The sequence below is a fragment of the Anabas testudineus genome, chromosome 2, assembly GCF_900324465.2.
Source record: "Anabas testudineus chromosome 2, fAnaTes1.2, whole genome shotgun sequence".
Lineage (NCBI taxonomy): Eukaryota > Metazoa > Chordata > Actinopteri > Anabantiformes > Anabantidae > Anabas > Anabas testudineus.
Genome location: NC_046611.1, coordinates 24,745,513 through 24,889,691, shown reverse-complemented (window position 1 = coordinate 24,889,691; position 144,179 = coordinate 24,745,513). Strand labels below are relative to the sequence as shown.

Genomic DNA, 144,179 nt, shown 5'->3' with positions numbered 1-144,179 from the left:
GTTAACATGCTGATTACATTTTCTGTGTTTACAGATGAAAGAAATAAACAAAGGTAATTACGTTTTTATGATATTGATTAATGTTTAATGATGCCACTAAATAACAAATACAAGATCACCATAGTTATTAAAAGTCATCCAGTTAAATAGTTGTTGAAAGATTTCACTAAAAACAAAGTTTGAAGAAAAATAAGTGGGCTGCCTGGATCATTAGGATACATCATGTGTGAAATATGAACATCATGTCTATGTACAGCATTGCATGTTAATCCATCCAGTGAGTGTTGTGATATGTCAAATGTTGACTTGTAGCACTACGGCAAAGGTCAGGAAAACATAAGAGGATTACGCTTTATTTTCTCAGAACCATGAATACTATGTGTCAAAAAATTTATTGAAAACCACTGAGTAGTTTAATTATTCCAGTTAAGACCTAGGGGTCTGAACAACCAACAGGTCAACATTGCAATTTCCTTTTTGACAAAAAATGACAATTAAAGAATGAATTGCTTTTATTCAAAATTATATTCTTAAGATATACTATTTCATGTAGTCAAGAAACAGTCGACAACCTCAGATGATATTTAGTCCAACCCAGTGCTTATTCCCTTCATGATAATGCTGGTAGAAATAATCCTTAGTTAATGATTTACCTTATCTGATAATCCTGTCTGATAAAGATTCCCTGAGGAATATTCCTTAATCCCCACGATCAACAAGGAGGTCTTAGGTCACTTTCATTTTATTTTGTCAAGAGTCACTTTCTGTACAAGAAAATACAGCACAGTAGGCTTTGTACCAAAAATAATGGTTAAATAAATGGTATACAATACTGTACTGTGTGCCATGTGCAGCTTAATGGTTAGGTTTCTTCTTTTATTTGCAGAATGTCAACGGAGACTTGAATGAATGAAAGATGCTAAATTTTATAAATGTACATGTTCAATAGTTGTTGATTGACAATTACTTTTCTAATTAATTAACTGTTAATAATTGATCAAGTAATCTTTTTCCATAATAAAACCATTTCTTTACTTTCTTTCTCCGTTTTTAAATAATATGGGATTATTTAAATGAAAGACATTAATACACCATCAGGATTATTTATATAGTATCAACTCACAGCAGACTTTACAAAATATGGTCCAGACCACCACAACCATCCTTTGAGTGAGGACTAGGCAACAGCTGAGAGGAAGAACTTTCTGCTCTAATGAAAGAGACCTCCAGCAAAACCAGGCTCAGGGTGGGCGGCCATCTGCCTCGACCAGAGGGGGTGAGTGGAAAGTGGAGGGAGAAAAGAAGACAGGCAATAGACAGATCATCATCACTGGGAATGTTCATTGGTTCCAGCCTATAGGACTTTTACAAGCCAAATTCATAAGACAACACACAACACGACAATTAAATTGAACTTTATGATTAACTGATGATGATGGATGAGATTTTTAATTGATTTCAATGCAGATACTGTCTGTCACAAAAAAAGTTAAGGAGTCACCAGGCGTTACTTTAACTGTTTTGAGCCAGTAAACTTCTATTTTAACTGGGTAGAAATCCAACAGGGAATCAACAAGCTCTCACAAATGCAGGCACTCCTCTCCTGAAAGACATGGGACTTCAGCTGCTGTGGTTATGGCTGGAGACTTCCAAAAGCTGGTAGATGCTCTAATGCTGGTGCCATGTGGGTACAATCATTAATAATTCAAGTCTTTCACAACTCCATTCAACAGACTTGGGGCTTTTCTAAACCCTAACCTGCAAACAACTCTACTTTGGATGTTTGTGCACTTTGTGAAACATTGTCTAAAACAAACTATTAACCATTGAAGCATGTTTGTGAATTTGGCACATTAATATAATACATTTAGTTATTTCTTTATATATATATATATATATATATATATATATATATATATATATATATATATATCAAAGCACTTTTTCAGTATTATTGTGTAAATGATAAATCGCATTTTTTCTAAAGAGAGTCTCAAGCATCCGGACACATTAACTAAAGCTTGTTGTGGGGGGGGGGGGGGGGGCAGTATCGTGTTTGCTGCTTAATACAGTATATTGTTTCCGGTCACATTTCCTATCACATTACAACATGGGCTTGTCTTCTCCTGTGTGAAAAAAATCATGAGAGCCATTTGGTCACAAGGGGCAGTGTCCTGTCTGCATTAGGAGACAGACAGTGGAATAGCAGGCTCCCCACACTATTTAAAGCCTTCTTGCAGACATGAGAAGAGCATTCAACTTGTGTCAGCTCAACAGCAGCATCACAGAAACACAGTAAGTACATCACGTCTTCAATTTAGTCTTTAATGTCCGATACTTTGTCAATCAATTTTAGGGATAAATCAAAAGGGATATTTGGGATGCTAACAACTGTTTCAATCTCTGAGATATGTTTAAAGTTTTAGCATGTGGTTCACATGTGCCGTTACACTGATTAGAATCAGTTCATTGTGAGTGTGAGTTACATCCAACAAGTGTGCACAGTGACCACAGCAACAGATGTCGTTATTAAATGTGTCATCATTCACTGAATTTATCCATTTATTTATCAATTGTAATCACTTTAGTTTTTACAATCATTATAATGTTTGTGATCTAACAGTCCTATAGTTAAAACTATAGTTTTAAGTGGTATTGTAGGCAATTAAGTTATATTTTATTTATTTTTTTATTTTTGTATGATAACATGTATTCCACATGTGTGAAAAAGACAACTTTATGCAATTGAATATGAACAATCAACATAAAACAAACAAACAAAAAAACGAATCCATGCAAGGCAGACTTTATTTAAATGGAATTACACTCGCTGGCCACTTTATTAGGGACACCTGCACACTCTAATGCAATCCAGATACATCCCTCTTCTTCTTCTTCTTCTTCTTCTTCTTCTTCTTCTTCTACAGGTGCCCCAAACAATGTGGCCAGTGAGTACTTGTTTACAACCTTTTTTTTCAGCATGTTTGGGAAATTTGTTTACCAGTGCCCATTAGTGCACTTCTGCACACATGGCTTCTGCAAACAGAGTGTCAGACTCAATTACAAAACCAATGGCACTTGTTTACCGCCGATGCCCGGAAATGATGAGTAGGATTACATACAGTGCAATGAGTCATTGTCAAATTCACCAAAGTAGACGAAAATGTTGTTCTGTGTGTTCTGTAATGTGAAATTCTATCCAAGCTACAAGAGGATGTGAAATGATGTAGAGATCACTGGCGCAGTAGAGGCACTCATTGTGACTCATCATTTTACACTGTGGTCAAACCTTAAGTGGGAGCCAAAGCCTACTGTAAGTATAAGAAGCACTAAAATATTTATGGATCCTAATAGAAGCATTTTCTCAGGTGGAAATATCTCGATAAATACCATGACTTGGTGAACTTCCTTGTATTGGATTTCAGGGTCTTTCTCAGCAGAAATACTACGTCTGTAACATTTAGAACTATAGTTTTTATGTGTACCTGCCACATAGATAGTGCCAATAAATTATTATGAAGTCGCCTGAAGCAAAGACCACATGTTTCATTGAGCGCTAAACTTTAGGACCATTTGTCTTCATTGATCGATCAGAACAACCCATTACTAATCTTCAGAGCTGCCCGAAGAGAAGTGAATGAAATTGATTGTCATGGTGACCACTGCTCATACTGTTAGAGTTAATTATTGATCTCTCATCTGGAGACAATCATGCTGTTCAGCTTAGAGGAGCCAGTGAAGGTGCAGAGCCTTTTAGACTTTATATTCAGGTTAACTGAGCCATTCAGTATAGCTTAAATGTCTGAAGAAAGTTGTGCAAAGACGTTTTTGTAAAACAAGTAGTAAACAGAAACAGAATATAATTTCCTCAAAATGATTCCCATACACATCGGATTGAACTGAACTGCAATTTTAATCCCGTAAAGCTACTTTTGGCAGCATAAGCCAGAGAAATGCTCTGAGGTGAAGAGAATTGCCAGTGATGATTTGCCGTGACAATTTGTTCACAGATAATATTTGTTGTTTGTAATTTTGGTTAATACAATTCTAAGTTTGTTCTCAATCTTTCTTACCAAGGATTACCCAGGACAACTGGGACAGACCCATAGAAGCTGCCCACAGCTGTGAAGAACATAACAGTCGGTGGATCTGAATGTCCTTCTGGGTAAAGATAATGTCATTTGTGCTCACATCCCATCATGGCAAGATGAGCCTATGGCTTAAGGTGTTATCCTCTCGGTCATATAACACTATATTCTTCCTGCAGGCCTGACGTACCCACTTACACAATGTGATCAAAACTTTGACTTTATTTCTATTTTAGTATTTTACTCTCACCTGCGAAAAGATGCAGATGTTCAGACTAGTGTGCGTAGACTGTGTGACTATATATAAATGTGTTTTATTGCCATATCCTTCTCAGATCATTTGCTTTTCTCGCATATAAATATGTGAGTTCTAATGAGTGTATGTGGTTTTGTTTAGAGACGTGTCACTGCTGTGTCCAGTGGCTGCTAAGTGATGAACTTCAGCAGGGAGGTGGCCCGACAGACCAGCTGTTATACATATGTGATAGAGGATGAGGACCCAGCCCTAGTCAGCCTAAATGTATTTGAGGTGAGGCTTACACCAAACTGTATACTGTATTTATATAGACCATGTTTTTAATGTAGTCAATAAACATACTCAACAACACACAAAGGGCCTAATTTAATACTACTACTACTAAGAAAAACTACATGAATGACAAGGGATGCAAACATGGTGCAGGTGGTAATTTCTCTGGTATCTGTCATGGAGTGTTTGGAGAATGACCATGCTACATGCTCCTTGATAATGCAAATAATTATTTTACAAATGTACACATTTTTCCCCCTTATTTCAAATATTTTAACACACGAAAACACGTGTTCTTCGCTTAGTCATTTAAAACATATTAAATACAGACACAGTCACAACCACTGCAATTGCTTTTAGGCTTGATAAATTAAATTAAAGGCGCACAGTTTATGTTTGTGCCTTTTCTCTTTTCTGTGTTTTGTGCACTCATTGCACCCTATTTGCTTATTTATGTAGACAAAGATCCACAGCACGTGTTATTTTGCTAATTGAACCTGTGCCATTTTTATGCCTCTGTGCTGGCAATAGCCATGGCTCGAAGCTTTATGCTTTTGACTTGTCTGTCTGTCTGTCTGTTGTCTCAATGCCAACTAGAATCTTATTAATTTAGTATTTAAACAATTCCTTCAAATTTTATCACAAATTTCAATGTGGACTAGGTGATGAATGATATAAACCTTGGTCATGGTAATATCTCAAGAAGGCAATGAGACAAATTTGGCACAAAATTGTCACTTGGGGTCAGGGATAAACTGATTAGATTTTGATGGACAAAAGTCAAAGGTCAGGCTCATTGTGACCTCATGTATGCCCTATCCCTGTCAACGCTATATCTCAGACATCTGAAAGCAATTTAATTACATCAGGGATAAACATCTGGCATAAACCTAGACTCTGAGTCTGGAAAGGCATGTGTGTGTGTGTAATCTACGTCACTGGTTAGAGGAGGCAAACAACAGCAATGTGGTAATTCTAATTTGCTTGTGTTATCAGGTTTGCATATGTTTTTGTACATGTAAATCTTTAGTGAAACAGCCCCAAAGTGAAAGTCAAAACGTGTTTTAAGATGTGATTTGAAGAGTATTACGTAACATGCCATCATTAATCCTAACTCTGCACAACCTTAAAGAAAGTCACTGTGAACTACAAACCTGATGACACATAATAGAATATTGGAATTATGTTATGTGACTTACAGTATTTAACTCAAGTTAAAATTTAGATAATGATGACACTTTTGCTGTTTTATTATATTTCAATCAGAAACCACATAAGAAAAAATGTTACTATAATTCTTGACATGCTGTAACCTCAGCTGAAATCAGATGTGAATACTAAAATACACATGGACACATATCCTCCTTTCTCTGCCCATTAATTTCTACATTATCACATAGTTGACTGAGAAGGGTGACCTGGCTCTCCTGGAGAACCTGGTGAGGAAGAGCCCAGAGGTCCTGAGTGAGAAAGACGAATGTGGAGCCGGTCCCCTTCATCACGCTGCCGCAGGGGGCCACGTCACCCTCATCCAATTCATCACCAATTCCGTAGACTCACAGGGTGAGCATATCTCATGCATCGGTCATAACATGCACTCTAGTACAGGTGAAATATATACGCTGTATTGTGAATTACCACGACATTTTAGGATACTGTATTGAGCAAAATGCTCAATATTTACATAATGTATATGATATATGATATGAGGTCATGGTATCTGCATGCATCTTTACATTTTTACATTTGTGTTTGTGTTTATTTGCATGTGTTCCTGTGTCCTCTGTCAGAATTGAACAGCTGTGATGAGCAGGGCAGTGTGCCCCTACACTGGGCAGTGGAGAGGAACAAGCCAGAGAGCTGCAGGGCTCTTTTGGACCTGGGGGCCGACCCCAATATCCTCAACATGGCCCTGCTGTCTCCTCTGCATTTGGCTATCAACCTTGGACACAACAACTTGGTGGAGGTGATGATGCTAAAAATGCCCAGCTAGAATAGGACTTCATATGAAGTGTGTTCCCAAATATAGAGTTGTGTTTTGTTTTGTTTTGTTTTATGGCACTGTAACACAGTCATTGGAGATTTATAGCACGGATGGAGAGGTCATTGCAATTTTTATTTTTGATGAAAGGAGACCAGGATCCTGCAGGCTCTTTTGTTTAGTTCTTACCCATATTTTGTTATTTTCTATTTCCTATTTAAATATATAAGATCTGTTATATGAAAACATTTCAAATAGTGTTTTTGTAATTTTATGTTTGATCTACAATACAGTACATTGTTTTGAGCTTCAGGGGAATATATTGCAGTTTCTAAGAAAGATTCAATCTCCAGTCTCGGGCTGCCCTGTAAGGTTTTAGATTTCTTTCCTCATCTCTACTTCCTGTTTACAAGAAAGATGATAGACACATTACACATTTCATAAACTTGTTACTTTGTCAACTGACAACTTCTTGCACATGTGGTAAAACCTAACTTGTTGGTCTACCTGGAAAGACTTTGTCATGTCATCCCCAAAGCATTTGGCTGGTGTCCACATACTGACGCTGCTGCAGTGTGGAGGAGAATTATGGATGCAGGCATTTATGTATTAGTAAGGACTGGATGGGACACCCTGTTTTGATCACTTTTTATCTCTTCCACCTGCAGCTGTTACTATCCTACAGTGCTACAGACTGTAATCTAGAGGGAGATCTCGGGAACAGCCCGGTGATACTAGCCTGCTCCATTAATAACTGTGAGGCTCTCAGCATGTTGGTATGTATGAGACTTCCGGTCTCATGTATTCATTCAGTCACACTGTGTACCTGCATCTGTCCATCTTTACAGAATGAATTATGTTGCTGTGCATTAAACTGCCAACCAGCCCTATGCAGCGTTGTCTCTGACAAAGAATGGTCTCTGTTTGTCTTTCTCTCCATCCATTCTTCTGTCTGTGAAAGATAAAACGCGGAGCGAGGCTGTGCCAACAGAATAAGCTTGGTCATTTTGCCATTCATGCAGCTGCCTTTGCAGGTGCTAAGAAAGCCATGGAGGTGATCCTGAAGGCCGGTATGACAAAAGGATTTTGATTATCTGTCATCAAAAAATGAAAGTGCTGACAATACTGAAAAGGGTTTTTACAAGGCCAAACAGCACATTAGGCTGATACCAGGAGAGCTCAACTCAGCTCCCAGAGACAGTGCAGAAAAATGGTCATGCTACTTTGTACATGGGCCAGATGCCACCGACTGTCAGTGTGTTTATCCACAGTGGGAGGTCTGCTTAGTAACTTGTGTGTTGTTGGTGGAAGGTTTAGTCACAGTACAAAATATTTATGATATTTCTGTGACTGCTCAGGAAGGGAACTGATGGGTATTCACACTCTTGTGCTGCTGCTAAATCTATTTATAGACTGCCCACCATGTATTTACACAATTACCCATTATTGTCTACCACTAAAAAATACAAATAACTTAAATATCAAAGACAAAGAAGGAATGTATTCTGGCAGTAAATACAAATAACTTATACCAACAAGCATTCACTAAAAAAACTTGATTAACAGCCTTGTATGAATTCTGTAAATGAGTCACCACAAAGAAACAATTTACCAATTTAATTAATTCAATTCTCTGTTTGCAGGAGAGGAGCTTGGTCGCTCAGCTTCATGCCACATAAACTATTTAGACAAGTCCAGGAGCAGTCCTCTCCATCTGGCTGTTCGTGGTGGGAATATGGATGCCATCCGTCTCTGCATCGCTAATGGCGCCAAAGTTGACCAGCAACAGGTACTGACATCACAAAACTGAATCTTAACTGTGGTTCGGCCATCTGCACTTCTCATAAACTTTCAAACTGGCCATAAAGAAGGGCAGACATTCATTTGGTTGTCAAACCACTGGCTGTTTTTCATATCACGCTGCATCACATAGTCACAAACACATTAACACCTGGGACCTATGTCTTGCAAAAGCTGCCATTCACACTCTGACTTTACATTTGCATTGTTTTTTTTTTTTTTAAATCTAGACCTCTTTTCCCTACACGTGTGAATGTGTTTCACTGACAAAACATCTTAGGCTGAGCACGTCAGCCTTATCGTGCCCATCTGCGAGTGATCGTTATGTTTAGCCCTGGGCTAGTGGCCAGAGCTACAGCAGGAATAGTGAGTACAGTAATAGCTTTGGTTGGCTAAATTGATACAAATTACCTCCACTTAAACCGTGGAGCTGAGTGGAGCAATCACTGGCCTCCTCCTGCAGTCCTGGTTATCTCATTAAAGGCTTGTGTTACAGGCCCCTGTGTTCAACCAGCAAATCTGCAAGAGATACTTTGCTAATGTTACACTGGGGAAGTGCACAATATGTAGGGTATGTGTGGAAGTGAGTACACGCTGAAGCCTGCGTCTACTCCTTTCTGTCTCTGTATGCCACAGTGTGCCCGTATAGAGCAGATATGATTATTTTTGAAGAGCATGTGATTGGTCATTGTGTTAATTCATATGTCATTGCCCAAAATGTAATCATGTTTGTTGCTGTCCAGAACGACAGGTGCACACCGCTACATTTGGCCTGCACGCAGGGTGCTACTGAGGTGGTTAAACTGATGCTCTCCTCCGTCGACCGCGTGGAAGACATAATCAACCTAACTGATGGGGCGTGTCAGACCCCTCTACACAGGTGGGCTCAGCTTACACTTCCACCCTGACCCCTGAGGTGGAAGGTAGTGTGTTAATTAGTGTGCTTTAGAGGTCCAGAGCCATCTCCGTTCTAATTAATTCTTATCAACAAACCAAACAAAGCTTATCTTCCAAAATGTAGCTAGGGTTATCTTCACAACTTCAACTACACATGCTAAAGCACTGAATGTAGTCGTTTAAACTACACAACACGGCATTTATTATACTTATATTTATAATATATTGTATGTATATTACTGCTCAGCTGCTTATTCTTGCTGTGTAAAGATCAGTCCATCTGTGCAAAATCAACACTGTGACAAACAAGTGGAACATACGTATAAAATCCCTTGGCTATGGTTATCTGAATAATGAGCCTTAATTGGGGATAATAATAACTCTGTGACTACATAATAAAGATATGACTTCCACAGTGATTTTATCTACAAGCTATTTGTGTTGGCACGGCAACAGAGTAAGAGATGATACAAGTACAAGAGGAATGGGATAGCTCTGGGTCATGATAAATTAGACTGTGTAGTCTCTTGTTTTACAGTAAGTCTGGAAACAAAGGTTCTCACCCTACATTTTTATTCCTTTTCCATGCTCTCTCTCCAGACATCATCTGTGCATATTTCCCTGTAGATTGTCACTCAGTCTCTCTTAATGCAGGATTTCACCAGAACACCACGAATTAGTTGTGGAAGTGCGTCATTGAAATGAACCATTGCAATCATAGAGATAAAACACGCTGACTGCGAAGGCAAATCTGGTTGTTATATCATGCTCTGAGCAAAGCTGAATTAAAATAGGATTGCCCTTACGTGACATCTGACAGTATCAGTAGGACCTTGACTCACCAAATCATGTGTGGTTGCTTTTCAACAATTGTGTTTACATTTCCAGGGCTACAATATTTGACCATGCAGAGCTGGCGGAGTACCTCATTTCTTTGGTAAATAAGGCACAGACAACACACAAATACACATCCCACACCTTATATACACAGGATATTTCCAACATCAGCATCGGGGACATCTTTCATGTCTTCCCTTAAGTGCATGAAATGTTTTAGAAGCCACCTTCGCCTTTTTTCTTTAATAAATATTCAAGCTATTTAATTAAAAGGAAGACTAACAGCTTTTGCACCTGTGATTACTTGCTCTAGGACTGTTTTTACTGCTCTTGTATTTCATTTTGTGACATAGTGATTCTATTTCTGGTGTCATTGCCACGGCTAAACAGTATTTGCAACTTCAAACACAGCCCCCAGCTTAGTAAACATTAATAGCGGTACCTACTGCTTCTAGACCATCTGCCACTCTCTGTTCCACTCTGTGGTCCAGTTTAACACAAACTGTGTTGCTAGGAAAAAGCTGGGGTCCAAGTTTATCTCCTGTCAACTCATTCTGTTGGCAAACACTGTGACAGGAAACAAACTTGTACACACTGGGCATGTGTAAATTGAAGACACTGAGATAACCTTTCATCAAAAACCAGTCAACTGCAGGAAATATATTGAGTAAGAGCTCTTTATAACCAGACTAACTGAGGTTTTGAGCTTGGTATAAAAAAAAAACCCTGTACCACCCATTTAATTCACATGCACTGAGTGTCATTATAATAAACTATCCTGATCTATCTAAAATGTATTTATTTATTTAAGGTCCATTTAATTTCACTATCAGTACCCTACATGCAATATTACGCAGTGTATGATTTAACACAAACTCAAAATGGTTTCATTATTTTGCATATGCAGCAAATATATATAAAATTAAATGTGTTAATTAATACTGTAGTGTTAAGGCTTTGGAGCATTCTCTCATCAGGGTGCAGACCTAAACAGCATCGATTGCAAAGGTCATACTCCTCTGCTGCTGGCTACAAGCTGTGGAGCATGGAAAACTGTGGCTCTGCTCTTGTCAAAAGGCAAGTTACAATACTGTACTCCATAACTCTACAGTCAATGCGCAAATAATTTGCAAGTATGCTTAATAATGCATCATCCAATGCAATCTTTTTAGGTACAAATGTAAATGTGAAAGACAGATGCGGTTGTAATTTCCTTCACCTGGCCATTCTGCAGCCCAAGGGCCTGAAGAATCTCCCGGAAGAAGTACTGCAGGTACCCTCAATCAGTGGAGTCAATCAATGTTTGTAGCTTATCAGATGCACAGCATGCTGCCTATATAAACAAGTCATTAAGAGATTGGAATCTAATGACCTCACTGTCCTTGATGAATTTGCCTTGAGCCAAGCTGCATGCATTCAAGGCCAGCTGATGAAGTTCACTTCACTTCACTAAGCCACATGACTGTTTAAAACTGTTTAAGCTAATGATTTCAAAGCTGTCAAAATGAGCCACCAAGATTTCCAGATACTGTGTGACTTGGGTCTATCTGTGTATAATCTTAGAAAGTGTATGTGTAACTTTGTATAATATGTGCAAATAATGCAGGACTGCGACAACTTACTGAAGCCTTTTACACGTGTGTATTATTTAAACTACTAACAATCCATTACTGCACGTTATAATGTATCAATACACTGTGTTTTTAATGTGTTTAACTTTAGCATACCAGTGTGAAGACATTGCTCAGCTGCGAGGATAACGAGGGCTGCACGCCACTCCACTACGCTTGCAGACTGGGTATCCATGACTCAGTGAAGAACATGCTGGGCCTCTCGGGGCAGGTTGGCCTTGCGTGCAAGTCCAAGGATAAGAAGTCTGCCTTGCACTTTGCTGCTCAGTGAGTTCAATTAATCCCTGTAGGCACAACTTTCCATACCATTGAACTAAAAATACTGATTTGACCTGATTGTCCACTGACTTTCTTAGACTTTGCAAATTTGATCAAAGAAACATCTGCAGTGTCACTGTTGACAGCGACTTATGTACGATGTACTTTATGTACTCTGTTAATATTGTTTCTGTTAGTTTAGAGCTGCAACCTTCAGCTTGTAATGTCCAACATGTATCCCATGAAAACCATTGATTCCTATGCAGCAGAACAACAGAATTTCATCATTTGTTTTTATTGGAATGGAAATGCTGCTGAACATCTTCCTTATCTTACTGTAAAAATCCCAGCTTCAGTGGAAAGTTAGCATCATATTCTGACAATGTTCTTCTAGTTACTGTCTAACAAGTGTATCGATCCATGATACCATAGGGAGTGTAAAGCATGAATGAAAAAGGAGGCTTTACTAAATGCCTTTAAATACAGCTTCACCGATGCTCAGTCTCCAATCCTGTGAGAAAGTTCTGACTTTGTCGTGGTTCTGCTTCTGATTTGCTGATTTATAGCGAATGATTATCTTATCTCCTATCTCCTATTTCCTGTCCTCCTGCCTCTGTCTTGGTTCAGTCTGTTGATTGCTTCCTGAATGTATCCTGTCCACCTTTGTATTTAACATGCTCTGTTTCACTTACTTAGTGGCACATTGTTTGTTGCCTTTAGCGCAGCTGCTCTTCAGCCCATTTTCCTGCCATATTTCCTGAGTTTCCAACCTGTGTTTGTTCCTTATTTTCTGCCACCGCTTGCCCCTCATTTCTGTAAGTCTTCTCTAATAATTTTTTATTTGGGACTTGGACATCATATCAAGGATTTGGGATTCTGAATTTAGATTCTGGGACATTAAAAGGATCAGGTCATTTGGATTTTGCAGTTTGGAGGACTTTCTGATTGCTCTGTGTGTGAAGTTGGAGCGGGACTTTCATTGACAGTTTTTGAGGATTTGTGCACAGGTTTTTCTGACCAGAAAATAGACGGGCTTCATTGTTTATACATGTGCCACATTCTTACCTTGTGTTTTGCTGTGGACACTCTGAGTATCATTACAGACTGTGCTGTGTCTTCTCAAACTCTGCTAGTCTGTACCATATCAGCTCACCCCCTGTCTTTGTCAAATTCTGCCAAGCCAGGACACCTTCTACCCCTGCACCTCCTGTTCTCGCTGGTCATTAGCCCCATATCTGTCTACCTGAGAGATATGCAGGGGATCCTGGTCATTGCAGGGCCTTCCTGATGGTGGTACAACCTCCCCCCTTTTCCATGCAGTGGACTTGATTAACATGTGTCATCTCCTTACTGATGGGTTTAGCCCACTAGTGGAGAATGGCAGAATAGGAGAGACAGTCTAAAGCCTGCTTTTTTTTCAAATGCTTATTTTTATAGACTCTGGCTCAAGCAATTTGATCTGTAATGAACTTTGCCGTAGACTTACGCTTATACTTCATAATTATGAGGCTGATAGCAAGTGAAAGGAACCTGCCAATCAGAAGCTGACTAGAAACAGCTGCTCATTGGCTGCAAATACCTGATCCAGGTAATCAGCAGTGGGTGGGACAGGGACAGTTGGAAAACAAGCAGAGCAGTGGGCCTTGAGGACCAGTGTTGGGAAGCACTGCTCCAGGACACCTTTTACCGCGGAGTTTCACAGTAGTTGAAAGATAAGTTGGCTGCATTGCAACCTTCATAAAAATCTCATTGGCACCATTAATTTGGTCACACAAGGGAACCACATGTTGCAGAAGTGATAACGTGGGAGGGCAACACTCTTGTGAATCCACCAAGCCAATCCAGATCAGGAGGTCTAAACTCCACTAAAGGCACTCAACAAGGCATGAAGGACCTCACTGCCTCCACACTGCCCTTATGACTGCACTTTTGATCTCCTCCCTCCTATGGTGCCTCCATGGGGAAGGGCGTTTTTCCTATCTGCATGCAGAGGCTGTTAGTCTCTCCTCTGATTTACATCCTCAAACTAATAGCCAGAAGGAGACCATGAACTAGGATCATTGCCACTGTCTTCACTCCTCTGCTGCCCAGCAAATACTCAACTACTCCCCGATGCTGCCATCCTCACTCCCACCGGTCAAGATTGCCTATATCGGTCTCTCATGCCAATATTCACCAGTCAAGGCCAGCTGACCCCTTCAGTGATTCTCCACATTCATTACTTCCTCTTTTTTTTTTTTTTTTTACAATAAATCATTTCCTCAACTTACCTCTGGTGCTGTCCATTCGTCTGATCCATTACAGAAACGTTACAGCACTTGAAACCCTTTTGAAAATTAATTGCTGTGACATCTTTATTACACAATGACCCAGCACAACTGGCACAAGAATAGAATTTAATTAACTGGTCACATATAAACAATTGTAATAGTGTGAAATGACAGGACACTAAACTTTATTGTTATTGATTTTTTTTACATGTAGACCCATTTCTTTAGAGCTACAGGGTGAATGAAAGTCACAGTATGATGTCATATTCTAGTTGACACCTCATTTGCTTTATCCCACCTGTCCCGCTGTACTGATACAAAATGCTGCCGTTGACCTTCTGAAAAGGTTCAGGAGTGAAAAAGAGCTTAGTACAGGCTTTTACTGTATATCACTTCTGTTTATGTCTTCTCTCAGTTTGCATCACCGTTAGTCATTAACACTCTTCAACCCCTTATCTATATTTTAACTACACGTTCAGGTGTTTAAACTGGATATTAAGTGTCTCTGAATGAGAGAAACTTTGCTGCACAGAAACTGTTTCCAAACTCTGTTGTGCTGTGGGTCTTTTTTGACGGGGCTAAAAATAGTTTTTTCCACAGTCTAATGCTTCCACTGTGTTCTTTAAGGTATGGGCGTATCAATACATGTCACCGATTACTGGAGAGCATCACAGACTCTCGTTTGCTAAATGAAGGTGATGAGAGGGGCCTGACCCCACTTCATTTGGCTTCAAGAGGGGGGCACACTAAGGTGGTACAGCTGCTGCTGCGCAAAGGAGCTCTTTTCCACAGGTAAACACGTGCAAATAGAGGAAACATTTGTATACAAACCTGTGTACAATTCTGATTTGTTACTGATTCCTCTTCGGGGTGTTTTGTTCACAGTGATTATAAAGGCCTGACTTGTCTGCACCATGCTGCAGCTGAAGGATACACACAAACAATCGAGATTCTCCTGTCAGCTAATCCCAAGTTACTGGATAAAACAGATGAGGATGGGGTGAGGTTTAATTACCACTTAATCAGGATTAATTATACACGTATTTACAATGAGCTTTTTGTTCATTAATATGTTCTGCACATTATTTTGTTTTCTAAATACCAGTGCACTAGTAACTACTAGTAGCATTAAATAAGACACATATCACTGTTCTATAATAAATGCAAAGTACTGTCTCCTGTTATGTATTCATGTGCCAGAACACAGCAATTCACTTCGCAGCAAGGGAGGGACATGTGGCTGCAGTCAAGCTCATGCTTAGCCGGGGAGCAGAGCTCGTCTTGAACAAAAATGACACATCGTTCCTCCATGAAGCTTTGCAAAATGGAAGAAAAGATGTGGTGAATGCAGTAATTGACAGTGACAGGTATGTTAGGTATATAAGAGTCTGTTCTGTAAAGAAATAATCAAATAAGAGACACTGTCTGATTTACTTTTGTAAACTATATATTTATTAAATATTTGAATGTTAATATTTCTCATTTGAAAACATGAATTTTCTATTACCTGACTATATTTTTCAAGCATAAAAATTTGGTTTTAAATGTTTCTCATGGTTATATGAATTTAAATCCACTCTGTGTAGACATTTCATGTGATCATACCATCAACTGTACAATCTGGGAGTATTACTGGGAATTACTGACACAGTGTAATAATACTATGATGTCAAAATCACAATTTTTTCATGTCTAGACATAAATTGAGTGTAATGACTTAAGCTGACTAAGCTTAACCTGTGTATTTCTTTCGTTAGATGTACTGAGGCTTTGAGACTTTTTGGAGTCAACTCAAGTCAGCGATGTCCCATATTTGACATGATTGAGTTTCAGCCAGAGACCTACAAGGTTTGGCACTGTCAAAGAAATGAACTAAATCAAATTTAAGACTTTCTGCAGTTTGTTACTGTATATACACTGTCTCACTGTGTCACACTGTTTACTACTTTCTCCAATACCTACTCGACCTAGCACCTACTGGACCGCTGTGTGAGGGAATCTGATGAGGATCACAACAGTCCTGACTACCATGTAATTAAGCCACAAATTGCATAATCAAAACATCACAACAGTCTATTAACTATGCTACCATTCAAACATTTGGGGTCACTTAGAAATGTCCTTGTTTCCCATGAAAACATGCATGAAATGAGTTTGAGTAAGCCTCTATTCATTGTATTTTTATACAGCAAAATTGTTTTCAGCTATGTTAATATAATTGCAAAAGCATTTTTTAGTGATCAATTACCCTTTTAACTTTGCCCTTTAACTATTCTAATAATTCATTAAGAAATACAAAGTGCCATTGGAACACAGGACTACTGTTTACACTCAACATTAACAATGTCTACACTGTATTTCAATTCAAATCCATTTAAAGGCAGAAAATAATCTTTCTTTTCTAAGACCTCAGTACCCACAGCACGATATCTATCTGCAGACTTCTACATAACTGTATCTACATGTCAGACATGTCTCTCTGAGCATACATATCTACACACAATGGGTAATGTATTGTGTCTGTCAGGCAAAAATGTAATTGTTCTTTATGTGTTGTAGATTGAATACGATTTTGCCTGGCTCCAAGCTCCTCTTGAAGTGACGAAGTCATTTGGCAAGACCACGGGATATCAGCCACTTGCCGCCCTCAATGTAAGCAACTTTTCTCTAGAATCTGATTTTGGTGCAGCAGAATGCAAATAATCTACTCCCTCGTGACTGATAAGGAGTAAAGGTGTATTGTAGTCACGCATTGTCCTCTAACAAGACTCCCTCTGTACACACTTATCCATGGGCTCCAATTCTGCATGTAGAAGCTCATCTGCTCAGGATTAGCCTATCCATCTGTAAGGGATTCTGCATAAGGTTTTTGGCTTTGTCAAACCACACTATGCTGGTTAGTAAGAGAGGAAAAGCCCTTTCACCTGTTATGCCTACTAACAGCTGACACATTAGGATGAAGGTGACACTTTGTCATACTTTTGATTATCTTCAAAAGTTAGAGAACATATTCCTGCCGTCGTACAAGCCCTCTGTTTTGGTTGGCAGAGAGAGAGTGAGGAGCAGCAGGTTAGCAGTGTCTAAAATGGAAAAATGATTCCCTGGTTTTAGCTAATGTGTCATTGTGAACTATTTCTCTGTTACTCTTCCTGCAGGCAATGGTGCAGTACAACCGCATTGAACTCCTCAACCACCCTGTCTGCAAAAAGTACCTGCGAATGAAGTGGTGTGTGATTTAGTCCCTGAGAGGGATATTTATTACTTTGACATGTTGTGATTCATTAGAATATAAAACATTGTTTAATTTGACATGGCCATTGTAAATATCTCTATCTTTGCATTATTCCACAGGATTGCATATGGGAGCACCGCTCATCTGCTCAACATGTTCATGTACCTGTTAGGCCTGCTGCCCCTGACTCACCTAATAGTGAATCTAAGGCCCACGATGAACGTTACTGACACAGGCGAGCACAGTATCATCATGGTGCCCACGGCTTTTATAGAGGTAAAGTACTAATGCTGATCAGTAGTTGGTTCTGTGTTTGTGCATTTGTAACTTATATTTATGATAAGTGAATCAGGTTCCTGTAAAGCACATCGACACGGTTCACCATAATAAACTGTCCCAATTTTATCATTTCACAGCAAAGTCTGTTCCTGACCTTCTGCATGGTGATGGTCTTGGTCATGAGCGTCTACTGCATAGCGAAGGAATTAGTGCAAATATCACAGCAGGTACTGTCAAACAAGTGTCATTACCACATACTGTATGACGCGTGTGCTCATAAATCTGGTCTGCGTGACACTAGCAGTCAGGTGTGCAGGAACATGTTCAGATTTAAATTTGCAGGATCACTGAAGGGGTATAGTCACAAAGTCACCTTCACTCTTGACCATTCAGTTATAGCTGTAAGAATCATTTCCACACTCCACAGTGCAGGTTCGGTAATTTACAAGTAAAATGTTGTCATGCGTGACTGTTGAACGAGTGCACTGACAACTTCCTGTCTGATTGTTTTTGTATTTTTACTGTTTTGTTTTTTTTTATTACTTAAAAGCGCTGGAATTACTTCAAGGATTATTCCAATCACTGCGACTGGTTCTCGGCCGTCTTCTCTCTTCTGTACATCATCCCAGTCATGTTCAATATGGAGGGTTCTTTACATTGGCAAGCAGGGGCAATCGCAGTGTTAAACTCCTGGGTTGGATTTCTCCTTTATCTCCAGAGGTATTACTTGTTCTGTCTTATGTGCACCCTTACAGTGTAATGTCATTTCCAAGTTACAAATCCCTTCATATGTTCCTTTCTTGCCCTTTTTACCTTAGGTTTGAGGGTGTTGGCATCTATGTTGTGATGTTTGGAGAGATCATGAAGACACTGGTTCGCATTGTCATGTTGTTTGTGTACCTGATGTTAGCGTTTGGATTGGCATTCCATGCTCTGATGCTGAACCAGGTAGGAGGACAAACTTTAAAAACTCTGATCTTGCTAAGCTACTAATGTTAGGTGGATAAAAGACCGTTTGGTTATTAATAGCAAAAGGCTGTGTCCAATCCTAGTTAACAAAATCCGACTGAAGCTCTAATTAGTAATTTGTATTTCTCTATAAAAACAGTGTAAAACTAACATGTTAGGGCAATAAATGATTGATTGTTGTGGGTTTATTATAAATGATTTGTTCCACTGCCTTTGAGAAAATGCTGTAAAATTGAACTATCACTGATAACTTTGGTCTTTTCTTTCTTCAGAAACAGTTTGACAGTGTGCCACTCTCAGTGATGCAGACATTTGTGATGATGGTCGGGGAACTGAACTACCAGAATAACTTCCTTGAAACATATCTGAACAATGAACTTCCTTTTGGTTTCCTGACTTACTTCATTTTCGTGTGCTTTGTTCTGCTCATGCCAATTCTGCTGGTGAACCTGATGGTAAGCATGTTAGGTAATTGCTGACTGTGTGATGACTACAGTAAATGTTCTTATTTGTTCTTTTGTAAATGTTCTTATTTGTGTTATTGTGCTATAGATCGGTTTAGCAGTTGGAGACATTGCTGAAGTGCAAAGAAATGCTGCACTAAAAAGAATTGCCATGCAGGTATGTATCAGAATAACCTGTTTGTGTCAAAAGCTTTTTAAGATCTATGCCAACTGTTTTTTATCTTGGTTGGTCGGACCAGAGCTTGTCAGTAGAGAATTTCTTCCCCAAGTCTCACCTCAAAATCTGATGTTTTGACCCCAGATTGACCTCCACACCGCTCTAGAAGATAAGCTCCCTTACTGGTTCATGAAACGAGTCGACAAACGCTCCATCACCATCTACCCCAATCGCAAGTGCTCCAGGGTACGCTCAATACTCACAGAAAACAAACACTCTACCAGAAATCTAATTTTCTTTGTAACTTTTCTCAGTTATATATCTGCCCTCTGTTTACAGCACTATTTAAGGCAATTATTCACGAGTGAGGATGAGACCGATGAAGTCTGGAGTCGTCTGCAGGCCAAATCACAGAACTGCCCAGTAATAGAGAACGAGCTCAAAAAGCAAAAGTCCAGGTAAAGTACACGATAGTACGTGGCGATCATGTGAGAGTTGTATCGTGAAAGTATGCACAATGTATTTTAATACATTTCTTTAATGAAGTAAATTCCCATAAGGTATAGGACTAAAATGAGTCAAGGCATAGGGCACATTTAACTGTGTGTAGAGAATAAAATAAGTTTTTGATGCTTGAGCGACCCCTAGTGGATAAAAATAAATAGAGTCTGTGACACGGTCAAAGACAGATGTGACTCACTGAACCCTTTTCTATAATAAGAACATGGAACCACTTAGATGAATCAAGGCTCTCTGAGAACTACATGAACTTATGTCGTCTTCTCCAGGATGAAAGAGATGTCAAGCATGCTGGAGAAGCAGCACAGCCTCCTTAAGCTCATCATCCAGAAGATGGAGATCACCTCAGAGGCAGACGAGTGCGATGGCCCCGTGAACGTCAAAGCCAGCATGTGGCCGGGCTTGAGCCAGGTTAAAGCCAGAGGGCACACTGTGTCTCGCTGGGTTCCTCTGATGAAAGCCATTGAGTCCAAAAGAAAGTGAAGAGGATGTGATGAAAAGCACATCCAAACATAGCAACAGTTATATAATTTTACCAAATGCATACATGTGAAAGTATATGTAATAATGGCCTTATTAGACAACTGCTGCTCACTGCGGTTTATTATATTAAACATTAGTCTTTATCTGTCTAATGAGTAAAGCTTAAATGCAAAATACTGTGTGTGCTCTTTCATCTATGTAATATGTCATCTCCTTTTCTTCCACCTTACCAATAAATATCTCTAAATAAAGTAAATAAACAAAGGGATGTGTGTGTTTTCATGATTAATGCATGTAATGCATGAGAGTCATCACATTTCAGGTTTGCTACAGTAGTTAAGCGATACTTGTGATACAGACCGGCAGTCAAAGAGCTGAGAGTTGTTTCCTCAAATGTAGGAATTTCATTTGGAGTTTTAAATAATTAAATTAAATTAAATTATGATTTGAGGTGTAGACATGGTCACTGATTCTATTTAAAGTCACATAAATACTTTCAAAAACTGTTGTTGTAGACATGAATGTCTAAAATTCAGATTATCTAAATAATTTGATCAGTTTGACTTAAACTTTGTGTGTTTTGTAATTCTGTTTACCACATGACAAAATCCTTTATAAAAAAAAAAAAAAAAAAGATTTCAAACACTTATCTTGCCACTCATCTGTGCACCGACTTCTTCACTGGTGTAACACGCCAGCTTAATGTGCTGTGAGTCGCTTCAGTAGTGATCATGGGAATTATGGGACACTGGGAGAGAACAGAGAAAGGCATCTGACATCATGAGCCTGCACCTGTCTCTGTGCTTCTCTAGCGTAGGGCCCCGTTAGAGGTTGTGACCCTTGAAAGTCTTTGCTGATAGACAAATGCTAGCTCTCCCTTCAAGTCAAGTTTCAAGTGATATTTATTACTGTTGGCCCTGAATTTAATTATTCCCAGTGCAAATACAATAACCATGCAACTATCAATTACACTGATGTTTTGAACAATATTTTCTGTTTTTACTTAAGGAGCTACATCCACAAAATGACTAATAAGCCAAGTGTTTTATGTCGACCTGACACGTTTGACAGAGATTGAAGCAACAGGTTGAAATATGTGTCACACATCTAGTACCTATTTATGTATGTAAAAAAAGACAATAGATCAAATCAGGAGCAAATCCAGCAACAGAGCCTTTTGGTTTGCACCACTGTCGAGCATTCACCCCGCTCAGATGGGCTGAGATGAAAGCTTGTCTGAAGCTCTAGCTTCCCAGGATAAGCTAAGAGCAGGGATACCCCTAAAGTTCAGCTGATGTCAGGTTCAGGAAATCAGAATAGGTAATTCTTGGTCTGAGATAAAGGGAAATATGTGCAGACAAAAACCACAGAGCAGCTTAAAATCACGATTAAATGCATTTTTTTGAATCGGAACATCATTATGAACACATTAGTATCCTAATCATGTTGTATTAGAGCCGTGTGCTGGTAGATATTACACGGTATCGGTGGGAACTGTTGAGTACAGTACTGTATTCAGCCCAGCGATTCCTCCCTCTAGTGACCCTGGCATGGCAGGCTACCAAAAATCAAGCATGCATCTCAGCTGCATTTAGGTAATTCTTGGCAGAGTCTTTATACTATCATATAAAACTTACATTTCATACATATTAAGTGGAGTAATAGCTAACAGAGAAAACAGAGGAGTTCCTGTAAGTACTTTATGGACATGGAACTTTACATTTACTCCATGAAATTGTACTCCCACACCTCCAAACTTATTCCAGTTTTCCCCGAGGTTTGACTTGCTTTTCTCAATCGAGTCTACATTGAGCTACATTTGACTTTACTTTGCTTTTTCTGTCTAAAGAGTAGAGTTTGGTTCAGCAAGTACAGCACTTCTTTCTCTGAAACTTTCCAGGCAGTGTGATATCTTGAGCACATTTTGATGTACTTTTTCTTGCAGTTTCCTCTAAGGTCTGGAGAAATCTTCTTAGCTTTGGATGTCGCTCCCCAGGAAAGTATAATGCTGTGTACTGTCTCATTTCTACATAGATAGAAGTTTTTAGAAATGTTTGGAGGACACAAAACACATCCAGAAATGCCTGGAATACACAGTAACAGCAACAACAACAAAACATTTGTGGTACTATGGGAATGAAGATGGTGCCTCCCTGCCTCTGTCCCACCCATGTCATGCCAACGCTCCAGATGTCATGGGAACCCGTAACAGCTGGGGTTGGTGCACGCAGGCTGCGTGTGAAAGCCTGCTTCATCTGCAGAAACCCAATCCCTCTGTGAAACCAGCAAAGGATTAGACACTTTTGATAAGGTCCTCAAGACATTTCTATTACCGAAACACATCTGTGGTGCTGTGGACAAACCTGGGAAATGTTCACTATATGTGTGCATTTGTTAATGTTGCAGTAAGATTTAGAGTTATGTCCTCCTGGAACATATTAGAAAGATGATGTACTTGGTCTAATCAGGAGTTATTGTGCAATTTCATTACATCTCCCAGTAGATATGCCAATGATAATCCAGTCCTTTCCAGGGATTAATGTAATTATCTAGTTGCACATGAGCAACTAAAGCGTTCAACAGTTTACACATGGAGGCAGAGTTGTGGCCTTCCTGAGGTCATAGTGACTTGGAGGAAAAAGGGGGAGGAGAAATGTAAAAAAAATGTACACATGTACAGAACACTTAAATGAGAGGGAAAGCTAAGCAAGGGGGCACGGTGCAGTGTTAGAGACAGCTGGCATTTTCGGAGCTGATCTCATTCAGATGGTGTTTTATTTTAAGGGCTTCAAGGTGAAATAAGCTGTCGGTTTACCAAGCATAGCAGTTTAAAACGTCTAATAGCGGCCTGTCCTGTGTGCCTCCAAGGCGCAGGTGGAGCAGCCATGTCCACTAGCTCTGCAGCAAGCGACAGTGAGGACTATGAGACATATCACAGACGGACTGCAGACCGCTTGGAAAGAACAGCGCGTAAAATGACCTGCTACAATCCCAACCGGTATTCAGATGAGGAGATGGAGGACGAAGGCGTGGATGGGAGGATCGTGCAGGGGCGCAGACTCTCCAAGGCGCAGCAGAAGGACGCGCGGCAGACGCAGAGAAACGCGGCCAACGCAAGGGAGAGGGCTCGGATGAGAGTGCTGAGCAAAGCTTTCTCAAGACTAAAAACCAGCCTGCCCTGGGTACCTGCGGACACCAAACTGTCCAAACTGGACACGCTGCGACTCGCCTCCAGCTACATATCTCACCTCAGACAGCTTCTGCAGGACGACCGATTTGAGAACAGCTTTGCTCATCCAGTCAGTCTGGTATGAAGACAGATGGTGTATTTAGTTTATTTTGTTAGTTTATTTTGTTTTACTTGTTTTACTTAAGTAAGTAAATGCACCATACAAAAATACATAAAACTATGTGAAGTCAAATGAGTTTAGTTTTTTCTCTTTAAGGTCATAGTGTAAGTGAGGCTGTATTCTGGAAACATGTGTTTATGATGTGTCTCTGTAGTGATAACAGCTCTGTCTTCTGCTTCAACAGACTTGGCCCTTTATGATGGCAGGACGCTCAGATGATCAAGACATCTCGTCCACTGTAAGACTTTGTGGAGCCACAGCATAGCGACACCTTTCTTCATGGCCCAGCTCCTCTGTTTCGACTGGAACCTGAAGACAATGAAAAGAGCTGAAACAGAAACTCACCTCCGAACATGTGTCTGCATGTGACATCATGTCTAGACAATGACTTTGATCTCAAAACTATATTTTGTTGTTTGCGTGTTTGCTGAAATCAGTATTATGGCATGTTTACACTGAGTAACCTCTTGTCTTCCTTTACATTTGAATTTAAACCTCTGGATTTTATCAATACTTTATTTTTTTATCACTGAAAAGTTTATAATTAAACATTATGGTTGATCACAACACCTTACTTCCTCACTCACCCTGTGTGTCAAGCATTTCAGCTGTCTGTTTTGATATTCTTATCTGTATATAATAAGGCAGCCTACTTCTGACAGGTATTAGAGTGCAGCTCTAACTTGATCAAGCTCCACATGTGCAGCGGGATTACTCCATTATACACCAGTATTTATTGGCACTTTAAAATGTTTGCATTTCAGACAGAAGTCTGTATTCCACTGATTTAGTAACATGCCGTTGTGTGTTTACGCCATCTATAAATCAGGCTTTTGAGACTCACAGAACACAGGTTGTCCTGTGACATTACTGCTCTATAAACTTTGATGGTTTTCTAAGCAATGCAGCTTTTATCCTGTACCTGCAGTATTCATACAGTATGCTGTGATTCGCTAATGAAAACATCTAATGTGTGTCATTCGTGCATGTAACCCAACTCCATGTGTGCATTTTAAAAAAGACCTGGAAACAGATCAGTATTTTATTTAAATGAATTTACTGTTATGGTGTGTCCTGTACATAAACAACTTCTATTCATTGTTCTTTGCTCATAAAATTAACTCAGTGGACAATAATTGTGGCCAACGTAAATACAAACTTATAAAAGAAAGTTATAAAATAAGCAAGCTGGTGACACAAACAAATGTTTGTATGCTGAAATATATCATAATCCTCTATTAAAACATTTACTGTAGAGTTGTACCACGACATCACAACCAGCATGTGACTGGAGATGAGGACAGAAATGCAGTTTCCCATAGTGAAAATACTGGTCAAAGGTTCAGGGAGAAGCTGAAGTTCTTCTGTAAGACAGATTATCCCACTTATCACACTCGCTTATCCTCACAGACGGCAAAAATGCACAGTAGTTGCCTCCCAGTGAAACGTAGACGATGATCTCTTCATCTAGGAGTTTTTTTTTTTTTTTATTCAGCTAAACCCTCAAATGAGGTGAGTACGGATGGATGGAAATCCAGACCCAGGCAGTCTGATGGGACAGACAAACACAGCACTTTAGATGAAGAAAGAGACAAAGGGAGGAGAGGAAAAGTTTTCATCAGGTTCCTGTAGAGTTGCAGCTGTTGGCATGTTGGTCAGTTTCCCAGAACTCTGAACTGCTCTCCTGGGATGAACCAGCCACTCTGCTGGACCTGAATAGGTAATGAGCTGCTTTCTCACACTCACACTGACTGTGTTCCTGCACCATCCACTTCAAATATGGCTTCACAAAAGGGGAAGCAACTTGTAAACGACTGAAAACGAGGTGCTGTTGATCAATGCATGTCAGCTAAATGGTGATGTTAGGGAGTAGCATGTCCACAGTGAGCTGATGCCAGTCCTCTTTGGTATTCAAAAAAAAAAAAAACAAACAAACAAAAAACAGTACTGGTTCATGGTAATGCTGGCCAAGGTGCTAAGATGGCACATCGCTGCTGTATCAAGTTTCATTTCAGCGTCTTCTTAGCTTTCTGTTGCATCCGTACAACATGAGTGGCATCTAGTGGTGATGAAGCTCAAGCTCATGATACCCCTCACATTTAACTGAGCAGAACTACAGCAGTTAAAAATCACTGTAGCACACTTAAAAACGTAATTGTCCTATAACATTATTGTACTGATCATTTTATTATAATTGTGCCTTTAAAATACTGGAAGAAGATTAACTTGCAGTTTTCATTAAGTTTGGTTTTATGATTCTAGTGGTTTTAAATTTTTATTACATTTCAAATATTACACGATGGGAATTGTTAAGTAAATGTGTGCTAAGTTCTTTAAGTTTGACATGATAAGTTTGAAATGATAAAATAAACGATCGCTGGTCATGCTGTCTCACTGTCATGTTTTACACGGACAGATCAGAGATTAGATCAGTTGTTGCTGCTGTAACACCTGTGTTTTTACTACTGTGACACAGTCGGTCACAGTCTGCTGTGAAACATGCCTACAGATGATGGAGATTGTGCTTTTGAGAAGGCTTAAAATGAATACGATTAAAGAAAGGACAAGCGGGAAACATTACAGACAGACTCAGAGCAGTGATTGCAGTCAGTTCTCACACAAAACGTATTTTTAAATAATGCACAGTTTTCAGTAGAAATATCAATATCAGTCAGCTGGAACATGCAGGATAACACTGTGTGACATCAACAATATCTTTGTTTTCAAGTGTCATTGGTCCTTTTGTCCAGCAGAGGCCAGCAGAGCTTTACAATGGTCACAACAACAACAACGACAACAGGCACACCCGCTTTAGGATATTGGGATTTTTGAAGCCTCAGTATTACAAAAAAATAGCTTGTTCAAAAATGTTCATAACAAATACATAAGTAAAAAAAGAAGAATACAACAACAGTGCATCAAACCTTTTCCCCATGTGTTTTGTTCATACCAGGATGTTTGAACTATCGTGTTTTTTTTACTGACTTCAGACAGTACGTTAAGACAGGTTAAACACTTTTCTTTTATATAAAATTGCATTGTCAGCCATCAATGTTCAGGACAATCCCTCTTTTCCTTTTTTAGCACTGAAATATTTTTCATTTCTAGACGTATTTCCATGAACAGGAAGGAACTGTAGGTCCAAAGCCAACATTAGAGGTTGACTGAGGCCGCCTTTGTAGCTGCCCCAAAATCACTAACTTCAGGCTTTAAAGCCTGCAGGAATCCGGTCTGGACACTTTGAGCTTTCCAAACCTACTTTCAGTATGTTTGTTATTCAATATCCAGTCACTCAATACCACTAATGAGAAAGGGGATATGTAAATCCCAAACTATTTCAATCATGTTTGCCTAATGTATACACTTCCCAATGGGGAGATTAGTTCCTGTACTGTGTCCAGGCTTTGTTTGGAAAATCCATTCTTTCCAGGTATAAAAATGCTGATCCTTGAGCCTATAACTGTCACCCTAAAATTTAAGTTAATGGTTGGTTTGTTTTTTTTAAATTGATGCAATTATGAGAATTGCTATGTGATAGTGGTGCAACATAGAGATGATGATTTTTGATAACCAGCTCTAATCACGCGCACTTTGTGAACTTGGTGTTGCTGAAACACAACACCTCTTCGTGTGCCCATGAACTTGTGAACTTTAAAGATACTTGCAACAGATCCAAAGCTGGACTTGGGCTGGGTATTGGTGTTGCTGAAGGTCACTAAATGATACTCGTGCATTTGTGTGTGTGTGTGTGTGTGTGTGTGTGTGTGTGTGTGTGTATCAGGGCATCTGTGCTTTTTAATGTTAAATTAGCTGTAAAAATAAAATTGGTTCTTTTCTGTTGGGAAGTAGCATGCATCCATTGGCACATATGTCTTATGCTATACTATACTGTACTGTACTTATGCCCTCTAGTGTGTAAATGTGAAAGAGAGAGAGAGACCGATGCAGAGAAATGGAGATCTATCTTGTGCGGGAGACTTCCTGTTATTCTGTGGAGATGACACACTCTTCTGTTAGATAGGTGATTGGGTTACAGTGGGGGACTGGCAGCCTCCTCTCAGGAGAGAATGGAGGCTCTTTGTGGCTGGACTCTCTGAAAGGGGAGGTCGAGCCAAACAGAGACAGAGTGTAGAAGAAGATGGAAAGGGAGATGCATAAATTGGTGAAGAGGGGTAAGGAGGGTGCAAGGTGTAGAAAGTTGACAAAACAACATCCACACATGCCCAGAGGCCCTCTCATGGCCTTGTCCTACATTGTCTCCCAAACTGGGAGACAGAAGAGGAGGTGTAAATCAACTCTGCATTGCTGTTTGTTGGCTGGGACAGTCGCTCAGCTGCTTGGGTGGTGTCCTGGTTCCAGTGTCGCTGCTACTGGGAGCCCAGAAGAAACAGATACTGGGGTTTGCTCTCAGGGCATGTGGAGCTATCCCAGCCCTGTTTACAGGGACTGGGTGTTGCCCCGTGGCCTATTATCTTGTCCTCGCCTTTCTGTCTCTCTCACAAAGACACTTACACCACCAGGTTTTTTCTCTGGGCTTGTTTTACGGACACACACTGACTGCATATTCTTCTCATTGTCTGAGTTTTTGGATGTATAAGGCCATGCATCATGGTGTGTTCTTGCAAGCACACAGAGACACATCTTATGCACACACACAATCTGTGCCCTGTTTTAAGAGACATTACTAGATATTGTTTTATTTTTTCCCAAAAAACTGTGATTGTTCTTTTACCATGCCCAAATCAATACATTCGGACACTGGCTTTATGTCTGACTCACATGAGGTCAAAGGATTTTATTTTGTGGAAAGGTTTCAGATGAAACCTCTTAACTTTGCTAAACACCATTTACGCATGCCGAGCTGGTTCCACTGTTCCAGTCCCCCTGCGGTGGCACATTCTTCAAGTTCATCTTCTGACATTACAAAGATGTCCAAAGCCTGACAATGGAGATGATATTTTCCCTTCACAAAGGTTCCCAGTCTCTGCTCTGGGCGAAGGCTCAGTCACTGTGAGTAGCCTGGGTTTTCCCATCCCTGTCAAACAGCAGCCCAGCCCAGTGGAGAAATGAGTCCCCCAGGTTGCTTAAAGGCCCAACCTGTCAGAGGTCCCAAGGGATTTACCATTCACAGCCTTCATATTGTTCTCCAGACCACAATAGGCTGCATGGGGCCCAGCCCTTTGTCATCAACTCTGTTGTGAACTTCTGCTGGGGCAACAAAAGTGTAACACACCTGCAACTACGGATTAAGATGTTTTTACCCTCTTTTTTTTTTTCCTTCTCTCTTGTCTTTTTCTCTTTCTTCTGTGACACATTGCCCGTGGCAGTGCTGGCCACATCAAAAGTCGTTCTTCAGACACAGACTTTCCTGGTCAACACCCTCCGGAAAGGTGGACAAAATTTGCAGTGAACAACATTTTTATCGTCCTTTCATCGCCATGATGAAAGGACATGTATGACTGTGAAAAAAATACTTTTCATTTCATTGAAACTTTGATAAAATGTCTTAGAAAAATATTTTCATTTCTGCTAAACTAATTACATGTATACAATTCTAAATAAATGTCAGGAAGGATATCTTTTTCAGGCATTGATCTTATTTTGACAGCCTCCTGCATCACCTTTAACCTTATGAAAAAAAGAATCTGTCAAAGGTCTGTGATGGCCACATCCAAGCAACTAAATCCCAAATCCAACCTTTTCTTTAAGAGGCTTGAACTTTGCATGACCACATCAGAAATCAAAGTGATTTCATGGTTATCATGTAGAACGTGATGTCCTAAAAACTCTCAGTGGATGAGAGAAAAATATTGAGATCTGTTCTTATTTATTGCCTTTGAAGTTTAGTGTGCACAGCTGCAACAAAACACAGCACATCACTGAATTATTTTACTGTACTGATGTTTTTTTGTGACCCGATGTTTCATAAATACACGTATTTCATCCTCTTTCCAGCACTTCCTGACAATCCATGCCAAACTTCAAACTCATGCAATGTAGGAGAAAAATATTGAGAAAAACCCAACATGCCCTGCTGCTAAAATGTTGCATTGTGGGGAACGCACACACATCTCATTCACAGCATGCACATGCGTCGCTAGGAAAAGTATAAAAAATCCCCCCTAACCAAACGATCCCTTTAGGGTAATTGTTAGAGACCTTCAGTCAGACATAATATCATATCACATAGGATTAGCTTTATGGTGCATCCAGTTCCAAATTGCTGAAGTGGGGATTGTCATTATAGCGCATGATGGTCTCTTTGGGTTAACCTCAAGGGTCACCATCATACACAGAGACACAGCTGACAGCGACACTCGGCCAGTTAACGCCGTTTGATGGATCACCTGTTCGTGTAAGTGTGCATGCAGGTGTGTGTGTGTGTGTGTGTGTGTGTGCATTTGTACGTGAGATGTATATGTGTGTCCCCCTGGAGAGCCTCTGTGGCCGGATGGTGTATCAGATGGCACGTTAATTACTCAGCCTTCAAAAGGGGGCTGTCCTGGGTAGAAGTGAGTGGAGGGCTGATGGCTGTGTGGTGGTCAGAGAGGCTGCCTGTGGGGAAAAGACGTGGAGATGAGGGGCACATGTGGAGATCTACATGCATACCCAGTGATCACACAGACGTGTGACCACTCACACAAGCGAGCAACCAGTTTATCATGAAAAGATAAAATGCAGATGCAAACATCACCAGCCTCTCTCTTGTGTCTCTTCATAACAACATAGAGCATCTACGACATACTATGAACAAATAATGAACATTTTAAATTCAGTTCATCTGATTTTTAACTGATTCAGAAATGACTGTTTTGAATAAAGTAATCTAGGTTCTAACACTGTCCTGCCAGGGCTGAACAATATCATACATATATTAAATGTTAATATCTTTAGGTTAAAATATATTTTTTTTAGCACACTACTTCCCATTTAAACATATTTCTAATACATGATTACCAACATCAGTGGCTGTTCAGATACATTTTTCGGGCTACCCAACAAACAGAAATCTGTTTTCCTGAATGTACAGTAATATTTCCTTCTCTACATGCCAAATGTTAAACTTTCGTTCACCAGCTAGTTGCTAACTTGGTCTGTTGTTGTACTATAAGGCATATAGAGGGGTTTTATTATTTTTCCACTCAAAAAGCATCAGTGCTGTCTGGAAATGATGTGAAAGTGACAAGAATGAATCAAAACAATTCAAAGTTAAAATCTACAAAACTGAAACAGCGAGCTTAAACGTGCTATCATAGCAAACAGTGTAGAAAAGCAGTGTAGAGAGTGCAGAGTGACTCAGAGACATTTAATGTTACGTTATTGAAAAAATCTCAATTATAGCAGTTTTAAACTTTAAGTCTTTATGGTAGCAGCTCGTCTACAGTCAACAAACAAGAGGACAGTCGCGATAGACAGATGGCCTTTGATCCCACCTGACCTGGACCATCCCCCTGCCTTTCTGTCGGCTACCATCACACACACACACACACACACACACACACCAATATTCACGCTCTCACACACACACACACAGCTTAGAGTTCCCCAAACCCCTCTCAGGAACCCTTCTTCTGTCCGTCAGATCAAAGCTTGCCTGGAGTTGAGAGGGACCTGACCCGTGGGAGAGGCAGAGTACCCTGCTGTTTGGCTAGTCGGTGGTGTGGAAAGAGACAAACAGGCAGCTCCAAGGATAGCCAGAGAGTTCCTCGAGGCTGATGGAGCCCTAAATCCATGGAGATTTCCCAAGGCCATGCATGACAGAGGAGGTTGTTTGTTCTGTCATCATAGAAAGACATAGTCACACACACACACACACTTGAAGAGACACACGCACTTCTTTCATTACGTCTTCCTTCTTCTCTGCATCACTACGTCACAGACACACTCAGCGCCGTTCAGTGGTTTTCTCGCCTGCTATTTCTGCATCACATGCTTGCCACGCAGACCTTTTTCATCAATCATCTTTCTCCCACTGTCTGGGCCTGTGACACTGATTAATTTGTGGAGATCCGACTAACACAAGGGAAACAGCTCAGCAGTTGTTCATATATTGTGATGCAGCACATAACATAAAGACGTAAAGGACTTTTCTCATATTTACATTTTCTGATACAAAATACAGTCAAAATAGAAAATTAAATATATATTTTAATATTTTTTTATTATTATTAATATTATGTCTGGTTATGTTATTGTTTTATAATCTTTCTTGCACAATATTCCAGCAGTCTGCCGCTTTTACCCTGAAGCATAGATTAATCTATGTGATAATAAAGACACGCCACAAAACCCTGGTGGGTGTGTAATCACCCTAATCATTTAATAATTATGTTGTATTCATAAGGAGCAGATGTTTAATGATCTGTTTACTCACTTTATCTCCTCTTGATTAGATCTTGATTAGTCTCCTTGGTTGTTTTTTTTATAATAATTACCTGTAGCTCTGGTGAATTTAGCTCTTTTCTCTATACTGAAGTGGAGCAATTGTAATGGCTCATTTGCATCTATATTGCAAATAAAGAGAATTGAATAATATCTAATGTCAACAATCACAGGCTTGTATTTCACGATCTCCCTTAGCTGAGGACCATAAAGTAAAGTTTTGCAGCATGAAATTTCCTTTGAAATCCCAGAGACACCTGATGCTTGTTTGAGCTACTTCATGCGTCTCATACTTGCCTCCTCAACGTTTTTATTAAGCACCGTGCAATTCCAGACCCCATGTTCCCCTCTCTGCTTGCTCTGCCTCTGGTGTGCAGCAAAAAGACATACCATAGCACCGCTCATTGACTTCTCCACACTTTTTTCGGCCTGTCCTCGTTCATTTACAAGGTGACAAAGCTCGCCGTAGTGTCTCAGTGCAGCTGGCATCCCCAGTAAACGGGTGGCTCCCATGTGATCTATCTGCATGGTGCTCATGTTATCTCCAGTGAGAGCATTTAAAGATCTATGTCTTTTCCACATGCTGCAGACTAGTTTAATTACCCTACCCTGCTTCAGCTGTGACTGTAAACACCCACCACTCCGGTTCACTATGTGGGAACCAGGACGGAGGAGGACAGGCTCTGGCGCAATGTTGCATAACCTTAGCATGCTATATGTTGGAAAATTAAGAGCAATGGCCTTTTCCGTTCCATCTTATTTTCTCATAATATATGCCCATGGACATAATGTCAAGGTCACCAAACCTTGTTATCTATTACTGTTTTACACATAAAACACTTCAACAGAACAATTTTTGTATAGCTTAAAAATAAACTAACATGAAATGAAGGGAAAGACATGCTCACATATGAATATGTTTAAATCTGTGCGCACATACACACCTGGACATACCTGGAAATATTAAGTCATGCTTTCTAAAGTTTATACATACTGTTTATATCATATCATATACATATAGTCTACCAAGTTATGTTTGTTATATATTGTTGGTTGCAATGATACATTAGTTCAAAGATGTGCCACAGTCATGCTGTAGGAGCATTTCTAGCTGAATAATTCATTCATGATGTCTTCGAGCCCCTTAACTAAGTGTTTTTAAAGACTATTGTATCATTTGGGGATTGTTTAAAACATTATCAAAGGGGAAGAGGGACATTTTTTAATTTTCAGGACACTGTTGGGCACTAGTTTATGAATATTTTAATAGCTTTGTCATAAACCGTTTCACGAAGCATTAAATATACAGTATTAATAATAAAGCAACAACACAGGCAAGTTGTTCCTAATGTTTTTGACTTGTGACCCCTCAAAGCCAGTAAATGTGTGTATTTGTTAGCACCTTTCAAGAGCGGCCGTTACAATGTACTTCACAACATGGGCAAAAATCAAACACTGTAAGAGCAACAGGGGAAGATTCAGCTCTCAACAGGAACCACCCAGTGTTGTGTTCATACGATACTGCAGGCTCAGATCTGCCTCCGTCAGTTTGTCTCTGGCTCTGAGCAGTATGAGAAGGAGACTCACTCTGATAGAATCAGCCAGAATGACCTTTTCACTCCTCATCTCTCTCTCCCCACAGCTGCCCTCCCCTCACCCCAGTGACTTCTGGCATCTCTGGTCCTGGGTGGCACCCAAGAGCCACTCAGCTGGGGGGTAAGGTTACAGCAGCCCGGGCCACTGCGCGCATGTTTCGCTAATGTCTTCTGTAAAATTACGCAAATATGTAAATATTTTTAGTTTGACCTTTTTTCTTGAGTCTGGATCTCCGATTATTAGTTCTGTCTGCTTTTTAGAACAGCTGCTGAGGAGGCGTACAGACAGGCAGGCCCCGCGCTGGAGGTGAAGGGCTCCCTCCAAACAGGCCTGCACCCAGATGTGAGATGTGCAGAAACGCAGGAGACTGCCGCGCACATGGGGAAGCGCTACTGATGAGGTGAGATTGGGCCATAAGAAGGGGGAAGTTATTGGGATAAAGAGGTTGAAAAAAGAGACCTGTGGAGGAGTGATGGTGACAAGGGAAGGAGAAAAGAAAACACACTGATGACAACAGAGAGATGAAGATGAAAAAGAGTCACATTGTAAAGGAATCAAGGGAAGAATTGGGGGTGGGGTTGGAGGGGGTGTAGCTATTTTCTTAAGCTAACATAGGTTATAGATGAATAACAGACCCTTACCTTTGTGCTTATTTCAAGGAAACCTGGTGTGGGTGGGTTTCAATGGCACAACAGTGTTGAGGCTTATCAGTCTGTTTTAATACTAAGATCATATTCTTCCAGTAGAGCAATATAAAAGCACTGACAATAGCAGGTGATGAAAAACTGAATCTGAACATCACTCTCAGTACGAGACTGCCCTGTATTTCTAATCAGTCCCACTCCAATGCTCTGTCTGACTTATTTTTATTCTCTTTGTGTCATTCACCGTCTCTGCAAAGACTCAGTACTTGTCATGTCCAGCACAGAAAAACATGATCTGAGGTCGAAAAGGCTATAAAACCCACAACTTCATTGGAAGTCATCTTTGCTTTAAAGACCCACTGGCTCCAGGAGATTTCCATCGTGCTGAAGAATTTGATCCAGGGGATTGTGCTGTCGGGATAAAGGTTCACTGCTTACAAGGGGGGATGTATTGAGGTCACAGCACTAAAGCATCGCGCTCAGTTGAAAGGTGGGCATGAGCGTGAGTCCTGAAGAGAGATTCATCTTGGTCGGGAGACGGCCTCTTGAAAGGAGGGCATGTAATCGTAATATGGAGCGTGACAGACCATATCATTATTAAATGATATTGTTAAAGGAAATGGGAGAGAGAGGTCAGATTTGATGTAAGCTGCCTTATTGTGACATCTGAGATGAATCCCTCACTGATGCTGGTGATAGATATAGGGCTAACTTTGATGAGATAATCTGTTACAATAGTGTCACAGAGGTACACAGGAGAGTACTTTTAGTTTCTAACAAACAAGACAAGTTTAAGTGTATTAATTAAATAAATAACCCATCTATATTATTACAATTCAAAATGTTCACGCGTAACATTTTTGCGTTTGTCAGTGTGATGTTTTAATCAAAAAGGAAAGAAACTGAATACGTTTCTGAAAGCTACTATTTAACATTTGAGTAAATACAGTTAAAGAGCACCCACTTTAAATGTTATCACACCATTCAATGGTCATTAGTGTTAGTGTTTCACTGAACCTTCCCAGTAGGCCAGAAGGTGTCCACCTCATAGTCTGTGTTGTTACTTTGCTAAGTGGCTGTTTTAGCCAGAAAACTTTTTAGTGCATAATCCTGGTGCACTCTGTATTCACTATTGTAACCACGATGGCTCTGAAGGTCTGATATATGAGAACAGCCTACTGAACAAACTGGGAGGAAGAGTAGAGCTCTGCTAACCCACAGCTACACTTCCAATGACAAACGGTAATGGCCGTCTAATGGACCAATAGCATTTGAAGCTGGTGCTCAGAGTTAAGGCCCGTTCATGGTTTCTGCTTTCCCTCAGACCGTGGACGTTGATGCACTTTTATTTTACGGACACAGTCCACATTAGTGCACCGCAAATAATGTTGGTGAACTCCTGACAGCAAGAAGAAAATCTCCTTTGTCTTTTTGGTATTTAGCGTAACAATATGAAAAGGTCAAAGAAAATGAAAACAGCATGTGCTTTATAAAACGGTGCATTATTTAAATACAGTGCACAAAATAAGCTTAAGTCTACTTGATTGGTGCAGGTGCAAGTGGCATCCTGGCAGTGAGGACATGGACTCAATTTAAAAGTCCACATGGATCCTCATGCATGACAACATTTATATGATGCAGACCCAAGCCAGGATGAAGAATTAACTGACCTTAATGAGATGATTGATATCACACCCTAATGTTTGTTGACTACAAGGCTACAGCCAGTAGCTGGTTAGCTGAGCATAATGACTGGAAATAGAGAGAAACAGCTAGCCAGGAAAAAAAAGGACGCACTTTTCCTTTAAAAGCTGAGGCGTAAGAACAATTGCGATTCTAAGAAGTCACTGCTATCAATCAACCATATCTTAGTACAGTATCTTCAATGCAAAGTTAAGATTAACTTGTTGTCGATTGTAGCTTCATAATTGCAATAATAAAAAGAGAGAGGCACTGATTCACTTATGTAACGCTCTTCAAACATGATCTGCAATTTTGTCTGTAAATTCTGTAACTTTTCCCCCATTCGGCTGCTTAATTCTTATCTTTTGCCTGTTTCCTCACCGCCCTCATTTCCAAACTCAGATCTCTTGGTGTCTCCCAGCGGTCTTACTGTGACTTGACGTTTTTTTGCTCCAGGTGGTCTGCCGCCAGCCACCTGTGTTGTCTTTGTGGCACTGTCATCTGTCTCCAGGCAGGCTTTGTGGGGTTGCCAGTGTGAGGACAGGCCCGGTGAGCACCGATGATGGAGATAGTGCTTTTTGCTGCTGCTTCTGCCAGACTCTCACAGGAATCCAGAGTTGCCAGACACAGGGAGCAATGTTTGCACCCCCGACCAGTCCCTCAGAGAAATCCTGGGAAAATGTTTTACTAGTCTTTATGGCTGATTGTTTGTATTGAAAAAGTTCCAAGTGTGATGTTTTGTTTGAGAATGGATTGATCAGGAAGTTTTTTTATTTTTTGTTAGTTTGTTTTTTTGTGTTTAACTTTATTCACTGTGTGGAACTATGAATATGTTGGTTATAGATAATCCAAAACTGGCATTTAAATAGTAAAGCTGTGATAGTGATGCATGTTGTTTTTGTTTTGTTTTCCTTTATTATTGGTTTAAATAAATTGTTTAAAATAAAAACTTTTTTTGTGCCTTACTCTATCTATCTATTGCTGATGAATGCACTGTCGCTGGAGACAGGGCTCAGCAACAAATGCACTTTTCTTCATCTCCACTTGAGGGAAACATTTTGCAGCTACAGCACCTAATTGTTTCTCTGACACACAGCTTGGATTAAATAACCTTTTGTGGAGTAAAAGAGGACTCTTTTCTATAGAGTATTGTAAAATAGTCAAATCTTTTCAAACACACAATGTCCCCCAGGCCTGGGTGACATCTTTAAACCATGTTAAAACACAAAATACTTTTTGTGTGAGAAAAAAAGCAGCAATATTTCTTAATTCAGACTTTAAACTAGTAATCTTTTAAAAATCTTGCTTTCAAAACTATTTGACTAAATGACTCAAGTTACCCAGTGCAATTTATTCCAGATGACTAACTGATTAACAATCTTTTATTTCAGATCATAAAGAGGCTATTTATTCAAAACTTTAATGGTGTTTCAGCAAAGCAGGTCAAAATACACACATAGTTTTGCGTAAGCCTAGAAAAAAAATTTAAAAAAAAAGGGAAAATGGCTCATCATCAGCTTTTGTTTGTAACAAGGAATAAATGAAAGTGTTAAAAGTTAAAAGTTCCAAGTAGATATTGAGTAAATAAACAAAATAAATTGATGACGGCTCGGAGGTCAGAGTTTAGGCACCTCTTTATTTACCATTACACCATTGGATATGCTTAACATCCCAGGACGCCCCCTTCATCTCCGTCCATTACATATTCAGAGTTTTATTTACTCCTTATCCGGAGTGGAGAGTGTTGATAAATGACGGCACTGCGCCCTGGGACTCTCCTGTTTAAGGAGCGGCGGGGCGATTTATGAGCAGGCTCTCGCAGGCTTCACTGTGATTAATCGGCGCAGTTCTCCGAGGCCACAGGCGGGGCAGGGGCAGCCGGCCCTCCACTGTTTGGATAGGGAGATAACATCAAAGCAGCCTGCTGCTTGTGTTAAGAAAATACTGCATTCTGGGTCAGCGCAAATGAATCCAGGAGGAGTATGAAACAGTTTTAATGGCATTCCCATCAATATATTATCACTCTGCAGAATTTGAGTGTAGGGGTCATGAATGACATTTGCAAATGTCTTTGTTCCTTCAACCCCAGAGCTTCCTTGAGGCTATGGTTGACTTTGATGATTTATTTGTTTATGTTAGGCTACATTTATGAATGGAAGGTATCACAGCGTGAGCGAAGAGTCAGTGAGAGTTAACATTAATAACTGTGACAGCACTAAAAGATGACTTACATCTTATATGTTTGTGTCTGGGTGTATTTTTGCATGTGATCTCCTGAACTAACTCTGTGTAGACTTTGACTGGTTTGATCTTCGGTTTATATTGATCTGTAAAGGTGTAAGCCTCTGAGATATTTACCTGCCCTGGTGTTCTCCTCCACACCTGCACCATTGATCACAGGTCACACTGATGAGCTGGATGCTCCAGGGCTGACACTGCAGCTCTTTTGATCTCAGAGTGACCTGCTCACCACAAGGCCCCAAAACCCTCTTTTTTCTCATGTCAGACTTTTGGTTGGAAAGAAAATGTCCTCAGGAGGTAAATCTTGCTTTACAAAGCTTTACAAAACTATATACTTACAGATTTTCTCCCCCATATAGTTTATAAAGTTCAAACGTTTATACAAATATAAAATATTTACTGTTTGAATTCATTAGTGAGTCTGTTCTGTTAATATAGGCAGTAGAAGTAAACTAGGCCAGGCCTGAGCTCCTTTTTCTTATCTCATTTACACATCAAAATAGTTTCTCTCCTTTCCCATTGTGAGAACACCATACTCCTCAAGCCAACTGGGAATCGTTGGGCGAATTTCCGCTCTTTATTTTCTACTTCCAAGTGCTTCCCGTGGTTCCTAAAAGGATGCCAATTTAGCTGAATTCAGGCTGAGTTGAAAGGCGCACTGTTACCTGTCCGCTGGGGTAGAACCTCTGCGGTGGCTGCCCTTTCCCATGCTTCCACTACGGGACGTCGACCACAGGCAGACAGAGGGAACACCTGTTCCCTCAGAGAGGTTGGCCAGCAACTGAAATCTTAGCATCGGCCCTGCCTATTGAAAAGCGGGCAGCACGATAAGGACCCTGCACTGTGATGGGGCGGACGAAACCCGAGGAGAGAGCAGGAAAGGGGATGCCTATAGCCAGATGAATCTGGCGCAATTTGCCAAAACACAGTGCCTCTCTCCACGAGACGATTACCCACACTTGCAATAGAAAAGTCATTGTGTGGTACAAGTCTCCACTTATCTGCGTATTCTTTATGATAATGCAGAAATATAATGGTCAGTCTGTGAAAGATTCCTATGGCAAAGCACAATATCATTAGTGTAAATTAGCACAATTTTATCGTGGTAGAAAAACCTTTGCCACCTCTGGCATAAAACACCTTTTACTCAAAATAATAAATTATTAGTGCAAAACTAGTACAACGTCCAACAACTCTTACACTCTTTAAACTATTTTTGTGTTGCTGGCTCCACTCTGCCAACTTTTTAAATATGTGGTTAAAACTGTGGAAGATTGAAAAATGAACATGTTCCATGACTAATGTTTTCTTTCCTGAGTCCATTGCCACAGCTTGACCCTGTTCACAGCCATAGCTTCTGAGCATCTTCTATACAATAAAAGTTGAGACTATTTCTGATGTCCAAATCCTGTCAGGATCATGGGTCACAAGGGCAAACACGATGCAGTTAGAGTTTGTCCAAGAGGTTTCGTCATGGGCCCCATGGTTAATCTCAGACTGTTTCCCTCTTCAAACCATATATCACCTTCCCTGTTGAGGGTGAGTCACCCTCTCCATACCTCTTTGATGTCCTGCAGGTACTGGATCACTATCTGTAATCACAGTTGGACCAAACTACAGCGCAGCCACATGCAGGCTGATTGTTTTAGTCCCTCCAACTTTTTATGGTCTGTTACAGTAACATCTTGCAAGTGCACCCTTGCTGATATGGCCGAGTTGCCTTAGTTCTAGCATAAAAATGTCATGCACCTCAGCACTCAACTATGCTGAAGATGGACGGAATGACCACCAAGGGGCCATTACTGAGGCCCAGGTTAATGTCTTTGTGCTGCCTTCAGAAGCCATGGAGAAAGAACCAGCAGCTTTGGTAAGTGAACAGTTTGTGAGGAACCCACACCACTGAAATCCTAAAGATTCCTTAATAATTATAAACAGTATGTGCAATTGGAGTGTTTTGTGTTATGGCCACGTTTGCAAAGGAGGAGGGCATCAGTGTGATTAATGGAACAGCGGAGTTAAGTTTGCACAGCGAGCCATTTCTTGAATAAACTTAAACTGGAGATTATTTTAAAACAGGATGGTTTTGGGGCTGTGGTTGATGTGAGCGCAGATATATATAATTGGATATTTATAATTGAGCAGAAACAAAAATCTTCACAGGCTTTTGATGCAATTCTGACTGGAAATGATTAAATCCACACACTTAGATTTATGAAACAAACCCTGAATTGGAAAAATCTATTTTTGTTCGCCCAATGCTTTACATAGGCTTTAAGCTAGACCAGTTGCTCAGGGTGGTTTCTGAAAAGCACTATCACATGTGAAGAGCCGCTTTGTGTTGTCCGAAGTCTTGGGTGACAGCTTAATGTGGCTTCTTTATTTATTCCCCCACCAATCTTTCGACCTGGGACTAAAGAAAAAACTGTCCTTTTGTAGAGGCAATAGAAGAGGGCATGTTATTTGGGACAGCCCGTTAAGCTGTCCTCACCTTTCCACATGACCTGCGCTTGCTTGAGATGTTTTCTAGCTGAGGCATCCTTCCTGCCAGAGTATCAGAAGGGTGATTTATGGCCCAACATGTTGAGAGGGAAATGCAAGAGCACCCACCGAGACTTATCGATCCTGGGAATCAGCAGTGTGGAAGAAGAAGTGGAGAGGCACTGGAAGAGGGGAGGCGAGAAGGCAACAGAGACAGTCAGACAGGAGACTGATACAGAAAGGGAGGAGAGGGCTGTGCTCTGTGCAGCAGAGGCCATTAGCCTCTTCCCCTCACAGCAGAGACCGGGCAATGATGCTCTCCTGTAGACAGAGGAGTGGAGCAGAGGAGGGGCTCTAATAGGATAACTCCCCCATTAACCCAGGGGAGCTGTCTTTCAGAGATACTATCAATCCCAGCACACGTCTCCATCATGCCTGCCACACTGTTGCCATGCAACTAGAATACACAAACTATAGGAAAGGCAGCATCTGTCTGTCATCCAGACATGCAATATGTCAAGTCTGCTTGAGGGGACACATTATCATGGAATAAAATTAGCTTTAATGTCAGTCTGGAGTGTTATAAATCAAGAGGCAAAGTAGCAAAGGTGGTAATAGATTGCAGACCTTCTGGGTTTACATCATTCTAATATTCACTACATGTTGACAGTACAAACATCTGCACCGAGCTGCTCGAGCACTTACAAAGTTGCCCGGCAGACGCACGATGTACACTTGCTTTCTTAAAGTAAACACGATCTCCATGGTGAGTGTGTTATTTAAAAGGTAACATGACAGTGCTCATAAAACTTCATGTGATGCCATTCAAGCCCCGGATTCAAAATATGATGTAATCAGTGTCTAATTTAGTGTGTTTATGCTTCGCTCGTGTACAGTACGGCTGCTTTGTGCCAGATGTTTTACTGCTAAAAAGGGGATACTCTCCTTACAGAGAGAGACGGAACATTTAGGAGAGACAGAGTTGGACTTAAAATAGCTAAGTCCAATTTACCGTGTCAGTATAACATGTCAGATTATTAACAGAATAACAGTTAAGGACACACTTTTACATTTTAGTAACCCGTATCTATTCTTTGCTCTTTTGGTGCAGCACTTCACTTTGATTGAATAAGCCCAATACAGTCTTGTTTATTGGGAACGTACAAAGAATGATTTTCTCCGGACACCTTGAGTGGATAACCATATGCTGTCACAGAAGACCAGACGCGTCTCATATTGAGAGCTTTGTTGACCTGGGAATTGTGTGGGAGGTGTAGAGCGAGGGTGGAGGGGAACGAGGGACTTGTGAGAGTTTCAAGAGGTACAAATCAAGGATTTAACTACTCCAGCCCTCTCTCCAGACTGCCGTTTGACGGTGTTTGTGACAGTGCGTGCTGTTGCCTGCTCACAAATTGCTGATCTTCACAGCCCAGTAAACTGAGCCTTGCTATGAAGATGGTGCTTTTTGAATCGTGCGCAAAGACAAAGAGTGGGAAATGGTGTGAGAGACAGACAGATTTATCAATAGACGGAGACAGAAAGAAAGACAGATATTGCATCAGTGCCATGTGTCTTTATTGGGCCACAAATTAAATCAAAGGCAGATGTTCATTCCCTTTGACTAGACCACATCAGCTGTCGCTCCCCTTCTGCCCGGCTTCCTCCAGAGTCTCCAATTATTTCTCAAAAGGGACAAACCAAACCAACTATCAGTAAACATGCAGGCTCCCCAAATTCCATAAACGCCAAGTTATACAGACAAGCCAGCCAGGCTCTGTTTGTATATCTGGGAAACTCCTCTCTCATTCTGACACACAGCTACAGCTAGCACACTGGTTTGGGGGAAGTGTTATTATGGTTTAACATGCCAGCAGTTCTCCCTCATCACGAAACAAACCCACCAGCCTGTCAAACAACTGCTGCCTTCTTAGGGAAGCACGGTGTCATTTGCTCTGTTGAAGTCTTACTTGTGGTTGAATGTTGGTACTGTGTGAAAGAGTCAGTTTGTGTATTAGCAGGGCAACTCGACAAAATGGAAATGTTCCTTTGTGAATCAATGTGAACTGAAATTATAGCAGCAGCAGCGGCGGCGGCGGCAAGGGTCTGGGAGGTTTTTACATGTGCCATTGCAGCGATCAAGCATTTGTAACTTGCAAAGTGTCATTTTAAACTAAGCCCAGCGTCCTCCGCCAGGCCTCACATATATTTGGCAGCACACGAGAGCTGTTATAGATAAGAAGGGAACATAAAATCCATGCAGCACAAAAACATTTGGAGCTAAATCTTCATGGGAGATAGAACTTGTTCCTTTCCATTACTCTGACTGCGTCCCAGGCTGTATGAAAATGCGACGTTTTGAGTGTGCTGCTTATTTAGCTCTCGCTTGCCCTAATGGTGCCCAATCAGTTCAGGTCCATTCCAATGGAGTAGGCAGCCTCTACCCTGATTACTCTGAATTGTGGGTATTTCCTGCCTCCAAGCCTCGCATATGGATCGAGTAAGGAAGTGGCTGAGAGACTACTGTTTCTCTCCACTACATCTTCATTTCTTTCTCTCTTGCTTTTTTTTTTTTTTTTAACAGAAAAGCAAAACACTTTTGTTTTTTCTGGCTCTGCTGTCAAAATACTGAGCTGGGCTTTGGCTCAGTGTCTACTTGCATGTAGCCAAGGAAAATCCCATGAGGCAAGTGTGGCTAAATACAGTTTAATCCACATGATCACTATCCGTCTGCGGACTCAGCCACACCTATTGCTGACCTACTCCTATGGGGCAAACACATTTTCATTCATTGCATGTTGCCTACTTTAGGACATACTGTAGATAACTTCAATACATTTGAGCAGTATAGGCAAACGTGTTATGATTAAGTCACTTACACCATATGGGCCGAGGCCTTGTTTTATGGCTTAAGTCATTTTATCTTCTCTATAAAACAGCAGGGTGGATGCTTTGCAAATCTAATAACTCCTTTGCCCCTAAAAACAAAATTATAACATCATTATGTAATAAAACCTTTTGGTAGAAATGATAGTACCTGTAAGCGACAATACATGTACCTAAATGCTTTTAAAGCAAATACTTAGCCCAACAGCACTAGTTTTTATGCGTATAATGTTTTTATGAGCAAGTACTCTTAGCCCGAACATCTGACAGATATTGTATTATCATACAAAGCCACAGATATATGAGGCAAACCTGGCAGCATAGAGGAGAGGAGTAAGATTAAAGAAGTTGGTTGTCTATGGCACATCAGCGGAATCACATTATGTCTAAGAAGAGCCACTAATGTAATCCCTCTCTGCTGTTTCTTAGGACATTTCTAACCTTAACACACATTATATCCTCCAAAAGCTATTTCCTATTAGGAAAAAAAGGAAAAGGGTTTTTTTATGATATATTTTTAAAAATAATAATAATAATAACACATACTGAGCAGTTTTTGAAGAGTACTTCTAACTTCTTGCTATCTCACTCTCTTTGTTGAAGATTGCAGCATTTGTTGCTGGCGCTTGGATGTTTTTATTAAACATTTTTTGGAAGAGGCAGCTCATTATTTTGTGCTCCACTTTCAAACATTGGTCACACTTCCTCTCCAATATAACCACTGATAGACGACAGATTGAACTGTATTTTTCATGGTTTTACATACCTGCAGGGGTATTTGATTTGGCAACAGGACAGCTCTCACCCCAAGGCCATATAGTGCCGGAGCAATGAATCAAAGAATTTTGGTTGTTATTGGATTTGTATATTTGGATGTCTTGCAAGTTAAACATATGAATGGCCACCAATAGTAATTAATTACCAAAGGACACACTAGATTGAATTGTATTGTATCAATAAAGGCTTCTTCGAGTAGTTTATTAACTGTGCCCGAGTGAGTCTTCACTGCAGACATACTTCTATAGATTTTATAATGAAATTATAATATTTACATTTTCTATATTATTTCTTTTCAGAATCAGAAACAGGTTATTGCCAGATACAGTAAAGAACACTTTACAGCACTAGGAAGGTGTTGTGATGTCAGGTGGAGGAAAACAGAGTGAAACAATATGGATACTCCATTCAGATTCATTAATCCTAAAACATGCAAAACAGGCAATATTTTAAAATTAAATGAGGAGCAGAAAAATGAGAAGAAGTCAAACTTTCAAAGCCTACGCCTAGAGACTTAATAGACAGACTGATCTTCATGTTGGTGTGCTGAATGGCAAATAGTACATCCAGATGAATATTTGAAATTTGATCATACAAATGCACTGAATTTTTGTATTTTTCAGTTTTAAATTATTTATGACGGGAAGATAGCTCTCCATGTAAACCACAAAAAATGATGCACAATCTAATTTTGGGATTGTATAGCTATTTGTGTGTTCCATTAAAAAAAAATATATATTTTCCTTTGTCATATAATTTCTATCTCTCAGTCTCATCTCTGTCCTTCTGTCTTAACAAAAGAGCTAGTATGACACCTACTACATTACTGGTGCACAGAATGAGACTGATTTATTTGTTGTTGGCCTGTTGTGACCGCTGGAATTCACCTCGTGTGAAAAGTGCCTGAAACAAGCACACTGGTGCACGCCTCCTCAGGTTACGTGCATGGGCAGTACACCAGGTATCATAAATCTCAATGTGCACAAAAAGAGGGCAAAGAAGAAAAAAGCACAATATTTGAATCAAAACATTGCCCCCCTCCCTTATTTTTATGTGTCAGAAAAAAGTACTTTTCTCCAGGTGTGGGTTATTTCACTTTGCTTATAATGTAAGAGGAGACTAATACAAAACTCCTGACCTCAAAATGAAACACAGCATATAATGTAATAAAGTACATTGTCTGATTGGTTATGGTAATTTTTTATTTAGCCACAATAACCTTAAGCTCAGCTGCTTCGAACTGGGTAAAATCACACAAAACAGATGTGGTTCCAGATAGATGTCTGAAAAAAAAAAAAAGAATAACAATAAAACCTTCAAAATGTGGTCCTCAAATGCAAAGGAGTGTCTTCATGCAGAGCTAGCACTGGCGCATTGTTGCATTTTACTGTACGGCATAAATCAAAAATTATAGAGGTGCTGAGAATAAAAAGCATCTGACATTTTTTGCATGACAGTTCTGCTGTTCCTGTGTTTTAGTGGGGAGTGGGGAGCTTTGTGGTGCTAGGCCGAGATCTCCTCCTGTTAAGCACATATCCTGTAGGCTTTGTCCCGTGGCAGTGACCTGATCCAGCAGGAGGAAGCAACCAATCAGGAAGATATTAGATCAGCTCTGGGAAAAATTAATAAAATTCTCTCAAGTCTGCCTCACCTACTATGCTGAACCATGAGATTCATGCACAAGAGTAAAGGCGTGCACTTTATACGCTTTCATCAGAGTGACTCCATTAACCCCCACCACCACCACCCTCCCCCCACTTCTCCAGGTTCAAATGATCTATGGGCATCATGATATGCTTGTGGAAGTTGTTGTGTTCCTTACAGCTGACATCCAGACAAGGGTGGTCTATGCAACCGGATCCTTTGACATCATAGAGAACATGAAAACATGAAACATAGTTATTGATCACAGAGTCCACGCTAATCAAATAGCGCCCTGGTTTGTTTGAAGTTAAAAATGGTTACAGTAGTGTTTACCATTGCACTTCAGGACCCTCCAGCCGCGCCCATCTTAAACATACACAGACAGAAGTGTTATTTGTATTGTTAAATTTACATTAAGTCCATTTTAATTGCATCAACTCACTAAATAGATCTTACAATAATGGGCCTGACAGAGAAAATTGCAATCATCTGTGAAGAGCCTGTGGCGGTATAATGGACAAACCTGATTAATTTAATCTTGTTGCACTCCATTACGGCTGCACTTTATCATTTCAACAGATGGAGCACCAAGAAATTAAAAAACGCTCTCAAGGATATGTGGCACTCTCTATCCACTCGCATCCCTTTATCTGAAGGTGTGTGGGCTGCTGCACTGAAATGAAGGCTTGGACTGGAACCTTTGGATGAGTGCATTTTCAAACCCAAATGAGATTATGTGAACAGTCAATTGATGCAACAAATCATCAGAATTGTCTTGTGATGTATTGCTGAAGGCCGTTAAGGACTGTCCATCCAATCATCTAGTGCAATGAGTTGATACCATCAAAGGAGTAGAATGACAATTGCTTTACTATATGACGGCTATTCACACAAGCACGAATGTTGCATTTATTCATCTGTCATGTTCATTTTCTGCTGTGCTTCAAATTGTACTGCATAGAGAATTTCAAGAACTCCAGAAACACACTAACATCCAATAAAGCTGCTTTTTATTATTATTTATTTTATTTTATTTTCTATTTATTTTTTTTAATACTACAGGTGTATGTAAAATACATTTTCCTTTCTCCACTCTGGAATGTCTTTCTTTAGCACAGCAACAAACACGTCTCACATATGGATATTAGACTGGTAGGTGTCATTTTACATGTTAAAACTAAATTACACTGTATGGGACATGCTATAATTTCCTATCATAATTTATAGTTTTGTGCCACTTTACAACATAAAGCTGGAAATAAAATCCAAATATGAGCAACGTATGTGCCAGTGGCATAAAAACACAACAGGTCTCCCTCTCGTCTGCGTTGGAGAGCAGGCGGCAGTGCGCGCACAGGCGCATGCGGATCTGTCAGGTCAGCTCACTGCAAGTTTCCGACTCCGCTGCCACGAAAATAATGTCGATGTCCGACAACAGTTAGATTTCTCTCACACACGCACGTTTCCGTGCGTCACGGCTGAAAGAAGCAGTCGCTGCCGGACTAGAAGACGTACAACGGGGGGTTTGGACACTTTGGAGACTTGTTGCGTGCGGTGACAGCGGAGATCCACACAGAAAGTTCAGGTACGAGACGACTTTGTGCGTGTGTGTGTTTGTGTGTGTGTGTGTGTGCGCGCGCGTTTTGTCTGCCCCCCTGTTCCCTCTCCACACTTTACAAATGTTGCCTGTTTGTGTGACTTGTGTGCTGAATTGACAGCGCGGTATTGAGCTATTTCCAAACTGGGCGGAGACAGCAGCAGTTACTTTGAGCCGACAGCTACAGCTCAATAAATTATAGTCTAGTATTAGCTCTGGCACATGGATCAGTGCGCACTTATAAATTAAAACCTTATTTTACTTATCTATACACACGCGCGTATTTATTCTAATCGGGTTTCCAAATCGTCCTTTTAAACGCGTCCTGCTTGTATAATTAATTTGCTGTGTACCATGAGTGCATTTGTTTTCCACAGTAGCAGTCTAATGGAGCATGTTGGGAAATAGTGGGGAAAACTTTCGCTTCCAGAAATAGGACGACGCAGGTAGTGCAAGTTACGCGCTGAACATTTATCAAAGTGTCATTTGCTTTGCGTTAACAGCAGTTGTAGCTAAGGGGGTTTGCTTTCATACTTCCAGCCCCAGGCTGCAGACATTTTTCTAATTATTTACTTTTTTACTGTACACCGCATTTGACAGTGATGGATAACAGGTTAAAAATGGACATTTGCTCCTTAGTTAGTGTATGTTGGACTGACTCAAGCGTGCATGGTGTTCTTCCTCCAGACCATAAGACCTTGGAAAGATTGTGTTCCCCTCTCCCTCTCCCATTCCACCATGATACACTTTGTCTTCATTTTCTTCTGACTTGGGCTCATTTTCGTGATATATAGTTGAAGCACTTCGTGGAGACAAAAGTGCAGGTTATGTCAAAGTTATGCCACTGTGATTACAGTCCAGGTTGCAGAAGCAGGCTTTGGACTGAATGAGCATTTCACCTGTGTGAAGATGGTGTTGCCCTCATATGAGCTGTGAGATATCAGTTGTCTTTCAGCGGATAAATATGACTTCAACAAGCTGCTATTTTTATGCACCTGGTTAAACGTTATGATGAAGTCACCGTATCGGCTGATGGAGGTGTGTGGGTTTATGGTCCCACAAATCATGTGGTACTGATTCTACAAGAGCAGGAAAGTGTAGCAGTGTAAACAGGTGAGACTTTCTTTGCCTGTCTGCATCATTTGGACTAGTCATTTCTAATCTTGTTTGAAATGTCAGTCAAGGCAAAGTTTTAGATTTTAAGTCTTGATATTTGAAATCAGCTGTTTTTCATTGTAGGTAATTGTATCTTGTATTGTTTATTATATTTCAGTGTACATGTGCTGTCATTTTCTCACCTGATATTATCAACACTGTAAAATAATTCTCATAATTAACATATTATTAATATTAACAGTACAATAACTGACTAAATCACCTGTAAATAGTGAGGCCTCAGCAGGAGCTCTATGCATCTCACATTTCTGCAAGGTTTACATTGGAGACAATTGACAAAGAAAGACAAGCATCAAATCCACACATTTGAAAGGGATAAACTACATCTACTAATGGTTGGCATTTTTGCTTGAAAAGTGACTTCAAATATTACTGCTACCACTAATATTGTAATACCTTTTTCTTATTGTGGTTGAATCATGCACAATCCGATTATTGTACAGGAGAATCGTTTGTTTGTGAAAGATAAGGAACATAGTGAAAAATCCACATTGAAAATCCAAAAAAACTGCGTAAACGTCACATTTATCGTGATTTATGATCATTCGATTTTTAAAGCTTTTTCATTTTTCTGTGGGTAATCTCCCATGCTCTGAATGATATATTTTTATGGATGTTTTTACGGACATTGTGGAATCTCTGGTTTTGTTTTGACCCGCTTTCTTTTTGGTGCTTTTTGTGTTTTCAGTCATTGAACTGAGATGGAACAGCTGTGACCTAAAGATTCGAGTTCAGAATTCATTCACTTATAAAACTATGGTAGATCAGCAGGGATACTTCAATGTATCATGTCTGCAGCAATCAACAGCAACATTTTCATTCACACATGTACCATATTCCCTACTGTACTGTACATGTGCTTCACGTTTTCTTTAAGACTTGACTTCAGAGGAAAGTTCTCCAGTCTGTTCTTCTTACTTTTGAAGTTACATGCTCCTCCAATTACTGGGGCCATGCAGTCTTCTCTATGGTGTCCTTGGACAGCTCTTTGAGTGCCTGAAAATGGTGCGGACCATTAATTCTGGATTGTCTTCATCTGTTTGCATAATTTTCCCTCCTTAGCCATTTTTCTACCCCATTTTCACAGGCTGTGCTCTCGGGTTTATTTTTCTCTTGTATAAATGTTTGAATCTTCAAGAGATTTCAATTTCATATAATTTCTCAATACCACGGACAGCTGTTAAAATTTTACATTGGCCTGTTTTATGGTATACAGACTTTCAGGTGTGTGTTGTGAACAGCCTCGGCCATGTTTTACAGCCCATGTGCTGATGTTGCTCATTGAAACTCTTCACCTGCCAGCAGATAGGTTACAGAATATTTTATATTCACCTACTAAACCTTATCAAAAATCAAAATGTGTCAATATACCTGAGCAGCCAATAAACATACATTTGTAGCGTAAAAAATATATTAATAAAAAAATGTTGTGTTTTCTTTACCCTTATACATTTTCTCTGTTTTTCAGTCAGACTAATTTGCTGTCAGGCAGGAGGTTGTTTTTGCAACTCAGGCAGACTCCAGAAATTAATTTATCCAAATAACCAAGTCCTCCTGGGCCATGGAGGTTGGGACACTGAAATGGCCCTGGTAGGCAAAGCCGTCTTTTGAAGTCTGGAATGTTTTGGCTGACTTAGAGCAGGCGACTGGAGTGGAGGGATCATTTTCACTGACCCATGGGATTTTTAACCATTTTCATATACTGAGAACAAAACAAAGTGAGGAAAAATGCCTGAGTTCATTTGCATCGACTTTGCCATCAAGAACCGAGGGGCAAAAATGAAATTAAACTGTTTGAGGGGTCCTAGTTTTCTTTTTTTGCTGACTTATGGAATATGCTTGTGATGATATATAATCCACACTTGCTACTAAAATCTTTACTCTATCGATTGTGAGAGATATAAAAACATAAAGTTTTAACCACAGTGTTGTTACGTCACCATTCATAAGACTTTCCAAATTACTGCTATTAGGACTGGTCTTTTGCTTATTAAAGAATCCAGCCAAAAAATCTCCTTTATTAATGTGCTTGCACTGCTAATGAGGTGGTCATTTGGACTGCATGCAAAGCAAATACATGGCCCATTCTGATAATACCAACTTTGATTGTACACTCTCACTGTAAAAATGTGCTCATTAGGTACTTGCACTGTTGGTATATAATTAGTTATGTCCATTATATAAAAAATCACCACAGTAGTTACATTAATTAGCTTAATTCCTATTTATATATTGCTTCCTCTCAGAGCCTTTAATTACAACAACTAAATGCTATGCTTTTATTAAACAAGCCCAAGGAAAGGGAAGTGCAAAAAACCAGGCAATCTTGAGTAACGGGACACTTGAGTTTCCAGCGTAATAAATAATTCACAGGTCCTGTGTGATGAGTTGCTGAGGACAGAAATCCCTAATGACAGCTTTTTATAACCTATGACTCAGCTGGCCATTATGTTTCTGACATCTCTACACAGACCACATCCCCTCTGCGTGATCAGTTCTCACTCTTTCTCTTACTCCACACTGCTTCACCTACCGCATTGAGAAAATGGAGTTGAGTTACAAAGTACTACAGTACGTGCAGTCGCTCAATGAAAGAAATCAAAATGGAAAACATGTTAAAATTAAAGAATTAATCTATCAATCTCTCTCTTTCTACCTTCTAAAGTAGCTTTTTAATTATGAACAAATACTGAAAATATAAATACAGCCATGAAACAGTGAATCATGTGAAAGGTGTTTCTGTTTTCTAAGTTTCTTTTTTGTCATTTCCTGTGTTAGATCCATGCGGGAGGGATTGAGCTTGCCCTAACGCCTGCTGCTTCTGCTGTGTATGTGTGAGGTAAGAGACTGAATAATTGAGTTTCTCCAATCTGCTTTAGGCCTGCGACTGATCAAGTGTTACAGTGTTTGATTGGCGTAATGGCACCATACCCCCCTCAGGTAAGGTCAGTCCGAGCAACATCTGTGTCTATTATGCCTCATGCGACTCCCAGTGTGAACGGCAAGGCCTCATATGGCATTGGTTGATGTGATTATTGTTATCATTTGCAAACCCCAGCTCACTAAGAATAGGTGGTTAATTTTAGATGCGAAAAAAGATCCAATTATTCAGGCCTCTGCTTGTGGTTGTCCCCAGAGTTAGTGCAGGGAAATAAATCCTGCGGCCTTGATTAAGTACCTGACAATAGAGTTAACACAGCACTAGCAGTTTATAGTAATACAGCGGACATGGGCAATTAGGCCCACCAAGTAATTTACAGTACCTCTTGCAGGTGGTGACCTGGTATGAGCTGGGGACCACCTCAGTAACAAATTAGATCGAATAGGCAAGCAGAGTAGCAGCTCTGTTGGACTTCCAACTAAAGCAAAGCAATCAAAGATTGTGAAAGGCTTGATGCATATTTCAAATTTGTTATGATTTTGTTTTTTTTTTGAAAGGAATAACATATGGCGCTGGGTTTTTCATCTGTAATTTTCGACAGAGTGAATGATCACTTTTATACGTTGTTGATCTTTTTACGTCAGTGTGGACCATTCGCCTCTTACTGCTCCCTATTAATTATGAAATACTGTAGGTCTTGGCCATTTCACTTTTACTACTTCTTCCTGCTGAACTAGGTGTGAAAGGCTGCTGTTCTTAAATAGGTGCATAAAAGTAGGAGTGGGGAAAGTTTCCCCAGCACCCACTCACTCCAACATTATGTCATCAGAGTCAAAAAGGCACAGATGAAGAAATACAACTTGTTGTTGTTTCACACATGATAGACACCTAAACATATGGAACAAATGGAGCGGGGTGTGTGGCTACTTCTCTTTGCTGTAGCAGAGCAGACAGTGGCTGCCTTGATAACTAATTCAATGGACCTAATGTGGCATTTAACACTGGGGAGAAAATGGATTAGTGTGTCATTGTACGGTGTCTGTTTAGTTAGTAATTGAATGAGCCCCATTGTAATAATATTCCACACGCTAGAATATGCTCTCTTTTTATATAGCATTGTATTAAACTTGTGGTACTTTCACTAAGATTTATTAGGTAAAGCTTTTATTATTGTACTCTACTGTATATAATAGTGGAGAAAAACAGTGCCCTCTTCTGCCTGCATGTCTTGACGCCCACAGATTGAAATATAACTTTAGGTTTTCCTGTAGTTTACAATGTGTAGACTGGCACTCTCCGGCTGTGGCTTATCAGTCTCTTGTACAGGTCAACCATTGGGTCTTAGAGTGGCTGGACTACTGCAACAACACTGACCGCCTTGATCCTCACTGTCAGCACATTGGCCTTAGTGTGAGCTGATTTCATCAAGGCCACCACAGAACGGTGGTTGCCGTGATCCTAACAGAGCAACTGCTGAGCCGGTTTCCTCAGCAAACCTGTTTTATTTGAAAGTCTTGAAATGTCACATTTGAAGCAGTTTCATATGGATAAAGTCTAAATCTCATTAATAAATGAGTTAGAGAGTGTGTCATGTAGTTGTATAAATCTGCTGTTATGAGCACGAAGAGCAAATATAATGCTGCATGGCTGTGGAGGCAGGTCCTTCTATTTCCATCTATGACAAACACCCTGCAAATAGGGAGAAAAGCTAATTGGCATAAACTCCAATGATGTAAGCAACATCACACCACTAACAGCTGTGTGTGGTCCACCAGTGCTTGCGCAGCTATTTTAGAGATCCAGTCCAAATGAAATACAGCATACTGTATATTTGTACCACACCTGCAATGCAACGTGGTCTTGAAGACAGATGGTGTAAGCAGCAGAACGTTTTTACGTAACGTACGTTTTTTTCTGTTGACAGCTAGTAAAAGGATTAGTTTTGTTGAGGTCAGCTATTATTTCTGTGACTCTTTGTCACAAACATTATGTGTGCAATTGTTAAATATAAATCTGTAAAGAGATTATTGAATTTTCTATTTCTGATGCATCATGACAGTGAGCAGTAGTTAGAAGAGTTATCACATGGGTCATTCCTGTATTTTTTTAATCTGTAGCTATAAGGCAGGAAAACAACTTTTTTTGAATAAGGCTAATTGTAAGTGCTATTTCTAGTCACTCAGTAAGGACATGTTTCCAAGGTTGTTTCCACAGATGCATGTGTGAACTTCTTGCTGGACTACGGGAACAATATTTAGCATTTCTGCTACTGCTGTTTAATCTCTCATTAGCCTTTAGGTGACATGAAACACCATCAGCCTCATTCTTGCATTTGCCAATCAGAGGCAGGTTGAGTGACAGGCACAGAACAGCATATCCCTTATGTAAACCCTTCCTCTACCACCACGAAATTAGAGTGGCTGTTGCTACATGCTGCCGCCTCCTGCTTCTACACAAATGAGAAAGTAAGCACTCTGGTTCAGAAGTTCACATTTTGGATGCGTGCCGGAACTACTTAAGGCCAGGGATGTTTTTCAGGGGAACAGGTGGTCACAGTGACATAATTCTGGCTCACTGTTAAGATCTTTAGAAATTAGGCCCAGTTGCTCTGCCAGGTCGGTTATTACTCTGTCAATATGTATAAGCACGGGTTTAACTGGCTTGTTACTAATGTAAACTGATAAAAATGGAAAGACAAAATTGAGATTCTGACCTGATCGTATTTTTTGGAGGTGCTTACATCCAGCACTTAGAAAATATGTCCACAAACGAACAAGTCCCATCCACGTACATCAATCTTTGACGTGTCTCGAGGCTCGGCTGAGAAAGCTATTTATTCTCTTACGCTGTTAACTACTGGCACGTATGTGTTGGAGAGGAATGCCATTCAGAATGCAGAAAATATATTTAGTTCTCACCAACAGACAGCAAAAGGCACCAGCGGGTCTAGCCCCTGTGTGAGAACAGTTATTTCTGTCGTAGTATGGACTTCCAATTTCTTTAATCTGCTGTTCGACTCCTCCAGGAACATCAGGGCCAATTAACTATTTAAATGCATCTGATTTGACACCTACGGTGCACATCATACAGGGTCATTATAAAGGATTATTGGGACTTAATTATTTTTTCATAATGCTTTTTAAGTCTATAATAATATAATAATAAATAGTATTAAAGAATAAGACATTACTCTTTCCATCTCATTTCCCTTCATCTGCAGCTCAGTTGTCAACTATATGTTATATTGTTTATAAAAAGGAAAGAAACAGAACCGTTGCATCCTAGTTAGTAAGAATTAGACACAAAGCAGAAACTGTTGGCAGGTTTGTGTTATTATGACTGTCTGTAAGCTCATTAGTTAGGTGCTTATGGGCAGTGGAAATACCCCACAGCTGCACTCTGGCTGTTGCTACATCCTCCTGTCAGACCCTCAGAAAACACTCACTTCACCACCATTCAGTCTTAGTCTCAGTTTCAAGCATGCTGACATGTGTCCAACGAACATACAGTGTGCATGAGAAATCTACACATGGCCTGCTTTTACTTTAAATGCTTTAATGTTAAGCATTCTTAATCCATCCATTCTTATCATGCAGTGATTAATGAGCAACACTATTTAAGCTGATTTTCTTTTAAACTGTTTAAATTATTTTTTTACATTTAGGATCTCGTGTAACTCCCTGGTAACAATGGACATTCTCTGTGGTTTTATTTTGGGAGAGCCTGTGAGGTCTTTTCTTATATTTGGTGGAGGTTTTATCTAAAGCTGGGCAAATCTAATGGCAAAGCCATGTGATTCAACAGGGATGAACGGAGAACAATGCCCAGATAAGTTTGCTCCTACCAGGTAGGCAGGAACACAAGGGCTTTGTCCTGAAGCTAAGCAACTGGAAGGTGTTCTGTTTGTAGTAGGAAACAGTTGAACAGCTTCTGCAAACATGACTTATCTTGTTTAATTGGTGGATAATTCCTGCAAAGTGTCATTTATGTCTGTTTTCCTGCCCTATATAAACAGTAGAGGGCAGTGTGAATGACCATTGAATGGTTAAGTGGAGGCTTCTCTAGAAGAGCAAATAAATCAAGGCAGGGATTATGTCAACACTTCTGAGTCCCTATTTGAGAATGTTTTATTCTAGGACAAATGTCAGTGACAGAGTTAGACTTATACGTATAGTTCAATGTGCTGTGATATGTACAATTCACATTGTGTGCAATGGTAACATTTATGTTATACAAGGCATACTTTATGTACAATAAAGCAAGCTATGATCTTAAAAATAAAAAAAAAATAAATAGGACTTAACAGTTACAGTGCTGGAAACTAGACTAGTGAATTTGACTAAAACCAGTAACATGTTTTCATTAACATGCAAAGATGAAAACTAAATATTAATAACAATAATAAGGTGTCAAAATGAACACTGCCTGTCAATCACATGCCTCTCAAATCCTATTGATTATTGAGAAGAATCTTAAGTGTCTCAAGTTTTTGCACAGTGCTGTATGTGTTAAAGGAGACTTACAGACCTACAGAAGAGGAGCTTGTTATTCTAGGACTGTGCCAGCTTCAGAAGATGAAAAATTGTGCAAAATCTTTTCTTGAAAGTAGTAGGTTTTCTACTAAAACACTTTTTATAGTGACATATAGTTTAAAGATTAAAATACTAACTGTATGAGTTTAATGCCCCAGTTCTTCTGTGTTGTACTGAATAACAATCATTTAAAACATTACATTGATATCTGTTGCTGTGCAATTATGAACTGATCCGTTGAAGGTATTGTGAATGGGCATGTTAAGTTGGTTTTTAAATCAAATACAAATTTCAAACAATGCCACTTTACACATGCAGTATTTGTGTCTGATAACATATATCAGTGGCGTCCATGGAACAAAATCTTTCCAGTTTAACTAAAACAATGAAGAATAAATTCCTCAGCCATTTCTTCAGCCTGCTGAGTGAACAATACCTTTACCTTCTGTCAGTACTCAAACTTTTTAAATGTCCTGGAGGAGTTCTTGTTCAAGTCCCAAACCTACTGAGATGTCTAATGAAGGCTTTACCTTCCAGGCAGGCATATTTCTCCAAATGACAGTAATTTACATATGATGTATTTAGAGAAGAAGAGGGCAGGCTAATTCTATTTAGAGATTTTCCTTTGTTTTAGGAGTCATTAGCAGCTAGCTCAAATCTAATTTTTACAATTTCATCAGGCCATCTTGGAAAGCCTCTGTGAGCTCATCAGAGAGGAGCATTTATTGCTAAGTGTTCTCTATTGCATTAGCACACAATAAAGTGGCCAGGGACTGCTACAGACGTTTATGTGGAATCCAGTTAACACTCCGCCAATTCGTTTTTTATTGGGACACAATCAATTTTTATTCATTTTAAAGCCAGAATGCTTTCTTTCATTGTGTGCCTACCCCAGCTTATTACACCCTAAACTAATTACTCAGTTGTTTTCACAAAATGCTAATGTTTATGTTAAAGATTTCCTCTTTGAAATGCAGGCCTGACATCCATATACATAATGTGAAATTTTGTAAATTCTAATGTAAGTCTGTCACATATGTTCCTCATTACCACACACTTCCCACTATGTTTAAACCACACTAATTGTATTCATTTAATTTGTAGAAGTCTGGCAATGGCAATAAGGTTTGAGAAATACCAGTGTGGCATGTTGATTTGGAACATTTACAATATGAGTCAGCAGATCTGGCTCTTTGGTCAAAACCTGGGCTCAAAGAAATTGATTGATCCCTCTTTTGAAATTAAGACATTACCTTCATAGGTAATATTTTGAGAACCTACTGTAGTAAGAGCTAGAAGTTAATTTAAGTCCAAAAGCAAGTGTGTGTAATTTAAGCACTATTTCTAAAGCTGTCGACTAGTAATAGTGAAGTTGAAATAATAGACACATGACTGACAGTCTTTGAACTGTGTGGTCTCATATGTTCCCATTACATCATTAGCATGTTATTGCAATCAAATAATTACTGTATACTTCTTAGCTTAAAGGATACCAAATGTACAGTCTTCTAAATATTGAAAAGGAAAGTGTGAGCTAAACATATACAGTAGCTTTTGAGAGTTTGATCCGAACTTACAGCCTCTATTTATTTTGGTGCTTATTTGAATAGTTGAGAATTGGGTGAATGTGTGGCGGGGAAACAGCTCGAGTCGTCTCAGTGTGAGCTAGAGGTGCGCAGCTTCACTGCGGTGAGATAATTAGAGTGCTTAAGTGCTCCTGGAGACAAGGCAAAGCCAGATACCCTCTTCCTCTTCTGCACCTACTCTTATTCGCCAAGAAGGTCTTTAATGGCTCCCATTTGACTCTGATATCAATTGTTGTTTGGTATCAGATGTACACCTTGTACCCTTCACCGTTTGCACTGAAGCGCATTTGACCTGAACTGTAATGTAGGCAACAGGCGTCAAGTCTTTTCCTCCAACCTCCAGCCCTCTGCTGCTTTCCCATCAGGCAAATGCACAGGCATCTTCTATCTGGTATTGCATTTCAATAAGCACAAAGACAGAATATTCATAGCTGCATCCTCAAGTGACAGTCAGTGACATTAGTCAGCGTACAGTAAATGTGTATGAGCTTGTGTGCTTGTGGGTGGGTGCAGATATTTTCTGTTCCAGTTTTGGGATTTGTCGTGCAGTGGGCTCTGGAATGCTTTCAACACATTGATGAGATGACAAGTTATCATTGATCTGTCCTTACTTAGTGGGATCCATTAAATAATGTATGGGCTCCTGTGCATTACCAGTGCACTCTCCTGTCCTCAACCCATTAGAGGAGTAGGGCACGGGGCCCTAGTGGCTCCCGGCCCTCAAAGGTCCTTGAGCTTTCATTTAATTAAATTATACTATAATGAAACTTCCCATAATGAGATTAATTTTAATTATTTATCAGTGACCGATTTAGGGGAGAGGCAGCATTAATAATGCATGAAATGGCTAAACATTTTTCAGTTCATCTTTTCCTTTTGTTAAAGGTGCAATTTATTAAGTGCTCTGCAGCTGTTAGAAGTGATGGATGGTGGAGATGTGGACAGCCAGGCCCCAGAGGTCAGCGAGAAGGGCAGCTGAAGTGCTTGGCTGTCATTCGATAATGTGCATTTTATTTATAAATTATCATCACAACTGTATATACACGATACATTACTTTTCCCTAGTGTGTTTACATAAATCCATTTGTCTGATAAGACTTTAAAAAAGAAATTGTCTCAGCATTCCTCAAATATACGATGATGTTGTCATCATTCTCTTAATGCTTAATTATTTTTTTAAAGGCCTGCAGTTCTCTACTAATGATTGTATACCTCAGGTTGGCATGTCGATTCTTCTTGTATAAACACATTAGAAGACTTTGGTGGTTGGCCAACAAAATAGGGGAAGATTGTCAACTATCACACAGTGTGAAACTGTAATTAGCTGGCATGGGAGTCTGCTTATTCGAGTTCCCGGGCAGGAGAGACAGTGGTACAGTTGGGATCTGTAAGGTGATACATTGTTGGAAACAATTACCTTTGTGATTTAAATGAGCACATTTTAAATCTTCATAACTTTTGTGTCAGCTGACAGAAACATATAGGCAGGCAGAGCAGCACCAGTGGCTCAGCGCAGGAGAATGTCATTGGGACGGTGAGCCGAGTGCATTTATCAGGCCTTCATCAATAGCTGATTAATAATTCAGGCAGAGTCTAGGGCTTCTTCAGGGCAGGGTTTCAGCTAGCTTGTAATTTTGTAAATTGCATAGTCATCATGCAATGGACGGAACAGGCTTCTCGGAGAGTCACAGCTGTGAATGTAGGTTGGCCTTATAGGATTAGAACAGGTACAGGAAGAGTTTAAACCAGATGGGCAGTATTGTATTCAGCTGTCCATAACATAGCTAGTTTCAAGCGTCGTTCTCTGGATAGATTGGGGCCAGAGATACTGTAATTCTGAAGAGCAGCAAACAAGCCTCATATTTAGTAGATATAAAACACACACACACACACACTTCTCTTCTGGAGGACAGGCTGGCTCACAGTTATCTATGATGGTGGCTGAGGAAGAATTCTCTAATGAGAATTAAAGCGCTTGTGTAGTGTTTATTAATTTAATACCAAAACACCATAATGTTCTGTAAAAATAAAGGAAATTATTATTTTTAAAATACTGTTATTGACAAAGAAATGATTGTAATCAAAATCCTGTAATATTATATAGCTGTGGAGTAACCAGTTACCTTAAAACACGTCAGCACTGAAATGTAAGTGTGATCTTGGGTTTTGTTCCAACTAAAGTAAAAATTCCAGAACATTAGTAAATGTCAGGATCTTTATGAAAATGGGTTATTAGAAAAAACTTTTTCTTCCTATGAACGTTTGGTGAACAAGACCCAATGTTACCAAAGCCACTATGGAGATCAGTATACAGCTAATGTTTTTTTGGTGAACCACCACCAACCAGCCCTGTCCTTTGACCAAATGTCTACGTCCCCCGACTTACAGAAAACAAACAAACATTTCTTTTCTATTGTTAGTTTTTCATGGTACTTTTGCCCAGGTGCAGCATTAGCAGAACAGTGAATGAGCCAACTCCTCAATTACCCCCACCCCCACCCAGTTCACTGATAAGTCCCATTCAGCCGGACGGGCCCTCTAATTGCTCTGACCAGTTTTACCTGTTCCACATCCAAAAGTGCACTATTCTTCCACATTGTTTCCCAGGCAACTGGAAGCTTTTGTGACCTATAAAAAGTTGCTAGTCCTGTAACTGATCCGAAGCTAGGCAGTTGTTTGTTTCCATGGCAGGCTGCTGAGGTATTTATAGCTCTATCTAGCTGGTGTTGGTAGGCACAGAAAGCATTACTAACAACTTAATTCATTTTTTTGGAAGAAAGAAATTCTCTGGTGCTTTTCGTGGCCTGAAAGTCATACAGGGACTTGACTGGATGTTTTGAGAACAAAAAACACCTGGGGGTTCAGCTATTGAGTCACAAAGTCTGGAGGAAGAAAGCTCCGCGCTCGTCTCCCCTGTTTTCCCACTGTCTGCTTTTTCCCCCTCAACGCAGAAGCGGATTCTTGTAACAAAAACATAATGTTTATTTTGGACTCGGAGGCAATGCCCCAGATGACCGGAATTTCTTTGTTGTGGTTTCGTTTGTGTTTTTAACCAAGACATGCAGAGCTGCTGGTATCGATGAATCATATGTTCATCATCAGAGGTCCCCGGCAGTTCATCACATCTCCCCTCACTGTGTGCGTCTTTATCAAAAAGGTTAGTCAGGAAACCCTCCGTATGAAAGTGATAATTTATCTCTGATTCACAAGGTTGAAAAGGTATATTAATTATTAAAGGTGTGAAGTACAGAGTTCAAGAAGAGATCTCCCTAAAGGCATTTGGCAGCTGTACCAAAGTTACATCCAATTTCAAAGTACAGTCTGTCTCTACGTTTTGTGTTCACTGTCTTTTTAGACTACACATGGAGAATATCATTTCCCCTGATCTATGCTGTTCTGCAGTTTTATATACACACTTGTTTCATATTGTTCCTACAAATGTTTAGCTCAAGAAGGGTACACACTGCCATAGTAAAAAAATAATAACAATCTAAGCTAATATTGTTCCTTGATAACCCGGAGTAGAAAGGTAAGAAAGGTTTGAGTCCATGAAGGAGGCTGTGCAACCGATGGAATGAGATGGACTTTTAAAAGAGGTGAGATATCAATAGGAATCCATTTAGTTTATGGACTCAATACATTAACCTAACTAATAATCAATCAGTCTTGTCTTTAAAGCGTTTTAATGCACATAAATCTCAACCGTCAATGCATTTCCAGCTTCATGCTCACTCTTAACCCCATTGTTGTATTTACTATTATCCGCTATTGTCCGTTTCTTACTTCCCCCATTTAAATTCAACTTTTACTGTAAGGTTCTCCTCGCGATCACTGTTAGATTCCAGTAATGCTGCTTTCCAACAGCGTCTAGGGTAAAGAAGATAAAACGTTTAAAGAGCACGCTGGAAAACACAGGCAGACTCTTCAGTGTAATTTTATAAATAGAAATAAGTCCTAAACTTTGCTTTTTTTTTTCTTTTACTCTTTTTTGTCGCAGAGCACAACCCCAAAAAATCTGCCTGTCATTACAAAAGTATGGTGTTAACCATGACACAAACACAAAAATGCTGAATAACCAGAGGAATAATCCTATGATAAAGCAGTAAAATACAGCATGACACTCTCTTTTCTCAAATCACTTGTAAGCAGTTGTAGCTATAGAGGAGACAGAAGATATTTCTTTCACACAAGTGCACATACAAAAGGGAGAGTGTGCTACAAAGAGTGCATTGCAAATTCCATTTCCTCATAGAGGAAGTCACCTTTTAACGGGTCCACTGCTGTTCTGAACACATCAAGAGGAAACAAACATGGAAAGTTGGCACATCATTGAGTCCAGCCGGTTCTATTGATGTATTTCACAATGTTATATTTGTCCAAGTGAACCACATTAGGAAGTCTGAGATCTCAAGACAGTGGACTAGCAATACTGTTAGACTGGGGAGAAAAATAGATGTTTGCTTTCAATTCATTATTTTGTATGTTTGATATTTTGTCCTGCCATGTAACCCACTGTTAGTGGTCTCCGGCCTGGGATGATGCAGTTTTTCATTTGTTTACATGTAAAGTAACGTGGACAGCTCTTCCTGTTCAGTGGGTGTTGATAGTGCAGCAGTAGTAACCTAGTAAAAACAATAAATGAAAGGCTGTCTCCCTTACTCACGATGACTACACTGACAAGTACCAGACACATGCACAGAAGTCACTATGAAGTACTTTGGGGTAAGGTATTAGCATATATGTCAGCACTCTTCTCATATAGTCTTAAACTATGATTATCCCTTTGGTTATTTTGGAACTTCTCATGCTTCAGGTCCCTCTGACACCAGTCTGATGGGAGGCACCTACTAGTTTGGCAAGATGCTAATACTGTACTTCACACTGTCCTCAAGGCTGTGAAAAACTGTGTAGCTCAGCTTGTTTCCCACTGTTCTTTGAGTGACATTTGGTGTGCAGGAGTTTAAAATCATGGAAAACTGCTGTCTGATAAATAGCATTCAGAAGTTGAAGTACAACAACACCTTGCACTTTGGGAACAGATGTAGGTTAGATGTACATTATTTTTTAGTCTGTAGTAGAAAGATGATTCTGTATCTGTACCCCTTGGCTCTCCCAGTACCACAACTTAAATGTGGAAGCATATTCTGTCAGTGAGACAAACCACTGGCTCACACTGGGCCGCCTCTTTTGAAACTGTATTTAGTCACTAAGCAGAATGGCACAGACCCAATCTAAGTGGCTTTCATCTGGCCAATTCAAACAGACGTTTGACCCCAGACATTTGCCTAATGTGTTTTTGTTATGTGGACTTCTGGCTTCACAAATGTCACAGTGGCTGGACAAGTGGGGGTTTGGTGAGTGGCTCAGGGGGTTAGAAGGTGGGGGGGGTTTAGGAACAGGCAGTCAGCTTGAGGGGGTGGGGTTGCGAGGCAGCAGTTATGTCTAAAACCTCTGCATTTTGTACTCAAACCCATTGGGAGTTGGTGGCGTGGTGAACATAAGTTTCCAGTGGAGAGCAGCCCCCCCCTCCTCATGGGCCAGACCCATTGCAAGCCTGCTGATCAGTGGCCTGGCCCCCGGCGCTCTGCTGACTTGGGCCCAACTGGTTAGGCAGCTGTGGAGGAGACGGGGAGTGCCACATATCTGGCCGCCTGGGTTGCACAAGTCAGAAGCCAAATCCAGACAGTTGGGACAGTCTTGACAAATGCAGCCATTAGAGGGTTCCTGAAAATTTATTACCAAACATATTGGTATTTTAGGGTGCAGCTGATTCAGATTTAGTGGTGTCGCTGGTGAGGCTTATATATAAACCAGAATATCATATTAATTACAGATACTACTGTTGGAGAAATTCTAAAATCACACTATCCTCTTATTACTCATGTGCTACCTACTTTAACAATCACTGACATCTGTTCATCTTGCAAAGTTACAGTATTTATCAGATTCCACAGTGGCTGTATTTATATTCAAACTCAATGTTGAGTTTGTTTCAGCAACGAAATCAAACAACACAACGGCAGAAACTGTGTTTTGTAAATCTTCTTGTAAATTCGCTTTTTTTTTTGTTTATTCTATGTAGTGAACTAATGCATGTCACCTCTGTCAAAATGTGTTGTATGTTAAAAGTGAAAAGACAAAAACACATAATATAAATATACTTTTTAAATTAACTGCAAACCTTTATTGTCATTGCTCAGTAAGTCATATGAGAGCAATTACCTCTGTCACACAGATGGGTGGAGGCTGAGGGCCATCCAATATTGAAGTAGATCACATACTACTGAGGGCCAGGCAAAACCCACTTATTCACAGAATAACTGGAGAGAAAGTATTTCTCTTCCACATTTAAATATGAATATCAAAATAAACGGAAACTTGATCACACATATTTAGTCGGAGAAAGGTCACTGAACTCTTGTGCTTAGTTTACAACGTAAACATGTAAACTTTACATGAATCACTGTCTTGAACACCTCACAAACCTTGTATTATAACTTTTCTTTAGTTTGAGAAAATGGAAGCAGACATCAGTGGCAGCTCAGTGAGTGATGTGGTTCTCCACAGGTGAGTTTGTCTTGGTGTCTTAGTACAGGCAAAACCTTAATGTAATGTTGTCTACATTCTAATATGCAGCATATAAAACATACTTAATTGATGTAATAAGCTGAATTTGTTAAAATTTTCTCTCTCTCTTAATATATATAGAGAGAGAATGTATATTGTAGCACCCACAGCTGCAGTGATGTCTCATTCTGAGTAATAGGTCTGTGAAGCGTGCTCGTTAGTCTATCTTGTCCATCTGAGGCCAGGTGTGTCTCACCAGTCAGAAAGTACATGTTTTCTCTCATGGTATATTCAAGACTAAATACTAGTGTTGCATATCATTCATAAGACAAATGGTTGTTTGACTTAATTCAAAACATGTTCTCCTTGTTTTGTTTGGAACAAGTTCGGCTGCAGCAGCAAGGTCACTATATTCATTTAAGTTTGCGACGTCCACTGAGGGCAACCATTTCCTTTGTTCCTCGCTCTTCGTAGAGGAAAGTTCCAATGTATTTTCATGTTTGAGGTATGCCGTGTTTGCTTTTATCACTGCTCCTCAGCCAAGCATGCCAACGTGATGTTTGTTTATAAGGAATTCAGGCTTCACTCAGAACTTTCATTCACCACTTGAAAGCACTTGAGTTGCTACTAATTTACCTTGAGGTACTTCAAAATTATCTGTCTGCACTGTCACAATCTTTTTTTGTGGTTCAAACTTGGTATCATCAAAGATTCTCTTCAGAGTTTAATGAAAACCTGTGAGATAGATGGGTTAATGTTATAGTGTATAAAACTTGACTACCGCATGCAGAAAGACATCTTCAACTTAAATGTAAGATAACATGCTTTTGGGCCTCAAAATGATGTTGGTTGCTCTTTGTTTTTGCTGTGATTGATTTAGCTGTCATTGTTGCTATGCAAGTTGGTTTTAAGTTAGTATTACAGAGTTCATTTGAAAACACAAGCAGTGGGAATGGAGGAGGAAGCGAAGAGTATTGAAAATGATCTTGAATTTCCCTTGGTCATCAGTGGTGCTTTGCTTTACCGAGCATATGTCACTCGATGTAGCTCAGTTATTTTCACCAGGAAACTATGCACATTGAATAACTCGGGAATATCCAGTGCCTAGCACTTAGCGAGCTCTCTGACAAATTGCCATGCAGCAAATTTAATGTCCCACTTGTGTCAGGGCAAGGCTGCAGGGTGGGAGGTTTGTGTTGTTAAGAACGTTTTTATTTTCTCCTTAGTTAATAGGCGAACACTTCACCTGGTAATGCCTGTATAAATATATAAAAACTGTTATTTTCTCTAAAGTTATCCCAAGTTCAGATTTCTCTTCTTGGGGAAACTTTGGAGTGTAATGCTCTGCTGAGACTTATGTCAAAAAAGGAACTTGATCTCTCCAATGTGTGACACTGTATAAACACCGAAGTAGCTCTACCCAAACAAATTCGAAAATATTGCAACTGTGTCGCCAGGGTGTTAGCATTTTGTTTCATCTCTAACATTTGATCCCCTGTCACGCCGCTCCTGCTCCTTTCACACTGTTTATATATTCTTTGTCAAGATAAGTAAACTGACTTTACGGTGATGCTATCCTTTATGCAACAACAGGGGGGAAAAATCACCAGAGTTTAGAGCCGAAAACCTTCCAAGTACTAGGATTCCAGTTAGATGTACATTAACTCTCCGTCCCTTATCTTGAAAATGGAATCAGCCATTTGGACGTTAGTCTATTCTCATGTATGTGAGAAGCTGAGCGGATAACCTGTTGGCAGTGGAGGACAGTGCAGATCTCTCTTCACTCTAAATTGCAGGCAGAGATCCCTGTAACCCCACATGAAGACCATTGAGTCCCATCAAGATAATCCTTAATAAAGAATGGCTTCACATTTAATCTTAGCTCACTTCTCAAATTTCTTACTTGATATAGTTTTTGGCAAGTGGCGTTTTAGAGCTGATGTCAGTTGGACAGTATCATTGCATCTTTTGTTAAGCTTCCATTTGGCACATGTAGAGGCTCTAAACTTTTCTAGTTAAAGGAAAGATTATTTTTGTACTAATTATGCATTGAGTGGTTACATGTTACTGAATATGTAGTGGTGCCTGTAATGTGACTATAGGAATTTTTTATCTTCTTGACAATTTAAATTCAAAGTTTTCCCTATTTCTCACATGAGATAGCTTGGATTCAACACTCTTGCATTTAATACACGGGGGAAGTAAAAATAGTAATCATCCCCAGGAAAAGTGCGAGGTTGATTGGAGCCTTGATTCAAAACATACCATACATCACTGCACTCAGGGAAGTACGAGGAAAATCTGAGTTTAGTCGCTGAAACATAAACAATTCTGGATAATGATACTGTGCAATTTGAAAATAACTCACTTGCAAAATTACATCGTGGGCTAATTTTATACAGCTGCTTATTGAAATAGAGAGCAACAGAGTAAATGCAGTAACTCGGTTGGCATGTGTACCCCTCTGCTATTAGAAATAGTTACTTGAGAGTCCCCGAGCATCTATTAGTCAACGGAGTTATCAAGAACCTGTTCGATGTGCAATATATTTCATGCTCTCATACTGAAATGTAAGCCTATGGATTTACCTGTGGGCAGTTGTTTCAGAAAGGGGAGTAGCGCTTGCATCTCCAACACATCCACATCATTGCTGCAGTGCATTTAAATCAGGTGCACTGCAGCCCACATCTATTTCTGTGAGCTCCTCGTTGACTGTATTTATACAGAAGTTAGTGTTGATTTTCTTTACTCTTATCATATAGACATTTACTAACTTAATACTTCCTGTTTGATTGAAACAATCATTTGTGGCAAATACTGAAAACAGACAGTAGTGGCATGTGTGACAAATATTGTTTCTCATCGTCACCCACTCCCTAGTAGGTCACAGACACATACAAGTAGTGCATTGCATCGACAAGCCACTAACACAGTACACTATTCTTTTAGCAGCGGGTGTTCATTTTCTCTCACCACCTCTTTACCATAATAAATGTATGATTTCCTATTTTTTGGCAATCATTTTTCACTACTACAGTTGGTGTTTCACCTACAGTTTTGTTACCTACAGAAATTGAATTAATTTGGCCCATTGATCTGTCTCCATCATTCATTACACAGAACTGGTCTTCTTGAAAAGAATGCGTGACATATTGGAGCAAAAGTTGTAGAGGCCTCATAGCCAGCTCGAATAAATCACTAGTTTCAGCTCATCAGTAGCTGCATGGCCTGGTGTAGCAGCTTTGCACAGTTAAAATAATAACGTGGAGCAGACAGAAGGCAATCATTACCTTGCACACAGACGCGGTGTGTATGTGTTGACGGAGGGCTTCCACTAGACTGCTGTGGAGACGGACAGAGCCGAGCCACTTGGCCAGCTCCCCATCACCTACGTTATTGACATAAACCCCTGTTTACCCTACGACAGAGGTCCCTCTAAGATGGAGAGAAGTCCAGCGTTGACCTAAGACTCACAAGAGCAATGTGGTTTTGGTGAAAAAAAAAAAGGAGCATAACAAAAACAAGAGGGAACTGGGGGGGGGGGAGAAGAAAAGTGTGGGCCCTCAGGGGGTGTGAGCGGAGCCTGGCGTTCCAGTGGATAGGCAGGCCAATGGAGAGATCAGGCATTTCAATGTCTTAGTCTCCACTAATACAATCTGGAGAGGGCTCTAAGGCTTAAAGCTGTGAGTGAATGACATATGGGGAGCTGGTGTGAGGCGCAACTCCCCCGTGCCTCCTCCAGACCCAAAGTCTTCCTGCGAGAGAACACCGAGCAACTTTTCTGCTTTTTCAAACAGCAGCAGCCTCCCTCTCCCTCTCCCTCCCTCATTCACTGCCTTTCTCTCTCCCGTCCTCCCTCCCTGTCGCTCTCTCTCTCACTCTCCCTCTCTCTCTCTTTTTTTCCCTCTCCCTCAGACACTCACTAGTCACTGCCTGAAGCTGTAATCGGACAACTCTCTTTCTCACTAGGATTGAGTCTCCTGAGAGACCGCACCGGGCTCCATGGGTTCCAACACCTAAAATGAAAAAGAAAAAAGTAGTCTTGTAGTTTACATTTGTTGTGCTGCAGATTCTACCACCACTTGAAGAGCTGTTTCAGAAACTTCGCTGTCCGTTCTGCTGGACTGAACAGTCTGTGTGTAGAAGATCTTTTAAAAAGAAGATATTAGAAGGGATAAACACACAGGGATTCAACCATAATTCTAGTGAGTATTACCTCTATTTCTAAAGCGTGTTCGAGCTGTTGGCTGACTTGTCTTCATTTCTCTGAGGTTTCGTGTGTGTGAGGTTCTGTGTGGTGAAATGCTTCTTTTATTAACATTTAATTTAGGATAAAATTCTCAATTAAAGCATTTATGTCAGCAGAGTGGTTGCAATAGCACGTTAATTTCAAACTTATAGTATAATTTATTGTAAGGTTTAAAATAGCTTCTACAGTAATGCACATTTATTATTGTAAGAATTGTTTATATAGTAATAATTATGACAATAATGTCAAATGGATGAAGGCTGTAATCTGCACGTTAGAAGTAACTCACTGATAAATATCAAAAAAATAAACAAATGCTTTAAAGAAATGCCTACTTTTAATTTTAAATGGAAGTAAATGCCATCCACCTCCGGATAAGTCATTACAATAATATAATATTATGTTTTTTTTTTATTTTAAATTATTATGAACCATACATATGATAATTTCAACAAAATCCTACGAGTATTTAAGGTAAGTAAATAGATTAGAAAAAGTCTCATTTTTATAAAAAATCTTTATTTGTATTGTAGCTCAGAAATCGTTAAAACAACATAATTTCTCTTCCTTTATTTAACTGATGAAAATTTAGTTTAAAAAATTAACTCAAAATTTTATCTGTTTTATTTATAACGTGCAAAAAATGTGTTTGTTCATTAACAACAAAAACATCATGGGTGCAAATTTATCCAGATTTCCTTTTGGAAAAATGGCATCCTTATCTGCATGGCCCATTTTACATTTTGAACCAGGCAAAGAAAACATGCTGGTCCCTGCAGGAGACCCTTTTCGACTGGCAGAACAAACAAAACCGACACAGTTAAAGCAGTTGACATCCAATGCCATCTGCTGAGGCCAGGAATGCTATGAGGAGACCTTAGAGGCGCTCAGCGTCTGACCAATACAACAGGCCTCAACTCCCGGCCGCGCTGCATCGCCACTCGCCAGTATTTGACGTGTAGTGGAGATGACTCACACACTTTAATCACTGGCTTCTCTAATTGAAGGATGTTCTGGTTTAATGTTCTGTGTATGATCACAGGTTTACATAACAAGTCAGGGAATTATTCAGTTCTGTGTGTATGTGTGTGTGTGTGTGAAGGGAATTTCATCTATGTGAAATTGTGCTCTGTTTTTTTTTTTCCTCTTTCTTTTTTTCATCCACTAATTCCTGTCATTTTCAAACACCTGCCCTTTTTGGTGTTTAGAAAGGTGTGTGTTAGTAGATGAAAGAGTATAAATAGAGTGGTTGGGATAGCCTAGTGAGTCAGACTGCTTGCAGAGTGGCCTCCGCTCCGTGTAGACAAACATGACAGTGTGTGTGACCGCCTGCTGCAACCATTCACTCACACAATAACCTTATTTATCCAATTAACAGATAATGAGCCGCCTGATTTGGGGCTGTTTACACAGTGTATTTGCTTTGTGCTGGGAGGAGATCAGGGTATCTCTGCCTGAGTTCAGAGCTCCATGCATGTGCAGCAGCAGTGTGCACAGGCAGGAGTGGTCGGCAGTGACGGTGTCATTGTTTGCCCAAGGCCTGATGCCTTCCGTTTGGATGTGTCTAGCCGACTGAGCCCTTATCCTCTTCTCTCAGAGGGGAGATGGAAAATGGTGAAAGACACAAAGGGCTAATTGATCTGGTCTCACTTGGCTATTAGTTAGGAAGACAGAGAGCAGGAGATAGAGCCCAAGAGAAAGAAGGAGGAAATAAGGGACCTCCTGTTAAGTAGCCCATACTGGGCGATTAGTGGGCAGCAGTTGTTTACTAAATACTATGGGCTGTTATTTTGTTAACACGCCACTGTTTGGATCTGGAATATGTGGCTGAAAGAGCAGGAAATGAGCTTAAAGATTTCTGTTGAGTGCCTGAACAGGTCCTCAATCACTAATACCCACTTGTGTGTTTGTTTGTAAATAGCAGTATTTTTATATTTCTTGAAATAGTAAAGAAACCAGTGAACTACTAAAATAAATAGAAATTGTATTTAAATTAATTGCATTGTACTGTAAATGTGCCTATAGTACTACAGCACTACTTACAGTATTATATAAAATGTTTGTCTCTTTAAAATTATTATGCAATGTTAGCAATTTTATTATTTCACCTATTTCTTAGATAATTTATAAAATAATTTCTTTATCACTGTCTCATATTTGAGAGAATTAGAGTATAAATATAAACTATATAATCATTTTTTTTAAAGATTGGTCCCTGGATTTTCTTTGTGTTGTAAAACCTCCCACATTCTACGGAGGTCATGGCGGTAGGCAGCTTGTGATAAAATATGCGCCTTAAATCTTGTTTGATGGCCCCTCAAAGTCGAAGTTGCCTTCTGGAAATAATTCTGAAGGTTGAAGAGCACAGTATTAACAGGTTTAATGCAGCTATTGAGCGAATTACTGGAGCAAAATGTCAGATTGAGCCAAATGAGAAAGACACATTGTGAACCAACAATCAGCACGTCTGTTAATATTTGTGCTTTTAATTACAAGTGCAAAATTTTAAAATTGTATCTGAAGGACCATGTGCTTCCATAATTTGTCACTGCAAGTCTCATTTGAATTCTGTGCATGAAAATAAATCTCTCTACAGTACATCAGTGCAAATAGATGTACCACGCATGGAATATGAAAAATATAAAAAGCAATGTTTTGTGTTTTTATCTAAAAATTATTCAAATATATATTTTGGTAAACGTTCTTATATTTTAGTAATATTTAGTTTAAATAAATATGTTGCTCTATTTTATCAGAAAACAAGTCAGAAACATGCTCTCATTAATCAGAATTACATAGCATTACATGATTATTTTTCTTATTTTGTGCAGCAGTTGTCTTAAAACTCTACGTTATTCAATGTTGCATTTCTTGGCAGCGGTCATTTTTTTTCAGCCACATATAGAAACACAACTGAAGTGTAGCATTTTGTAAACTGCGCCTAATTCCGTTCACATCTGTGTCCAATTGTTGTCTGCATCTACATTCTTTGTGAGTGGATTTATTTTTCCTGGGCCACCATGTGGATTCAGCTGACCAGCTTAAATCGGGATTAGGTGTGTTAAAGTTTGATTTTGATTAGAATATTGTTTTTCTAAAGTTGTAACTCACAACACATGGCTTGTAGTCTGTAAAATCCAGAGGTCTATGGACTTTGCCCAATAAAATTAATATCTGTTAAATATGATACGGGGAGTGGAAAATGGAAATAAAGAAATAAAGTATATTCACATCTTTTATTTTTCTGCTGACACTAATTATTTAATAGTTTTAAGCCAGTCTTCCATATAAAAATGGGTGATCCTTGCATTAATAGAAACCCAGATACAGTATGTGAAGCAAAGGAGAAGAGAACAAATTTGTGCCAGGTCAGACAGCCTGCATGCTGAGATGATCTATGCTAAAAGCTTGGCTTTGACTGTGTTTACCTTTGGAAACGCAGGTCTTAGAATAAGTAAAGCGAAGCAAAGGGGCCAGCAAACAACTGTGAGTGAAGCGTGTTGTGGCAGTTCTTCTTCTTTCTTCTTCCTCTTTCTCTTGATGACACTTCCAGTGCTTCATCTAGCCAGGCTTTGTTCTTGTTAGCTTCAAAGACCTGACAGTTCAGGTTGAACTAAGAAGCACATCAAACAGAGGGAATGTAGGCCCTTTTTTAAAACAATAAATATACAGCATCGCAGAAGAAAGGCTTGTTGTTGCTTTTCAATCTTTGCCGTCTCCTCTCTCATCTTCCTCGCTGCTCCTCTTTCTCCTCACCTGGCTGATTTCACCTGCTGGCAGCGGCCGAGACACCAGCATGGTGATGGCTTCATTGCCCTGCACTGCTGAGCAGAGAAACCAGCCACACACACACACACACACACACACACACCACCACATCAAACCACCACAACACTCTCTCTCCACAACTTCCCCCAAGGTTGTGATCGCTGTTAATGTGCTGTGGCAAAATCTGTTTCTCTTTCATCTGTATGGCTTTTACTTCTGTGGACTTTCTTTTCCATTGATATTTGTTTTAGTTTTTACACCCCCTCTGCGTATTTCAATATCGAGAAATGCCATGAGGAAGCATTGCTGTTGTCCATAGCTTATAAAGTGAGAGGGAAGCGTAACGATTATTTTTCCTGAGATGGCTGTACTGTAAGCAGTGGGAGAATGGGGAAATTGGAAAGCTGGAATTGCATTCATGAAAGCTTCGCCTTGGTGTGAAGAGAAAAGCCTGTTGAGAAAAAAAAAACGTATGATCATGAAGCTCGGGTTTCCCTGGCTCATGTAAACGGTCAACCATTAAAAATCAGGCCAGGATTTAAAAAAAAATAATAAAAGACTTCTATATGTTTCTTTTTTTTTCCTTGTTCCTGACCAGCTGAATACCTTTGACCTGTTTAGGACCCTGTATACCCATGGTGGGCTGGAGTCAGGTCTAATGTAGTGTTATAGCCATGCAAGTATATAGGTTTGCTTGATGTTTGGAGAGAGACGACCAGAGCGGGAGTGAACAGCAAAATGTAACTGTCAGCTAAAGGAGAGTAATAGAGGCATTCGTAGCGTCATAGGAAACATATGTGGCTCCATATGCTCTCCATGTTCTTGTTTCCAGTCTCCATCATTGTCTGAGATGCACCACTGATCTGGGGGCCTCTAAAGTACCCTTCGTGTGTCTCTGTGTATGTGCGTTTGCACCACTGATCTGGGGGCCTCTGAAGTGCCCTATGCGAGAGAGTGTGTGTGTGTGTGTGTGTGCGTGTACACATGCGGACGTACAAGCGTGAGTTATGTGTCTCTGTGTGTTTCGAGAAAAAAAAAAAAACATGAGTTTGTGTGTTGCCACAAAGAAACAAAAGATTTGTATAATGTGCGTGGGCGTGTGTGTATTGCTCTTTTTCTGCCTTTCTGTCCACTGTGAATAGACTGTATAGTATAGAGGTTGTGAATTTCTGTGCTGTGCCGTGGCCCCAGGCTGGGGCAGGCCCGCAAGAAGCAGCCCTGACGGTCATTAGGACCTGTCAGTATGCTGGGAAGGGGGAATGCTGATAAATTTCAGATAGTGTCAATTGCAGATGAAAGATCTGCTGGAGATGCTAGGGGTGTCACGCTTGACTTGTCTCCGCTCAACAAGTCCCATCTTCCTTCCAGCAGCAGGCTACCTCAAGCAGGAAAGGGGGGAAGGCTCTTCCACCCTCCGCTGCCCCTCAGCTCCTGCTATCCCCAACCCCTCACCCCTCTGCCTACCTTCACTCCTTCATCCCCGCTTCCACCCACCCCCCCCTTCTGCTTACCTTGGCTAAGGCGCTTTGCATGTTGATTGGGGGAGGGCTAATCCAGTTTGCAGCTGTCGTAGACCAATGATGAATCACCTTTCCGTCATTTGGCTGTTCTCCCCTTGCTCAGGGAGGAGGGAGGACCTGGAGGAGGAAACAACAGTGGAGCAGGGCTGCGGCTCAGAGAGAGACAATGTGCGCCTCTGTTCCCCCGCTAGCCCTCGCTTCCCATTCTGCTCCAGAGCAACAATAATGTTTTCTCAGACAAGCCTTTTTGTGTCATGGATGGCTCTGGACTGTGACATCGAGCTGCAGTAACAAGGAGTGACATTGTTTCTGCTGGGGTAGGTGGAGACAGAATAAAGAAAGGGAGTGTGGTTTGAGAGGACTCAAAGCCACATCTAGGTCCAGGTAAGAGGACAGTTGAGCCTGCGCCAGCTGCATCAGAGACAAGCAGCCCTCTGCTCGGCGTCAGAGATCGCCTTGGACACGGCTAAACAACTGTTAACTTCTCTCTACTGTGTTGTCTGGTTGACCAAAGTGAAGGCTTTTTAGCCATCAGCTAATGAGAAAAAAAGTTTGGGCAAATGGAGAGAGAGAGAGAGTGTCAGATGCAGAGGAAGTTTAGTTTATTCTGGGCAATCCTTGCTCATATTTACATGTCTGTGTGGTTGTAAGCTGGGATAGTGTGATATTTTTAGGGCAGGGGTAAATTAATATACCTTTGGGAAAAGGACATTGCAGCTTCCACTATTAGAGTTTGTATTGGCCATTTGTTAAACTGTTTTTTGATTACTATCTTTACATATTTTATTACTTTATCTTTTCTTATATCTTTTTGGTTGCAATATAATGTTTAAAAAATATATTTTCTAATAATAATAATGAGGTTTGACTTGAACCGCAAGAAAGGACTGAATTTGCCTGTATTTGTACTGCAAAGTATCATAATATCATAACATTATTATTTAATCTTAAGTACAGCAAAAGCACATGAGAATGTAATCTTTTTATCTCGTAATTCTGGTTTCTTCGTGCCATCTGATAGCACTCAGGCTACTCAAGATTTACTTTAGCATTTATCTTTGTGGCCTTGCATAAAACACCAATGTTTATCAATAGCAGAGATACGCAGAATCCTGCAACATAATTGGAAGTGACAGAATAATGCACAAAACATTTTGCTCTAATTTCATTAACTCACTATTGCAATCAAAATAGCGGCAGAGACAAATGGGCTCTAGAGTTTGTGGCCTTACTTTTCGAGTCACTTGTGCCCTCTTCCTGCTACAGTGTCAGTAATTGTCAAATCCTCTGAGCGCACAAATGAGAAGATAGAATAATGTTTTCAGTGGCTTGGTCTTCTGTATAAACACAGAAACAATTAAGGAGCTGCCAGCGCAAACACATGCCTCATGTGCTCCTCATCTGCCCATCACTAAAGCAATGGTTCTTATAATCAAGCTGAGTGCTGCACTTTTAACAGGCACATTAACCATTGCCTCAAACCACCAAACATCTGTTAACAGTCTTTGATACCACACAGAGCAATATACACTTTAGACCATTTTTGCTTCAAGACACACCAGAGTAAATTGACAGTAAACAGTTGACTTATAGTGAGATTGTTGTAACAAGAGAAATCGGAAACTATCTTGTCAAGATGTTTACTGTTCGTTTCATTATAGCTTTGAATCCCACACAGCTTTTCTTTGTGGATACGCGGGTCTCTGTCATGTTTTACCTTGTATATATATATATATATATATTTTTTTTTTATTTTTGTGACAAAAAATGTCACAAAAATGTCATGTGTTAAATACATTTGAAAAAAAAAGCAATTAGTAAAGTTGCATCAGTTGTAAATTTTAAATGTCATTTTATTAGAATATGTCTTTTACTGACCTATAATATTTTTGTTTACTTTGTAGTATCCTTGACCATTTTATTTACCTACATTTGGACTATTGTATTATGCATATTGTGCACACAGCATTGCTTTTCAGAGCTATGTGTCTTCCCTGAAACCAGAGTGATATGTGTAATTTGATTTGGTGTGTCCATGTGTGTGTGTTTTGTCAGGTCTATGGAAATGCAGGATCTAGCCAGTCCTCACAGCCGAGTAAGTGGAAGCAGTGAATCTCCTAATGGTCCCAACCTCGACAACTCACACATCAATAACAATTCCATGACACCCAATGGCACTGAAGGTATGTGTGCCGCGCTGCCTCCACCTATATGCCATTTTAAATTTTGAAAAAGGCCAAGAATGGTGATAGAATTAATTATAATTACATTTTTTTGCTTTATTATTTTTTTACAGGGTCAGTAAAAGAATGGAGAGAATCCATGTCATATTACAATGTATTTGCTGCCCTAACATTTCTAGCTTAAACAATCCATTGCCTTAGTTTTTGTTGTCCAATGACTATTAGCTGTGTATTTAAGTATCCATGTAATTATTCAAAGCCCACAGCATGGAAATGACAGAGTTTTGCATAAGGTTTCTACAGTACATAGTTATTTACTCAGGTGATTCAGTTGTGCTTTAAATCTGAGCCTTTGTTTAGTGAAGCAGTCGTGCCCATGTCACAAACAAGTTTAAGTTATTAAAATATTTGCGACTCTCACACATTATTTCCAGGTTAATCTCAGCTTTGAGTTTTTAGTGCCTTCATGACACAGGGCATCTAGACGTGGTGCACACTGTCATATGTCCCTTTGCCATTCTTTCTTTCCCATAGGTGATAACATCACAATGCTTACCACTGCAGACTGGTTGTTAGGTTCTAACTCACAGTCCGCTGCAGGTTTGTCTTCTCTTGGTGACATAATGAAAGGACAATACTTGGTGTTTTCCCCAACTCAACTGAGAGCAAGAATGAAAGGACTCTTTGTAGTTTCCCTTTTTTAACCACCATCTCAGTCATGAAGAAATTGAAATTGTTTTTTTTTTTACCAAAATCCCCAAAGTACTTTTTCAGCTGCAAAATCATAAAGTTGCTTCATCTATTGTTCCTTTCATTCAGAATCTCTGGTATTTGCTGTAACTTTTTTTTTCCAAGCATGGTTTGACGCCAACTGAATTTGAGTCCATTGTTTATGAATGTTCAGATTGTGAACTTGCATACTGTGCATTTTCTTTTTATTTGGATGCTCAATGCAGTTTCCTAAATACAGATTATTGTGAGTGTGCTATGTGATCTCAGTGTGTGCTAGTTAATGCATGCACCTTACCGGTATTTTTTTCATTTGTGTGTTCAAAAAAAGTTGCCCCTCATCAACATATGCTTCTGCAGTGAACAAGCATAGCAGAAGCATGTAAAACATGACAGCAAATGGCTTCTTCAACCATGAGGGATTGCACTGAGCATGACTCCTTGCCCACATTGTCAGTTTGTTTTGCCAGAAAAAAAAAAAAAAAAAACTCCAGCTCGCCTGTAGTGAAATGGATGATTTCAAAGATTCCAGAGCTGTCAGATAGCTGTGAAATTGTATCTGTAAATCTATTGCAGAGCTATATAATAGAGCCAAGGTCAAACAGCGTTCCCTACACTTTTATGCACCATACCTTTCCTTGACATTTCAATTGTAGTTGTCCATGTGGAGCTCTAACTGAAATTAGAGTTGCATTTATATTGCTTTTGCAATGTAAATGAATTTATTTAAAAGATGAACATTTCTAAATGTAAAATGCTTCTGCTGCTCTCCCGGTTTATCAACAATAAGGGCACAGCTAACCTTCTTGTACCATCAGATAGATTTAATCAAAAACAAATAAACACAATAAAGTATATAGAAAAAATGTAACCAAACAAATGTAATGTGGAATATTGCATTATTGCAAAAACAGTACAAAAGTTAGGGTTAGGGTTGCATCTTTGTTTATATTTTGCTTTTTGATGTGTTTTGCAAACATAATTTTGTGAATGTGAAAATCTGCATCACTGATGTTGGTATGGACATTAATCTGATTGTTTTTTATTTTTCTTTTTTCCAGACAATGATTTGGTGCATTTGGTGACAATGTGGCTTCTTTGTTTGCAGTTAAAACCGAGCCAATGAGCAGTAGTGAAATCGCCACTTCGGTAGCAGACACCTCTCTAGACAGCTTCTCAGGATCAGGTGAGTAGAGAGGACTGTTGTGGGTGGGTGTGCACGCCTCTGTCTGTCTGGTTGCTTCTCACACACAGCTTCAGAACTAATTAGTGAGAGATGAGCCTATTGATGGATGACTGATAACCCCAGGAAGTGTCCCTGCAGCTAAAATGCCACTATATAGTGTGTGTGTGTGCTTAGGGGGGGTGGGTGTTTAAGATTAAGAGATTTTACCTTAACTTTGTCAGTATATTAATATACTGTCTGCGTGCACGGGTGTGTCAACTCCGCTGGTTCCCATGCCAGTGAGGACTGAAGTGTGACCTGTAATGCACTGAGCCTGTCTGTACAGTTGAGTGACATGGCGTCCCAGTGGCCCTGGGCTGGGCTGTTACCCTATCGCTCTGTCAGAGTCTGGGTTTTCACACCCTCGTCTCAGCACAGGAATATCACACATACACACACGGACAGTGGCTTGCTAAATAAAACTAAGGCCTCGGAATATATTGAATATTGAAGTAATAGTTTTTATAGTCTCAGTAGTATCTGTGTGAACCTACATTTTCTGTAAAAATATATCAATAGCACCACCTTTAACTGTGCTTTATATTAGCGTTTTCCATAATTTGCTTAACTGTTTAACGAAATACTTGATACTTTAACACTAGCAGCGCACAAATCAGTGGTATGACTTTTGTCTCTGACAATATTAATGAAATTTTGTAATCTTATACCCCATATCCTCCATGGGGAAACCCAAAGCTCTGTTCAGAAGAGCAGGTTTTGTCCAGTGGCAGGTGCTGCTGATGTGGGAAAAGTATTCAATATTAATAACGTGTGTGAGGGTTACAGCATACAGTTACATACAGTTAGTGCTCCCCCACAAGCAAATCTTTTATTTTATGTCACGACCAATTAGACAGATGTTTCAGAACCGTGCCGCTCTGCTGCAGTTAAGTACAAGTGCTGTTATTGTTGTTAAACAGTCTTTTACCAGTGAATTAGTGCAGATTATTCTAATTTATCCCTCTGTCTGCTGTTTTATTGCAAATTTAGACACTATTAGATAAATTATGCATTCTCGTTCCAAATGATGATTGGCTGATTTAAAACTGCTAATGGATCTTTTTTAAATGTAAGCATCAATTTAAAGAATTACATTTTGCTGGCTGTATCGCTGCAACTTCACTTTGTATTTTTTACTTTTACTTTTAGATTTTTTAGTTACCTTTTTCTAATAAAGTAACATTGGAGGAGTAAGTAACAGTGAAGAGTTTGAGGTTTTTCTCTAAAAATAAAAACCCTAATAGTAAAGATTGAAAGAGCTACCCCATTTGTGTTAGATTATTCTTTCTGCATATTCAAAACAAGTTTACTTCAGTTATTTGTTGCTAAACTTTCACAAGTTATCATCTCCACGGAACCACATAGTTGTGCCTTTAATGAAGGAATGATTATGCAGCAGTGCTCATTACCTGCAATCAATGATGTCACTTCCAATGTGGTTGTGGCTTGAAAGGCTCAAGGCAACTGAAGCCACAGGCTGAGACTGAATCAGACCATCCTGTGTGTGTTTACACTAGCGGTCGTCATAGCAGCCCTGAAGTATCTCAGAGATACGCGGGTCAGCAGAAAAACCTGATGTTCTTACCTGATTATTTCACTTCGTTATTGCTCTCCATTCTTCAACCTCAAATAAGGTTACAGAAATAAATAGAGTAATGCAATGTAATTACTGTTTCCTTGGAATCCAGAGGTTCTGTTGGCAAAAGATAATATTTACCTTATTTCTTGATGTTTAAATATGTGCTTCCCTCTTTTCTTTTTAACTCTTCCCAGCTATTGGAACCAGTGGCTTCAGCCCAAGACAAACTCACCAGTTCTCTCCACAGATTTACCCTTCCAAGTAAGGCTTCTTTTATTTTTCTTTATAAAATAAGCAGCATCCAACTTCATTTGGATCTTTAATTAGATCCTTCTGCTAGACTGGGGATTTCAGATCAGCCTTGGTTGCCTGATCGACTGCTGCTTACACATTCGAAAATCTGTTGTAATTATTATCTTTTACTATGTATTTGACCTTTGTGATGCTGTGCATCTTTCAGCTTGGCTTGGTGTTTAAAATGAAGTCACAGAAATGTGTTCGTTTGGGAGTAAAGCTTGTTCCTCTTTCTTCCGGCCTTCCTTTCTCACTTTTGTCTTTTGTTTCTTTTCTCAAATAGCAGAACATATCCTCACATTCTTCCTACCCCATCATCCCAAAATATGGCTGCATATGGGCAGACGCAGTACACCACAGGAATGCAGCAGGCCGCAGCTTATGCTAGCTACCCCCAGCCTGGCCAGCCGTATGGCATCCCAGCTTATGGTAAGATTTGATTTCAGTAATACAAACCTTAACCTTCCCATGTCTTGCTAATAATGTTAGTGTTCTTTAAATTGTATGCTTGCATAGAAAGAGAAAGTTTCAACCTAATCGTTTCATTCCTGTTCCTTGCTCATGATAAGCCGTGTTCCCATAATTCATCCAGTTAAAGCAAAAGGAGTACACATGCTGAGTTGTTGTTTGGTGCCTGTATATTCTCCATTCTTTCAATAAAATAGAATTTGCTTGTCAAGCTGTTCTGATAAATCTGAAAGATTACTGAAAACAAGAACTGGTTTCCTCTGGCATGGCAAGCGAAAGCATAGTATAAATGGCTTAATGTAGGCTTTATTTGTCCAAAGTCTTTGTAGCATTTTGACCCCAAAAGACTGTCCAATATCTGCAGGAATTTACGCTGTTTATTTGAATGGGATCCTGGAACCTACCGTTGCACAGAAACAGCATTGTTTTGATTTATTATAAGCAATGGACCAATTTAACTAAAAAGAAAACAAGCAAAATGTTTTATAATTTTATTACATATCTTAGAAGATAATTTTAATGACAGTAACAGATAATATTTCTATAACAACTGACGTTAGTAAAAATCTGTAAGCAGGTAATCAGCGCTTTTCCTTTCTAATTATCATGTTATACTAACAGACAGAGGCTGTGACCCTTTGCTGTGTTTAGTGTTATTGAAACTTGTGTGATGACTGTTGTCTGTGCATCAAACCGATCTGGTGTCACTAACTGATTTAGGTCCATTGTGGGCAGGCATAAAGACAGAGGGAGGTCTGAGCCAGTCCCAATCTCCGGGACAGACGGGCTTCCTGAGCTACAGCTCCGGCTTCACCACACCACAGACAGGACAGGCCCCCTACAGCTACCAAATGCAGGGTGAGATGTATATGAATTGTCTTTTTATCTGTCCATCTTCACAATCAGTCTTGGTGTCTCACTACTTAGCTCATCCAAATAAGGATTATTTGCCTCATTAAAAAAGATTAGACCAAATAGATCCCGGATCAATAACATGGGCATTGTCCTCACCCTAGAATATAGTTGTATCCCAGCAGTTTATATGCTGCCACGATGGCTACCTCCCTCTCCTCTCTCCTTGAAAGAATCACCACAGATGAAAAAATGGTAGGCACTTAGGAAGCAGAGCCGTGTCACTCCCCTCTGCTGTTTCTCTGATCATCTTTGTATTTTTTAAGAGCTGAGACTATAGAGATTTATAACCTTAAAAGGTATAAAGATGAGTTGTTGCACCCCCTGCACTGACCTTCTTTTGCTCTTTCTATCCAGTCAGTTTAAATGGCCTCCTGCTGTGTAGCATTTCTATTACTCTCTCTATCACTGGCAGCACCTGCACCAGGCTCGAACCTTATCTAACAGCTAGCGTAGTGTATGTGTTATCTTCTGTAATATCTAACATGTGACAGTAGAAACCTCTCCACATGTTGTTGAAAAGCCTCCAGATCATCTCACAATAAATAACGCCAGCTCAGCAGCAGATGTGGCATGGGGAAGCCGCTTTTCCACTCCTTTTAACCAACAACAGTCAGCCACAGCCAGAGTTTTGCAGCATGCAGCTGAGCGCCTGAAAAGGAAAGGCAGAGAGAGAGAAAGGGAACAAGAGACGGAGCTTGTGCAGCAGAATGCACAAGCTGCTATCCTGCCCTCAGTGGTTTAACTCACGATGACAGTATTATGTGCCCATTCATCTTCTAAGTATTATGCTCTTACTCTGTCGTTCTCTGTCTTTCCCCGCTCTCTCCCACTATCTCTGGCTATTGGATGCCCCACGTAGCGTTAAGTGCATTAGTAATTGACAGCCATGTTAGATGACAGATTGACCACTATTCTGGTTCCCTAACTGTGGCATGCTGCATGGCCCTCCGCCACACCATCATCATTACTCTTTTTGGCCTATTGATCTGCCTGCCTCAGGCCTGGGTGTCCCAACCAAAGACTCATTTTCCACATGTGATACTCTCCCACTCTGTCAGTGTCCCTGCCACAAGCCTGTGGCCAGCTGTCAAGGTGGAAGATGATTAGATTAATGTTTTTGCTCCTTGCTTAAGATCTGATGCCATGAAGCTGTGTGTGCATAGTAAAGTTGTGCATCTACAAGTATGCAGAGCCGTTTATGTGCACCTCAGCTTTGCAGTGCCTTGTGGTGGCTTATGTAGTCGTGGATGGTCAGAAAAAAAAGCCTAAAACATCAGAGGTGTGCAAAGAGATGGACAGATTGTCCGATTGTGGGAGTGAGCAGATGTTAATTAGGTGAATAATTGGATTCCAGCGTTCTGTCCCAGTGGCGGTGTGAGCTGGAGAAGCTGAAGCCACGGTTGCCTTTTTAAAAGGAGAGACCCATCTGGACTTGATAGTCTATTCCCAAGTGGGGCATACAAACTTCTGCTACAAATATTGTGCGCTGATGATAGACATAGCCCATGGCAAGGGGACTGATCAAGCAAAGCAAATGGACTTCCAATTGTGGAGCCAGAAGGCAGGAGGGAAGGAGGAGAGGAGGGAGGGATGATGTCTGGTTTTGAGTGAGTGAACTAACTGGAGCAGGACAGGGGGAGGGAGAAAAAACATGCCCCACGGGGAACCACAAGACCCCCTCTTTATACCCCTACTATAACCAGCACCACCACTCCCAACAGCATGGGCTCATTCTCACTGGGCTAGCAGGGGTCCCCCCAGCTTTTATGTGGCTCCTTGTTCTCCACACAGCAACCCTCAAACCCTGCCTGTAAGGGCTTTTATGACTGTTTGAACTGTGCATTAGGCTAATTTGTTGTCCTTTGCAGAATTACCCCTCCATGTCTCGGTCTCATTGTCCTGCTGGACTTTCACTTGATGTTGAACTTTCTGCGGAGAACACAAAAGTTGGAAAACTCACCCTGCAGGCCCTGAAATATCAAACAGAACAACAAAGAGAGAGTTCTGGAGAAAATAACCAGCAGAGGCTGAGATGAAAATGTAAAAATCTGCTGTGAGAAACACACAAATAATTAGTGGATCCTGGTAATCTTGGTTGCTTGGGAGGTATTTGTTTCTTCTTTTTTAGCCACAGTACTTGACTTATTGACAAAACTAAACTGTGCACCCAGTCTTCCCTTTTCCAAGCTGTCTTCCAAACGGTACCCTTCATGCCCCCCCTTCTGCATCCCTGATCTTTCCCCCTGTTCCGAAAGCTGCTTCACGTTTGTCACGGTGTGGGAGGGCCCTCCTGATGGGTCCAATGACCAGAGGATGAAAGGAACTTACTCTGTTTGTCTCTGGGAACAAAGGTGTAATTACGCCCCCATTTAGGAGCAGTAAATTTATCTTCCCCTTCAGTTTCACTGAAGCAACAGGATATTTTGGGGCTACAGCAGGATTGCTGTGGTGATAAGTGAAGAAGCTGTTTAAAGGATGCAACGGTAGCACTTATTAATGTTCCCTGTGGATGTATGGTGTAGCAATTTGTCTTTGTATGGACAGGAATGAGTAGTAAAGCCCAAGGGTCATATTTGCAAAGGAACTGCTATGACAGATGTTTTTAATACATTATTTGTAATGAAATCTTTAGGACTGGAGCATCCGTTATAACTATACTGTAGGTGGTGAAAGACTTTATGTTATATACAGTATATGGTTATATATTATTAGCATGCTGAACGAAGCCCATATACTAATTTCGACTTTCACGATTAATTAAACCTGAGTGGATACAAAATGAATACTTTCCATTTAGAGTGCACAATTACCAATTTTAAGCAACTTTTATTTACGTGCCATAAAAATTACGATTTCTTTTTATATAAAGTATTAAAATTATTTGTTGTTGATTTTAAGCAAAATTCTAAATTGTTAGATGAAATAATTGGGTAATTTTGATCTTTTGTAAATACTGTTCTCTCAAATTCTACTTTTCTCTTGCCTAACATGACAGCACATGTGGACAGCTGCCGGAGAGAGAGACTGTGCCCCCAGGGGCTGCCGCTGTTCTGCGCTGTAACTCATGCCACATAGATTATTAAGCCATTAGATGCTATCAACCCCTTTGAATGATTTATTTACCTAGGAGACCATCGTTTGAGCAAGCGAAAAGAGGAATATACATATTCATCGGCACTAAAGAAATCCAAAGAACTGGTTTGTCATCAAGCACTGACTCTGAACCACCCCTTGAACCAGGCCTGATCCGATCCCTGATAAGGAAGGAACAGGAGAAAGATAAAGCCAATGTTGGAAGTGCTCTGTTTTTTGTGCAACAATGTGCCATTTAATTTCTGTAAATGCAGCTGTACCTCCGATGTTATAATGTTGTATGATTTAATATGTTGTATACATTACTCAACGTTTTATTGTTTTTCCTTAAAGGTGGAACTTTTACAACAACTTCAGGGTTGTATGCAGGGAACAACTCCCTGACAAACTCGACTGGCTTCAACAGCACACAACAGGTAGCGATGATCTTCTGTGATCTGATATTAGTATGCAACTATCAGACTAAATTTCTGAATTCTTACCAGCCTGGAAATCTTTACGAAACATGCATACTCAATATGTTACATTTCATCCGTGACACATTCAAACATAAATCACTCAGGATGTCAAAAGCTTTGTACGAAGGATTATCTACTGTACCTCCTCCACCACATACTGTATATATTATGCCACAGAGGGAAGGGAGAAGAAAAAAAAAACAAGACAGATCATTGTCCAGATGTAGGACAGAGAAGACATGTGCTTGCATTTATGTTTTGGAATGTGCACTGTAAAGTAGCAACACTGGTACAGGGCATATCTCACATTACTCTGCCAAAGCTTCTCCTGCTCCTCAACCTTACCGTATGTCGGCTGCCTTTTTGATCAAAATCTTCTGTCTTCCACCACTAGGTACCTACCTAACCTTGTTTTCTCTAGTGTTCTCTTTTTGTCTTATGTTTTTACAAATGTAACCTACCTTTTTCTCATTTCCTTATTCTGTCGGTCTTTCTCCACAGGACTACCCCAGTTATCCAGCATTCGGCCAGGGCCAGTATGCTCAGTATTATAACAGCTCACCCTACACTTCACCCTACATGACAAGCAACAACACCAGCCCCAGCACGCCCTCCACAACCACCACCTACACGCTCCAGGAGCCTCCCACTGGAATCACCAGTCAGGCCCTCACAGACAACTCTGCAGGTAGGAAGAGCCACGTTTCTTTTCAAAAACAGTGGGCCACTGAACCGACTTACTTGACTTACTTTCTCACTGACCTGAAGTTGCTCTTGGAATGAGCCCATTGGCTGAACACCACCATTTTTTAGTTTGTCCTAACATAAAAGGAAAACTTATTTCAGCTATCATATTTAGTGCACTGTCATATCTCTTTGAAAGCAGATTGTCATAATTCCATGTGACATTAATGCATCATCTGGCAATCAAGCACTGATTGTATCTTTAGAAATCCCTAAGAAGTTTATGATTACATTTGAAATTGTCATAAATCAAAACCAAAGACATTGGGTTTTAACATACAAACTCAACCCATTTAGATAAATGACGTCTTTGCTTTTTGTAGTTGACGTGTATTCTGTTACCTCTTGTTTATTAAATCAGCGTGGAGCACAATAGCTTTTAGTATGTATTCTGCAACTGATTCATGACATGTCTGTTACCTGCAGACCTGCATAATCACTAAATAATGTCCCAGGAAGCTGTCAGTCCTGGATCAAGACAAATGGTCACTCAGACATCTTTGCTAAAGGCAAATAATATCTCATCTTTGATACACTCTTTTTTTAAACCCTCCTTCTTTCTCTCCTTCCATTCAGGAGAGTACAGTACCATCCACAGTCCATCAACCCCCATTAAAGATTCAGATTCGGATCGATTGCGCCGGGCCTCAGATGGAAAGTCACGTGGCCGGGGAAGAAGGAACAACAACCCATCACCGCCGCCCGACTCCGACCTTGAGGTAGGGTGAGCCCGCTACCTTGGCGACAGACAGCCTCGCCCTGTCTGAGGCACATGGACACTAATCCACTTACTATATAGCTGCCACACTAGCTTCAACACTTGATGGACATTAATTCCTAAAGATATTATTCCTTAACTATAAATGCATTATTGATGTGTTGTGGAATATATGACATCACTGAACACATATCTTATATAAAGTTCTCATGTATACCTTGTAAATAAACAATAAGGCATGTCATTAAGTGAGTCATCACTGAAGTGAATAATGTATATATTGTAGTCATTGAAGGTTCAGCACTCTCTGTGGTTAACAATGGTACCCTCGCGCCACAAGACACACAACACTTTGATAGTGGACATTTGTTAGAATAAACTCTCAGTAATTCAGATAGCTCTTTATTAATATGATAATATGAATTTGAACTGGTTAATGCAGGTTAATAGCATTCTCTACAGCGCTGACATCACAGCATGTTAACATATCTCGTTAATTAGTTTGTCACTATTGATTACCCTAATGTAAAGGGCAAGGGCTAGAAAGTGTATGGTGGGGTGATGGGAGGGGTGTTGCGGTGACCAACCCAAGCAAATGGATCCTGGTCCCTGTGGCGCACAAATACACGCTCCTGGTCTATTGACCAGGAGGATCACCTTGCAGCTTTACAGAGTGCCCCATTGATTTTGCCTCTTTTCTCTCTGTTTTTCTTTGTTTCTTTCTTTCCCCTCCACCCCGATCTCTCCAGCGAGTTTTCATCTGGGACTTGGATGAAACAATCATCGTTTTCCATTCCTTGCTTACGGGTTCTTATGCCAACAGATATGGACGGGTGAGTGACATCAGACTGTGGCAGCAGTGGTGCACTTTATCAGCAAAACACATAAATATTAAAAGGAGTGGGGGGAAATGGCCATTGAGTAAAGGATAGATTTCACTGTGCCTTTATTCCGTAGTGAGAAGAACTCAATGTAAAGATAATTGTTTCTTTTTTTAATAGGTGCAATGAGGCCTGGCAAATATTTGGCTGCTCTTTGCAGCTGTTGGAGATATGCATGGCTGCTCAGGGCTTGGGTGTAGGGGCTCACAACAGTTGCACTGTGGATGTCTTAAGTGTTCCTTTCTCCTTCAGAAATGCCACATTGTTAGTTTAATTAAGTGCTTCTCAAACCATCCTTTTCAGGCAGGGATCTCCCTGGAGAGCATTGCATGAGTCCACCAAATGCATGAACTAAGGTTTAGTGTGTGTGTGTATATATATTAGTGTACATATATTATGTATATTTACCAGCTCCTCTCTCTCACTGTATCACTCTATATTGTGTGTATAGAAACTCATCTTAACAAACATTGTCATTATACTGGGAGGTCACTTTATATCCCATGTCACAGTGCATGCTCATAAGATGAAGAGTTTACTTTTCCAGGCTTTGTTATTTGTTGTTCCATGTAAATTGCTTCTCTAAATTTAAACTTTCAAAACAAACAATTTGGGAAATAAGGGAGAATCCTAACCTCATGGCTTTGTTAAGGTCATATGTTCTATATAGTTTTTAAAGTGCATTATTCTGTCCCATTGAAATGTAGTACACATAACCACTTTTATGACTGCAGAATTTTTTATAAACGTATTTAAATTTTACAAATTAATCTGTATTCTATTTTGTCTGAGTGCAGCATTTGTAATCACCGGCTGCTTTGGCCATGGAAGTGTCTGGTTTTGAAGTCAAAAAATGACATATTGCTCCTCGTATGTCAGAGAGCTTAGCGTCTGCAGTCTGCGCTCCGTGCCTTTGTTCTGGTATGAACATGAGGGGGTGTTTGATGGGCCCTCTTTCACCCTCTTTCAGGGTGAAAGAGGGCTGCCCCACGACCCTCCACTGTTTATTTACTTTATTCTCAGCCCTGCATGCTGGGTAAAGAGAGAGCTAAGGCTTAGGGAGCTGTGGCTTGGTGATGAGGGACTCTCCAACCACATGGACACACACAAATGAACACACACATGTACACACAGGGTCTCCAGTGTGCTTGTCTGAAACAGGAAACATTCCTGAGTCTATAAGGGCCCGCTCCGTCAGAGCTCATATAGGATGTGACAGCCACTAGGATCCCTCTCACTCTTTGTTTTCTCTTTTATTTCCTAATTTTCTCCTCCTTTGCCCATCTTTTTTAAAAGAAATGATTTCCTATTAATGCACCAAGCTACTGACACTATCTCAATAAAGCATTATAGGAAGGAGACGTGCTTACTTGTAGCAACCACAGAGAATGATACGTCTAAGTCTAGCACAAGTGCCGATCTGTAAACTAACTCGATATAGAGGATGAAACAGACTTTCTCTGCAAGCACCCATCCACAACAACAACCATCCCGTCTCTCTCCCTTTTCCTCCCTCCTGACTGTCATTCATGTCATCTCTACCTCAGTTGCATAAACGAGAAAGTAGCAAAACGTTTCCCTGCTCTGAGTTTACTATAAATAGATGTGTATCTGAGTGAGTGCACATCTACACTTTCTCTCACTCACTGTGACCTCCCACCCACTCTCTCTGAATTTTTTTTTTCTCTCTCTCTTCCCCTCGTACATACATAAACACACTGCTGTTCTTATCAGCTCTTTTAATTGGCATCAAGGCAGCTCACCCCCATAAAGCTGATGGCTGGGGCCAGCTGTGCTGCTATTGGGCTTGCCAGAGCAAGAGCTTAAAGTGGGTGGGGATGGGGATGGGGGGGGGGGGGGGGTTATCGGTAAGGGGCTCAGAGGGAAGGGGGGACTTGGCCTCCCTGTGGATGGCACTGACATCTCTGGACAGGTGCTGCTGAAGCAATGACAGCAGCAGCACTTTGGCTTTCTGGTCTGCTTGTATTCTTAACTCCCTCACTGACTGATTGTTAAGATTTAATTGGAAGGGATTCACTTGCACCAGAGAAGTCTGCCTTTTCCCACCAAACCAGCCCATAATGCTAAATCCCCCGACAGCAGCAGAGTTTGGGAAGAGGGAGCTGGTAGCAAGTTGATGTGGGAGGCTAATTATTTTTGATGAATTCTGAGTGAAAGACTGATTCCGAGTGGGAGGTGGAGAAGAAGAAAAAACGCCTCTCGGAGTGGGGATTGAGCTCTTCTTGTGTGGTTTGTCCTCTGTCATTTTAGTGAAAACATAAGCATTGTGGGGCGTGACAGCTAATCAGCAGAAAGCTCAGGTGTGTCTTCAGGTGGTTTAACTCTGTAATCCCTGCATCTGGTCCTGCACAGCCTGTCTTTATTGAAGTGTTATGCAGCTAAAAAAAAGAAAAAAATGTCCCCCACAGCCTTCCATTGTTTGTCCTGATTATTTATTTGCTAAAGACAATTCACCAATTAGATTTAAGCTATACAAGAATTCAGAATTTAAAAAATTGTGCAAGTGGTTCCCATAACTTAGTAATTAATTAAATATTTGTTTTATGTCTGAACTGAACTTTAATATAGGGCAAGTGAATTCTTTAAGACTCAATCATGCAAATGTGTTTAAGTAGTTGTGTTAATATGAAAAAAAGATAACACAACACATAATATATTATCCCATTATCAGATAAATGTTAATGTGACATTAAACTGAAGAGTTTTTGCCTTTTCATTATCTTTTCAAAGGGAAAATCGCACACATTGTCACAGGCCTATTAACTATTCACTGTGTAGTTCGCTCCTTTCTAGGTATTATCTTACAGACAGTGCAACACTACCACCATTACAGCACGTGTCACATCACTAACACACTTCATGATTTAAGGTAAACATTGCAGTTGTGCTCAATGCACTGAATACATATATATGTAATTCAAAGTAATTTTAGGAAGCTACACTGAACAAAACAACAGGTAAAACCTAATTGAGTTAAGTAAGTTGAACGTAATTCATATAAAAACTTAAGTGAATTAAAATATTTAAGTTGATCCAACTAGTAAGTGGGATAAACCTAACTGAATTAAGTTCAACTTGACTCATTTAAGTGTTACCTGTTGGGGGTTTTTTCACCTAGAGAACAATCAGATGAAACATGGGCACAAGTATGGGAAGAATGGGCTATTTACGATGAAACGGCGACCCCGGCCCTGCTAGATTGACCACCCCTCCTGAGCAGAGACATGCTTTTAGTGCATTCATTCATGTCTGTGGCATTTCTGATGACTATTCTGGTCCCTTTCAAAGGGTCATAAACAGACACTGAAACAAGTCCGTCTAATGTCTTCTTTTATGGCCATAGTCTGCAGAAGAATTTAAAGTGATTCTGCACAAATTGAGTGACTCACAGGGAACAACATTATTTACTGTATGACGCTGACTTATTCAGAGCAGTAAAATGTATTAAGTCATTATTGAGAAAAATATTTTCTTATAAATAATTGTTTTTATTTGTTTTTCAGGATCCGCCGACATCTGTCTCATTGGGCCTAAGGATGGAAGAAATGATCTTCAACTTGGCCGACACACACTTATTCTTCAACGACTTAGAGGTGCTTCTATTCGTTTTTTCTTTCTTCTTTAAAATGTCCTACTCAAAATGCATTCTGTTTACCCTCTGCCATATTTAGTTAATAGATTTTATTCCAGTCCATACAGCAGTTCATTGAGATTTTGGTAAAAGCAGTTTACAACAACAGTTTCATAGCGTGGAGTGTGTGTCCTAGTTATCAGTCCATTGTGATGAAGTATTACCTCAGAGCCCAAGGGATACCATGAATTTTACGTTCCTGGGTAACCAGTCCTGCACCCACCCCCGCCTCCTTCCAATTCCCATAGCAGCTAGCGCAATTTGTCTGTCTCTAGTTTTTCTGTGGCCACTCTGTCTGTCTGTGTCATGCTGTGTGCTTGGTGTCACTGTCCATCTACACCACAGACCCTTAAGTCACAGCATGAAATCCCCCATCGTCTCCACTCCCACTCTTTTTTACTCCTCTGATTCATGTATGGCTAGTGTAAATTCAACCCTTGGGGCACAGGAATGGAGGGATCAGGAATAGGAAGGTGTGTGTAAGTGTGTGTGTATGTGTGTGTGTGTGTGTGTGTGTGTGTGTGTGTGTGTGTGTGTGTGTGTTTGCTTTGCTATGGGGAGAGGTGAAGCAAAGACCAGAGGGTCAGGGATGTATATAGGCTCAGACTGTTATGTACAGAACAGTGTGAGCCACTTTGTTTATATGTACACACATCCACATCCACTAACTTTCTTCTTAATTCAAATGTCAGTCTCAGCTATCAGCGTTTAACACTAAACAATTGCTTTATTTTATTGATGTGTTATTTCTCTCAGCACTCCCTCTATCTTATTCTCTCTCTGTGTCTCTGATTTTATTGCCTTTTTATTTCCTTTATTTTTGTTCCAGACGTTTGTTCTGTTTCTTTCTCCCAGTGAATCTGATCTCACTGACCCAGCGCGTTGCCTCAGTGTCCTGCTTTATTCTGACCTCACAGTAGAGGAAATGTTTTGTTTGATACTTAAGTGTGAAGAGAGTTGTGGCCAGTCTGCCAAGTCTCATTACTCACCACCATGTTTGGCTGTGTTACATAAAGCATACCCAAGAAGGAGGCAAATAACAGGACAGAAGGACAGAGAAAGAAAATGTTCTTATTGCCCCAGACAGACGAGTGACCGAGATTCCAAACGCAGTCATCATGATCAAAGTTAATTGGCTGCAATTGGCTGGTTAAATATTTCCTTATGCCCTGGCCATGTAGAACACATTCTAGCTGCACTTTATTTAATAGATGTGCCCCAATCATTTGGAAAAAAAAACGGCACTTTGTGACAATGCTTAAATGTGGTTTTGCTCAACATCTGTCCTGTGTTTTGATTTCTTTTCATGTGTGATAAAACAGTTCACAGATGAATTGGCAGCTCAGGCTGCTTCTAAAATTATTTAAAATGCAGCACGTATATTTGTTCTGCTCTGTCTCAGTAACCAAATTATTATATTTTGCTTTGACACTTCATAGCTTCATATTTTTTCCACTGTTATTCAGACTGAAATAGACAAATGTGGTCTGCTGCGAGAATGCTTTTTAGAAGGTCCAGTACAAAGACCTCTTTGCGGTGATTGTCATTAACAATCATACTAGAGGAGGAGTGACATTCCCTCGAAGGCATATAGATCTCTCCTCTTAAACCGAGCTGGGCCGATCTGAGTGTTAAGTGCCAGTTCCCAGCAACGCATAAGCAGTTGTGTTTCCTCTCTGCTGATTTACAGTCCTCCATCTGAGATACAACTAAATAGAGTCCAACTATAAATACCACAGCCAGCAGCAGTTATGTATTTAAGCATGTGCAGAAATGCATATGGTCCATCTAATTTAGTCTAAGCCATAAAGGGAGACCCCAGAGGCTGTGCAGAAACACAGGTGCAGAGTTAGTGGCCTAATAGTGTGTGTGAGCGGTCCATCTAGGTCTGCTGACCCACCACCCTCAGCATATTAACTCTAAATGTGGATTCAGCTTCCTTAAACTCTCACAATATTTGTAAGTAGTAGTAAGTCCAGTATTATTTGTAATGTGTTAAAATGTTAGCTTTAAAGACAAATTAGTGTTTTAAGCTCATAAGGTTTGTTTACAGCCCTCCAAACATCCCAATCAATCATAATATTCTACTTAGCTTGGCAAAGCCACAGGAAACACTCTAATCTTTTGTATTATGTGCACTCAAGTGTGTGTGTGTGAGTGTGTGAATGGAGGCAGGACCGTGCTGATAGAGCTGGTGAGTGACGATTCAGAGGAAAGTCATAAAAAGAAAGAGGGCATGCCGAAGGGGTCAACAGGGATCAGTTTCACCCTTACGTCTCTCTCTCTCCTCTTTTTCTCCTCTAACCTTTTTCTGGATCAGCGCCGTCTGTTTTTTTTTTTTTTTTCATTCACTGTTAGATAGTATTGAAGGTGGGTCCCAGAGATACTGCACCTCCCCAAAAAGATTTTTCCCTCCCACCCCACACACACAAACACAAATCTCTCTTATCGATCGTCCTGCTCAAACCATTTGCTACTCAGCCCTTTAAAGGACGGGTGTAGTATTGTATGAACAACACAATCTGTTTTTGTCATCAAAATGTTCTCGCTGAAGGAAGTATTAGAAAAGTAATTCAAGGCAATATGATATGTATTGATGTGATCTCCACTGTATTAATTTTCCTTATGGAAGAAGTTGTATTTCAATAGCTACAGAGATAAATGTAATCAGTGTTACATTTTAGAATAATCTTATACAAAACATTATACAGAATCAACATTTTTTCAATATCAAACAAATAAATACTAATACATTTATTAATAAAATTATTATTTTTTTATATAATTTTATAATAATAATCTTTTAATTTACTTATTTCAAAATTACCAGTTTGTAAATTACCAGTGTTGTTAATCATGTTTCTTATTTTAAAATATATTAAATTCACCAGTTGTCAAATGACACTGTGACATGCAGTTAAATGTGGAGTTAATTGATGGTCTAGAGTATATGAAGCCCAGTGAGGCTGAGCTCTCTGGGAAGACTGACAGCTCTGCTGTGATTCAGGGTGTGAGTTTACAGTAGGTGCGCTGCTGCAGCCCAAACGCCAACACCAAACAGTATGTGGGAACCAGGGGCCTCTGTCTCGCTGACCAAGCCCCCTGTGTTCCCCTCTCAGTGGGATGCAGGGGCTGCTGTCTCCCCCCCTCCCTGGGTGAGAAAACAACCCTCCCTGTCTGGAGGATAAAGGGCATTGGGGCCAAACCACTCACAGAGAGAGAGGGGGAAAGGGCTTTAAAGGTGGGAACATTTTAAATTAGTCCACTGATTCCTCCATGCTGTGTGCAATGCTGCTTCACACATTCATGCACATACACGCTAAACTGTTCTGCTACACCCACACACACACACACACACACACATATACATGCAAACCTACATTTTGCACTTATGGAAGTACCCCACACACTCTCACACATACACACATGTACATACCTGTGGAGCAACCCTGTGACACTGTGAGTTGACTGCCTTTTATTGCTCCCAGCCTGCAGTCGCAGGGTTGAAACCTCCTCTGTCACTCTCACCCAGGGGCTGCTTGTTAATGAGAGATGCAGTGAAATGCTGTGAAATGCACAGCTTCCCTTTCCTAATGGCTGAAACGGCCCTCTAGAGCCTCTTAGTGTAGAGCTGTTCTGTTGGTTTTATGTCCCACTTGTAGGGAATCAGGGAAGTACTCACCCTTCCATGTGATTTGTAGCTTTATGGTGTTTTCAATGACAGATCATTTTTTTAAAGGATTTTATTCCCGGTAAGGGTTAATGCTAACTTTACACCATTTTCATTAAATCATGAAGTAGTAATAACTTTAAATATATATACTTTAAAGTACTACTGTCACTACTACTGTCAAAACCTCAGTAACCCATCAAGATTAATGAATCCAGATATTTCCTGTTTCTCTATTTAAAATTTCCATTTTCAACATACTGTTGAAACTAACAACCTGCATTTTCAGTAATGACACATGTTGTCAGATAGACGACTGTGCACTGACGTGGGTGTATATCATCATTTGTCTGGCCGAGGCTGCAGCAGTTCTGTCGCGCTCCTCAGCAGAACTCCATCAAGTCACAAGGCGAGGCCACTGATGTGTTTTGGAAAGACTACAAAGAAGAAACAGGGGTTTTTAAGCCACTCTGTCAATCTTCACTGCCTAGAGAGAGAGAACAGAAACTCGCACAGATTTGTACAAACAACAGTCTACTTGGCAGGAATAAACCCTTGTCTGTATGGATACAGTTGTCGCACCGGGAAAATGCTGAAATGACTGAGATTTGATATTGAATTTAATGTTTCTCTCCTTGAGGTGTGGTTTGAACTTTTTGGCAATGCCAAAAATAGGAAAGAATGAGAAGCTGCCCATCTTTTACACATAACTAATTTATACTTTTCGCTGCCTACCTAAGGCTTTGTTCTTCTCCAACTTTTCCAGTCATTACAATAGCACTTTACAGATCACTTTGTTCAAATTCAGTCTGCGTCTAAGCACAGCACTCCCTCTCGATCCCTTGATCCCCGATCGTGCGAATTTTTGTAAAACCACCATGGACTCTATACCTGTGCTTTGTTTGGCGCCACTGTTTGAATTCCGTGACTGTTCAAGCACAGATTGTGGATTGGAATGAAGTGGGTTTGAAGAACTCTTCCTTTGTTACCCACATCCTGTGTTTGACCCCCAGGTAATCACAGCACCCCTCCCTACTGCACCCTGCCCCTTCCCCCCCTCCCCCCTCAGACAGGGGTGCTTGTGGTGGGAACGGAGAAGGAAGTTGCTGGGGGTCACAGACCACAAGAGAAATGACAGCCTCTGCCAGTTGAGTGGAGAACCTGCGAACCATGGATGAGGCTCTTTCACATGGCATCAGCATGTAGGGTCAGAAAAGATTGTTGTGATGACGGCTGTTATCACTCACTCTGCGGTTTTGACCACCCCCCATACCCAACAGCTCACCTGAAAGAGAAAATGAGAGAGACGGGGCAAGAGAGGGTGGCTCGTATCCAAAACGTGGACACTCAGGCAGTGACCTCTGTAGGAAAAAAATGTGATTGCTTCTGGTGGAGGGTCTTCACTTCTGCGTACAGTAGGAACATCTGTTGTGAGTTAGTGGTGATTGTAGGTTTTAGAGAGACCGCTGTTTGCTTGGTGAGGGAGAATGGAGGGAATCGACGGAAAAGAAATGTTCAGATGGTTCTAAGCTTGCCCCTGTATGTGCCACCATCTTGACGGCCTGTCATTCTGTTGTGAATGGTTTAGATACAAAATAATAGCAGCCCATTTATTTTGATTTGAAGCATATTTTAATTTTTTTTATTATTTCACAGACCCTGTCACTTAGTAAAATTCACCACCCCCTAGTGTTTCTTTTCATACCATTCACTTGGACTATTCACCTCCACTTAACCATCCATGGCTCTGTGGTGTTTATGACGCCTTCAGAAGTGGCTCCTAATGAGTATGTGTAAGGGTTACTGTATGACATTACCCACAGCCACCTCTTCTATTAGCTTTTCCAGTCCTCCCAGGGAGCCAGTGCAGAGGTTTATGCAGCCCCAGCTGGGAACAGTAATTGCTTGAGTCTGCAGATTCCTCCAACCAAGTCCATTTCTATTCACGGCGCACAGACACAAACTATCTGAAGGTTTTGAGCCCTGCTTAGTTCTTTATTGAGCATTATAATATCTATAATTAATTAAGGCAAACAATGGAAACATGCTAACACAATTCAATGAAAGGGGTATTGGTGTTCAAACTAAACAAACCAAACCACATTCATAATCAGACAACTGTTATAATTATCTGTTAGTCCTAAATACTGAGACATATTTAACATTTTTACTGCCAGAGTTCTGGCTGTGACGTCTAAAGTAGGCCAATAATTAACATGCTGCGTAATATTGTTCTCAGATATCAGTTTTGATCCTCGCTGGCTGTCAGACTCTAAAAAACTCAATTCATGGGAAGAAAAAACTTGAGGAACTATTGTCATCCCACGAGGTAGCAGGAGACAGCATATAATTAGGCACTGATATACCAAATGAGTGGAGCTGAATGGCCTTGTACTGAAGTGAAAGACGTGGCAGGAGCTTTTGCAGTCAGCTGATGTGTGTCTAATTCATCAGCAGGTAATTACTGAATAATAGAAGCATTCCAGTTATAACACCAGAAGGAGAGCTCTTTGAAAGGCGGCTTTATGAGGTACTTAACTAAGGCTGCTGTTTTTGTTTTCCTAAACAAACAGACATACCTCTGCTACTTAAGGAATTAGGCACACCTGTACTTTGGCTTGAGTTCTTAAAATTTTGGGATCACTTGTGAACATAAATTATCCACGTGTTTTTTGGCAGCCGATGCTTAAGCTGGGACAAATTGCTGCTTTCTTCAACTATTAAAGAAGTGCTGCTGAGTGTCTGGAAACAGAGCCCCCTCCTGCACCCCATCTCCAATTGGCAGCCTAGCTCCCTGTGAGGTCACTTTGGACTCTCCCCCAACCTTTACCCGCTGCTCTCTTCCGTATCCACCTCTCTACCCTTCCACCCCCTTATCGGGGTGCTGGAGCCCCGGAGAGGAGGGGAGAGGGGTCACAGGGTCAAAGTCTTTTCCTCTTTGGATCTCTGGGCTTGCTGGGAGAAGCTTGGCGAGAGAATGGCTGCATTAGAGCAGGGGTTGGGGGTCAAGATTTTAATTTTGTTAAAGAACAGCTGGTTTGAGTTTCTCCTCACGTCGCTTTCCCCTCCCTCTCCCCACAAATCCAGGGAGATGAAAAATTTGTTCAGAGGGGAACCAGTAAAATAAAAAAGGTTTACAGTCCAAAGCCCTTACCCTTGCCCTGATCTAGCATTAGAGAGGAATGCAATAACGTCAGCATTTGGCCTCAGTTAGATTGACTTAAAACAAGGAAGTCCTTTCTGTTTTGGGGTGTCTTGACAGCCTGGTGAAACTTAATTAAAAAGCTTAAAATCAGGATGGATTTTTCCTACTTGAGACCAGAGGAATTTAGTGCCTTGAGTATCATTTTCCATGAGAAATGATTATTCTACACATAACTTTAAACAGGTGAGACTTTTGGGTTGTTACGCAATCAATTTAAAACCGACAGCACTCCAAACACTTTCTCAAAACTGCTTCCTAGAGATATCAGATGCTCTCTCTGTTATTCATGCTAGATTAGTGCTGACTGAAACAAACGGAGAGCTTTCTGTCACGTTCAATTCAACGCCTCCTGCTTTGAACAAATCTATTGCTCAACCTCGAGCTGGCTCAATTGCAAGACACTCCAAGTTTTAGCAAAAAAACGACTTGGTTAGTCTCTCTTCACGCTGCCTCATGTGAAATGTGTCGATGTGAATGCCCAGGCAGGACTCTCTGACATTTTGAGCTTGCTGTGGGGGGTGCAGGGAGAGGAGAAAGAAGGAGGCACTAAAGCACTCCTATAAATGGAAAACTAATAACAGATTTTTAGTCTGCTTTGTCCTGTGCTCTTTTGCCGGCTGGCTGGCTGACTAGCCTCAGGGCTGTGTTGGTGTGTGGCGCAGCAGCAATCAGAGGTCATAATTTCATTGGCGGTTAGCATCAGGTTCAATTTTTCTAGTAGGTTACATTTACCAGAAAGTCTGGATTGTGTTACCGTGGACCGGCAGAATCAGTGTAGAGCTGCAGAATCCTTCTACCTTTCCAAGTGGAGCCAGGCATCCCTATAGGGGAAGAGGAGTGCACGCATATGTTTAAAGATGCACACGTACACATACATACACATGTACAGACCATTAGTGCCAAGGCCCTCCAGAGACTTGCACCCCCCTACTTCATGTATATATATATATATATATATATATATATATATATATATATATATATATCTGTGCTCTTAGACATAGCTGTTCAAAAGCCAACATGGTCAGTGTTTAGAGTTTCTGGATTGGGACTTAATTGGTTATGTCTGCGCGCGTGCATATCTTTAAACCCCTCTAGTAGAAGCTGTCCATACAGACTGATGATGAGCTGGTGAGGGCTCACTGAAAGAAAAATGTAAAGAGCCTATGTAAATGGTTATGAAGAAAAAGTCAGGCTGAGGTATCCAGCCAACGCACAAACTCCTGAATCAATTTGTTTTTCCTGGGAAGAAATAGCCTGGAAACTGTGGAGATTGTCCTTAGAAGATAAAAACCTCTCTAAATTTTAAAACAGTTTGATATGTGAAGGAACATTTTTTAACCAGTGTATATTGTGTATTCCAGGAATGTGACCAGGTACATATCGATGATGTGTCCTCTGATGACAACGGCCAGGATCTAAGGTATACACCACTGGAACACTTTGTGTCTTTGTTCATTAATGTTTCAAACGCTTAGCTCCATCAATGCTGGAGTGACTTTTGCTAACAGATTTTTTTTGTTTTAATTATAGTACGTATAACTTCAGCGCTGATGGTTTCCATGCAGCAGCGACTAGTGCCAACCTATGTCTGGCCACAGGCGTACGAGGAGGTGTGGACTGGATGAGAAAACTGGCCTTTCGCTACAGACGAGTAAAAGAAATCTACACCACCTACAAAAATAATGTTGGAGGTAATCCCCAAAAAGCTTTGCTGTTCCGCACAGATCTGTCATGTAGAAATGAGTCCGCATGCGTACATGCCCTCATTGTGTGGGCGTTGTGTGAGTGTCTGCGCGTGCACACGTGTGTGAGTCTTAAAGTGCACATGCCACACCACTTGGTCAGCGTAAATTTTGAAAATTTCAGTGGTATTCAGAGTGCTGGTCCAATCCAAACAATGTTACCCCGTGTTTCAGGTCTGCTGGGCCCAGCCAAAAGGGAAGCCTGGTTGCAATTGCGAGCAGAAATTGAAGCCTTGACGGACTCCTGGTTAACACTGGCACTGAAAGCACTAACATTAATCCACTCAAGGTAGGACTCCAGTGAGGAAAATTGTATGCAGGCCCATACCACACATAAATAAACTTGCATGTGGTGTAAATAGGTCAACTCCGTATTCCCAAGCTATTTATGAACACAACAGTGATGCTCCAAATTGACTTTTGGAAAATAAGTGTGCTAAGAAATCTGACTAGAAGAGGAAGCTGGGATCCTTCATCACAGGACATGTTTGAAACCACTGATAGATGACTGTGTCTGTATCTTCAACACACTGTGTTTTCCTTTGTCCTCCCTTAGAGTGATGTCAACCCTTTTCTCTCATCTCTCTCTGCACTGTAGGTCAAACTGTGTGAATATCCTGGTAACCACAACACAGCTCATCCCCGCCCTGGCAAAGGTGTTGCTCTATGGCTTGGGCATAGTCTTTCCTATCGAGAACATTTACAGCGCAACCAAAATAGGTAAGGATTCAGGAGTGTGTGATTTGATCCTCTATTTTGCATTGTTTATTTTCATCACTCTGGGACATGAATGCTTATTGTAGGTTCAGGAGTTAAGACACACATGCTACCTAAGTGATGGGACTGAGGCGTGGAGTTGGTGGGAGGGTTGATGTTTTTCTGAGAAGGAATCAGTCTAATCAGCCTGGGATTATTTTCCTGCAGTTGGGCCTCCCCAGGCCTCTCCTGCTCAGTCTCTGCATATGAAACCACTTCTGCACATTTATGTCATTCCACTGCAACAGGACCCCCTTCTCCTCCATCTCCCATCTCCCTCCTTTTACTCCAGTCTTTCCCCTACTTCAGTGTTGCAAATGCAAAATAAACACCAAGCCTCACTCCTGCACCATTTTCAGGCCCATCAGCAGAGATTTGGAGCAGTGTGTTCCTTGGAACGTTAAGCGCACTGGCCCTCCTAGACCCCGTAGCATGCAAGAATGATTTGACTTATTTAAATCCATTTGTCCCAGGTCTGGGATGGTCTTTATCTGAGGCCTGATCTTATCGCATTTCTTTGTGTTTACACTCTGCCTTATTATGTACATGTGGAGTTTTTAAATGGGCTCCTGTCATCCCGTGCCTCTGAATCAGTTTGATAATATTCAGTGTGAGTCTTTGCATGTGTGTGTGTGTGTGTGTGTGTGTGTGTGTGTTTTCTTTTCTTTTTTTTTTTTGTTTGCATCCATGCAATGCCCCACTAACAACTAACAACTGCTGTCAACTCTTCCACAGGGAAGGAAAGCTGCTTTGAGAGGGTAATTCAGAGGTTTGGGAGGAAAGTTGTTTACATTGTTGTTGGAGACGGTGTAGAAGAGGAGCAAGGCTCAAAAAAGGTAAGAGGTCTTGAAATAATAGATTTTTTAGTGCACATACTGCTACATCTTGTCAAAAGCACATAGGACTTTCTCTAAGGTTGAGAGTTCATTATGAATGCCTACAGAACACAAAACATACCTACCATACCTTCCCAAAGAAAGTACTAAGCGCTCCAGCGCTCCTCCTCAACAGTCTTATTTTACTTTTATTCGTTTATCCGCTTATGCGGCGTCCAAGTACAAGAGGGAAAATCTGTAGTGTGTAATCAGCGCTCTTCCTCCACCATCTCAGGTTTACAGAGGAGGGGAGAGGAGAGATGGCATAATTATATATTCTTGCTCAGTGCCCTGAGCAGCGTGAATGCTGTATGTGTAATGCTAGACAAGCCCTTTCAGGCATGTTGAAGGGAAATCGTAAACAGAGCATGCATTAAAGAGACTCAAATCATTGTTGATGAAATTAGAATATTTACTGCAGCGACAAGCCCGTTAGCACGAGATTGATCATCAAAGGTTCAAAGCCGACGTCTCCCATGTTCGTTCAGGAAACATGACAGTTATCTGTTCGGATGACTCTGACAGCTGACTTGCACTTTTTTTATGTTACCTGTCGGCTCTTGCTCCACAATTTGTTTATTCAGCATTTCTGCCAAGTTTGGATGTAAACCAAATGCCGCATGCAAGCCACACACAGGAAAGGTATTCATTAGCAAATTAATCAGTGGCTCAGGAGCATATTTCGCTGCCAGTCACGTTGAGCCGCAGTGTCAGAGCGAAGACGAGTTTCACTTTGAAAAGCCTCCAGATCCTTTTACTTCTGTTTCCCAGTAAACAGTGAGTTGAAGCAAGGACACATGAAGAGTGTTTAGGCAGTGATTAGGAAGAAGTAGCAACCTTTACCCTGGATAAGTGTGTAAAACAATAGCTCTGTACTATGAAATATCAACACGCCCTGGGAAAATGGTCTAGAGGAATGATTGTGGAAAAAGATATTTTAGCAAATATTTTTACTCAGGTTTGAGTAGTTGGAGTGTGACATTGATGGAAGGATAAGACTTTTTTTTTATTATTTTCCCCCGTCTGACTGTTTTGAGTCCCACGACATGCCATGCGGTAAAAGGTTTCTGTGTCAACATCAGAGAGGACGTGAAATAACACAACAATTTCACCTGTCAGGAGGCGCATATCAGACGTGACACTGTGTGGAACTACAAAAGCAAATGTCTAAAAGTTGTCTCGGCCCTCATTCCTTCGACCTCAAAACATCCACAATCCCTGAAACAGCTCTGCCTTCCGTTATTGCCATCGCCTGGGAGAGAAGGCAGAGATAACATCTCCAGCTTTTAAACTTAAAAGCAAAGACAATTTACAAAACAAAAAGCAAAGAGCTTTTTAAGGGTCAGTGCAGGCTCTCCTAAGCGGAACATATGCCTGGGAGAGGCCATACCTTTGATAAGGGAGGGTAATGGGCTCCACACACTGAAGAGCTGAGGACTCTACCTGACAAGCTCCTTTCATTCTCTGCAACTCAAGTTTCTCCCTTGTACTTTGCCTGGGAACAACAGCTCATTTGCACTGTCCTAAACGCACAGCGGTAGGCAGGAGGTTCACTCAAAAGACACTTTGGGGAGTTAGTTTCTGGTGAGGTTAGAAACAGCTACTGGATTAGATCTAAACCTGCACATGGATGCAGCACAGAAACTAGTTAGAAGTACAGATGTGCACAAAGGAGCAAGAGGTGCACCGTTATTGATATGATTGCTTTTCCTGGCGAATGAACCAGCCTTACTTCATTCACTGAAGTGTAAAGCAGTCTTCTTGTTAGGTCTAGGATGATTGGTTTGTTTGTAATTAATAAACTGTTACAATAAAAGTAAAAAGCTGATTGTAAAATTGTTACATTTATAATGTTTTCAGTGTTTTAAATACAACTTTTGATTATGTGACACCCTTTTCCCTTCTGCAGCACAACATGCCCTTCTGGAGGATTTCTAGCCATTCAGACCTCATGGCCCTGCATCACGCTTTAGACCTGGAGTACTTGTAGCACTGCACCACCATGGAACGCCCTGCTACACCTCAGCATACCCTGCAACCTTTCACCTTCGCCCTCCAGCCCCATCCCATGCTTGCCGCAGACCCCACTGCTCAGAAAAAAAAAAAAAACCCTGTGCTGCCTGGTGTGGGTCCTCCACTACACAGGAAGAAAAAAATGAGGAGAATGGAGGAAAAAAAAAAAAGGCTGAGCACACGGTTAATGTGCTGACATACAGTCACACTTCGTCTTAACCCTTAATTTTTTTTTTCTGGAAGCGAAGGAGAGAGGTGACTTTACGGCGCTGCAGCTGCTTGCCCTGGTTACTGTGAATTGGCCGCTTTCTGAAGCTGTCAAAGTGTTTTACGGCCCCCTGTTTGTGCCGGGACTCTGTCAGGGTTCACACCTGTGAGGAGAGCAGAGCTACTGATGGCCTCGCCTGCCTCACTTCATCTCACCACAGAACTCAGCTACAGTAAACCGCAGACCCACGACTACTGGTGGTGATGTTTCTCTGTTCCTCTAGCTCTCCCCCCTGCTCTTCTCCTCCCCTTTATTTTGGTTCCTTAGCTAAGGATGTTTCAGTCTCCATTCTGTCACAGAACAGAGAGACAGAGCAACTGCTCCTGTGTTAATTGTCAATGTGGGAGTCCTGTACTTCTTATTTATGAACGGAGACTGTGTGAGTGGCACCACGCCACTTGGAAGGTACCTCGATGACAAAAGACTCGTGCCTTTTACAACGTACTATTGATTTCCACCACAGCGAGAGGAAGACGTTTATGAAGAAAAAAGGGGGTTTTCTAATAATTTAAGAAAATTACAAAAAACTTTATTTACAATGCTGAGACAATCGTGTACAGAGGAAATCTTTTTTGTGTGTTTAAGTTTGTAATCACTGGACTATTCCTTCCTATATTCATTTAGGTACATGCTCTTGAAAGGTGGCAATGCTTTTTCATTGAAGTTTAAAAAAAAAAAAAAGGCATCCTGTCGCACATAAGCTTGTGCGACGACTGAAAGTGTTGATGTGTTCAAGTTTTGTTCAGTAAAACAAATATGTAGATAATGGGATTTTGTGATAAATCGTTTTGTCAAGACCAAAAGCATGAATGTCAAGTGTCAATGACCTTTCATTTGATTCTGTGATGTTTCTCGTCCTTACAGGACACTTCAGTCACATCTTTATAAAGCATAACAGGTCTCCTCTACTGCAAGTCCTTTTAAGACTCATATTTCAAAACGAAATCCGTACTTGTCTTTTGAGTTATTCTGAAAGGTAGCTGACAACTTGTGTCCTTACAGCATTTCATTAGCTTGCAGCCCTGACCCCATGTATTTGGAAACACCCTTCATTCTGATAAGGATTTTGGATATGGCATATGGCAGTCTCCTGCCTCACGGGAGCCATCAACAACAAATTTGAATAGATCTGAGATTTGAAAAAAGCAGGCTTGAATAGGTTTTATTATCTTTTATACAGGCGCTATAAAAACTCTTGTACAGCGAGCATAATTTTGTATGATGTAGTGTTTTTATTTCAAAAATACATTCTGTGTCCCTCCTTGAAGTAGCTGGAATACATGAAGCACTTTTCATAGTGCTTCTGCATCTGTGGATGGGGAAACCATAATTAACATTGAGAGAAAAGCCACTGACTTCGAGGGGTGCGTGGACATACAAGACATGTGCTATCGACTGTGAATTTCTTAAACAGAAACCGACTCTTTGTGTTTCTCATTTTTCCCTCTTTTGCACATGATCACTGTTGGCCTTTACATTTCAAATTGGATCCCCTTTCCTCAGCCTCCTCCCCCTCTACTCAAAGCAACTTCTCCCCCACACTCTGGGGTATCTACATATTGCTGCTAGATCAAGGTAATGGTAGGTAAATAGAGGAAATGTTTTATAGATTCATACAGCACGCTTTTTTTTTATTATGTTGCAATCATAAATGCAAACTGGAAATACTTTACACTACATGGGCCTCATTGTGAAATGCAAAAGATTGTTGTGTCTGCAAAATATGTGTACAGATGTTTTTGACATTATTATTTGATTGTGTTTAAATTAATAAAACTGATTTGTGAACTGGTACCTGTTGCTTCATGCTGATTCAACTTTTTAATGCCAATTTATACTACCGTCTGTTGTGCCTTAATATTCCTGGAATAATACTAATATCTGTCTCCAGTGAGATTGACATAAATGTCACTGGCCCCCGCCACAAATCCTGCCAGGAAGCAAATAGAAATTGGAGCTGGGACAAGTCCAGGATAAACATCACACCCACATGCTAATTGCATCTATGTGAATTTCAGACATAGTTTATTGAAATATTGTGAAAACACTATATTTTTGTGGTTGCATTTCTATCAAACAGATATTTTTTCATAACTTTGTGGATACAATACTAGATTGTTTTCAAAGCTTCCACAATGTGTAACATGCGTCATGCATTTTTGAGGCTCCTAAAGCTGAGCGAACACTCAGCCCAACATTGGTAATATTACTAGCCTTATAACACAGGCAGTGTGGGAGTCTCTATGCATAATTTATGTATCAAACCATTCCAAGCCATAGAGAGCTGAGTTAGTTTAAATAACACATGAAAAATATTTATGAGGCTTATTTTATGATGTGGTCACAGCTAAGACTGTCCAGCATGTAACACTATCCTGGACAGAGAAGAAAGTGTCCGGCCTCCAAAACCACGTTGGAGAATTAAGCATGCATGGAATTTTATTTAGAGCCGTTTAATATCCAAATCAATTATGTTTTCAGATGGAGTGGGAGTGATGGCCGGGCTGAGGCATGTGCGTCTGCCAGGCAGGACAAAGCCAGTCGGACTGCTACCACTGGAATGCACCAGCACAATGACCCCTAATGTGCTTTTCCCACTTCCGAACAGCTGAAAGACTAAGTAGTGTCTGAGGTACCGACGGGCAGTCTTTTTAGGAGAGGAGTGCTGCTCGCTCTCTCTCTGCAGCACAGAAGAGAGGTCTGTTCTCTTTGATAAGTTTTCCCGATGCTCTGAGACCTGGCAGAACCAGACCAGACATTTTGTGAAAGAAAAAGTGGGTGTTGCGGCGTGTCGGCCAGCCGTTCTGGCTGCTCGTACGACACAGAAGGGAATAAAAATAAGAGCTAGATTGTGTCTGTGTGGCTTGTGTCTCTTACCTGGCTGCCAGAACCCTGATACCTGGTGATCATTTAACATCCTTTGATGTTTTGTAGACCTGGTAACTGCTTAGTGAACATGTCATGTGCTTGCTTTTGTTAGATATAGGTGTTCCTGTGCTTTAATCAGGCTTTACAGTAACCGTGTATTTCTCAAGAGGCCTGCTCTTCACTGCACTCCCATCAGCCCTCTTATGGAAATAAAGGAGCCATTACCTAGCAGGTCCTCTGTTGGGCATTCCTCTCCAGGACGTTGCAGCAAAGCGCCCACCCCTCATAAAACTCTAGTGCAATAATAAACAACGCCATTGGTGATTTACGACCTTGCCCAGACAGTGATTTCATGCAGATTTCCATAGATGGGGCCTCTGACGGTGAATCACAATTGAACTAATATTGTATTACATGCATATCAAACTCCCCCCCAAAAAACCTGATCTCCCACATCTCTTTTACGAGCAGGAAGCCTATTAATTGGCTTGTGTTCTCCTCTTGGTGGGTAGTGTGTCTCAAGTAAGGGGAATTTGTGCCTGTAACAAGCAGGCATTCTCAGATTGAGACAATGAGAAACGGGGAGAAGATATGATTAGACACAAAGCATCCATACTTAGCCTCCTGCAAGAGGTTTCTCGGAAGAGCGACAATGACTGTTTCCCTCAGTGTCTTTATTGTTGGTTTGGCTGATCCTGTTTGTCTTGAGGCAGTATACACAAACCCAATTTCACTGGTTCCAGCTCCTCCTCCAGTGTTTTTCAGTTGAAGTATGTTTCTCACTCCCCTCTCTGGGCTCAGTCAGCCCTGGCAAACAGCAAGAGTGACAAACCTGTTGTCATGCTATGGCGAGCGGTGGTGCTAAACTAGGGTCTTTGTTTACAGTTTGTTTATTTCTCAGTTACTGGGATTTGACAGGCACAGTGGGGCAGAGACAGCTGGTAATCAGCAAGCTGCAGATGCCAGGGATCCCAGCCAGTAGTATCAACTCTGAGAGGCTGAGCATCCACTGCTACGCCTGTCCCACACAGATGAAGCATTCCCAAGTGGGTCTAGACTGTGGCAATGCCATTAATGTTATGTTGGTGGAGGGTTTGAGCCTGACTGGTCTAAAAAAGATTTGGTCATAGGTGTTAATTTACATGCAGAGTGAATTGTGCCTTGTAGAGGTCAGCAAGGGTTAGCCGTGCACAAGTATATGCACACATTAAGGCGTCGACAAGACAAGAGGGTTGATTGTATTTGTGATGTATTCTTTCAGAGGTTTTATGAAATCCTGAGCTGTGAGTCATGCATCATTTAATTAAAAATAGTCTGTAAACCACACAGTGTTTCAATGAAGTCTTGATGAAGTACATTGTTTACTGTTAGCAATAATCTCGTGGCCCTTCCATCTGACAATAATTCAGCTGCAGGTGCTATGATCTGTCCTTAATTTAACTAACTCTTCCATCCTTGAGGTCTTCAGCGACTTTATAAGTCTTCTTGTTTATTAGCATTTATAATATTTATACATTGTTAAAACTACTTTCTTTGAAAATTGAAGCAGTAACTCCCTGCTATGAACACCCAGCAAAAAAGAGTTACCAACAGCTGTCTGTACTTCTTTAGTGGGCAAATTCAACAACAAAGAAGAAAACCTTCTATTTAAACTCTCAACAAGACTCGCTGCCTCTCCACCGTTGCAGCGTTTGACTTGTTATGAGAGTGAGTGGTGTTGCCAAGGCCAAAGCTGGAACGATGCTCACTGTCTACAAACCAGAGCACAGCACAGCTCCACCTGCATCTGTGGTCAAACACACATTCACTCATATTTACTGGGCCCACCGCAACATTTGAAGGTGAGTGGAGAGATTTATATGGCAAGCTAAGGCCAGCCTGTGACTTCTCATCACTCCTTAGGGATGTCAGTGCAAAGCTACCATGCCTCTAAGGATTTACTTGGCTAATGGGGTACCTTTAGACCTCCCTGTACGCTCTCTGTGTGAGCATTACAGGGTGTTTACGAACGTGTTCAAAAATATACATATGCATGTGTGTGTGTGTGTGTGTGTGTGTGTGTGTGTGTTAAGGACCTCCCTCCCTGGCTGTTAACTGAGCCAGCTCCTCCCAATTACATGTGTGGACAAAATTGTTCCCCCAATGTTAATGAAAGATAAACCCACAAAGGTCACTGAAATAACTTGAAGCTGACAAAAGTAATAATAATAATAAATAATAAAATTTACTAAAAATGTACTCATGCAAAATCAGACATTGCTTTTCAGTTGTAGTTCAACAGAAGTTTTTTAAAAAACTAACTAATGAAACTGGCCTGGACAAAAATTATATTACCCCTTAATATTTTTTTGGCACAACCTTTTCAGGCTGCTCACTTAATCAAACGATTTCTGTAACGCTCAATGAGACTTCTGCACCTGTCAACAGGTATTTTGGCCCACTCCTCACAAGCAAACTGCTCCAGCTGTCTCAGGTTTTAAGGGTGCCTTTTCCAGATGGCATGTTTCAGCTCTTTCCACAGATGTTTAATGTGATTTAGATCAAGACTAATAGAAGGCCACTTCAGAATAGTCCAAGGATTTGTTCTTAGCCATTCTTTGGCTTTTTTCTAGCTGTTTTTGGGTTATTATCCTGTTGGAGGACCATGACATGTGACAAAGAACAACTTTCTGACACTGGGCAGCACATTTGGCTCCAGAAGGCCTTAATAGTTTTGAGATGTTATTGGACCATGTACAGATTTAAGACACCCTGTGCCAGATGGAGCCAAGCAGCCCCAGAACATAACCAAACCCCCTCCGTTTTTCACAGTAGGTACAGTGTACTTTTCTTTGTATGCTTTGTATTAACTTTTGCGTTTGTGTACATAGAGCTGATGTGACTTTCCAAAAGGTTTTGTCTCATCTGACCAAAGGACATTCTCCCAATACCTTTTGTCAATATGTTTTTCTTATCTTTTCTTTTTTTTATGTTTTCTTCCTCCTCGGTACATCTTTTCTAGGGGTACCGTCATTTTTGTCCAGGCCTATTTCATTAGTTTGTTGAACCACAACTGAAAAGCAATGTCTAATTTTGACGAGTTAATTTTTAATACATTTCTATTTATTATTACTTTTGTCACTTTCAAGTTTGTCAGTGGGTTTTTCTGTCTTTAAAGGAAGAGTACTTACAATTTATTCCACGTGTGTAGGTCTGATACAGCTCCCTCTCATCAGGTGGGAGAAGGAGGCTGCCAGAATGTGTCAGTGTCATAAATAGAAATGAAGGGTGAACCCTGTTTCAGGGGGAGGCTGCATGCTCCTTAACATTTGATAACTTTTAATGGAACTCATGTCATGAAACTCTATCCAGTTGCAGTTTTATGTTTGAAATACTGAAGTATGTGACTCTAAAAAATGATTGTTCACTAGCAGCATGTTAGTAGCCTAGCAAACACTCACATGACTGGGGCTTGTCTGATATATGCAAACCTGAAGCCAGCACTAAAGATAGCACTCAGACTATCTTCAAATTATTAAAGATTTGTGAAAAGGCTAAGCACATAGCAAGGCAAGTCCTCTGGGAAAGTTGGCTACGTGCTGGCATAGGTGGTTCAGCATAGACTTGTTTTTTTGCCACATTTCTCTTGCACTATTGGCATCTTGTCTTTGGTCTCCCCTTGAGTTCACATTGCCCCAGTAGTAATGTTAATGTCTTGTACGAGTTGGCTGCAATGGTTTCTGTGTTCGGCCTCTGTCTGGGCAGGGCACAGAGAAGGGATTGAGTAGTGCAGGCTGAGAAGCCACCAGGACACAAGAAAATATTCTATATCCTGGGTGCCTCCGCTCTTCTGGGGGATTACAAAGGGTTTAACTGGCGGATGAAGCAGAGCAAAGTGGTAAGTGACATTTCTGGTCTGGGAATATGGCAATCAGCAGCATGGAACCTCGCCAAGTCTGACCAGAAAATGCTAAAAAGGCTTGGGAGCGTGTAAACAAGAGAGTGGCTGGCAGTGCAGGAGAGGAAGGGAGGGATGGAGGGGGTGGTCCAGGGGGACAGATCTGTTAACCATCAGTGGCTGCGTTTCATCCTGCCGCCCCTCTCCAAACCCTTCAAGGGAGGCTTTGTGTACCTGCTCCACAGACAGGAGCTGGGAATTTGGGGAACAGGAAACCAATGCCTCCCCCCTCCTTCCATCCCCACACCTCACCCATTCCCTTTCCCCTGTGCCCCTAGCTGCCCCAAACACACACACCCGACATTCACCACTTGCTCTGCCCTCTCTTCTACACCACCCCATGCTCACTCTCTGATCACTTATATCTCCAATAGAATGAATAGGAATGTTGCACAAGCACAACAGACCCATCGGCAGGTGAAGTAGATGGGGGGGACACTGACTTCACCTACTGCTCTTCTTCTGGCTTATATCAAAATTCAAATATGTGACCATGCTGCTGTGTAATATCACTTTTGAAACAAAGAGAATGCTTTGAGGGACATTTCACCCAACAGCAGCCGTCACTCAGCTCAGGTACGTGTACGGAAACTTGCCCTGCATGATCTAAAGGCCTGCCCAATAAAATGAGATAGAGGTTTTCAAAGCTCAAGCCATAATTCATGATTCTTTCTCTTAAGGACCAACCATGAGAATTAGCGCATTCACAAAGTTCACTATGAACTGCTCAGGATTATTCAGCCACGCAGCCGGTGCCAAATCACATCAGTGCTTAACCTACTAGAAGGATATTGTTCCTGACAAAAAGCTGCTAGGCCTATTACTGTCACACTGTAAAGGCTAGCCTGAGAGAGCGAGCCAGAGTTTAGAAAAAGTAAAGCGTGCATGGGCGACTGTCTGATCATAGTTTAGCAACTGTTTCTAGGTAACGGCAGGTAGTCAGGTCTGTCAGGCTTTGGATTTCTCCACATGCGTCAGTCAGCGTGCATGGAGCTGTGGCCAGTTAGAGACCACTCAACAGGTCATTTTATGTTGATGCTGATGCAGTTGCATCTATGTTTGGATCATTTAAGTATTTCTGGTCAATTGAACTTAATATTATTATTATTACACAGGCCGAGTGTGACTAGGTAATATTTGTCATGGGTCCTTTCACAAATCCTTACAATGTCTTATAACAAAACCTAAATTGACGACTTCTCAAAAAATGTTACTTGCATGTCTATATGTAACATTAATGGCTTTTTGAACATGTTTAGCACGGCTGCTATAATGTCCTGATTAGTCTGAACTGAAAGAGACGGACTGCTGTCTGATCATTAATACCCAGAGCAACGAAGAGAAATACTCGTCCCTGGCACAGAGTTGACACAGATCATAAAGGCTTCATTGTGAATGCTGACTCGTATGCTAAATTAAAAAAATGGATGTAACCTAATACGGAACGGCAGCAGTGATAAGATCTGGAGTCGGCCCATGTCCCTGCAGGCCCTTCTCCTCCGCGCTCCACCACAAGGTAAGGCAGCACAGTGACAAGAGGTGTTCAGGAAGCAGTGAACACCATGCAGATCAACAGATAATATTTTTCTGGCAAATAAATTCATACCTGAACCTTAAATTACATTTTCACCTTTCAAAAATAATGTCTGATCTCAAAGCCTGAGGCAGTGTTTGTCTGAGACAGAGGGACATGGAGAAGAGGAAGTGCAAGGTGTTAGCTGACAGCTGTCCCAGGCAGTGTGTGTGTGTGTGTGTGTGTGTGTGTGTGTGTGTGTGTGTGTGTGTGTGTGTGTGTGTGTGTGTGTGTGCGCGCAACTATTCACAGCACTGCATACGTGAAGATTAGGGTTTTCTATATGAATAAATAATGTGTGAGGGATTGTAAATGACTGTGCATCTTTCATGTAATGTATCAGTGAACATATTTCTGGGTATACGTGCATTTATGTGTGCAGAGGGAGAGAAAGAGAGTCGCTCTATAGCACCATGACAACAGTGAGGCTGTCTGATCCTCTCTCTCTCTCTAATTGTCTGTGACCTCGTAACTGGAGACGCACTCTCAAGGCAGGAGGAGGGCCTTTCACACGGCAATCACTTTTGGATTTGTCCTCTATGCTAACTCCTGAATACCACTGCCAAAAAGGTGTGTGTGTGTGTGTGTGTGTGTGTGTGTGTGTGTGTGTGTGTGTGTGCTCATATGCAGGTGTGACCGCTTCTTTAAATCCAAACTCCCGATTGTCAATGAGGCAAAATATATGTGAGGTAAACAGGTATGTGTGCACTAGACACTGAGCTCAGCTTCTGATGTTCTGAAACGAGGCCAAACACTCCAGTCACTTGTTAATTGCAACATAAAGTGTTGTTATTTAAACATATGACAAAGGCCTATATATAAAATACAATTAAAGCGATTACATGAAAGGAAGGGACAAAATACATTTTGATTTTAGATCTTTTAAAATGTGACTGATTCTTCTTATTTGCGCATGAATATCTGCAGCTCCTAAAAAACGAAGCCTCCCTCTCGCTGCTCCTGTTGTGAGATCTTAAAAATAGTAATAGATTTCTATGTTGCACCTTTAAATGCTTTCCAGGGAATCTGCTCTCCTCTGTCTTCACACTGTCTGTCTCTGTCTGTCTCTCCCCCCATATCTGTCTGCAGAGGCCGAGCTGTTCTGATGTCTCTGTTGTGTTCCACCATAAAGGGGCCTCAGTAATGGCCCCTGTCACACACAAAGGTATTAAGGCCTAAAGCCTCTTTCTCCGACGCCACTGGCAGCTGGGCCAGGGGAATAATTTGATTTGGTATTTTATGCTGGAAAAGAGCCTTTCTTCCCAAGCCACATTTGCGCTTGGCTTCTCCTCAGCTCTGCAGCCCCCTGAAAGACTTTACATGACATTAACACATTTCAGAGAGCATTACGGCTTGAAAAGAGATTTGTCTAGACAAAGACATGGTTTATTTGTAGTTAAAGCTTCATTTCCTGCCTGTTCTTCACCACCACCTCCACCCTCCGCTGCCCCCTCCTCCCTGCATGACTTCGGGCACACAATGGTTGGCGCCCTGACAGGTAAGAGGATTTCAATTAGTTTACCTCGGAATGGGCTCTGCAAAACGTGATTAATGAAAGCAATTAGTCTCTGTCATGTCTTCAGCACACTCCTGCTAAATCACCGGACTGCTCCTCGCTGACGCTAAGAGCAAATTACATCACCCGGATCCTCTCTCTCTCTCACTCTCTCCCTCTCTGCCTCTTTATGAGCTCCCCACGTCTCAATGAAGAGAGAACGGAAAACGAGAAAAAGGAGAAAATGAAACCCAGCTGATACCCATGTGTTTTTTTTTTTTTTTTTTTTTTGCTTCATAACCTTTAAAAGTATATCCCATAAACATCCACAGTTTTAAAGACCTGTAATAAAAATGAATAATACTCATCTTTTTTTACATGTTCAATACAAAGATGCCGCTAAAACTGAATCAGCAACTATGTCACTGTGAGGAAAAAACATTACAAACATGAAAACAAAACATAGAAATGGTGACAAATGTTCGATGTGTTCTGTGCCTGTGTCTGCATATATTACAGACTGACTAATAACATTCAGCTAATGAGTGTGTCTGTTTGATGTCCAGCAGTAAATGAATCAGGGGCCTGTGTTTTGCTGCCCTGATTATAGCACGGATGATCTACAGCATCACACACATGTTTACACTTCACAAATGTGCTTTCCTCTCCATAACATCATACAGTACATACAATCGAGTAAACTAGAGTGGAATTTATGAGGACATGTTTCAAACTTTTAAGCTTCAAAGTGTGCACGCGTTATGGGCTTCTGTCACGGAACCACAGCAACTCTCAACCTGGGGGGAAAAAAAAAAGAAAGATCAAATCAAATAAAAGGGAATTTACTGAGCCACAGATAATGTTTTGCTAGCAGCAGGCTGAGTGGACGTCAGCCAACAGTAATCACTGCCCACTAGGAGGGAAACAGCCCCACCTGCTCCAAAACTAATGCAGGCGAGCTCCTTCTTCTTGTGGGTTTTACATATTTATGCCACCATCCCACAGCTCCCACCCATCCACCATTTCTCACTTGGTTCTTTTAGTACTTTCTGGATCCTCTACCCTGTCTGTGCCACTATTTCACAAGAGCAGATCCCAAACCTGTAGTTCAGTTTATTCACCGAGGTTCAGTAGTTCCCTAAACAGCTGGAGCACTTTTAAAGAGATATGATTCAAATCGCAGTACATTTCCATTTTCTCCTCTCTTTACATCATCTGTCCTGACACAATCAAAAACAATAACTTTGTATTGCTTGGCGAGTTTTGCAGAACCGACCGCTCCAGACATTTAGCTTATTTTACTCCAGTCTTCAGTGCATCATTGTTAAAACACATTTCTTAATAAACCTCCATGGAATTGTTTCATTTGGCACGGGCGAGAGGTTAATCTCTTAAATCCTAAGTTGGCTTGTCTGTGGCCTTAGGAAAGGTGTGTTCAGGATGACAGGACTTGCATATTTTGATGTGATCCTATTTCTTCATTTCCTGCATTGGCTGGGAACAGACAGCAGCGCAGGCTGTAGCTAGACCAGACCTTCTCTTTTTCTCGCTCTCCTCCTCTACCGCTCGCTCTCTGCTTCACTCGCTCTGTCGGACAGAGAGGAGGAATTCGACAAGCTCATTCCTATTGGAAATGGGAGGACCGGTCCTTGGCATCCACCACGGCCTGTCTGCACTGATGTTCAACGCACAGTCCATCTTGTAACAGTGTTTATTCGAGTGACGCGTTCCCGAGCGTGTCTATATATGTGGGAGTGTGTGCGGCAGTTCACTTATTGAGCAGCCTGCTTCTTCCTGTGAGGCTGCAAATGGAGGCTTCCTTGTCAAGTTAACATGCAATATAAGGGTCCCCACCTCTTTCCCTGTCTGGCGTTCTCTTTCTTTTTTCGCTCTTTCTCCTGTTGTCTAAAGTTTTCCTGTCACTGAGCCAAAATCTAATTGTTCAAAGTTCTGTCAGCCTGAAACACTTTGATATTTTTCCCAGGCTTCAAAAGAGCATGACAACAATAGGCTTGTGGCTGCAGGGCATGCCGTGTTAGCCAGGACTATATTAGTTATCACATCTTTACATTTTTATGTTCGCTGGCATGGCTCGGAGACTTCAACTTACTGGGTGGAGGGTGTTTCGGAAGGAAGCAGACCTGTTAGTGGTTTTTCAGACGGCTTGTTTGATGCCCCGGGTTATTTTTTTGGTTTGAGACTGACTTTGCGATATAAGTTCAGGTAAATATAGGGAGCGTACGGTGTCAAAGCTCAAAATGGTGGCGTGTCTGTGTTCTGTGGTGTGTGTAGCAATGGTGAGGTTTCTGTAATTGACACGATCCTAATGATCCATCATTTTTACACATTGTTACTCAACTAACCACAAGACCCCGCTTGTATTTGAGGAGCCTAGGCAACACTGGAGGAAAAACCATAAGGTCAGAGAGACGTACTACACACATTTTTGTAACAAACCTCTGGTTAACCACTAGAGAAGGACTCTGTTAGCCGTTTTCCTTTTTAAGACAAGCGTCTTCTTAAAATTAAAAAGTGAGAAAAGGCACAGTTATGAGGTAAACCCACTGAGAGGTTTGCTGCTACGTGGTGTGGTTTGACCAGAAGCTGATAGAAGGTAATGCTATGCTAATTTAATTGAAATGTTGCAGTTTAAGGCACATTATCGCTTCATTTAGTAGTTTTTATGACTATTCTCTACCTTATGTTACAATACATTAGCCTAGGTGATACTAGAAATGCTCAACTTTAGCATTTAGCAATTATTCAGAAAGATTTCCACAATACAACTCTGAAAACTGTCGATCAGGTCGAATATTGCACAATAACAGCATTTCACAGTCCAACTGTAACTAAGATTGCATCAAATACGTCATTTGAATTGTGTGATGTATTTGCATGTTTTCATTCCTACTGAATTTGAGCTTCAGTGCGGATCAAACTAACCGAAGCGTTGAAAATGTCTCTTAGATCAGTGAATGTTATTTTTTATTTTAGGAGTAGGGAGACACTTTAAAAATTTCATTTTAACACCATTCAGCTTGAGAATTTTACTTAATTTTGAATCGGACATATAACACTATACAACCTAAAGACATCCCTGTTGTTATTCATTTACTTGTAATGTAACTCTGTCAAGGGAACCTGCACTTGACAACAATAAGCATTATATTGCGTTACACTTTCTTGTGTTTTACTCCACATAACATTAGTTCACTTTTCACACAACACTGATCCAATTTCTGTGTTTCTCTGTAACATGTATTGTTTAGAGTGGAGGTTGCCAGCAGCAGGTTAGCACCTACTCAGCCCTGCTAACATGATATGCATTCACCTCCATGGGGGATATGCTCCACATGTTCTATTTATGGATGCTGAGTAAAATGACACTTCACCCTCAAACCCTGCTGTCTGAAAGGAAAGAAAAAAAAAAAAAACAACAACAACGAGACCATTCTCATATGTTACACACAGGGCAGATTAGGACAAGAGATGGACGAATAGGAGTCAGACATACAGTAGTCATGTCTGATTATCTATCAGGAAAGTCTGCATTGGTTCAGATTTCTCCAAGATATAAAAAAAAAGAAGAAGAAGCTTATTCTTAATATGAAACAGCTGTTACTTTAATGTTGGTGACATTTTAAGCAAGCAGTGTATAGGGGCTTTAGGATGTAATGTCATTTTGTCTTAAATGTTTTACTGTTTTACTGCAAATTCGATTTTCTGTACCGGTGTATGTCACGGGGGCAGTACACGAATCAGGATATTTAGAACAACAAATTAAAAAGCTGTGATGACCCAGATAAACACACAATATTACGACACTAGAGGAAATATGCTTATTTGTGAAGCTTACATGACAATATAGATACCATGTTTATTATGACACTGAATGCAGAAGGCAATTAGATTGATGACTAGTTTCCCTTGTTTTCAGAGTGATAACAACAACACAAACCCAGAGGGTTAATTGTTAATCAGTGAACTTCAAGGATGATGACGTTTGAATTTGTTTGTTTGCTTTTTTTTAATTTTGCAAAGTGATTTGCTAAAACAACCAAAGTAGGTACCAAATAGTAAGAACCTGGAATCCTGCTTTATCTGTAAAATACATCAGACCAACCGAGTCCCCTCTCCATCAATGCACATAATAAGTAAATTGACTGCAAACACTTTTACCAGGTAGAACAACGTGTGAAAATGGTTGTGGGCTCTTGATCTAACAGGAACCATTTTTTGACTGAGTCTCTTTTCAACTCTGTGGGTTTTCCTCCAATATCCCAGGGCTCCCATTGAACGAGGAATGGCTAAAGAGAGCAGCCTAACAAGCTCCCATCTCATCTGAAACCAGACTTTCACTCACTCTTGCAGAAAATGGCACTTTCCACTGGGACAAGTGAGGTTTGGCCCGTGCTTCAGACACAGATCGCAGTGAGCACACTAGCAGCAGCAGGCAGTCAGTACCCAGCATCGAGAACAGTGGGAGTTAAGGGCTCTGATTGTCGGCCAGAACAGAGCAGAGGTGAGCTCAGACTAGCTGCTTTTCACTCACTCACCAGGAGCTCTGTTTTCACAAGCCTTCAAAAGTGACAGGATTTAGGTAGCTATGAGTTATGATTCCTTTCATCAAAACACACTGCATTCGAATTCTGTTTTCCCAGGCTTATTATAATATAATATAATTACATCTATCCTTACATTTCAAGCTATATGCTAGATGTATGATGATGATAAAAATCAACATATGAGTGAAACTGTGTGCATTTGTCCGGTATCAAATATCAAATCAGCATTTATGTTCTGGAAACGGTACAGACAGTATTTACACAATAGTTGGCCTTCACATTTATTACCATAAAATCAGGTGTACAGACCAGAGGAAACATTATTTACATCCTTAGATCTCTTGTTACCTCTACAAAAAATAACTCTTTCCCTCCCCACACCTGTCCATCTTTGTCTGCTCTTGGCAGGTTAGGAGAGAAAAGGTGTGGGGGTTTCTGTGTGATCCAACAAAAAAGCCTAATGTTGTTCCTTGTCTCTCTGCCTTCCTGCACACAGAGCATCTCTGCTCCTCCTTACACACTCATATTTCAAGCAAGCTAAAACAATACAGGAAAACATATGTGACATGCTGGGCAATTTTCTTTGATAAGCAATCAGTGTCTGGTATACGTCTTACGGAATGAGACACTGCTTCAGAGCAGATTCGCTCCCAAATGCAAAATGATCCGTTCGTCATGTCAGTGGAAGCACAAAAGAAAACACAGACAGCAATGAGCGACGGCCTGCTTTTTCCTAATATGTATCAAACAACACCAATGTTCATTCCAGTTCTCTAGTGTGAGAATAGTTTGCATTAGTAGTATGAATTGTTTTTTCTTCTTCTTTGACTAGATTAAGATGGGAAGAAAAACAATTGTGATTCCAGATGCTCTTCATTTCACTTTGTTTATGTTTGCAGTAGTTGCAGTGGATAGTTGAAAAATAAAAGAGTTGCCATTTAAAAGACATGAAATCGACCATGTTAATGCTGTGGTGTCACATGCCTCCACTAAACTACATGCTGTGAAATGATAAATTAAATTTGATGTTGCTGATTTTCAGCCTTTTGTTTATGTTCACCAAAAGCTTTAAAAACTCTTTTTTTCACTTTAACAAACATTATTTTTTAAGGGTTAGCAAAGTCTTTCTGCTTCGCTCTCGCTGTGCCATTTCCCCTCGCCGTCTTCCTCCGGTGACAGCGAGTGGATTTATGTGTATGTGGTTGCCCAGAAGACCCTCTACTGTACCCTCCCTGCAGAGCCTGTCACAGAGGCTGATGTATTCACCTCCACCCCCTCTCTCTCGCCAAGCTTTATGATGGAAACTGATACAAACACTGTGATAGGGTTTCGGGATAAATTATTCACGCTTCCATTGCTCTCTGCTGCTGTTTCGGTTCTTAGAGGACGTCCATCTTACAAATGGCCCTTTTTTTAGACCTCGTCCTTTTAATTGATCCGTAGCAAAGACAATACATGTGTGATTGAGAGAGAGCGGAGGATTGCAAGGTAAAAGTTCAGCATAACACTTTGGCTGGGCTGGTGTAAGTTGTACGGGTGCTGGCGGGCCTGTGCTGCGGGGCATTAGGTGCCTTAAGATTTACTGCCTGGTAAATGAAATGGCTGTCTATCGGTTGCAGGAGCGGCACATCAACAGAGCACTCGTCTAATGTCTCTACCATCTGCTAGGATAGGCCTTTAATTGAAAAGAATTTTTGGACTGAAGGGGAAGAGCTGGACCAAGTCCCCCAGTCCCCCAAGACAGAGGAGTAATGAAAAGAAAATAACTTCTCTCCTCTTTAGTGCCTATGGAAGCCATAAAGAATAACAGGACATGATGATATAACAGACGCACTGCCATACTGAGTGGGTGAATAACTTTCATATTGCAGCCTACCATCTGCTAAGACGGTTTTGGAGCAAGGAAGCCAATTGGATTAAACCTTATGGCCACTTTGCTCAGTGCGGCTTTTAGGACTACCTTCAGGTGGCTGCTCATAAAGCATTTCTTTGTGAGATTTATTTAGACATGAAAGATGTGTTTTTACTTTTGTGTCAGACGCACCCACTCCATACTCCCACTATGAGAGTGGGATTTTTCTTAAAACAAACAGGAGGGAGGGAGGGAGGGAGGGGATGGCAGACATCCTGGAGGCCATAGAGGATAACTGATGAGTCTAGCAGGACTGAAGGCAGAATAACAACACTCACCTTTAATGTGGCTTTTACCATTGGGACTCGCTGAGTTTCAGACATAGCCGGTGTGTGAGTCTGTGTGTGTTTGTAGGAATCATACTGAATTAGTTCCTGCATTTGTGCATAAGGCAGGAATTTGATTGTCTGTTTGGATTTGGTGTCAGTTGTAGAGAAGATTATGGGTAAAGTATATGTCACGGCTTTGGTATGCTCATGTGGCACTCACACACCCTTCCACTTGACAGTATTACCTTCTGTGATGAGCACACTGCCAGTATGGATGTCTACTAGCCAGGCCAGCTGAGCTGTGCTGGCTACCTCTGTGACAACCCTCCTGACTCCCAGACTATCCATCTATGTGAGAAAATATATCATTTACGCACACTTAGAAAAAAACAGCTCTACCGAAGTGTGCTGTATGAACCAATTCTACACTTTCTTCAGTTGACAAGTGTGTATACTGGATGAGGTCATCGGCTAAATCATTTTAAGTGCCCAAAGGAATCACCCACACCCAAGGTAAACAGATATAGATACTTAAGGTAAACAATAAAGTAAGTTTGGAGTGAATGGCAGATACTGTAGTGCAGCGAGAATAATTTTCGACATCTATTTTCCTATGTCTTTGTCGACATCTGTGATGTCGAAATTAGGCACACAGGCCCTCTTTGAGCACACGTTCACTGTCTCTTGTGTGTTTTGGCATTTCTACTTTTCACAGGCATCACGTGTGAGAACACAGAAATCAAAATGTACACAGCTACACGAGGTCCAGATATGCGTACGCAGATTTTGACTTCACCCCAGTATTCTCACGTTTTCAAAAATAGTGGTGTGTTTCAAGATCACTCAATTCACTTTGCTCAAAAGACAAGTAAGGAATAGACTGTAATGTGGGTCTCTGTCTGGCCTCAGTTGAGAGTTAAGAATAAAAACACTTTCACAGAATCTGCAAATGCTAAAGCACCTAAGCAAGCGGTGGTCTTAAGGCAGAAAAAATGTAATCAGATATATCTCCAGTCACAGTCACAGCATAGAACAAATTGTACATGGGTAAACCATTTTGTTAAAACAATAGCCAGGAACAGGCGGGGTGACACAGGCCCTGTCCCCATGTGTCTGTGTGAAGGCATGGGTCACAGCTTGTCCACTGACATGGAGCCATTAGATCAGATGACAGCACTTCATAATATTGACACATTCACAGCATGAGTGGTGCTATTCAAGAGGCCACTGCACTGATGATATACTGTACGCACCTGACGTGTCACAGTCTAATTTTAAATCAGTAAACTACCTCAGTCAGGAGACTAAATGAGAGAAAGCTGAGCCTTATGGAAATATAATATTGAAATGTAGCTCTGAGAGATAACACATATATGCACTTATACAGCATGCACATGCATGTTGATGTACACTGAATACATACACTGTATATGATAAAAAAATATATAACAAGCATTACTAAATTGAATGGAAAATATGCCATCCAAAGAAACTGGGGGCTATAAAGTAAGTTCTGTCATGCAAGTCATCCTGATTTTCCAACGGACACATACATAACAACGGACACACAGATTATTAGCATGTAATAGTTCTTTAATTTCAAGGCAATTTTCTCTATGTAGCAATTATTATTGTATGTCTTTGTAAGTATTTTAATCACTGAATCAACCCTATTTACACTTTCTGAGAAGGGCAGATTACCTCAGAATAATTTGTCAGGGTTTGGAGGGCAAATGGGGGCTATTATGATGTTGATGGCCCAGAGATGATTCAAATTCATGAAGCCACCCCAATTATGTGTGTGAGGTAAAGTGGCCTCAGTCAAAGCCAATGAGAGCAGCTGGGGCTCTCCTCGCCTCCTTGCTCTTAAACAAACACACTAGTCAGATGTCAAGAGGAAGCGTCTCTGTTTTACCACGTCTGACCTTTAGCCACTGTCCCAGTCTGTGCCCACCATGACGGGACCTGTACGTCCCTGACGTTTAGCAGTAATCACTAACACGCATGTAGCACCTCAACACGAATTACATTGTGAACCTGGTGTAACCCCCCCCTTCCCACCAGTGGCTCAACATAGCTGATCTGCAAAGCATGCTGGACAAACACATTGCTTAAGAGAACAGCCGAAGACTAAAATAATTGAAACTGTGGTGCTGGATGCCAGAGTGGGACTTTAAAAGGTGGGTGATAGATGGTTGGAAATAAGGAGGACAGGGAAAAGAGTGAAAAGGCATGATTGAGAGTGTGTGCATGTAAGTGTGAGAGAGAAAGGATAACATCGGTGGGTGCCCTTTTCGGGCTAACATATAGTCTGTGTTATGCCATGCCACAGGGCCAGCTGGCAGGACCCAAAGCTGGCATGACAGAATGTGACAGAGGATCCGGAGAGCAGGGACTCGGGGAATCCCGACACAATAACGCTGATGGCAGGGGCTAAAGCCCAGATTTAATCACAGCCATCACACACCTGCCAATAGAAAATTACACAATGGATATCAGTGGCAGCCACTCTATAATGTTGAGACCCCAGCAGAGTTTTCTAGACTCGGCCCAGCTGTCAGTCACTGAGCTTTAATGGTCGAGCTCTCAGACAACACAGTGCAAAGCTATGCAATGAGAACAATTTAGTCACAGATGAATGTTTTGTCCCATCTAAAAATTAGGGAACTGTCTTGATAGGCTTTAGAAATCTCCTAAATGTAATAAAATCAAACCTGTGAAGATGAATAAAAATAAAAAAAATAATAATAAATGAAAGAGTTTTAACTAATTCTACTCTCTTTAATGACATCTTTACAAAGCTCTGTGCATAATAAGTTTTAGAGTTGCTTTGGAGATATATCTTTATGGTTAAAAAAAATATTAAGTTTTATTTTTCCTTTCCTTGTATTGTCAGAAATCAAATCAAGAAGAATGTACTGTAGATTACTTGATGGTGTTGTCAGACTGGAGCAGAGCAGACTGTCAGACTTTAACCAGAGCTTTTTAGTGTCTCAGGCAGGCCTTGGTTTCAATCATACATAATCATGTACACACACACACACACACACACACACACACTATCTCATCAAGTTAATATGTACTGCTCAGACTTGACAGGTACCGGTCCTGTGGTTTGGATACCAATCAGTGTCCAAAAATGTTTACATTTCAACTGTGCTGCTTGCTTTGATTCTCAGGTGTTCCTGGGCTGCTGTACCACAAAGATACACATATTTGTGTTACCTGTTGTCTGTGTTTATGTTAGATGGAGTTAGAAAATGCTGTAGCTTTTTCCTAAATGCATAAAATTATGTTTTAGTAATCACATTTTTAACAGAATTTCAAAATCAGCATTGTTTATCAGATTGGATCAAAAATTGACACACTGAATTCTTCACATATGCTTGATTTCAATCCTTCTTTTATATCTTTTTGGCTGAACTGCGTGTATTTATGTGTGTATATGTGTGTTTATGCTTCTGTGTGTTGATCCTGACAGCTATCACTTCTGACACAATGTGGTTGTTTTTAAAAAAGGCTTTGCTCCGTTTCGTGCTGTAATAGTTTCCCTCTGATGATGGAGAGGACCTCTGCTCCATGTGCTCTTAGCCATGACTCCTGCAATATTTACATGTTTACACTCACAATTTCCATCTGTTGTTTCTGGAACAATCAACAACGGGGGCCTCGAGAGAAGTATGGGGAATAGCTGTAAGTCGCACTCAACTTGGATTTCATGATTGGGAGTACTGGGCCTGATTATGCTCAACTCTGTGAAGGTGGTGGTGGTGGGGGTGGTGGTGGTTTTTAGTTTTCTTTTCTTCAAGGCCCTCTCAAGGTTTCTGACGGAGGGCTGGAAGAAAGTGAGGGCTCAGGGGATCTGTACAAGCTGGCTCTTGGAGAAGAGAAGCTTCACCAGGATGAGATCAGGCACTGTGGGCCTGTAACCCCCCTTCATCCTCCCAATCCAACTGGACAGGGCCAAACTCACTAATGGATTTCAGATACATTACAGAATGAAACTCGAGGTTCAAATGTGGCTAGTGATGATAGAAATTGGTATGTTTATCTGCCGTGAAGTTACAACGAGCTTTTCACAAAGAGCAGAAGAAAATATGTCATGCTTAATAATAGCTTGTTCAAAGATACACACGTCCCTTTGCAAATGTTATACATGCACATTTAAATATATACATATTAAAAAATATAAAAAGGCATTCAGGAAGAAAGCTGGCATCATGCACTATGGGAAATGGTCTTACTTAAAGTTGAAGAGTACACTCCAGAAATCTCTAGTACACTATCAAAACAGAAAAAATATGTTTGTAATGAGTAATTAGATCCTATCAGTGTATCAGTGACACTGTTATGTGCTACAAAATGGAATGCTAAATAATCATTTAGAAGGCAAAAGAAAACTATTACTACTAAGGAGTAACGTTAAACCCCCTAAGGACAAGTGGGAGCTTTAAAAGAAAGGAGGATACTGATGGCTGTGTGAATAGAGGGAGAAAGAAAGCAAAGAAACACAGGCAGGATGAAAGCATGTGTTGGTCCCTTGTGATGTGGCTGCAGACGTAGTGGGTCCCAGCATCAGCCTGGCCCAGCGTCGGGTTTCCCCATGCCGGAAGTGGCACATTTCCCCTGGCGACAAGCACTTCCTGCAAAATAAAGAAATCATTAGAAAGATGACAGCTGGGCCAGCCAACTGAAAGCCCAGGGGGCTTGGCCTTAGAGAGCTGCCACCCACCATTAGCTAGCCGCGCTCGGCTTCACCATCACCGCCTTCAGAAGGTAAACAATGCCGCCACAATGCAGCTCTCTGCAAGATCACTGATCTCTATGTCACACTTTATCTCTTTCCTAATTTTTCTTTCTTTTCACTCTGTAATCCATAATGTGAATGCACTTATCTGACACTTGGCCCCTCTCTTGCACACATCCCTCGACTTCTTACAGCTCCTGAGGATGAAGGGAGGAGAAGCAAATTAGGGCCTGACCGGCAAACTGAGAAATGTTCTGACATGTGAACCCCAAATCATGTGGGCCCTTCAGCTCCAGTGAGTCTGGAGCTGAAGGGCCCGGCTCCAGCAGTGACCCCTGGCAATCATGGCGTGTGGCAGCCACACTGGGGCCTCTGCTGCATGGCCTTCTGGGAGTGCTCTCCGCCACATTCCAGCCCAAAGTCTTCCCCAAGCATTTCCCTCACAAGACATTGCTTACGTCTGTCTGCCAGACAAACGTAGCTAAAGAGCCAGAGGACTTAAGGGTGCATTAAGAGAGCCCTCCAGAAAACCATCAGTACTTGACCTCAGCCGAAATGATTACACTGTAAGGAAGACATTTTGAAGTTAATCCCAAAAGATAGTCTCATCATGTGCTTAAAGGCCTACAGGGGGATAAATTGATGCTGCCCGAGGATAAAATTATGCTGTTCTTGCATTTAGCTGCTTATTGTTTCAGAAAAAAATAGGATCCTTTAAGAATCAATTTTCTCCTGATTTTGGTTTTTACTTAATACCATTGTATTATTTTAGCAAATGCAGAATAATGAAAACATCGCCTTTAAATACTTTAGGAAAAGGTCCTTTTTTTTTTTTCCTTTCTTGTTGAGCATTAGATGACTCTAATTTATGTCTGCGCAATATAAAGCTGGAGCTAGGAGAAGGCTTAGTTTTGTGGAAATACTGAAAACAAGGAAACAATTAGTCTGGATTAGTGAAAAGGTAACAAAAATCCCGACTAGCTGTTTCCCTTTGTTTCCAGTAAGCTAAGTTAATGGGCTACTGGCTGTGGCTTTGTAGTTACCATACAGACGTGGGAGTGGGGTAGATATACTCAATAACTCTCAGCATGAAGAAAAAAGAACGAATGAAAAGATTTAGTTAAAATCTGAGTCCTTTAATCACACAAAGTTGTTCATATGCACTTGCATGCTACATTATTCACATGTTGATATTGTGCTTGCATTGAGTGCACATATTCGTGTAAGTGTGATGATCAAAACATGACACAGCCTCACAGACACCTCCAGGTGCCATGACTCTGTTTCCATGGCAATTAAGAGTGACATAGGCTAACACCTGCTAGCGCTCACTCATGGAGATTAATGTGGCTGCTCAAACAGGACACACATGCAAAGACACACACATACAACACACACTCCCACTAGACCCCTGTCCCCTCTAGTGGGGACTGATAAAAGACAGGCTCCATCTCTCACAAACAGGGCTGACTGCACAGCTCAGGGTCACATCCACTGCAACCCTTCCCATGTGCCGCTGCATTTACGCATACACAAGCCCATGACTAGGAAGCAGGACACAGCTTCTCTGGACTCCGTGCACCCACTGCCCCAGTGTGACAGAAGGCAACATGAGGTCACTACGTTTTCTCTGTGATATAAAGTTACCAAAACTCATGTCAGCGGGTCACTGTGGCTGACAGGTAGACAGATGTTTAAGCAAGCAAAATGGGCTAGGGAGAAAAAATAAAAACCCACAATCTAACACCAGCCGTCACGTCAGTCAACATTGTCACCATGGTGCAAGCAAATCTGCACGGAGCAGGATGAGCAAGTTGCTAAACTGCTCAGAGACTGTTTGTGGCTTATTTCCATTGCCGATGTCTGAGGCAGAGCCCAGTGTCATCATGGCTCAGGCTTGTTTAAACACACAAATGAGGCTAATAGTAGAGGGAGACGTTTCCCTGATGGGATGACTGCCAGAACCTGAGTTTCTGTTAGTTTACCGGTCTCCGATCTTTGAAAGGTTTACCAAAACTTTATAATACACATTTTCCAACACATTTTGTACCTGTAGTCATATCTAACTTGTATTTAATATACATCTGCATATTTTCTCATTTAGGTTCAGTACATTCACGTGGTTTTATTTATTCTTGCCCAGGGTTTGATCTGCCTGATGTGATCGTGATGTGATTGATGTTCAATACTGTGAGCAGCAGCAGGCGTTTTGACGACATAGGCTGTATCTCACTGTATGTTCTCTTTCGGCTTGTCCCAGGCATGGAGGTCGCCACAGAGCATCATGGTCCACACATTTATTTGGCTCCAATTCACTGTCCTGCATTCAAAACTTCTCCTCATTCAAACGTTTACTACTGACTGGTGCTTTTTTCACTGCGTGGTGCAGCCTAGGAGCAGCTTCTAGCCTCCATGCCGGTGTGTGTCCCTGAGCAGTGACTGTAAAATCCATTTGGGACACTAAGCCCATAATGATGAGGGGGGATGCTGAGGTAAGGCAGGTATCCTTACTTCCGTTCTTAACGCTTAAGGTTTTTGGACAACTTCAACTCTCCAGGATCTGCATGTCCATCTGGGCCAAATGACTCACATGTTACTATTTATTTGGCCTGTTGGAATCTCAGGGATTATCTGACCCCCACCCCTCCTGTTGTTTCTCTTTTTTCTCTTATTTTTCCCTTGCTCCTAATAACAGTTGATATGCGCTATTAGAGGGTATTCACTGTGTAGTTTGTGCTCACATGAAGGCGGTGGTCTGTTTACAGGATTCTAAATGACTGGGATATGGAAAGTATTGTCATCACGGTTAAGACCTAGGAAAGGATACAAAGACCTTAATAAAATGACGAATACGATCCATGGGCACGCTTCACTGGCGGAGCAGAATGTCAGAGAGAATCAGTGCCAAATACATACATTGACGCATGAGTAAACTGTGAACAGGCATGTTTTTCTGTAGTATATCTTATATTCCCTTTTTCGCAAGGACTCAATTCCAATGACATACACACTGCATGCAAGAGGGGAGTCTTGGTTGTGTGTTGGACAGTTAGTGTAAAAAAAAACTTTCAAAACAGCTTCCAACGTACTTACAGAAACAAGCTCACTCTGGGTAAAATAGACAGTAATGCTGCTTTCTTGAGGAGAGAGCTTCCCATCAGCTGAATAAAACCCTGTAGGAATGATAGTCATAATAGCAGTGTTTCCATATGATTTATGCCAACTGCAGAACTCGCTAACACATGGAGGATTTGAGTCTGTTCATGATTATCAACAATACGTCATTCAGCATTAAATATGAGAGGAACTGTTGTCACGATAGGGGACTGCCAGCATAATGGCACACAACAACAGAAAGGCCTTCAGTCTTTTGTGGGACAAGTCCTATGGGCTACATGCACTTATTTGAAAGCTCCCAAAATATTTTTTGCAATTTATCGGTGCTGTTGTTTTGTTCACACGTAGAGAGAGAAGGGAGGACAACAAAGCTAGGAGGTGTAACAATGGCCCCCAGGCTTTGGGATATATTGTTTAGTCTCTCAATACAAAAGGGAGGAGCGAGAGGAGCTAAGGCTGGGAATCACCCCGAGGGCAAGGGTGGAGAGGTGGAGACATGCTAAGAAACAAAGTCCAGATGACATCCTAGTGTCAGTGTCACCCATTTAGGGGACAGTGCAGTCATATCATTTACAAAAAAACACTGCGGGCTGTGAAGCTCAGTGCTGGCGTGATCCTGACAGAGTGAAAAGGAGTAAAAGTTTTCAACACAGACATTTAGCAGACAATGTGCCTTATATATGACCCCGCTTACAGTACAAGCTAAACTTTGCCCTCGTTTTCCTGGTGATGGATGTGTTTTTCCTTCATCATCGTCCCCGTAAAACGAGGCAAGGCTGATACACCTGAACAATCTCCTGGAAGGACATATTATACACTGACTGAACAAAACGCATGAGGATTAAAAGGAAGAACAGTTAGCAATTGAGAGATTCACCATCACCCCCAGTTTCTTCTTCACCATATAACAGCTGCATCACTGAACTCTCCACCATGTTGCCTATTGATCTTACATTCCACACAGCCCTCACCCATGAGCAAGTTCAGACTTGTTCAAACTTGGATTTGTTGGACTTCACACTCTGCTGCAAACCACAAAGTAGGATGGCGGTAATGGGAAAATGAAGCAAGCAGAACTACATCACTGCCAAAGGAGCAGAGATGTTATCCCAGACCACTAAAATGGACTCTCTCCACTGGGATGGTAAGCTGCTTAGGTGTACAACCAATAGGCTTTTGCACTGAAAGAACCCAGTTGAAGTGGTTCAGGCATCTGATTGGGATGACTCCAGATGTTGCCATGCATAGATATTCCATCCAGCTTGTAGAATACGTGGTGCAAAACACACAGTCGTGATTGAATTTCTCATCTGGCACTGTGACTAAAAAGAAGGACATTGCAGCTACTTTACTTAGCCTGTAGCCACCTGGTCCCAGATAAGTGGCAGAAAGTGGATTCAGATTACAATAAAGAACTCCAGTTTTGGCTCTGACTATTTCAGGTGTGAGTCTTTTGTGTTTTGAGATCCAGGCCGGGCCTCCTTCCAGTCACTGTGGTGGTCAGGCATTTTCCTATGACAAAGTAAGGTCTAGAGTAATGGGCCCATTTAGCAGTGATATTCCTTAATGGAAACAGCCTAATTACAACTGCAAATAACCACAAGCCTTCACAAAGAATTAAATTTACAAGAAAGAAATAAGACAGGTATACACTTTCCAAATGATGAAAAAGTGAAACATCTGCAGCTCTTAGCAGGTTAGAAAAGTCTAGGCACGGACTCGGAGGGAGAGAGAAAAACGCTTTGTCACTTTAGATTTTACTGCACCAGTTTGAGCTATGAGGCAGCCGGTTTGGATTTCAAAGCCCTCTAGTTCCAGGGAGAAAACAAAAACAAATATTTGTTTTGTGGTTTATTGTATTTTAATATGGAAGCAAGATGAGACGCAAATTGAATGCAGAAAAATAGTAAGATGTCGCTGCTGAAATGAGGATCTGTCTCCCCGACAATCATGAACAGCCCATGACTTAATGTTCCTTCAAGGAAGATCTGTGATTCTGATTACTGCTCATTCTGCTGATGTGACTTCTAATCTTCAGATGATGTGTCTCAGATGCAGATGTCAAAGGAAATAGTAGCTTTTTCACTTTCTCAAAGGATTTGCTTGACTTCATTTGCTGTCTGTCTAATTCCCATGGTCTAATTTCCATTGTTACTATTGAGATAACCACAGGTATAGACAGGTCAAACTTCTTTAGAACCTCAAAGGGGAAAAACAAAAACTGTCTTTTCCAAACAAATAACAGTATGGTCCCCCGTGCTCTGTAGATCATTTTAAATAAGGCCTCAATAGTAAACCCAATCCAACAATCCAAAGTTATTAATAGTGTCCCCTGCTGATGGAAGGCACAGTAAGTGGCAGGTATAGTGAAATGAGGCCCCCGGGGACTGCTGGTTGTGAGTAAAGGCCTGTGATCATCACTCATCGCCAGTCGTTACACCCCTGTCGCTGCTGTTGGTTAACCCCACTGGCTGCTAAAATTGAATCTCAAGTTGTGTCCTATTTTGGGTTGAGGAACAGGTGATGTGCTTGGCCCAGCGTGTTCCTTTGCCTCCACACCACCCCCTTGGGGCTGTTAGTGAATGCAATGACAACACTGTTTTCCAAGAAAAGAAGCAGAGGCAAAGAGGCACCTCTATTCTACAAGAGCGATCGATAACTGATTAACATGTGGCCTAAGAGCTGCACAACTGTGGCACGCATGGTTATGTTTAACATGGGAACAGACATGTTTCCCATGAGCACCCCAATAGAAGACATTTGTCTCTGCTTTGGTTTGGTAAAATAAATCCACATTGTACAGCAAGCAGCAATCAGTATGACCCAGTTCTATCTGCTGTCAGCTTGCACAGCACAGAACTGTCTCTTTCGTTTTGTTGTCCTTTGCTGACAAATGCTTGACTATCTTGAAAATATCAACTTGGATTAGACAAATGTTTTTGTTTTATGCGCTAATAGAGCTGCAAATATCACCGCAACAAGCTTTGTAAATGAGACATAAATTAAACAACTCATTTTTTGTAGTAAAGTAAATTATAGTCCTCTGGTTTCTAGCTGCAAGACAAACAGCAACACAGAGGATCTGTGCCATTGTTGGCAACAGCACACCTGGACTTTCCTGTGCTCTGCACCTGCCTGTCTGCTTTCAGTGTAAACTTCTCCCAACCCACCATTTACATGCAGGTCAAATCCTATTCAAATGGCTCCATCTAAACAGAGGAGCATTTCAAAACAAACACCCTCCACTGACTTGTGATTATGCATTGATTTGTATAAGGTCACCACAGACACAGAAATGGAAATAATCAAATTAATGCTGCAGACAACAATCTTTGATTGTTTACAATGCCAAGATGGCTGTAGTACTATGATTTTCTTATGTTAATAAATGTGCAAGACAGTTTCTTTGCTTCTTAAATCTCTTTTCAGGCAGCTGTCCACAGTATTGTTCCTGTCACTTACAGAAGGTTCACGTTTGATAGAAATAACGCTGCAGTGCAAAGTAGTTGTTATTTGCCTGGCACACAACCTGAAACTTTTCACAAATCTTACAAGATTGTAATTGGTTACATGGAGAGAAATAGAAATGCACAGGCAAGGCAGGTACAGCCCAAGCTTGGATGCTTTGATTTAAATATCAGCACACCGAACTACAAAGACCATGCAGGAGAAGAACATGAGCGAGGGAAGATTGAGAGGAGGAAGCCAAAGGTTCCACATGTTTTCTGGGGTATAGTGTGATTCATGGATGGAGTATTAGTGTAGAGTTGTATATTATGTGTAATTATGAGACTGAATTCCAACGCTTGCCAGGTAAAAGGTTTGCAGCATGCCAAGAAATGACATCCTGGGGGAATAATACCCTGATGCTGTAACTTTATTTAAAGAAATGACCCATTTATATTGACCACAATGAAGACAAACTAGTACAGTGGCTGCTCTTTCCTGTGAAAGTGATCACATCTTTATGACTCCCATCACCGCTCTTTACAGATCTGTTTCCCAGAGGTATTTGAAGGGGAGAGCCAAAGAGGGAGGAAGTGTGGGTCTGCAGCCCCCATGTTAACAATGGCTCTCCTCAGACCCCCAGGCCCAGGCCCAGCCAGTCATGAAACACCATGGAGATGTTATTGACCTCAAGGTTAACTCTCCTCAGGTAAGCCTGGGAGATAATGGACAAAGACCAGTTCTTTTACAGGTGGAGTGACACAGCACATCCGCGCAGTGCAGCTCCTCTCGCATTGACAGATTTTCTAATTCACTGCAGATTCCCATAAAACTGGGTGGCCAAGGGCCAGCTCTGCACAACAGAGGGTCCATTCATGCTGGGTGGGATAGGGGCCTGGCCAAATTAACCTGGATTAATTTAAAAGAGCAAAAGGTCCTTACATCCGAATAAAATGAAGATCAATAAATTAAATGTCTGGGTCAGGATGTCAAGTTGCAGCGTTGATCGACTGACATACAGAAAGCTTCGTTCTTTGGCTGCGAGCAGGAGAGAAAAAAAAATGGGAGAAAGATCCTTAATTACTTTATTCCAAGGAAAAGAAGTGCCTCCATGCGTCTCTCTTTACATGCTAGAGTTGCGCCTCTATAAACACACTCATGTCAGAAAAGAATGCTCATTACTTCTTTCATTTGGTCCTGGGATTAGTTACTGCAGCAGAAAAGTAATCAAAGAAACCACTCAGAGATTTTTAAACATGTTTGTCTTCCACAGTAAGAATTATTAGTTAAGTGTAATTCATGTCTCCTGGGATTTTTCAACGTCTTCTGTTTTGTGGCCAGATAGTTTCTTTCTCCGTTTTGTTGAACAGGTGTGAATGAGGTATCTGCTATGTTTTCTATCAAATCTAATGATATCTAAGACTACGAAGTTGAAACGAGTGGCATGAAGAAAGAAGGTCATCATGGTTCTGTGGTGGAGCAGCTAGACCTAAACCTGAACCACATCATGTCATTCACTACATGATCAATTATCCAGTAAGGGCAGCCTTGTAAGGACGCCATCTCATCATGCAGCCATTAATATCTAAACAGTGTCTGCCTGGAGATGACATATAGGACAATGGAAAAAGGGCCAAAGAAATGACCAAGTGGCCCAAGCCCAAGCTGTTAGCAGATTAAAGTGACTTAAAGTAGGAACATGAATTTTCCATGACAAAAGGTAAGGTAGGTGATTTTGTTAAGGTCATTTGAAGGGTTGTCTGAATTTTACCTCATTGACAACAGACAATGTTTAATTAATTTTCATTTGTAGTATCTATGCAGTCACGTTACAATGTGCGTAGTATTTCAGTCGATTAAGGAAAATGTTAGTTTTATTTTTTTATATGTATTCAACTGCAATAATGGCAAATTCTAATAGTTAATATTCACATATGAAATGGAAATGAGTGATTTGTATTTAGGAAAATTTATGGTTAACATAGCATGTTTGTTGTTCATTTGATATTTGTGTGAATTAACTGAAGTGCAACAGAATTTTCAATTTCATTAGCGACACAAACAAGTATTTAAACAATCTAGGTAACAATGATAATGGTAATATATGTATTGTCCTCCCCTACACTGTAAGTCTCACTGTTTCCAAATGAAATATTAAACCTGTCGCTGAGGCAGGCTTCACAAATATGCCAACAGGATACTTCCTCAGATTAGCAGAGCTGTTTACACAGTCCCCTGGTAATCTGGGCCACAGGGGACATACCTGTACTGTGTCAGAGACTGAGCTAGAGTTACACACCAACCAGCCACAACGGCCCACACCAGAATATGATCCAGAAAGTCCAGCGGGACTGGCCTGGCTCCAGAGGGCTTGGCACTGCGTACAACTGGCCTCGTCTTGCCCTGCCAGACAAGGGGTGTGTGTCTGTGTGTGTGTGCGTGCAGTTGTGTAATCTGGTAATGGGAGGGGTGTACCGGCTGCCACCTCTACATCCTCTCTTCCTGATATGTTGGGTTTTTTTTGGGACATACTTTCATAATTGGCTTGTCTGCAGGTCCACAAGTAAAACTGTTGGTACACACTGGCTCACACACATGCAAGATCACAAAGAGGAAGTTTTCCATCAGGCAAAAAAAAAAGGGGCAACTGTACCTTATCATCACGGACAATGACAGCACACAGATAGGAGAATAATGGTGTTATTGTGCACTAAGGAGAGGGCAGTTTTAATGGAGCCTAAAGCTGATGAAAAGATAGTGAGAGAGAGTTGCCCTGTGCATTATAATTAGACATCCACACACATATACACAGCTAAAAAGGCACAGCTGTGTGTACACCATGGCAAGAGAGAGCATAACATGTAACACATTTCTTGACCCATCAGAACTGCTCCTGAGCCAGCGCTGCTCTGTGTTACTTGTGCGCCACTTGTCCTATTCCCTCTATCCTTAAACCCCTAACCCAACATGCTGGTGTACCATCAGGCAGCAGTGCACCACACAAAGACTTTCTTTAACAGAGTTCAGCTTTCACAAGCTTATCAAGATCTGCAACTTTGATGAGAAACCACCCATGCAGTGTAAAAGAAAACATCCCTGCGACTGAACAAACCAACACCACACACACACACACACACACACACACACACACACACACACACACACTGATGAGCCAGGGGTTAGCACAGGAAATAAACATAATACCAGATGAATGGTGCCAAACATAAGGTCCATCACAGCTTGTTTGTATCATACACAGTTGGAGTAAAAATGTGCACATGTAGATGCATCTACCACACTGCAACAATTAAACAATAAGGAATAGATGAGAGAGACATAACAATGGTGCAAATGACAATGATAATGGTGCCATTACCCAGCGCACCCTCCATCCTTCCCATCATCTCACTAATGGGAGAGCAGCTACAGGGCGTGCTAGACAAGCTAGTGAGGCAGGAGGATGATTCTGGAGTAAATCACTTGTGGAAAGGTGAAATGTTGCCAGCACGAGTCGGCCTAATCCATGCCAGACGTGCAGAACACCAGAGGAGCAGGTGCAAACAATTGAAGCAGCTGTCAGTGAGCTGCCGTGATCTCTTTTGATATCTTAATTGTTAGTCAATCCAAGAGCAATTTTGGCAACATTGCTGTCAGCCCCAGGACTTGCCCCACTCAGCTTCCATCTGTCAGGGGCTCGTGGGGCTCTGGTGCTGCTTTCCCTCCCTGACTGAGGGCCCATGTCTCTGGGATGTGTGTGTCCAGCCCATCCAGCATCTCTGAGGGAAATACGGCCTGATTGCTGCCATTTCCGCTCACTTTGGCAGTTCGGGTCTGGGGTGCAGGTTAATGCTGATAATTGCCACGTTTCAAAACTACTGGAATTCGTCGGGCCTCCCACCCAACTCTGTCCAGCCCTGTCCTGACCCCCTTGTCGGTTCAGTGTTCCTAAACATTATGATTAGCATAAGAGCCGAGTGCATGTCAGTATAGATTCAGGTCTGGGGTCTGAGACTCTCCAGATACCCCTGCTGTGGAGTTGTTAGGATGGCAGCGATCAGGACCTACATGGCCTGATTTCCACAGATGTACGTCCTGGCAACTGGACAGTAAACAGAACCACGAAGAACAGAGTGAGCTAATGCAACTCTCAGGCAGAAGTAGCTAAAATACAGTAACTGTGCTGATTGAGTCAATAGCTAAATTGAAGTTGAGGGGTTTCTATAAAAAGTTTTTTTTTAAATTCACATTTCCAAAGATGCACACTTATACACTCGCTCATTCAGAGACAGCCAAAGGGGCATCATTATAAAGAGATAACTCACCATCCACTGACAGTAAGTGACCCTCACCTACCCATTCAACATGAGGTGAGGCCCGACTCTAGTAAGCTCAACCTGACCCTCGCAGTGATTTATGTGACCCCAGTAAGCTGGGTCTATTTGAGGGCCTAGCAAGGAATGAAAGTGTTAACAGTGGATGTTGGGGAAGGTGGGCACTGAGGGTAGAGTTATGAGTTTTCTCAGCTGAGCAGCCAGCTTTGGGTTTCTGACATTGTTTTCATCCGAGAGGGAGGGAAAAGTAGGAGCAGTCAAAGGTGGGGGGGTACAGGCAGAAAGATGGGAGTAGGGAGGGGAGTCTGTGGAGCCCGCAGGCTTGAACTCCACAGCTGAACCACTGACCCTGACCATCCATCAGTGCAAGGGTGTGACAAGACAGGGGCATGGGTATGTGATAGGAGGGGGCAGGAGAGGAGACTAGGGCTGCTGATGGGTGAAAGGGACTCAGGGGCTATAATGGGCTTAGGGACATAGAAGGGGCCACTCACTGAGGAGGAGGAGCACAAAGAAAAGAAAGTAAGTGCACTGTATGATGGAGTAGGTTAATGGGCTAGCAGAGCAGAAGGGGTGTCTGCTTTGTGCATCAAACAATGAGTGTGTGCGTGTAACACACAGTCATTAAAGAACTGACTCTAATCATTTTGAATTCCCCATTGACTCCATACAACTTTAGAAAACAAATGTGAAATATTCAACAGGTAACATCTAAACAAATGGTTTAGAACCACTCACAATAAAAATGATGCTTAGGAGTTTCATGCTCACAATTACTTTTATTACAATTACACACAACATTGATATAATTACACTATAATGTTTAAAACATATAATTAACTGTGTATTAAATCTATGTCAGGGTACACTGGTAAAAGTATATATTTCTATAAAACCATAAACACGTTGTACATGAAAATACATGTTTAAAGCCTCTGTTCATTGCAGTTTTCAATTAAAATGAGCAAAGATTCATTATTTCACAAAACATTTGTTAAACTTTTAACAATTAATGAGCTTGTGTATTTTCCCAACTCGCAAAATCAAAGATCCAGAAAGAAACACATTTTCAATAGACAGCAGCCACATTTTTGCATTACACTGTTTCCATTTTTGTGAGATTTATGCAGAGCTCACACCAGACTTAACCCCCCCACCCCATTATGGGCTCATGCTCTCATTTCAGCTGTTGCTCAAGACTCACTGTCACTTGGCTCCACGCACACAATGCGTGGCCAATGGGTAGACTGGATCCCAGCATCCATCCTCAGAGGGGCATTGGCCCTCCGCCAGACAAGCCTGAGCTGGGGGCCCCTGTCGCAATGAAAGACCAGAGCAACACTAATGGTTAACTTTGAATCAAGCTGTAAGGAAGAGTCTGAGGTGGTGGGGTGGCTCGTTTTAATATGATCCAGTTCTGAACTCTCATAACACATATTCGGATTTCATTAGTGGCCTAAGATGGAGGCTTGTGTCGGCAGCATTAGCAGTTATAGGGGCGACTGTGTTCGTCTGCTTGACACTGTGTAAAAGAGGGTTAAAGTGTTGAGGATGAATCGGCTATATGAAAAGGGAGGAGGGGGACGAGGGAAAGGGAGATAGAGAAAGAAAGAGACCGTGGCACTCTCAGTTAGGTTATGGCACTGCAGCGTGGACAAATCCATGAGCAAGCGAAACCACTGTTTTAAATAGCAGGTATCTGGTGTCAGTGTGCCCTGAGAGAGGCCCTCTCCATCAATATGTTCCTTTGCCCTTGTCTGCTCCTGATATCTTTATCTTGTCAGGACCTCTTCTGTATGTTCCAGCTCAATGGCTTCCGCCTGCACTCGCCCTGTCCCGTGCAGATGGACCACTGCTGCTCGGTCCGATTTGGGCCCTTGAGGCCGGATGGTGGAGCTGGGATAAAAGCAGGGGGGGTTAAGGTTCAGTAGGGCTGAGTCGGAGGCAGTCTTATGTCAACCTGTAGTCTACAGGGGCCTCATTACACAGACGCCAATGGAGAAGCTTTTAGAGGGTAATTAGACCATTACAGACAGCCGAGGGAATAAATGAGCGCTCCGTATGTCCTCTAAATAAATGAGATGTTAAAATGTACAGTTTCAGTGCATGAGGGAATGTAAGTCAACATTTCTGTTAACTTCATGTGTTGCCAAAATAGACACAGTGCATGTTTCCAACCTGGCTTTGCTGTTTCCACCAAAACCCCACTGTGTAGAAACTGACTTTGTTCTATGGTCTGGTGGCAAGAGGAAGCTCTCACTGTTCTTTCCTGTAATTTCCAGCTTACCCCGAGATGAAAATGGCAGCGGAATTGTGGGAAATGACAGATGTGGCTCGGGAGGGCCATTGAAGAGGTCATATGTCATCACAGGGTCGCACACGCCCTTTGAGCAGGGGCCGTGGGGGGGGGGAGTGGGGGTTGTCTTCCCACACTACCTGAAGAATAAGGCCTGGGAATGCTGCTAACCTGGACCCTGACTGACTCCACTCACCTGCCAGTCCGGTCTCTCTGCACATGTGATCTGTCTTTCTGTAATATCACAATCTGCTGGAACAACGTGATACTTTTCTATAAAAGCAAACATCACTTTTCCTACTATCGACTCTATTGTCTACACATTTGTCTTTATTTCAGCCTCCTTGCAGCGGAGTGACACCTCTGCTACCATAGCTTTGTCAAATATTACACCTATTAAGCATTACCATCTTCCACGTGTTCCTCCTCCGCCTGGTATGTCCTGCGCTTGAGAGATATTTCATCTCTGTCTCTCTTTCTCATTCTCCCTTTCTCTTTCAGTCTCTTGCAGCAACCTGCACTGTGCGTGTGCCGCAAGGAAGGAAGTAAGTGAAAGAAACTCGGACCCAAGTGTTTGTGATTTTAATAGCTGTCGGTTACCTGCTCACATATGATACACCCCCAGCCCCCATGGACAGATGGCTATTACGTTCCAGTTGTGAAAATCAAGCTTATGCAAACACAGGCAAGACTGAGATGCATTCGACCAAGTGTAGTATCCCTCTGATAGACAGTAATAGTTGGTGTGAGTGTGTGAGTGTGTGTGTGTGTGTGTGTGTGTGTGTGTGTGTGTGTACGTGGTGTGATGAGGGCTGATTCTCTGGCATCTGTCATGCACAGCCCATCGTGTGGAAATCATTAAGTAGGAGCACTAGGCCGTCACTTCCTGGCAAAGCAGTGAGATGGAGAGCTTATCACGTTCCTGCACAGGTAGGAACATTATTGAAAACAGGGCGGTATTTGTGTCCAACCTGAATCAAAAGTGAAAAGTCATTTTCATCCGTTACTGTGGTTGTTTTAAGCAGGTTGGTTTTCACTTTCGTGTTTTTTGATTGTTGAACAAAAGCTGGTTGGTATGAGTGCAAGCGAAAACAAAGGCGTCTTCTGCTGTGCTTGGAAAAACTAAATTACAAATGTCAAATCTATAGACAGTGCGTTGTGACGTCCCGTCTGTAAATTTCTGCTTTCATTAATTGTGGACACTTCATTTTAAGGTATGAAACCTGAACTTCTGGCTGTCTTGAAACTCTATCGTCCTTTTAGTGTCAAGGTTGGTCCCGTCCTGCTGCCTCTCTCATGGAATCCACCGTCATGTGACTGGCCCCCACTGTCCCAAACCGAAATGAAACCTATTGATCACCGGCTGCTCTGAGTGAGACATTTACTGTAGCCCATATTGCTGCACACAGGAGAACTGCGTACGGATCACTTTTTTCTGTCCAGTCAATCGATTGATAATTTTGCATTAAATTATTCAGGCACTTTGACAGGGTGAGGATGTAACATTTTAATAATACCAAGACTGCTCATAACAATAATAAGTAGAAGAACGTTACTAGATGGTGCCTGGTAATTTTATTGCACTGTTGTAATATCCTATAGTTAAGATGAACCATATCAATTTCAAGAGAACTGGAAATAAAGTAGAGTTGAAATAAAGCAACAAATCATTTGAAATATAATCTAATTAATAGCTGCAGCAGGGATTTTTTGTTATTTTCTAATTATTTATTTAATGATACTGTAAGGTAATGATAAGTATTAAGTATTTAGTATTAAGTTTGAATTAAAACAGTTTACACTTATTTAGGGAACAACAAGAATAAGACTTTTTTCATCTTTACTTTTTCATGCGTGTATTTTTCTGTAATAATAATAATAATAATTCATATTTTGGTTACTGTCTAATCACAGTAATATGATCATGTTCACATTACTGCATGTTTTATTTGAGTTTACACTTTTATTGCCTCTGGGCAGTTTTCAGATGACCACACTTTTAAATACAAAATGAAGAAATGTTCTTTGATTTATAAGCTGTAGTATAGAAGAGAAATCAGAAAGACGAGGTGTGTGAAGGTTGTGGCCGCTCGGTAACGACGCAGACGAGGCCGGATCAGGTGGAGTCGGCTCCGCTGGACTCCGCTCACACAGCGGCAGCCAGCGACCGGGACGCTCCGGAAGACCGGAGCCGTCCGTGAGCTGTCACCCACGGATCCCACTTGCATATACGTACAACGCCATCTACTGGGCAGGAAAACGAAATTCATGGATCTCAGATCTCAGTATGTTGTATTTGTGCTGAATCTAAATTACACAATGTTACAAAAACCAGGTCCAAGTGGCCAAATTAGTGATGCTTTATTAATAGATGGAGCACATTCTTATAATAAAATATTGTATACTAGGGTATCATCTTCCATTTCTACGTAATCATATACAATACAGATTAGTAGTTTATTATTTTATTATTTGATATAGACTATTATTTCTTGTATGCAAGTCTAGTATTGTAACACATTTGATTTATTTGAACACAGATTTGTCAGGAATACTGTCTTTTTTTTTTTTCTTTTTTTTTTTATGGGATACGTTTCATACTGCAACTCTCTTGATTAGTTTATAAATATTATTCTTGAACTCGAGTTTAAATTGATCTTAACTGTAGCTGCATTATCTTTCTAAAACAGCAGAAAAATCACTGCATACCCAGGTAAAATACACTTTCACCTTGTAAGAACAACAAATGTGCAGAGTCCAGTCTTTTTTGCATCCCAGTCCCAGTTCCCCCTGTGGGAGGAAAGCAGCAAAGGACCTTTTAAGAAACCTAGTATACGCAAGCCAAAAATCCCTTTATGATACGTGCTGAAAACTGTGTGTGTGCCTGTGAGTGTTTTCGGGGGGAAATCCCACATGTGCCTGCCTGAACTCTGAGCCTTCTCAGGGTATATATGGTTGAGCCTGACCTGGACAGGACCCTTGGGTGTCGTGAACCACACTTTTGCTGCACATGGTTCATAAACTGATCAATAATAATAATAAGTCAAAGTTAGAGTCCTATCAGAATAATTTGTTAATATTGGGACACAGGGGAGTGTTTGAGTTTCCCGTTGCCTTTTTAAGAACAAGACACTTCATTTATTCACGCTTCTTTGCTCTTTTGCATGTTCTCTGAACGTCACACAAACTCACTTGAACGTGGTTCAACTCTATTTGTTTTCTGTAAAACAGCATTTGTCTTCCTGATCAACTTCTAGCCAGCATCGCCTCTAACTGCACCACTCTGTTGCAGACATTCATCGACTTTCCACAGATTTCACCAGCAAAATAAACTCTCTGCGTGTAAATGTGCTTGTGTGTGTAAATTACAATCGGCAGTCCCTCTGGCATCGGCAGAATATGAAATAAACTGCCTGTAATTGTGATGCTTTGACCATCTTCCTTCTGACTGCTGTTTAGCTTGGCTCCTGCCTGTGGCTTTGCGGTTTCAACCCAAATTGTTCAGTCAGTAAGAAGGAGAGTACATTATTATTTCCCCTGCCTGCTACACTACACATGCTAATAAGGGAGGACCACTGGGGTGTTTTATACCAAACAGGGGAGACAATGATGTCACCAGCACGCTTTATCTGAGTTGGGATCTTAGGGGGGTGTAGCTTCCTCTGGCAGAAACTCTGGGGCCCAGGAGTGAACCCGCGGCTTTGCCAGGGAGCCTGTTTAAGGAGATTACTCAGTCAGCACACCTTTGTTGCATTATGAACTATAAACAGTGAAAAGCTGTGCACTGTGGACATTGGAGCAAAGCGCCACAATGACAGTTTTTGACACTTAAATAAAAATGGAAAATCAGATAACCAGAATACATGTGACTCCATCTTTCTGTCTGTGACACGGTAACGTAAGAGATCAGTGTGCTGGTTAATTCACATTTAATCATCACTGATCACATCACTGTGCTTAAGTAGAAATCACATGTATTGTTGTGGTTGAACATAATATAATGTAATATTTTAGTGTATGAAATCTAAATATTACTAGTTGATTAATTAAATTTTAAGCTGATGGTGTCACCAAATTAAAGACAAAAGAGAGTGATGTCATTTTGTTTGGAAATAGCACATCTACCACTTGCATCCTCTGAGGATTACCCAGAGTCAAAGCACATCTGTATATCACCGAGATAAAATGAGGAGTCTAAAAAGGCATGAGGAGTGAGATGACAGACTCAGGCTGATCGTCGTAGGTGGGGGAGTTCCACAGTGTACTCTGGACACACAGAGCCTGATTTTATTGGCCTGATAAAACATCCTCCAGGGTAATTGTTGCAGGAAGTTGCCCATTTTCATGCCCACACTGCAACAGCAATGCAAGAGACTGGGGAGAAAATCACACATCCTAGTTCTCACACCAGCCTGTCCTTCTTACTCTGGCACAAAATGCGTTTTATGGACATTTCCCCCCGTTTTCTGCAGATGGGTTAAATATTACATCAAAGCGTCTTTAATGTTTCACAGAACCTCTCACATTTCTCCTCAGTATCAAGTTCAAAACTAGTGCAGGCTGCATTTTTACAGTAGATTTAATGGATCAATGTCCATAATCACATTAGCACTGGCTTAACGTATAACAAATTTCACCATGCCAGCATCAAAGACCTGACCTCTTGTCATAATCAGGCACAGCATCTTTTCCTCCACTCAAGCTCGATGGACCTTCTGATACTTGAAAATTGTCAAGAGGGTGATAAGCTGTAGTGTATGCAGCTCAGTGAGAGAGTGCATGAGAGAAAAACATTTGTCCCCCACAGTCACACAATCACATGTTTTGTGCATGTTCTTACTGTTTTCATGGATGATGCTGATAATCCGCCGCTTCTCCAGCACTTAGTGAAATAATGTTTTTATTGGATGGCCAAATAAAATGTTTTACTTGTACAATTATAAAAATTTCAAAACACAAGAAACTTTCTTTCTTAGAGGCACGGGGCAGAGGGAGTGATGCATGATGTCTGAGTAAAAAATATCACAACGGTCTTCCCTCAGCACTTCCTGTACAAGGCAAATAGCCCATCAATGAATAATACAGATTAGCAAAAAATTCAAACAGACAAACTGCAGACAAACTAGAATTGATGGCTTCCACTGAGCCACTCAGGGAACAGGCCATGACGTAAAAGGGAAAAACATGTCGGGTTCCCCCGGCCAGGTTAATCAAGACAAGCTTCCCCTGCAAAAACACTAGTATGTGTGCGTTTGATTGCAGCCCAGTAGACTCCCTGTGTGTGTGTGCGTGTATATATATGCTTGAACCCATTCCTCATTCATAATATGCAATCTTATTTTACGGTTGATTGTATTTGCCATACATAGGCTGTATGCATGAGGTCTTTGCCCATATTCCTCTACCCAGCATAGCATAAATAAACAGGAACACTCTATAATCCATCATCCTGTATGCTGTGGGAGCATGCCCAAAGCAAACATGGCTTCTGTTTTCTATCTGTGTGTATGTCTGCATGAGACAGGCTGTGTGTGAGGGCTAGGATGGGTAGCACTATTATGTTAGTGCTCACTGATTGTCCATGACTGTGAAATAGAAACCGCCTGCACTAAATGAGGATTATACAAATGAGCTTCCTTTTTTCTCTTTGTTTCTGCATCTCATTGCCGAGACAAGATGCAGAGTACAGAGCTGTGCTTTTTTTCATTACTCCCACAGTCCTTTAAAGGTGACTCGTCTTATTGCGAGAAGGCTGATGATAATGATAATAATGATCATTGCTAATAAAGTTGCTTTTTTAAGCATTTATTTTATAGTCAGCTGTTTGTGCATTTAAAAAAAATCCTTGGCCAGACAAGTGGAATAGCTGGCAAATTCTGAATACACTGCATGTTGCACTTCTTATACTTCTTAAACATGCTATAATTAAATGACCAAATAACACTAAACACAACTGCCCCAGTGGAGCTGCTCTGAGGACAACTGGGAGTCTGTGGTTGTTTCAGTCTCCCACTTGTCAGTGTTCAGTGAGAAAAAATATTGGTAACTGTTCAAAAAACCTATTTCAAATGGGGTAAAAGGATATTCAAGCACAGTGAATATTACAGCATGCTAGCAATGTCTTGTTTTACAGATGATACGGGTATTCCTAATAGTTTTGTACAGCAAATGTTGGGATGCTACATGATAAACTTCAACAGTGT

At 40.9% G+C, this 144,179-nt stretch overlaps 3 protein-coding genes across 12 annotated transcripts; all 3 read left to right on the top strand.

Moving 5' to 3' along the window:
* The first annotated feature begins 4,521 nt into the window (after positions 1 to 4,521).
* trpa1b (transient receptor potential cation channel, subfamily A, member 1b) lies at positions 4,522 to 20,394 on the top strand. Its single transcript, XM_026363605.1, has 27 exons — positions 4,522 to 4,617; positions 6,018 to 6,180; positions 6,408 to 6,583; positions 7,267 to 7,374; positions 7,560 to 7,668; positions 8,242 to 8,387; positions 9,142 to 9,278; positions 10,184 to 10,232; positions 11,110 to 11,209; positions 11,305 to 11,405; positions 11,855 to 12,030; positions 14,919 to 15,083; positions 15,177 to 15,291; positions 15,492 to 15,658; positions 16,049 to 16,139; positions 16,263 to 16,322; positions 16,851 to 16,943; positions 17,447 to 17,517; positions 17,643 to 17,799; positions 17,940 to 18,029; positions 18,353 to 18,522; positions 18,621 to 18,750; positions 19,044 to 19,226; positions 19,324 to 19,392; positions 19,537 to 19,638; positions 19,732 to 19,850; positions 20,181 to 20,394. The coding sequence occupies exons 1-27, from the start codon at positions 4,522 to 4,524 to the stop codon at positions 20,392 to 20,394; spliced, it is 3,357 nt and encodes a 1,118-aa protein (XP_026219390.1).
* A 2,777-nt stretch (positions 20,395 to 23,171) lies between these two features.
* LOC113164452 (transcription factor 21) lies at positions 23,172 to 24,214 on the top strand. The gene is made up of 2 exons (XM_026363760.1): positions 23,172 to 23,702; positions 23,929 to 24,214. The coding sequence occupies exons 1-2, from the start codon at positions 23,280 to 23,282 to the stop codon at positions 24,007 to 24,009; spliced, it is 504 nt and encodes a 167-aa protein (XP_026219545.1). The 5' UTR covers positions 23,172 to 23,279; the 3' UTR covers positions 24,010 to 24,214.
* Positions 24,215 to 47,487: 23,273 nt separating this feature from the next.
* Positions 47,488 to 105,213, top strand: eya1 (EYA transcriptional coactivator and phosphatase 1). 10 transcript variants are annotated; one of them, XM_026362985.2, is made up of 19 exons: positions 47,488 to 47,657; positions 51,624 to 51,684; positions 76,004 to 76,131; positions 76,666 to 76,731; positions 77,969 to 78,046; positions 79,859 to 79,925; positions 80,242 to 80,387; positions 81,147 to 81,284; positions 84,768 to 84,850; positions 85,394 to 85,580; positions 86,213 to 86,355; positions 87,104 to 87,187; positions 90,760 to 90,849; positions 99,127 to 99,185; positions 99,296 to 99,456; positions 99,682 to 99,796; positions 100,106 to 100,227; positions 100,999 to 101,099; positions 103,048 to 105,213. In XM_026362985.2, exons 3-19 carry the CDS (start codon positions 76,008 to 76,010, stop codon positions 103,126 to 103,128), a joined length of 1,845 nt encoding a protein of 614 aa, XP_026218770.1. In that variant the 5' UTR covers positions 47,488 to 47,657; positions 51,624 to 51,684; positions 76,004 to 76,007; the 3' UTR covers positions 103,129 to 105,213. The 10 variants fall into 10 exon arrangements, with proteins under 10 accessions (XP_026218770.1, XP_026218768.1, XP_026218767.1 ...); XM_026362983.2 differs by lacking the exons at positions 47,488 to 47,657; positions 51,624 to 51,684 and adding an exon at positions 68,354 to 68,616; XM_026362982.2 differs by lacking the exons at positions 47,488 to 47,657; positions 51,624 to 51,684 and adding an exon at positions 74,048 to 74,265.
* Positions 105,214 to 144,179: the final 38,966 nt, after the last annotated feature.

What these genes read in the sequence shown, in the direction of transcription:
- trpa1b (XM_026363605.1), top strand. Translation starts at nt 4,522, where the DNA reads ATGAACTTCAGCAGGGAGGTGGCCCGACAGACCAGCTGTTATACATAT. An exon ending in GGCTCTGCTCTTGTCAAAAG is followed by an intron (nt 11,210 to 11,304) that starts GCAAGTTACAAT and finishes CAATCTTTTTAG; the next exon opens with GTACAAATGTAAATGTGAAA. An exon ending in CTCAAAAAGCAAAAGTCCAG is followed by an intron (nt 19,851 to 20,180) that starts GTAAAGTACACG and finishes CGTCTTCTCCAG; the next exon opens with GATGAAAGAGATGTCAAGCA.
- LOC113164452 (XM_026363760.1), top strand. Translation starts at nt 23,280, where the DNA reads ATGTCCACTAGCTCTGCAGCAAGCGACAGTGAGGACTATGAGACATAT. An exon ending in TTGCTCATCCAGTCAGTCTG is followed by an intron (nt 23,703 to 23,928) that starts GTATGAAGACAG and finishes CTGCTTCAACAG; the next exon opens with ACTTGGCCCTTTATGATGGC.
- eya1 (XM_026362979.2), top strand. Translation starts at nt 75,984, where the DNA reads ATGTGTGTGTGTTTTGTCAGGTCTATGGAAATGCAGGATCTAGCCAGT. An exon ending in CTACAGCTACCAAATGCAGG is followed by an intron (nt 81,285 to 84,767) that starts GTGAGATGTATA and finishes TTTTCCTTAAAG; the next exon opens with GTGGAACTTTTACAACAACT. An exon ending in TATTCTTCAACGACTTAGAG is followed by an intron (nt 90,850 to 99,126) that starts GTGCTTCTATTC and finishes TGTGTATTCCAG; the next exon opens with GAATGTGACCAGGTACATAT.